The following is a 142236-nucleotide window of genomic DNA, read 5'->3' on the forward strand; positions in this document are numbered from 1 at the left end:
CCCAGAGATTTTTGTCATCATTGCTCGAGCATGACCGAATTCGCTACACCCACGAATTCAAACACAATACTTGAATATAACACCATTAATTCTATAGATTTTTACATAAAATATTAAATAATTTATTTCTCAACAAATAGGCTTAATTAAATATGTTTACACTCCGCCAACACCATTAGGTGTATTAAAGTCTTTTATGGTCCACCGTGTATCCATTTTTTAGGTAGATAAAATGAGTGGAATACAACTCAAAATATCACAAAGGTGAAATTATACTTTAGTTTCTCCTCTCCACAAAAGGACAAGACTTATAGGTTATAAATACACCATGAGACTTTCAGAACAAATATTAATAATTTTCAAAGCATCTCTCTCTAGAATATTATTGTATTTTCTCTCTTTAAAAAAATACTTATTTAAACATCGGAGAGTCTCTACCTCTACCAAAAAAGATATTTTGCAGATATTAGCCACAAGCCGTCTTGGCCTATTAAGCACTAAGTATAAACTATCAATCACGTTAGGATCAATTAATTAACTTATTATCTAACCTGGAAGCTATTTTTCTAGACTACTTGGATTTATGGGACTTCATCACCTAGCTAGATGGTTGGATCATCGGATTAATTACTCGTTTGACATTGTGGTGACTCTTGCTTTTTAAATTATTTCTTGTTTGAAAAACATTAAATTGGTATTTTTAGGTGTTTTTTTATATAATTTTAACATATATAAAAAATCAAAAAAATATTTTCATGTATTTTCTATACAATTATTTTGAAGAAAAAAACTCCACACCACATTACAAAATAGACACTAATAATTGATAATGTTGTTCTTACAAAAATGAAAAATAATTGTACCGCATATATAGAATTTGAGTAGGGTACCTCCATCTTAAATTACCATGTGCATATGATCCAATTAATTGAAAGCTTCGTACCATCACTTCAATTTCTTCCTCTCTACCTTTACCATTAATATTTTTGAGAAAGGGAATAGAAGTAATTAATTCATCAAAAACACATCTTGAATCAATTATCTAAAACCCTAGTGCACATCTCCTCTTTTAGCTAATTTCCACATTACTGCAATTATGAAAAACTATATTTGTACAGCCTTCTCATGTTCTTCAAACCAGGAGGATTCTTCATTTTCCGATCGCATCTAACAACCGCCACGTTTACCTTTTCAGATTTGTAGTTTGTGATAACAACAAGGGCGTGTGCTGAAGTCATCAATGAACGGCCACATTTACCTTTTTGCACTCAAGAAAACTCTGTTTTGTATTGGAAAAGGAATTTACAGAACTTCAATAGAAATCCAAACAGGGTGGGGTGCCCCTATATTATATATATATACCCCTTAGCTTCTCACCTCGTACCTATATCGATCGGGTTTTAAACAAAAATAAAAAAATTAATCTAATAATTAAAAACCTCAAGTTAACTTATTGATTTGTATAACTTGTTGATTTTTATTTTAAAAAAATTATCAAAAAAATCACCACTTTATATATATATGTATATATATTTGATGTATTTATCCCTTGCCTGTATAGCCTGGTAAGGCATTGTTTATTTTTGTGTTTGTGATTGTATTAGTGTTTGTTTAAAAGATATATTTATTATAAAAATTATTAAATTAATATTTTTTAGTATTTTTAATTATTTTAATATTTTAATATTAAAAATTTTAAAAAAATTATTTTAATATATTTTTAATTAAAAAATACAATCTGCCACATTATATATTAAACACATTAAGAAAGTGTTTTTAAGATTTTAACACAAGTTAATTTTTAAAATAATTTTTTACTATAAAATATATCAAAATAATTTTTTCTATATTATCATATCAAAACTATTAAAATATTTTTAAAAAATATTAATTCAATATTTTTCTTAAACTAAAAATATTTTTAAAAACATAAAAAAAAACAAAAAAAAATAAACATTCAAAAACTGTCCATCATTGTAAGCTAGCACCATTAATTCTCTACTGTCCTAGCTATATATGTAGATTAGCTCAGAATTCATCGTGGTCCAATTAAACTGGCCATGTCAGTCAAGTCATTGATCGTGAAGCAGTACTTGCAAGTTGCAAACACCAAGTGGTCAGCAACTAACTAATTAAAGGTCCATTAAAGCTTGTAAATCGGTACACGATCCATCAGAAGAATAAAATTGAGAAACAATGGTTTCAAACTAATAATTGATTTCCATTTACATTTTACACCATCTTATTCTTCTCATGACAGTTTGAACTGGGAAAAAAAAGGCAATTTGAAGTGAACAATTGTAATACAAGTAATAGCCAATTCACCTTCCATCATCCCCTTCCCTTCAAGACTCCAGTTTTGAATCTTCTCATAAACCAAGAAAAAAAATCGATACAAGCTATAAAACAACAGCAAGAACAAGAAAAAGACTAGCTAAAATAATTACGTACAGGATTTGTAATATGTGTTTAAGCTGTTCTGATCTTCTTGGAATTACATGCTGTGAAACCCATACAAACCGAATCTAAATCATGTACTGGGATTTTGAAGAACCCTTGTGGAGGAGGACTCAATTTCCTCTTAGGAGGCCTAGGTTTCTTCGGAGCTGGAGGGCACACCAGTGGTGACTTCAAAACATGAGCTGGTGACTTTGGTGTGCTAGGACTACTACACTCTTGATCATCTTCATCAAAACCGAGATTCTCCTTTGCATCTGCTTCCTTGGCTTCACAGAGTTTTGCTCCAAGACTAGTACTAGCACCGCATATTCTTGCAGCGGAAACTGTTCTTATTGGTGTAACTGGCCTGAATTCTCCTGAAACTTCAAGACCCATTAGCCACTAAGCCTAAAAGAGTATAAATCTTTCAAATCAAAAGGAAATTCAAGAAAGTGCAAATGGGGTCACAAGAAAAGGAAATTGAGAGCCAAGAAACGTTTATGGGAGATGGAATTGAGATATAGAGAGGGGGGCAGGGATGAAAGAAGAAGCGTGCTATAAAGGTAATTAAGAGGATGGTGATGTGATGTAATGTGGAGAGTAGTGATGGGGAATGATGAAGACGAATACCCGCAAGAGTTGGCAGAGAGTAGCAAAAGAGGACAAGCAACATTCAAGACAAATAAAGTGAGGGAAGGAAATAAGAGATAACACAAATAGTTAGCGTGTGGAAGTGAGTGTTGAGTTTTAAGGGATAAAGAAACGCAGCCTTTTCACTGACAGATTGGCACAGTTTGCACATCTAGCTCTCATTGCACTTCTCCCCATGTGCTGTGTTCTCTACCAAAATACCCGGGCTCTTCTTAACATCTTTTCGACCTCATCACACATGTTTGATGGTGCTTTTGGTCCCTCCGTTCTTAATTTCTTCCTGTTCGGTCCCATTCACCTTGATTTGTCCTAATTTCATCTACCTACTCTCTGTCGTTACTTCACCTAACTTGCGAGTTACTTTTCATGAGCAATAAAGAAAAAGATCAAAATATCTGGTTCAAAAGATTGAGATAAAGCTATTGATTAAGAATATAAAGGAGGTAAGTTTGTCAGATCTAATATGGATTGTACATTGCATGGTTATTGGAGTTAAAACCTCTCCAAAGATTCCATCACGTCTTGATTTCTCGGGGAAATTAAAGAGACTAATTAAGTTTATCCTTGCAAACAACTTTATTTGCTATTCTCCTCTAATCTTTTTGCTAAATACGAAGATAAAATGGCTGCTGATTGCGCGGAACTGATATCAAGGTGTTGCTGATTTAATGCTTACGTTAACATCCCTCGCAAGCGAATAGGGGGCTCAGAAACCATGAGCTTGTCTCGCAGATGGTAAAACTGAGAGGAGGAAGGTCCTTTACATCTTCGGTTTTGAACCTTTTCATGTATGAAATGAACATCAACTTTTACATGCTTAATGCGGGCATGAAACAATGAATTTGAAGCAAGAAAAATATGTAGCTCCAGGATCATCACAATGAATATTAGGAGGAAAAGATATGCAGATGCGTAAATCTTTAAGAGCCATTTGAATCCAGTAAAATTCAGTTGTGCTCATTGCAAGAGCACAATATTATGTCTGATCTGTACTGGATCTGGAAACAACCGATTGCTTCTTAGCACACCACAACACCAAGCAAGGACCAAAAAGACTTCATATCCAGTAGTAGATTTGTGATCATAAAAAAAAAACCACGTGTATAGTACAACCCCATGATCTATTGTGCCCTTCAAGTGGCATAAAACACGTTTGGCTTGATGACCAAGATGAAGTGGTTGGGACAATGAAGATATTGGTGATTAATTAGAGTATTTTGTTTTTGCTGGATTCTCTTTTCAACTAGATATAGGAACTAGATATAGGATGATGATATATAATTTTTGGGTTCAGCCAAGTTAGCTGTTAAACCATCATTTTCAAGCTTAGTCAAGCATTAAAACCATACTTTTGTTTTACTTAAAGAATCTTTAACTCCATGATTAGATTATAAATTAGAGATATTTTATTTCTTAACAAGTCATAGATGTTTTTACTCAAAGAGTTAAAGATATTTTACATATATTTTGCCCTTTACCTCAAAAAAAAGACAAGCCATATGAATTATAAAAAGGATCGTGAAAATCTTTGAAGGATAGGTTCAATTTTTTTTTCCGACTCCCTACTGCATGTATATTCTTATTATAGTATATTATTAAATGCTTGTATATATATTTAGGAAATGTTTATTATTCTTATGTTGTAATCTCTACATTAACTATTGTACATTGCCACATATATATATAAAACGAAAGGTTAACTAATTAATAGGTTAAGCCTTTTATTATTCTCAATTTGATATCAGAGCCATTACATTTTAAAACTCTTTTTTCTTCTCTCCGATGGACTTTTCATCTCAGCCTAATATGCAGACTTCTTCTTCATCCTCTGCTTTCGACTCTTCTCTTAATGTTGTCGTATAACCCTTCCCTACTATTGTTGCCGTGACTTTTGCCACTATAGAAGGCTTCAATTGCAAACATTATTTTCCTCTCTAATACTTATCAAGTTATTTCTTTAAAGTTTACAAACACAAATTATCTTTATTGGTGAATACAGATGAAGCTATATTTTCTTAGACAAGGTGTTTTCTCTTTTTTTTTCCAAAGGTAGGGTTTATTTTTTTCCAACTCTCTATTGCATATCTATTTTTAGAATTCTTCTCTAAAATATGATTGTATTTTCTCTCAAATGATACCTACTTAAACATTAGAAAGTCCTTAAATTCATCAAAGGGGATCTTAATTTTATAGAGATCAGGCACTAGCCCCCAACCATTTTGACTAGGAAAAGTTGATCAAATTACCAGAATCAAGAGATTAACTGATTATCTAAGACATAAGCCTTGGCTCACAACCGTAAAGTAAAAATATGAACCTCATTAATTGTCATAACTAATTCATGGAGTAGGAAATTTTAGGATGAGTAAGGATGCAATATTGGAGAGCCCCTCATAATTTGATGATACTCAATTATATCTTCAAGAGGATCCCTCGAGGAAGATGGGAGTTTGCCGCCACCCACAACATATGGAGCAGTGTAAGGCTTGGCTCCAAGCATTTTAGCATGATGTAGCACATCAAGGATGTACTTACTTTGCCAAAGGTGGAAGCTATGAGAGTCTTAACACACTTGAATTATAATTAAAAAAGTAAGAAGAGCCAAATCTTTTTCCTACGTTATCCCTAATATGTTACATCTAATAAAGTCATTCGGTCTGAATGCTTCATGAAGAACATAAGCAAGATGAAGGAACATGAAAACCTAGGATGTAAAAAGGCATAGCATGAGTGATTTGACAGATTTTGATTCCTACATATCCACTCATACTATACCCCAACTTTTTTGGTTCACCCCAACATTCCCTACTTGTGTGACTGTTGCTGGGTAGTTTTTAGACATTAAACGAACCTCCCCATAAGGTAATTTTAATGTGGCTAATTTCCCTTTTTTTACAATCAGTTTTGCTACAGCTTTAGCTAATTGTCCACCCTAATGCAAACTCTACATGAAGTTTAGCAACTAAGAAGGAAATAAAAGAATCATTATAACCCATGATTAGTATATCATTAACATAAATTAAAATATAAATAAGAGCACCACCATATTTATAAGTAAAAGGTGAATGATCCACTTGAGACCCAATAAATCCAATATTTATAATAGATTGAGATAATCGTTTGAATCAAACTTGAGGGGCTTGTTTGATTCTATAAAGTGCCTTATTGAGTTTACACATATAATCAAGAAAATTAAGATCCATAAAATTATAAGGTTGTTCGATAAAGACTTCTTTATCTATGAAGTTATGTGGAAAAGCACTAGAAACATCCAATTGGCATATGGGCTAACCAAAGTGAATGACAATGGCTAAGACAAGTCAAATTATGGCATGTTTGATAATGAAACTTAACATCTCTGAATAATTTTTTCCATGAACTTATTCAAAACCTTTGACGACCAATCGTTAGGACGATCAAGTCTCCCATTCTTTTTTTTTTTGTTTTGTATACCCAATTAGTGTTAATGATATGGTAGTCACGAGGATAGAGACAGAGTCCAAGTGTTATTTTGAATTAACGCAGCATGCTTATAATCGATGATAGCTCTCTATTCTTCAGAAATTATAGCTTGGGAAAAGGTTTTTAGTTAAGATAAAAAGATGGTGGTGTTAAGGGCAAGGGTTAGATATCTTGTTTGGTAATGGAAGATGTTGCTAAGAAAGGACTTTGGGCGTAGAACACCCATTTAGGAACTAATACCAAGAAAGTTTTTGTGGACTTGGTTTCGAAAATTACCAAGATTACTTATGAGAATTATTTTTAAAATAATTGTTCTGTATAAAATTATCAAAGGTTTTATATAAATATTTTTAGTTTTTAGTTTTATATGATACTGATAAAATTTTGAATTTTGAAAAATAAATTTAAAATTAAAGATAAAGAGACGTTGGCCAATGAGTATATATACCTTTAAAATCTTCTTTTTTTGTTTTTAAAAAGGAAAATAAAAATGGTAGATAAAGAGACGTTGGTCTTCAGGTATATATGTTCAACATGTATATATATTTTCTCCTTGTTTTTGCCTTTTTATATAGATGTGTTGAAATAGCATTTTAGTAGAAAAAAAAGATATTTTAGCTATTTGTAAATTGTATGTTGTTGGAGCAATTAAAATCAAAGAAAATAGGACGGTTTTTTATTTTGTCTTTACATTTGTCTCCTGCGATGGAGTTGCTCTCCAAGAGAATCCAAGAAGGAAAGAAAATAATTGCAATAAAAACTAGAATGGTAAAATGGTGGAATTCATTCTGCACGTCACAGGAGGATCTAAGAAAACTCTCCAATGGCTGCTGATTGTGCGGAACTGCTATCAAGGTGTTACATGCTGATTTACTGCTTCGTTAACAGTTTCTTTCGAAATTGACGTCATGTTTTGTCAGCAGTTGCCTTCATTGGCAGGATTTAACACCATGATTGACGTCGAAGACACATCGAGATGATACGACGACAGATTAATAGAAGTAATGCAACCAAACTAAGAGAACATAGATATTAGAAGGACGAAATGCGCCTTCATCACACATGAACATGGCACAGATGGCTACTGCTTTGTTTTGTTTTGCTGCTGTCGCTGTCTGCCCATGTTAGTTTACTCACGTTAGCTTTCATCCATTCGTTCATGTTCTCTGGTATTAAAAAAACACAGGGCAAGGCGGTGTCATCTTCAATCAAGATATTAAATTGTTTTACTTTTTCACCTCTTGGCAGTTAATTAATAAGAGTGTTATTATTGATCCCAGCAACCCCTCCTGCTAGCTTCTTGTACAATATTCTCAAGCCAATCATCAATGGGTTCCTGACATGTTTGAAACATTCGTATACGCATGCAGAGATCATGAACTTGCAAAACATGTAGCCTCAGTTTCTACAACTTAAATCATGATCCAAGCGCAGCCATTGAGAAGAAATTAAGTGAATTGTAGGTCTACATATTCTTTCGGCACTCATAATTCACTGGATATATATATAGTGTGAATGATTATCGTATCTTTTCCAATCATAATTATAACACAGGACCCCTCTTCTTATTGATAAATCAATTGTTTTTGCTATAAGAATCTTGGAAATTCAAGGAAGGAATGAAATTACATGTTTTGCACGAAACATTCTGAAGAAAAATGAAATATATTTCTTAAGAACTACGTACATATGACACGTGAATTAACCTCAGCCATGATACATGAACTTCAGACAACTGATTTTTGTCATGAAATTAATTACCAAAAGAGAGGGAGAGGTAAGATTTACTTTATATATCATGATATCTTCATTGCCTTCAGTGAAACCCATCATAGTGAAGATGAAAAGAACGGTTGCTTGAGATCCAAACCTAATAATAATAATAATCTGGTGGAGGTGAGAGACAAAAGCTGTTGGGATCACATGACAAATCTCATTGATTATCTTTGATGGGATATGATGCAGTGGTTAATACATGACAAATCATGGGGCTAATTTAGTAAATATAATTATTATCAATCGACAATCAGCCAAGACACGTGAAAGAACCCTTTTGGAACCTTTGCTTCTCGAGGATATTGCGAGGAAGAGGAATCCCAACAAATATTGCAAGTATTTTGGCTATATAATTAAGAGAGATTTAAATCCAATTAAGTATTTGTAATTAGTGTTTTATGATAAATCCTGGTGTATTAATTTAATCTCTTTAGATAAAAAAATCAATACCTTGTTTATCTTTTTCATTTGATTTTGATGCAATCAATTTCTCCATTAATATAAACTCTGAATATCTAATAAAGAGGAGAGGGGGCAATATATTAGAGGAAAAATCGAGTAGTTCTTGTAGGCTTTTTACCTGGCATGCATGTGGCCGTACGTATGCGCTAACATGATAAATATATATTATGCTTGTCCATGGAAGTGCTTTTACAGACAAGCTTGCGTTGTACTAAGGTCAATGTTCAGAAAAGTTATTCATGTCCTAATTAATTAATTCAATGGCGTGGATGTTTTTCAAATCTGGAATTCAACACCTCACTTCGAGCTTGAAGAGGAGGTTATATATAATCTCTCCTCTTTCTAACTACACTTGAAAGGTGATGGTAATTAATTAATTATTAATTTTTGAGATATCAACCAAAATAATAATTAGATTTTCTTTTTATACTATTAATTTTGAATTCGAATCGTATAAAACAAGAGAAAATATAAGAAATAATCTTCTCATAATATGGAAATGTAAGTGCTTAATTATTTATTTCATTGGAAAGGAGTTAATCTCGTCGTGTAAAAATAACTTCAATATAATTGATTATTTTAAAAAAAAATGATGAGAGGCTGTTCTTAGTGTATGAAGAAAGTTGGGGGGGTCCATTGGCGCTTTGGCAGCAAAAGAAAATCTTTCTAGGTGCTGTTGACCATATTATTTGTAAAGGGATGTTTGGAATATGGATTTTTAAAGTATTTTTTATTTTAAAATATATTAAAATAATATATACTATAATATTATTGTATTAAAACGATTTTAAAATTTTAAAAGAACAATATTTAAAATAAAAAAAATCAAGATTTTTTAAAACTAAGAGTGGGACTAGTGATTGTCTAGATAGTATATTTTATTTTTAAAATTTTGAGTTTAAATTTTAGTGGTAAGCATATTGAGGTGAACTTTATTAATTTTCTTAATACATCAGGCATATTTGAAACCTAATTTTAAAAGTGAGTTTTATATGAAAAGATATTATATTGGTGTTTTTTAAAATTATATGCTGATTTAAAAAAAAAGTTCAAAAAAAATAAGTTAAATATATTTTTAAACAAAAAATATTTGTAAAAAATATCCTATACAAACTAATTTGAAAGAATTCCTCACCGTGGAATTAAATCGAAAGAGGAGGAGGAGGAGACGGACGGGCGCAAGGTCTCTACTACTGGCTATACGGTAGTATTTTTATTTAATCTGTGGATTGTAAAGGGAGTAAAGGTAGAGTGACGATATCCAAATTGGTTCAAAGAAGGCGGGTAAATAGCCCATCCAATCCTCAAGGTCCATTATTACTAAGCCCACACAACCTTTTTTAAGGCTCATCAACTTTGGAAATCCATTACCACTTAAACTTCCTTAGTGGGATTATTATTATTATTTGACATAATAAATGGAGGATTTGGTGTTTGCTCCGTGCAAGAAACTCGATTTTCAGCTGATTTTATTATACTGTTTTGCTAGAAATATATTAAAATAATATATTTTTTATTTTTTTAAATTTATTTTTTACATTCAAAACAATTTAAAATTACAAAATATTTCTCTCTCCACACCAAGGCATCCCCAGCTCTTTTCAGTTCTTCACCTTCATTTTCGTGCGCAAGGAGATTCATCCATCACTTGGAATGATTAAAGAAAAGATAAAAATGTTATCACCGTAAACTATTCTATTTTTCTTCGATAACTCTTTAATTAATTAATATATCAAAATACTCGGATCGTTTTCAATAATTTTTTTAAAAAAATCTATTACGAGATAGTCAACTTTCTTATACTTTTTAATGGTTCCGACTCGTTGATTCATTAATTTATACACACTCGAAACCCCCGAAGACCCACCACTGTTCAAAACCCAAGAAAGCTAGGGCATCCGATGAACGAAGAATAATTGTATCCTCTTTCTTCATAAAAAAAACAAGGAGCATATGTGATGGGTGTCGTCGACCAGCAGCACCTCCATAGCTGTCATGGCCCCAATGCCTGTAAGTTCCTTTGACCTTCCTCTGACTAAATGACACTTGCAAAATATTCTAAATCCCACCCACGTCTTTTTTGACCTCTTCTCCTTCACTCCGAAGATTTCCATCCAAGAATCCAATCCCGTATCTTTAAAAAAGAACATAAATTAATTAATGATACCGACGAATTTTCATAATAGTTCTTTTTAATTTCTATTCTACATTAATCTTTTTTGTTTTTTTACACAAGATTTGAAATCCCCAAGCCACTTGCATGTGGCCCATCATTTCTTCTTTCAATTTTGTTTTACAGTCTATCAGACCTTCTTTCCCTTTTCTGACTCTTCCCAGAGACACCGTCACGGCCAGAGAGTCCGGGCCCTTTCGCTACCGTCTAAGACGGATCGTCCTTCACCACGTGTCCATCATTGGCTTCTCAGCTTTTCTCATGTTGAGTGAAACACGTGTCGCATTGCAGCACTCGCGGTGACGTCTCCCGGCAACGGAGTATGTGAGTGACGGTGCTCCCCCTCGTAAGTCACGATAAGCATGGCCGAGTCATCTACGGCACGCTCCACATGCTTCCTTGCTGGACATCCTCTAACACTGCTACACTTGTAATACCCTCTACGCAAGAAGAAAACGCAAATTATTATTATTTCACAATCATAGACTGGGTCAAAAAAAAATAAACATGATTAACGGCGGATGATTAAGGCATAAAATAAAATAATACCTTGGGTATGGTGAGCCCTTGATTGGCTTTTGACCATATTTTCTCCATGAGTACTCATCTGCTGGTATATCGGCAATCTTGGAACTCACGGCTGGTACCCTTATTGTCCTCTTAACCCTTGATTTCCTAAAATCACAAAAACAAAATGAAATCAGAAAATTTTTAGATTCCATCCTTCAAAAATTCCTAATAATATTCTGAGCTTTGTTTGAAAAAAAAAAATTACTATGTCCTTCCGGTTCGTAATTATCATTTATTCCTTGGGTATATAATTGTTACCTTCTTTTGGAGCAATGACAGCTTCCACCGGAGGAGATCTTTCTGGCGGAGAGGGCATGATCGTGGCATTTCTTGCGGTGGGTCGATGAGAGAGGTGGTTTTCCGGTAGATCGCGCTTGAGTTCCGAAAAGAGAAGAGCCACCTTGTTTCCCATTAGAGACACTCCCATCAGCTGTAACAGAAGACACGAAGGATGAGGTAGTGGTGCCAGAGCTAAGGCTATCCTTTGAATACTGACTACCCAAAGACAGGTCATTTTTCGACTCAGCTTTAGGGGGGCTATTACTGTTAACAAAATCAAGGTTCAGTTTTTGAGGCTCTTGAGGGACAGGTCGGACGGGAACCGGGTAGGAAGAAGGAGAAGAAGTTGGTCCACGGCGAAAACGGGCATGACCGGTCCGGTTCAACATGGAGATGACTTGCTTGAACTTAGCAACGGTGAAGTTTGTGATTTCTCCGCAGTCAAGTTGGTGGCTTTGTCGAGTTTGGTTAGAGAATGCAAAGATCAAGTGCTCCATGCTCTCGAGCCCAGCTGATGCAGCTTCTTGTATAGCCATCTGATCTTCCATCTTTGAATACCTAACTAGATCCACAGCCATGATGAAAGACGAGGAAGAAGAAGAACAAAACCCAGCACTTGAAGCTAGAGAGAGAGGACGAAGATGAGGGGGTGGTGTTTTTTTTTAGAGGAGGAGATTGATGAGAAGAGGTTTATAAAAGAGAAATGAAGGGGTGCAAGGTCAACATGGAAATGTCAATCTAAGGGTGGAGAATGGTTAGACTTTTTGCATGAGAGAGGGGGGGGGGGGGGGGGACTTGTAAGAAAAGTCTGAAACGAAAGTGGCAAGTGGTGGGACCTAGTGGTGTAATAAAAAGAAGAGAAAGGTTAGGGGGGAATCGAGTAGTTTGATGGTGGTTGTCACGGTGGTGGAGGTAGCTTTTGATTTTTCCTAGATTGGGGGATAGTCAATGGTCATAGTGGGTGACAGACTATACATGCACATGAGATAACAGAGACTTATTATTTTTTAAAAATAAAAAAATAAATTTATTTAAACTTCAGTGCAAACACAGCCCAGACACTTAGAAAGCTGATCATGAGAGAGTAATATTTTATTTATTTTTAAAATTGGGTTGACAAAGGTTTGAGTTTTGGTGATCGCTAGAACATCTTTGAAGGCAAGCAGATGGAGTAGTGCTTATTAATTCATCTAATTTATGTTGACCACAATTTACAAATGAGAAACCCTAAAGTCTCCTGGCTAGTTTGGACTTTTAATTATGGGTTTTAACAAGGTGATTTCTAGAACATCGTTGAAATCAATGTATATTAAATTATTTATATTCTTATAATTATAATTATAATGATCACTAATTGCAATGAAAGTTTCATGGCTGTTTTTTACTTTTTAGTTTGTTTGGATTTTAAATTATAGTATATATTTTTTTTTAGTTTAACGTGGGTGTCCGGACCAGCTTGCACGTATCTCGACTAATCTCACAGACCCTAAAGTTAACAACCATGTAAGCCTTCAGTGGCAATCATATGAGCAACCACAAGGCTCGAACCTGAGACTACAGAGGGAGCAAACCTCTTAATTCCAAGTTTTTACCACTGGCCACCATCTAAATGGTTTATATTATATTTTTTTACTAGTTAAATTACTAGTAGTTTTTCCCCCTTCTATTCATCCAAAGTGTGACTTAATTTAATTTAATAAACTTATATTTTTTTAAAAAGAAAATTACCAATTAATTTAACCGAGGTTATTTTTTCTTGTTCATCAAAATAATGATTTGTTTTCTTTATTTTGACATTGTCAAATTCTTGTATGCGTGAATTGATGTTGACTCAGCTATAATGTATTTTTTTCTTATATCCAAATTGTGAAATTCAAAATCATAAATGAATAAAAAAATTTCCTCATAGTTATTTGTTATAATATAATTAATATTATTAGAAAAGCAAAAAACCATGAGTTATTAAGCAAATTAAAATATATTTTCTAAATCTTGTATGATAGTAAAAATAACACTCAATTAGCAATTAAAAATTTATTTGGCATTGCTTTCTAACCATGTTCTTAAGAATTTTTTAAATATTTGTAGTTTTAAATTAATTTTCTATATTCTTAGATTATTTTTATGTACTAAGATTGAATTAAATTTTAAAAAAAATATTATTTTTATTCATTTTAAAACTAAAAAACTTTTAAAACAAAAATCTTTCAATTGTACTACTTAAAAAGAAAGAAAGAGAGGCACTATAGCATAAAAGTTTGTATTAAAAGTCAAAGAGTTACTGCTAATAATGCTTGGAAAAAGATGTACTATGTGATAATTTATGTTATAGTCAAAGACGTTCCTTTACCTTGCAACAAGGAATTTGATGCTTTCTTGTCTGGACATCAGCCTATCAGTTGAGAAGTTTCCTATGAACATTTGTTCTCTCTTTGTGCACTTACTCATGTACACTTTGTTTTCAGTTGTTGGATCTAACAACATATTTCAAAATCACATAATAATATAACAATAGACTATATTAATTGTAATTTTTAAAAAAAAAAAATAACAAGTTTGTTCTTCCAATTTAAGAAATCATAAGTTAATCCTTCATTAGCTCTCACCATCAACTTAATTATTAACTTTAGTTAATATCTAAGCAGACAGCATTATTTTTTTTTATTTATCTCCCTCGTATATTATAAATATTCGGTAATTATAGCGTGAGTATTATTAAATCTCTCGTGTGTGTTAATGGAGCTTTTAAATATAAACTTGTTGTTTAATTTCCTCTCTCAACGTGTGAAGAAGCATTGCACTGATCCCTCTACAAAACTTGCGTTTTGTCCACATATATATCCATGTATGTTTCACAAGGTTGTTGTTATTATTATTATTATTATTAATCTTTTTTAACATATATGAAGATATATGGATTGGATGTGATTTTTCGTGAATTGGAGAACCAACTTGTTGACTTTTTAAACTACAAAGACTAAATTATAATTCACTCCTTAATCAAGCAAGCAAACGGGGTAATAAGGTAAAGAGAGGATATTTTAGTGGTGGAGACTGGAGGGTATCGGGGGAAGCCTAATTAATCTATAGAGGTTTTTGTTTGACTTTCTTTTTTTAAAAAAAAAAAAAGAAGGGAGAAAAAAAAAAGTAAAACTGTTGACCAACTATTGAGATTTCAACATGGGATAGCAGGTGGGATTTCCAGCCGTTGGATGGGTTTTTGTTAGATCCAACGAATGAAACTCTGTAATGGTTTAAGTAATAATAACTGCTGTTTAGGTCAGCGCTTGAAGGTTGAGTAATTTATTAGCAACACACGTGGCGAAGAGTTTCAACGCCTACTAGACATAGCTGGAGATTGCGTCAATTTCTGCCATCCCCAACGTTTCTATTTTCAAATGGCAAGGCAAGGCTCCTTTATTATTAGCCAGGGCATGTATTGGGGCCCAAGGGACCAAACTCTGTAGCGTATAAAATTGACATGAACCAACCCTACAAGATTTTAGGGTTTTTTTTCAACAAAATCGTGGATGGAAGGAGCCTGGTGGCTCATGTTTGTTTGTTTTTTTTCTGCTCAAAATGGAATGCCATGGCACTCAGGGAAGCTCAGCCACCGCAACCTATTTTTGTTGAATGTGATGCAGCGGCAGTTTTGTTCGCAATCAAGGATCCAAATTACAAAGCCAGCTGATAGAGACTTTCCACCCATTGTTGCGGATAACATTTCCTTGCTATCTTTCTCTACCATGAACTACTACGCACCACATCTACAAACTTATTTAAAAAAATATTTTGAAATTAGGTTCCATCCAACAATACAGGGCTAGTAGTTACTAATAAACCAACAAGTTTTCCCCGATAACACGACCATCTGGACCTTCCAAAGAGACGCTCAATATCCCATTAGATCTGCTAAAAAACCAAATTATTTCGATCCATATAAATTCTTTGAAACGAAGTGGAAACGCATATCATGAAATTGTGTTGTGAGGTCCCTTCACTTGTATAGAAGAAGGGCACGCATGTATTCTTCTTTACATTAAAATGCAAACAAAATAGAAAAGCAAAAGCGAGACCAAATATCCAAAGAGCATCAAGAGAAAAGTGACACGTATATTTGGTTTTGTCTTAAACTATAGTTTTGTCTTTAACAAGAGAGAGCACGAGACACGAGAGGAGGTTAAGATGAAGAGAGAGAATGAGTTTTGTCATAATAATTATTGTCTTAAATTATAATTTTACTATTTAAATCTATAGTAAAAATGAATATAGAGATGCTATAAATATGGCTACAATAATTCCTCTACCTCTTAGTTTCATTTAATTAATACTTGTGAAGAATGTTGTATCAGAGGTTGTGCCCACGGATTTATTTGATTATTATTATTATTACATTATGAATTATAAAATATACTAAAATACAGTGTTTTCTCTTCCATACAGTGTTTTCCAGATTTAAATCAGCACTCTTCTTAGTGATGAATCTGCTGCCTTGCATCATGGTAATTAATTCCCGCAGCTTGTGCTATTTATGAGATTGAGAGATTTTCTCTAGTGGGAGACCATTCTAGATGCGTGAAGCTTGAAAAATATTGGTATCACATTCGACGTGCTCTGCTGTTTCTAATTCCTTGCATCCATGCCTCAGTTAACGAAGAACATTGTTGCCACTGCCTCGTGAGCATTCCTTTACCTTGTCCTGATCAGACCGGGGTTGGTGTTTGTTTTGGACCTCAACAGGCAGCAACACTGCTAGATACAGAAGGTGAGAGGTTGAGGTTAACGCCACTCTGCTATGCATTTGGAACTATTCATGTATTTCTGCTCGAGCCTATGTTTTGTTACTTCAGGGCAGAGCTTTAAGCTCCCAGGGGATTGTGTTCGTAATCATGAAAAAGACACAGGTCTACAATTAAGTTACAGCACCACATCTCCATTTTCAGGAACTTTTAAGCATTCGGAGTTCGGAGAATGTACGTTAATGGGAATCGCGGGCGGCGTAGAGAGAGCTTCTCATAGAAAGAACTGAAAAAATCCATCATTGAATTTGGAGAACATTTGTTACAATATGAATTTTCAATCTTTCAGATCAACATTTTTGTTTCTACACTATTCAGTTCTACCAAGATGCCTTCTGGCCCCTGTCCTCTATGGCTTTGTGCCATTCGTAATCTTTGGACTTGATCCATTTTTCTAATGGAATTCTTTATGCGGTGGGAAACAAAAAAGTGCCTTCGCATGAAAGGCTGAAAGCAAACCCTTTTTCTTTGGAAAAAAAAAACTACTTGTACACCTAAAAACCCTAGTTGGTAAGCGGGCTATAAGGATTTGTGAGGTTTTTCTTCGAGTTGATAATATCAAAGCTAGATAAATTAATATTAATATTTTATTAGAAATCAAATTAATTTCATAATTATTATTCTTAAGCAAGACTTTTAATGCAAAAATAAATATTTTATAATATAAATTAGCATTATAAAACATATCCAACTAACAAAATTTATGAATTTTGTTGAGACCCAAAACGTTTAGGTTAGTCAACCTTAGCTAGAAAACCCACATTCAATAGCAACAGTTAGGGTCCCGTCTTCACATGAAGATAGGTTGATGCATGGAAAGAAATACCTTCCTCTGTGAAGGGTTTTGACTTTATGCAAGAAGAGCTATCACGGAAATAAGAACCAGTAAACGGCTGGTACAGATAAAAAGAAACAAAAACAAACTACAATAATCAAATCAAGATATTTGTGTAATTAACCAAACAACTTGCCTATATATACAATGTTGGTCCATTCTTAAGAGCAGCAAAGCACCAGCAGCATCAGCACACAAAGCCCTTAGGATGGGTTACTTCAAATTTATGGTCAGCTGCCTACTCTAGAAGTCCTCTAGAAATTTAAACAGAGAGCACCTCGATTTGAAACAAATTATAGATGAAGCAACACCAAAGTGAAAGAAAAAAAAACCTGTTGTTGCGTGTTAGCCAATAAGCCATCTTCACCGAGATGAGTTACACAGATTCTCCACCATAGCCATCATGGCCATCTCCATTTTCTTTACTCAATCTGGATTGTGTGGAAGATTTCCTGGGAGATGATTTTCCTGTTTGTGGCTTTGGATTGTGTATATTGAGGTATGTGTAACCAGACATGCCAGCAATAGCCATAAATGCGCCAGATATACTGGTCATTCCTGGATTGGAGCCAAAGATGCAGAAGTTTCCAAGAAGCACTACACATGTTTTGAATTGACCAAGAACAACATGTGAAATAGCAGACGTCGCCCTGAAAATTAAATGAGACGAAATGAATGAGAACCAAACATCCAACTCGAAATCCAACAGGTAGATATGTCCAGTTTATTTATCATAACTTCCTCTTTAAGATTTAGCAAGTAAAATAATATTAGTTTAAAGACATAGCTGCGGGCTTCCATTCTTCAAGTTAGTTCGCATGGTGACATCTTATACATACATGGATACAGCAAGACAGAGCACACAACAATATGAACATATAGCAATCAGCAGCCTGATTGTTCTTTAGGCATGCAGCATATAGGTTGAAAACTGGAGAGGTGGCATTGTATAGGGCGGTTATGAGGAACAATCATTAAGATTGTTTTAAAGGAAAAGTCGTCTTGTTTTTCTCTCCTCCTAAAACAATTGGACTTATAACACTACTCTCTCATTTACTTGCATCTTACAGTTAGGACCCTTCACATTGTTTACTACTCACTTGATTGAATCCAGTTCAATATCAACCTTGCACTAAATTTTTAAGCAGGTACCAGTTATTTTTAAGACTGCGCCTATTTGACATCCTTAACGATTTCCTAGCAAAAATTGCTCTTGTAACAATTTACCTCCTGTTTGTTACCTCATAACTAACAAACCCTTGGCTATAGAATCTATAAAATATAAGTTAATCAATACAAATACAAGCAGAACTGAAAACATATTTGCTCTCAGCATAAAGACAACACACAGTGAAGGGATATCTTGTTTCCCAGGTTATAGTCAAGCAGTAGATTTCTGGTCAGAATTCAGTAGTCATAAACTGGTTTTGGAGAAGACGGCTCTTTGAAATCCAAGGTCAATGAGAGTATAAACATAATTTTAGCCTGTAAATCCTACTAATAGAAGCAGCTGGTCCAAGAATTCCACAGATGTAACAAGCTTTAAATTTTTTATTATGAATTATCCAACGCTGCAAAGGGGTGGATTTGAAATTTTATTGGCTTGGTATATCAGTGCAGATTTCATAGAATGTCTGTGTTTTGAAATTTACCTCACCTTTTCTTCCAATTAAATCAATGTTGCCCCTATGCCTATCAGTTTCACATCTATATGATCACATGGTACTTGTCTCTTCAAGAAGATTTAAGAAAAAGATTCTAATGTCAAAGTGATAAAATTTAGCCCATGTTAACTCTTTTGCATTTTAACAAACACAAAACACATTAAGCATTCTGCAACTACCAACAATGATGTCAAGCTTATAATACCATTCCAAGATCAATGACCTCCCAACCCAACCGTGTAATCATAATCAATGAGCCAACACAATTAAGGGCCTGCTAAAAAGTTTTTGTTATATGTTCTCACTGTAACAATGGGGCATAAGTTCAGACACCAATCCTCACAACTCAAGAGTAGATTTAGAACACAGCTTAACCAAACGGTCCAGCACCCTTTTACAAACTAGCAAGAGGCTTAGAACTGGCTACATGGATCCTTTTCCTGTATGCAATTATGTCATGGACCAAGTGTCATGTCATATTGTTTTTGGTTTACCTCTTCCCTTCTTCACTCCTATCATCTGAATGCAATAACACTTGATCACCTGATTATCCATTGGTCTAAATTGTAAGTGGCCAAAGAATTTTATATACCCTTCCTTTCGTTTACCTACAATAGGCACCACCTACCTTCTCATGCATGTATTCATTAATTATGCAGTCATTTATTGTATTTCAACGCATGTCCTAACATTCTCATCTCAGCTATGGTCATTTTTTTTATCAAGAGACTGCTTCCTGACCAACCAAAACTTGCTACATAAAGCAAACCCTCTCAATTTTATTTTATTTTTAAGTTTCACCTCAAGGTATACTTAACAGCTTTAATGGCACAAACCATTCCTTGCAACAAGAACCATTCTCTGGTAATCAATAGATAATTGTACTTCCCAAATCAAAATTGCCATCTTATATGAAAAACTTATCCTCATCACTTACCCACCTTTAGAGCATCATGGGCAAGTCTGGTTCGCATTCAAGCCCATGATTGCACAACCACGAAGTCACGAACAGATTATGCTTTACACTTGCACAGGTCTCGAGGCCGACAATAGGCTCTGAGAACATTCAAGAGCTAATCTCATTTTGCATTCCTTGTTTAACTGCAATTTCTCAAATCTTCAATACAGATTCCATTTTGTCCATTCTCAATATTTATGGCATCAAATAACCCAACAAGAACAATTTCTAGCATCGTCCTCTTGGCCCTTTCAGCAATATCTTATCTCAAATGTCAGAAACTGCAAAGAATTCTCTTAAATTGGAGTCACAGCTTCCTCCAGGGTTTTTCTAGAATCTTCTACACCTTTTCTCCTCCACATCCGCCCCCCCCCACCCCCACCACCCTCCCCAGGTTTTCCCCATCCCATTTTTTGTCCTTCATGTATCCACCAAAACATGATACTCCTTATTTTATCTGCCTTTCATCACAAGAAAATATGGAATCCCTGCTCATGAAAAAACTTAATTATGTGTTCTTAGGCCTAATGTATCAGTAGAGTTACAGTTATCAACATATTTGATGTCTAAGCCTCAGAAAATAATGTTATACCAATTAGCAAAGCATTTCGAGAACATTTTGGACAGATTAAAGTAAGAAACATCCTTATTCTTTGATTTTGTAGTAACAGTGCAATTATTATAGTTTTTCATATCTAATTTCGTTCAAGTTTTTATTATTATTCTTGCCTACTATAGAAAATTCACCAAAGCCTAGTCTAAACAGTAATCAGAAAATGCACAAAACCAAGTCATGTTTTTGTGAGAATTAAAACCAAGTCAGGCTACATCTGTCATTCATTATGAAAAATGGTAAAAAGTGACCACAGCAATGGAAATAATGTCAGTAAGAAACCAAACAGATACATTTGTGTCTGCAAAAAGGCAATAAAATGAGTAGCCTGGGGAAGAAAAAATGGTAGATATTAACAGCAAGTTCAATTGCAATAAACCTCCTAGGAGAAGAAAAATTTTCAGCAATTTTTTGAGAATTCTCCAATTATACCAAGGTTGCAACTTCGGTTCTCAAATTGTGGACAAAGGACAGTACTGGATAAATCACTAGATGCCAGTTCTATAAAAATGTTGAGTTTCTTTCCTTCAACAAAGAAAGTGCAAGATCATTAAAATGGGGAATTCTCACCCAAGCAATTGAAACTCAATATCCTACAACTATAAATCATAATTAATGTGCCACAACTCAGAGGTTGAAAATACTGCAATGGCAACCATGAACAAAACAGGCTGAGGCCTGTGACAGTAAAAAGAATGAAGAGAGCCCACTTACCCAAGCGCCAAAGCACCAGACCACTGAAGCAAAAAGCCAAGAACAGCAGACAAGAGAATCAGTGCTGTGTTTCTGAAATTCCAATCATAGGAGAAGACACCAGGGGGGTCGAAGAAAGGAATCAAAGTAGCAAGGAAAAACAATGTAATTGGTGTAGTCTTCCACATTAACCTGTTAATTGATTCACAAGTCATGTAAGATGGAAATGCTATTGGGTGGTAAGGAATGAAAATGAGGGGGGTTACAAGGAAAAACTTTAAATAAAGTCTGCTACATACGCCAAGGCTGTCCAGTTCTCCCGCTGTTGCAGAGTGGACCAGAGAATCTTATTGACTGCACTAGGAATTATCCATGCCAATGCTACACAAGCACCAAAGAGGCTGAATTGCAAATCAGTTACTGTAGCCACAGCAACACCAATAGAGACAACTGCAAGTGCAACCACCTGAAAGATTTCATAGAAGAACCCAGGGGATAGTGTCAACTTAAGTTACTTGCAGAAATTAGTCGCTCTACACTCATTAATTCCCACCTAATAGAAATGCCATGTACAAGGAAACTTCCAGAATCAACTTACAAAGCCATTTATGGGTACTCATTCAATGCATGATTTTGAAAGTACATTTTAAAGATGATGGATGACTTTAAACAAAATAAGCAAAGAAATTAACACTTCCAATTATATTCCTCCTAGAAGGTGCAAGTTAGTCCTTCAACAGGTAAACTAGATGTAATGGTACTCATTTAATGGATGGAAAGTATAAGTTCCACATGTCCAAATATGTTGCTAGAGGTTCCATGCCTCAAGATGCAAGGATTAATTGGAAGATTCTAACATGAGCAAACATGACCTTCAGTCTTCACTGATCAAATCCTAACTATCAAAGCAGATTTTAGTCTCGCAAAGGTAATAATGATACAAGACTAAAGCATTTATGAGCAAGTCCACTTCTAAAGCCCAAGATATTTTCACGAAAAAAATGTTCATTGATAAACCATTTCTCCGAATAAAGTGGAACTCCAAATGCTATCCATATATGAGTCCATATTGATACTTTCTGTGCCACTTTCAAAATTATAAAGCACTTCCCACATGAATGATCTTTCTCCCACAAGTCAATCAGTTGAAAATGAACAAGAGAAAGATCAATGCCTTCTTATTCAGATTGTTTCATCACCATAACAAATGGTAAAGCCTATTTTTGTGCGGAAGTGCTTAATCGCATATGAGCAAAAACTTACCTTGGAGAAAGAAACTCTCTTTTTAAACCATATAAATTCTGCTAAAACAATCGACGGCGTAACAGCAATCTTAGCCATCTGATAGAAACCAACACTGCAAAAAATCATGAAACATATTAAACACAACACTTTAAACAGGACTACACAGTTGTGGAAAATGGGAATGCCATATTTGACCTATTGTATTTCAGGCTAACATTAGCTAGGCCAGTAGAGAGGGACATAACAAAGCCAAGAGTGAATAAAGATAAACGAGTAGATTTGGACGGAGGAGATCCAGGAAGTACAGAGAAAGCTTTTAAAATGGCCATCAGTGCCCAGCTTAGTAAATAGTGAATAAAACTAAGACATATAGGAAAATGGAAGCCAACTCCTTGAAGCACCTGCCATGAAAAGAAAACAAAGGCAAATCAACTCAAAGAAGCTTCTACTTTTAGCAATAAAAGATGCTGATACAATTAGATATAGCAATACACATTTGCAAATGTTAGAATACGAACCCATTTGTTCATGAAAATAATACCAACAGCAACCAAGAAATTGAATGTAAGAGCAAGGACAGGGCCACATGATCGTTTCTCTTGTCTCTTTGCGCTTTCAGAAAAGCGAAATCTGCTAAATAAAGACGACCGCAATTCTTCCAAAGCTTTTCCTGCATTGATGAGCACAAAGATGAAAATGAAGATCAATCAATCACATTTAAGGGGACAAGCAACTGTAACAAAAACCTCCACGGTTTACACAGAAAGCTACTAGCCAATGAGCAAAGCAATCACCTTCTGTGAACAAAATAATAAACTAATTAACCATGTCTTGAGCAGACGAGTGGATTTTAAATAAAAGAAGAAAAAAAAATCATTAACATTTAAACTTGACAACAGTGAAAAGCAAATATATAATGAGCAAAATCCCAGATTTTGAGCAGCTAGGCAGGCAACTCTACAATCTTTCAGTTGTTTTTCATCCCTTTCGAAAAAAATAATTAAAATCAAAATCAGCCACTAATTTAACAGAGTTAAAGAGCTACAACCCATATATATATATATATATATATATATATATATAACAAGAAAAACCAACTACATACTCCAAAAACAGCAATTGCAGCAACTAAATAATAGCAAAATTTACATAAAAAACTAGAGAAGCCTTGCTAGACTGATACTAACATAAGCTAAATTGATAAATTGAGTGGCATGAAGCAATGCAAATCAAACAAAGAAGGAAACTTCGGGAAATTTAAAGAAAATAAAGAAATGGGGTCTAAACAAATTCCTTAAAAAAGTTTACCTCTTTCACCAGCATCACTGTCTTTCCTCTTGAGTATCTTCCTCACATCTTTCCTTCCTAAGAAATTCAAAATTTCACGGCTATAGAGCATCTTTCTTTCACTAAGCAACTCAATTTCCTGTGTTTTCAGTCCAAACTGCTACCACTTCCTTCCTAATTCTAAACTCTCAAAAAACAAGTAACCCGTTTCTGGTTTTTGATAACTACGAAAAAGAAGCACACTTGCATATGCAACACAACTGCCAAAAACTGGAATTTTATTTTATATAATTATTAATAGAAAAATGAAATGCGGAAGATACAAATAAAAAACAGAGAGAGTGACACGTGGGATACAAAGAGGGCGTTGATAGCGGAAATTAGAAGCTGAAAGAGAGGGAGAGAGGGAGGGAGGGGGAGATTCAAGAAACCAAGGTGGTCTTTTGTTTCTCTCTCTTTCTCACATTCTTAATCACACCGACCGAACAGTGAAAAAGTAGTGAGAACAAGAGTGTCTTTTGTGTTTGCCTGTCCGCGTGAAATCTGATTTGCCTTTTCTTTTCTCTTTCTATGTTTCCCCATTTTTCCTTAGGGCCTGTTTTCGCGTCTGAGGGCCTGTTTTGCTACGTCGGCCGTGTTTTTCAAACCAAAAAAAAAAATATTTTTTTTATTTTAAATTATTTGAATATATTAATGTTAAAAATAAATTTTAAAAAAATAATATACTCTTAAAAAACACAATTAAAAAAAACAAATGCTACGAAAAGCATCAAGCAAACTAATCAAAGTTTCTTGATGGGTCCTCCACGGAATTATGCCTTGCATGCCATCCCACATTCCCACCCATCACGGCAGTTTGCTTTGACTTGTTTCCGACTGTTTCTTTAATTGAAAAACTACCAGTGATATAACTTAAAACTTTAATCAACTCTTAATTTGTGTGCTCATATCAAAGTTTTTCTAAGTTTGAGTTTGATTCAAGCCATCCCCATAACATATTAAGAAATTATTTGTTTAGTTATGATCTCACATGGGCTTGAAATCTTGGATAATAATTGGAAAAATAAATCGATTTACAAGTTAAGTTAAATCCCTAAAAGTATAAGAGAAAAAAAAAAAAAAAAGGCCAAGAACTATTACAATATTTAAAATGGATGAGAGGTTTAAGGAGCTTTGAACTCCATATTGATACTAGGAATAATTCCCATCTAGGTAGTTCGTTCTTTTTGTCATTGAAAGTCCTTGAGATTTAAGTTCTAGAACAAAGTTAATTCTTTCATCCGATTTTATTATTAATTGCATTAAATTTTCGATGTTGTTCAGCGGTCAAACTTAAAACATTATTATATTTTTGTAAAAGTGAGAACATAAATTTGATTCGCAGGAAGTGCATTTATTAAAAGGGGCAGTCACGAATCCCGAATGGGACTAGTCTCACCCTTTAAAAGGATGTAAGAATACCCGGATAAAATCCCCAAAAACAATTATCAAACTTGGAAACCGAAATTCAACTGATTTTCGCGTGCTACAATGTCATTCTTAAACTAATACCACTTGAAACAAAATAGAAGAAATAAAGGTGCTAATTTTGCACAATCTAAGATCTCGGGGACCAAATTCTGAAAAATAAGGCTTCATCCCCAATTCTGAAAAACTCCGTCACATTCTTCTTCTTCTAGGGTTCGAAGAAGACAACATCCGTCACATTCTTCGTCTCCAGCACGTGACCTGGTAGGTCTCAAGAGTACCATGCACTTGCGAGGCCACATCATCTGTGTCGGACGCTTGACTCTTTTACAATTGTTTTGGTCATATATTATAACAATAGTCTATGGCCACGCATTCTACCGTGGATCCCACTGATTTTTTTTTCCTTGAAACATTGAAATTTAGCTTTCTCGAGATTCTAACTAAATCATTAGAAAACTAGTTTCAATTAAATTAATTGATTTTATAGATGTAAATATAATATTAATAATTGGTAAAATTATAATTTAATTTTTTATAAAAATAATATTTTTTTAAAATATTATTAAAACATTGACAAATTGGCTTAATCTTAGTCTTTAAATAACTCGTGTCATGAATTTTATTGAGTTTAATAATGTTTTTATTATTTTAATTATATTCGCTGTTTATTTCTTAACTAATCCAATATTAAATGATAAAATAAAAAAATTATTAAAAACAATTAAAGGACTAACAATAAAAAAACCATATTCGCCCGGTAGTTGAACTCGTCAAGCCTATGAATCATGTAGTCTGGGTTAGCACGCGAAACCTATGAACCGAGTTATTAACTCCAGTGGGATTATAATTTATTTTTTGAAAAACTATTTTTTATTTAACTATAATATAACAAAAATAGACGATCGCAAAATCAAACACAAACCTAATACTAAGATGCTGAAAACAGTAATGAAAAAAAGAAGAAGAAAAGTTAAACTCGTCAGACTTTTTCTATTAAACTATTTTTTTTAGAATATGAGAAAAAAAATAGACGAAAACAAAAGTCAAGTTCAGTAAAAAAAAAAAAAAAAGACACCCCAACAAAACCATTTTGGGTTCATAATTTTTTTCTTAAAGGAAAAAAATAGAAAAAGTGAGAGACAAATGTAAATCAAGATATTTAATATCATAATATGGATAATTTATCTCGTAGTGTTTAATGAATTTTTTTATTCAAATCAATTGAAATATAAATTGATAAATACATAAGAGTTATTAGATAAAATAAAAAGAAAAAACTACTATTCGAGGTTGCATGTATTAAAAATATCATAATAAAGAAATATTTTTCATTTATAAAAATAAATTTAATATATAAAAAATATTAAAAAAACTACAAATGACTAATACAAATCTCTTACAAAATTAAACAAATCCAATATAGTTAAAAACTAATCACTATTTAAGAGAGGATAAATAAGTAAAACAAATCACAGAGAAGTAAAATACAAATTTAAAAATTATTTTTAAGAACATATAAATAAAGTTTAAATAAAAAAACAAATAATGAGGCCAAGCCTAGTGTTTAGCCCATGACTAAAGGGCCCGCACGAGGGCCTGCAACGTCAAGCCCAGTCGCGCGAGCTTTTTTTGTAACATAATGGGGCTCGTCCACCTCAATTCAATTTGAAAAAAAGAAGAAGAAGACAATGTGTCCTCTACCTCAACAGATGACGCGTCGTTTGGTATGCCCAGATTCTGGTCACTGTAGTGGCCAAAAAATCAAGGTGCCTGGTGTTTGTCATCTATAAACCAATTTTCGACCTCAAATACCTAGAAAACACTCTCATAACCCTGTTCAACCCATCCTCAACCCCCCAAAGCACAAAAAATCAGCCCAAAACCAAGAATTAACTCGAAACCCAATTTCTTCCTTGGATCAAATCTTTTTTTTTTAGGTATCTTCAAGGTAACAAAACACTTAATTCAAATTCTCCTCATCATATGGAACCATTTGAAATAAAAATCTAACGTTTTGGTGGGTGGAATCGTTGAAACAATGCCTTTCTCTCTTTAGGCCGGATTTCAGCAATTGCCTTTCTCTCTCCTCTCATAAAATAAGGATTGAAAAATAATGAAATTGAAGTTTAGTATTGAAATGAATATTTGAAAAATACAAAGGACCGGTCACCTTATAACAAAAAAAAAAAATACAAAGAACAAAAATATAGTTCACTAACAAATTCAAATGCACCACCTATGTGTATTGCATTTCAGTCATCTATCTTGTAATTCAATCCTCGCAAAAAAAAAAAAATACAACTTGACTCTAATTTAGGCTCAAATATGTAAAAGAAAAGTTTAAGAATCAAATTAAAAATTTTAAAAATTATACCCTTATAAATAACAATAAAATATAAGAGAATAAAGAGTGATGGTTACCATAAAAAACCATATCTTTTAGCTTTATGGTAAAATAATAGATAATGTGACCCGTAGATCCTTTATTTTAACGTTTGCAAAGAATTTTGTTCATCTCTAGTTATTAAAATAGCAGGCTCTTCGTTTTTCGCCTTTAAAATTATTTCAGGAGAATTCATCCCTAACCCCATATGTGAACGCCATCTCTTGAAAATACCTGAAGTACATCACTACCTCTAATGCACGTGGTTCCATTCACTACGACTATACATAAGACGACGGTGAGTGATTTGATGTCTTAATACTCCAAAACAGCTCTATGTTTTATCTTACTCGTTTGAAAATATATAAAAAAATAAAAAATAAAACAACATTTTTTAAAATACCTTTGAAACATAAAAACAGCTCTAAAAGTCTGTTTAATATTGTTATAATGACTATTTTTTAATTTTTTTTTGCTTATAAATATATCGGAATAATATTTTTTTTTATTTTTTAAAATTTATTTTTGATATCAACATATTAAAGCGATCTAAAATTACTAAAAAAATAATTTAAAACAAAAAAAAATTGAATTTTCTATAAACCATAAAAACAAACAAACAAACACTACTAGAGATTCATTCCATTGTTTTTTTTTTTAGAATATATCTAGTAGAATAGGATATTCTCTTTTTTCAACCATATATGTTTAAAAATCCTTGCAAAAATGATTATTGAAAAATCATATTGTGCTACTAAGATCACTATCATCATTATCATCATGGAACTCCACCAAAACATAGAATTTAATTAACTACATCCCCGAAGGAAAATTGTGGTGTTTGATATTATGGTAGCTTTTGTGGTTGTAGTTTGAAAAAAATTATTTTATAAAAAGTACTTTTAGTTGAGGTTGATTTGGTAAAATATATGTTTGGTTAAAACTGTGGCTGAAATTGAGGTTGAACAAAAAGTAATTTAATGTGTTTTGTTAATAATACTTTTCAAATTGAAGTTATACAATAACTAAAATATATATATATATATATATATATATATATATATATATATATTGATGGTTTTTAATTGAAATATTGTAGATTTAACTATTGCTATTACATAATGAAATAAACAATACTTTATATAAAGTATTTTTTATTATTACATACAAAATCCATCCGACAAGAAATATAGTTTTTATGGCTTCCTGAGCGTGCAACAACATCAGGTAAAATATCATCAGGAATAAAATTGAAATTGCAATCAAATTTTGCAAATGCTACGTCATCATGCGATTTCCTTCTAATGTAATTATGTAGTGCTATTGAATAATGTCAAATACTAACTTTTTGAATAAAACACAATATTTGAGAAATGTTTTTGGATTTTTTTTGTATTTTACTGGGTCGGACTTGGTTTAATGCATTTAGATTCGAGCCGAACCCGTTCCGGCCCATAAACAGTGGAGACGCTCTCTACTGTTTTGCAAAGTGAATAGTGGAGAATGAATTAAATAGTGAATACGGGGAAATGCAGCACAAGAAGAAGAAGGAGAAAGAAAAAGGGAAGAGCAATGGAGACAAGAGGGTTGTTTTGGAAATTTTTTGTAATGGGAACAGAGGGGAACAAGGATGAAAATTTGGGAAATGGCAGGATTTTTTCAAATCCGAACAATGGAGACCTCTAGGGTTGTTTTGAGAAATTTTTGCAATAGTTAATTATTTGCAGGTCGGTGAAGGAGAGAGGAGAATGCGCCCTCGTGAAAAACAAATCCAAATTGCTTTTCAAGAAATTGAGTTTCAATCTCAATTTTATGTGGGACTCACAGTAATAAAAGTGTGGTTAATATCTAACCAAACACTTATAAACAATATTTTCCTGTAAACACAACTATAATCACAACACCAAACACGCAGTAGGTCCAACACCTGTCCATGTCGTATGCAGTCCTGAAATCCTTGATCAGTATTCAAATATTTGTTTTTTTATTCCAATTTCTAACTTTTTTTCCTATATTTAAAAGGTTCAAAGTTTATTTTTAGGCCTACGAGCTCAAATCATGCCATGAAAAATCAGTAGCCGAAAACAATTATTACTTGACAATAAACGGAGTTGCTTTTCAGAAGAAAAATAAAATCATTTATTTGAGGAAATTGCATTTAATGTGCTGAAACAATTATAAATGTCATTTCATTTTCCTATCTACTCAAAGGAGGGGACCAAAAAAAAATGATACACATTTAAATGTCGAAATAGTGATAAATTTATTCACCAAACAAACCATTGAAAATTAAAGGATTCATTTAAAAAATAACGATTGAGATTTTTTAAGAGTGTCAACGGGGCTAGGAACTCTTAAAGTGATTTGTGCTGAGAGATCTGTGTTTGATAGGCAATTTAATCTGTTTTTAGTTAAAATTTAAAAAACAAAGTTATATTTTTTTAATTTTTAATTATTTTAATATATTAATATAAAAAATATTTTTTTAAAAAACAAATTAATATAATTGTTTTTAAAAAAAAACACTTTTACAATAAAAAATAAAAACTCCTAAACTCGCCTTCCCTGAGACCCCTAAACCCCACAACACTATCAAAAGATTCAACAGATCAATCAAAATGGCACCCAAACCCGATTCCCACACCCTAGCCGCCGCCGCCGCCTCCGACCCATCATCCACCTCCTCCATGGATCCACTCTTCCTCCTCCTCAATTTTCTTCCTTACTCCTTCCTCCGCCCACCACGCCTCCGTCTCAAACTCCCCACCTTCACTCTCCCTTCCCCCATGACAGTTTTCTCTTTAGTCCTCCTCACCTACTTCATGGTCGTCTCTGGCATCGTCTATGACGTCATCGTTGAACCACCTGGTATTGGGTCAACCCAAGACCCATATACCGGATCTGTCAAGCCTTTGGTTTTCATGCCAGGAAGAGTTAATGGGCAGTATATAATTGAAGGGCTCTCTTCTGGGTTCATGTTTGTTGTTGGTGGTGTTGGCATTATTTTGATGGATCTGGCACTTGATAAAAATCGGGCCAAAAGTGTTAAGGTTTCTTATGCTACTGCAGGGATTTCCTCTGTTGTTATTGCTTATGTTATGAGTATGCTTTTTATTCGGATTAAGATTCCTGCTTATCTTCATTGAGTTTTCAGGGTTTTTTTAAAAGTATTTTAGATACTTTGTTACGGTAGAGTCTGAAATTACAATGCGGATTGTCAAATGAGGTTATTGTGGATTTTTATGATCTGGGTTATTCTCATTTGATCTTGTGGTGCTAATAGATCATGAAACTTTTAATAGTTTTGTTAATAAAAGTTGCGAATTTTGCAGAATGGGGAAATGATTAAAGCTCATCCTTGTCGTCAATGTTCTTGCACTGTTATAGTGAATTCCTTGGTGTTTGAATTTCTTTTCTGACAGTTAAATATCTAAAATTATTCAGTTGATTATATGCTGAGATGGTGATTGAATGTGTATGTAAGATTAGCTAAGCTAGATTGATGCCTCCTTTATTAAGTTGAAGTGCGGCTAAGTGCTCTACTTCTAGTAATAGTTTTGGGTTCTTGATTAAGCAATTTTTGCTGCAAAAATCTGTTGCTTTATGCATTTTTTATGATGTTGAACCACTCATTGGTGTGTCCGTTGACTTGATTAAGAAGCCTAGACAGGTTGTTCGAAGATCTATAGGTTAAAAAATCTCTAGTCTAGGCATCAGATCAAGCCTCTGTAGAGAGACTAGTCACAACTGGTGCAAGCTTCCGAGTGGTGATATTAACAGTAGTTTGTAAGTATGAAGGGGGGTTTTGCAAACTGTATTGGCAGAAGAGAATCAGAGGTTAGAATTTATTTGCGAAGTAATTGTATCAAGGATTAACTGCTGTTGCAATCCTTCGCCGATTTGGAGAGTATATCTGTATGCTTTGTCACCAATTACACCTCCACTTCAAGCTTCCTTCTCCAACGCTTCCTTCCCTCACCCATAAGGCCATAACCATTCTGTTCCCTTTAGTCCGCCACATGGTCACCCATGATGCCGTCTCCTCCATCTTGCCACCTTCACATATTGTTTGGACAGGCAGGTTTTCTGGGAAAATGGAGGAGAATAAGCCCTCCAGTTTTTTTCTGTGAACTTTTTGTAAGGAGAAGGGAGCAGAGTTGTATGATTTCTCATGATAAGTCAATCCCTTTACATTTTAGAATTTAACTTTTATTTCATTGGAGGATAATATAAGAATGTGAATGGGATGCTTACTAAATATTTGATTCTAAAAGAATCTGAAACAGATAATATCCATTAATCATGATGCATTAAGATATTTATTTACAATTTACAAATTACAAACCAAAAATAAGGCAAACGCATGGAGGCCCAGGTAGGAGATTCCAAGCCTTGGGGGAGTTTTGATCACCCTCTCCTATCTGACAATCTTCATGCACTGAAGTATGCTAAAAGCTGTCTAACTTCATGATGCAACAAACGGTCTAGCAGTCCTAAAAGAAGTTCTTTGAAGAGAACAGACGACGGGGTGAGAACATCCTCAAGTGTCTAGGAGAAGCAAGGCCTTCAATGGAACGATTCCCTGTGTATTTAGATGATTTCCTATCGTATCCAGGAGAAGCAACACCATCAAATGAGTGATAATGATCAGGTGAAACATGGAACCACTGTCTGTCTTTCCTGGACCCAATTCTTCTGCCATTGAAGGTCCCATACTTGACCAACTTACCAACCCATGACTTCTTTGTTGGGCTCTTGTGGCCTGCATTCATCTTCTCACTCAAATACTCCTTGACAACATGCAAGCCTCTCTCCACCACCTCCATTGGAGGAGAAATGAGTGGGTTCCCTTCAACATATAGCTTTTGCAGCTTCCTCAGACACCCCATGGAGTCAGGCAAAGTTGTGATCTTGTTATAACTCACGTCCAGTTCCACAAGAGATATGAGGACACCAATGGCGTACGGTAAGGCTTCAAGATATTGGAAGTTTTGGCTTACATTAAGGACTTCTAGATTGATAAGGTTCTCGAGGTCTTCTGGGAGGGACCTTAGATTGTTGAGCCTTGCATCTAGTATTTTCAAAGAAGTGAGGTGGGAGGTAGACATTGGAAGAAACACAAGCTTGTTCGAGTTTACTGAGAGCTTCTTGAGGTTAACAAGCTCAAACCCAATAGTATCTGGTAGTCTGCTTAGCTTGTTAAAGTTGGCATTCAATTCTTCTAAACATCTGAGACAAAAGTACATATATAATTTGATGTAAGCATCACTTGGAATGATTGTAGTAATTATTACTTATAATTCAAATTCAGTAATTAATTGCTCTCAATTCATAATTCTTATATTTTATATTTTCTACAACTTCGAATTAGCTCAATTTATTTTCATATTTTATCCTATATTTTATATGTTCTACAACTTTAATTGCTCTCAATTCATAATTCTCTAATTTATCGTTTTGTCAAATATTTTTATTTAAATTGATAAAAATACTCTCACGTGAAATGTTCAAAATTAATATATATAATCTTTTTTTTAATAATAATGGAAAATAAAATGAATTTTATCTTAGTTTCTTTTTTAATTTATTTTTTAATAAATTAGACGGGATTTGAGTTTTTCAAGGATATTTTTATTGGTTCGTCCGCAAATATCTATTATAAGAATATAGTGAAGAATTCATAACTGTATATAAAAACACCAACTTTATAAAAACTTTTCATTGATAATAATACCTTTATATTTTTTTAAGGACTATAATACTCTTAAATTATTTAAATAACAATTATACACTCTTATGTTTCCTGTATAAATTAATTTTTAAATGTGTTTTCTATTTATTTATTTTTTGCTTTTCGGTGTTTCCTTTATAACTTTTTTCCTTTTCATTTTACTAATTATACTATATTTTCTATACTCCTTTATCATTTCGGATATAATATACAATCTTGTGCTTCTCTTTAGGAAAACTACGTACAATAATTTTTCTTTTTATAATAACATAAACTCTTTATTTAAAAAAAAACACCACCATATAAGAACCTTTGATATCTATTAAAGGTACATCAAAATATCATAGAACTTTTTTTTTCCTCAATCCATTATAGAAAAACCCCCTTTCCTTTCTTTACTAAATTTATAGATTATGGCATTCAGTTTTTATAGTTGATTCAATAATAATAAAAAATGAAAACTTTTCTTTTTTTTATATATAGTCTTTATAATTTGAAAAAAAAAAGGCTTCTATCATTTCTATAATATTTTTAGCTATTAAAAATTATATATATATATATATATATATATATATATATTATTTTTTAAGTAGCGAATGTTATATCTTTTACTTTGAATATTATTCATAAATATAGAGTCATCACTATAGTAATGTTTAACAAAGTTTTGATAATTCATATGCACGAACGTGCCTAAAACTAGTGACTTCAATATTATAGAGATATATTAGAAGAAATTAGTTTTGTGAGGGCATATATTAAGCATTGAAATTAAATTAAAAAAACAAAATAAGCTAATTACTCTATTATTTCAAAGGAAAGGATACATCTCAAACATATTAAACAAAATAAAACGGCATTGGCAACTATGATGAACACAAATATATGTATAGCATGCCGACATCTACACTTAGCCATCTTAATCTTTTAATTAAAGTCTAAAATGAATTAATGAGTGGTGGGAAAATGGTCAAGACACTTCCAAAGGGAAATCTTCACGATCAAGATCATAATTAATGGAGTCTGAACACATGGATCACTTGCAGATTGTCTGAAAATCGTGCCAAAAACTTTTTCTGCTTTAGTGAACCGATTAATAATTGTGCCCCCAAAAAAAAAAAAACAACTTTGCTGAAGTAAAAAAGATTCCCCTCGAATCATAATCTGCTCTTTACCTCTCCATTACTATTTTCTGAATTTTAATTCCTCAACATCAATGAGATTTTCCTTGATTTCTTGGTAATTGTTAACCTTGACCGTCCATAATGGTACAAGTCAAAGGTTTGTATTATCCCCACTAGATTATTCTACAACAACAAATATTTTTGTATGGTTCAAAATCGGTGAAATATATTTTTAGATTAATTTATCCATTAGTCAAAACTAGATTTATTTCTCAAAAGTATATTATTCATATAGACCCGATGGAGATGCTAATAAATTTCTAATAGAAAATATATGTATTTTGTCTATTATCCGTGAAGTTAACCGGCTAATATATAATTAATTTCACTAGTATTCCTAATATGAAGATATCAAAGGCATATTCGAGAATACACCTCATGCACACAAAATAAAATAAAACATTTTTTTCCCCAAAAAACAAATATTTTTAATAATTAATAACCTGTTCATTTGATGTATATTAAGATAATTGTAAGAAGCCATACATCCTCAAATTAATGGAACTGTTATTATCATATATGGATCATATTACTAAAGCTAGGCCGCAATGATGAGATAGTGAATAAACTAACAGTAAGATGGGAAAAAAAAAAAAAAACTTTGAGCTATATGCATATAATATATTTCTAAGAGCAGAAGAACATCAGGAGACAACAAACCTGCAATTCTCAATAGTTCTAGGTAGGGACTCAATAAGGTTGCCTGAAACATTAAGAACTTTGAGCTTTGACAAACATCCAATTGAGTTAGGGAGAGATTTAAGCTGATTTGAGTGAACATCCAACACCACCAAATTTAGCATTCTTGCCGTTAAGGATTCCGGTATCATCTGCCAAATTATATAGGTAGAAATTCTTCGATAAGTTAGTTTGCTTCCATTGTTAACTATGAATATATAAACATGTGCTAACATATCTCTGCAGAGGGTTTTGAATGGTTAACTATACTCAAAACAAACCCTAATTGTTTGAGATCTAAGAGAGTAAAATATGAGAGAAATTAACCCAAAGAAATTAAATAGAACTGGGATTTCCGAAAGGACATATACATGCAGACCAGTATTTTGTAGGAAGCTTAAGACTGAATCAAAGAAGGGGGGGATCAAAAGGAATAAGCTTTTTTTTTTTTTTTTGGGATTAGCAAAAAATAGAAAAAGTAAATTGTTATAAGATTGCTTTCCTTTTTTTCCCCTAAAAACAACATTTTTAATTACTAGGTTCAAACTCAAAATGGTATCAGATTGATATTTCAGCAACTCCAAAAGAAATGAATCCTATTCGCAACAACTGAGGCTTATTTCCATAAAAACAAAAAAGAAATCAAAGGGACAACAGAAAAGTTGTGTTAAAATCAATGATCAAAACTTTGTTTGGTTTAACCTTGAGAAGGGTTAATTTCTTTTCTTTCTGTACTGCAAAAAAGCTTTTTATTGGGTTATTCATATTCACTTTAGCAACAACATGGAAATTTATGTGCGTGTGTGTATACCTGCAGATCATTGTTGGAGAGGTAAAGTTTGCAAATAGTAGCTAAGTTGAGTGAAGGGTGAGGTAGAGTCTCCAGAGACATGCCACTCAGATCAACAACTTCAAGCCTTTCTTCCTCGATTGCCTTCCTTCTGTCTCCATTAATCTTCCTCCTATCCACTCTATTCATCATTTGCTGTTGTCGCTGCTCATACATCATCTTTACAACTCTAAATTAACCATACAACAAATACAACAGGGTGATTATAAGATATAAGGTATTCGAGAGAGAGAGCAGAGGCTATTGTAGCAAACGAAACAAGAACAAGAAAAGAAAGACAAGGGCTATGGTACTTTTGTATGGGTTATATTTTTATGAGCATTATTTAGAATGCAAAGGACGTACGGATGAGGAAGATAACGAAAGGGCATGACGATTTTGGAAGTACTAGGCCGTATTGTTAGGGTTTGCGTGGCTATGTTTCTTGTTCGATAAAGTCAACTCCTTCCATTTTTTATCGTTTTCCTTCTCTCTCTCTGTTTTTTGGTTGAGGGCCACAGGCTACCCGCTAATCTCGTTCCCATTTTCGTCTTCATTTTCGTTTTTGTTTTTTCCTAAGGCACAGTTTATTTGTGTTTTTCATAAAAAGTAGATTTTTAAAAAACTAATTTATTTTTAATATTAGATAATGTCATGAAAAATAAATTTAAAATTATTTTTTAGTGGTTGATTATATTATGAAAAATAAATTGAAAAATAACTTATTAATATTTTAATTCATTTAAGTTTATTAAAAGAATAAGAATCAAGTCCAACATATAAAAAGGTTGAATAATGATGAAATTGAAAAAAAATTAAAAAAAATAAATAACAATCAAAATTAAATTAAAATGTTGAAAGATGATGAAATTAAAAAAATTATAATTTTATAAGTTATTTCAAATAAAATAAATAGTAATAAAAAGAATGAGGAACCAAATTTGATAGATAAAAATCTTTAATTAAGAAAAGGATAAGAGAAAAGCAAATAACAATAAAAAGAATGAGGACTAAAGTTGATATAAAAATCAAATTCTAAGGGATTAAATTGAAGAAAAAAAGACAATAAAAAAATTAAGGACCAAATTTGATATATCTAACAAACAACAAGACATTTTTGAATTTTTTGTAACTTTTAAAAAGTGTTTTCAGCTAAAAAAAAATATATATTTTCCTGGAAACCAGATTAAATTTTCATTTGACTGTAAAATGTTTTCCATTAACCAACTTTTCTTATGGTAAACAAACACGAGAAAATTTAGAAAGTGGTCTACAGAAAACCACTTTTTTGAAACCAACAGGGCCTAAATCCCCAACAGGAAGAGCAAAATCAAGTCCCCCAATTATGATGAAACGTTCATTTACATCCTCTAAACTATTTAAGCAATTACAAGTTGCTCCTACAACTTGTAATTTTCATGGATATTTTTTTGAATATGTTACACGAAATTTCTTTTAACTAGATTGGATCACGACTTCATTTTTTATATTCAAAATGCAACGTTAACGAGGAATGCGATAAAAAATATTCTTGGAAAGAGTTTAGTTGAGATGAAACTTGTGATGGAGCAATTTCGATAAATGTGGGATATTTTTAGGCTTAGTTCTGTATTTTTGGGGGTGTAAATGAAAAGTCACATCACAATTGGGGATCTTATTTGAAGTTATCCCAAGAAAAAAATAATTATGAAACCAAACCAAGTAACCGGTCATAAGAACAATTTTTTTTTTTAAAAAAAGAGAAACCGATGATTAATTAATATAGAGATGTTAACCAACGTGCCATCGTGTTGGCAACTAATTAAAAACATAAATGCCCAATGGTTCGGTGGATTTAGTCGACCATCATACCTATTGATCATATTTTATGATTAATTAATTTATACCATAAGAATTAATATAAAAAAAGAAATAAAAATTCACCTTCGAGATAGAAAATCTATATTACTTGCATGGAACGAATAAAAATAATCCATATTTGATATATATATTTTTCTATATTCATACAACGAGATTTTTGAAAGATCATATATATATATATTTCTTACAGAATTCCTAATTAACTGAAGATTTAAACCACTCCACCTAAACAATTTATTAACGTTCTAAAATCAATAATATTTGATATGTTGATCACAGATTCAATGTTTGTAAATTTAATGGCATTTATGCTGTTCAAGGTTTAATTTGTAGGTAGATGCAACGTACACCATGGAATTAATTGATTAATTTCCTAAAATGTCATCGTAGAATGTATTTAACAATCTCCAAAATATCACATTTAATGTATATAATAAAGTATCATGGTATAATATACATTTACAGTTGTCTTCGCGTAGATGCTGATTAATATATCATGTATTTTCTTAATTAAGAATTTGTATAATTGTTACATAACGATGTAAATATGATGGTGTGCAGTGAAGAACAGAGAAATTTTTTTAGGTTATTGAGAGCACGTGATGATGGGTCAGCAAACTATTTAATTATATTAAAAAATTACATACTCATCAAATAAAATTAAGTATCAACTCTAAAATAGGTAGTTGTTTATTTGAAATTGTGATAATTTTATAAAAAAATAAAAAAACCTATGAAATTCATTTCTCATCCAATTCAATATTGAAGTAGGGTGAAATAAAAATATCAATTGAAAAAATCAAATTACAAAAAAAAAATATATCGGGTAACTCGATCGGGTCAACATGTCAAACCAGCAAATCGAGGCATAGACTATGCTAGAATTAATAACTTGTTTTTCAAAATTATTGTTTATTTAACTATACGATAACAAAAATAAAAAATTACAAAATCAAGCACCAATCCAATACCGATCAAGACTTCTTTTTGACACCATGATACCTCATAAAAGAAAAAATAAAACAAATTATAAAATTCAATTCCTAGTTAGTCCAATATCAAATGATGAAATTAAAAATAAAATAAAAAGAAAAAAGTTAAACCAGCGAACATTTTCATAGTCTTTCTAAGATTTAATAACATTTTTTTTTCTGAAACTAATTTCCTGGAACTATATGATAAAAAAATAGATAATTATAAAATCAAGTTAATAAAAAGTAAAGAAAAAAAAATATTTTACCAAACTCGTGAATCGTGGCAACCCCTTCAACATGACCTAAATGGTTCAGATGAAGGTTCAAAAACACCTCAATGGAGCCTCTCGACAAATTAAACTCATTAACATAAGATCTATGTTTACTTTCTGTCATCGAAATATAGTCAAACCAGAAAATTTCTCTTTTCTTTGCTGTTTTAAAGCGACTTATTCAAGTTTATCTTGGTGACTACAAAATCACTAGGGAGACGTGTTTTTAACATATTTGGACAAGATGGAGAGTTACATATATGGTGTCCAACATTTCTATAATTCTTTTCCTCATCACTGAGTAGTTTTTTTGGCTTTGAACAACTAGAACGGGATTTCGATGGAGAATAGGGTCGTTGGTAAAGGCTATGGCCTATGGCCTTGCCTTTTGATCTATGAAGATCTTGTTTTGATGATCATGCATGAGAATGTTCCTCATAGTGACAAAACCTACTCCTTAGAATGATGGGGGTACTGTATCTACTTTTTCCATTTTATTTTGTCTAGTCTCATCTGGAAAATAGAAGTGCCTATGCACAAGAGGTGCAAATTGTTGAAAAGTTGGTGACACATGGATAGTGAGAGCCTAAGCTGTTATGGGTAGCCAAAACATCCATTATGAGTGCTTATTTGTTGAGCATGTTGTTATAGGTTGATCGGAGTTGATGAAGATGGTGGAAGGTCTATAACTCTTCTACCTGGTGTTTCCATGTTATCAGTCATGAAAAGATCTCAAAATCAAGTGCTAATAAAAGGGTGAAAAGGGTTTGGATAGGAAGTGAGCAAAGCTTTTGTTTATTTTTCCACATACAACACCATTGATAAAGTTAGTGAAAAACTTTTGAATCTCTGGGATTTTTTATGGCTAATAATGAACTGCAGTGGGTTGATGTTACCTTCAAAACAAACTCTATGATACTTAAGTTATTTTTTCAATTTTGTTGTTCAATGAACAATAAGTAAAAGGATCACGAAGATGAAAGATGGTTTTTTTATATGTACGTAGTGGAGTGATGAATGTTCTGACCAGTATTGTTTGTTCAACTGAAGTCTTATAAAAAGTTATTCCATGACTTACCTTTTTCAAGGCGATTAGGAGAGACAATGTTACTTGTAACTTACCTTGTAAATTTACTTAAGGAAAAGGGAGTTAATAAATTAACCTTCCAGCCAGTGAAACCTATCCTGGGGCTGGGCTCAGGGTTGGGCGAGTCAATAGTTTTTTTTTTTTTTTTTCAAAGCAGTCTCATTTATTTAAAAATAAAATTATTAAGAAATGAAATAACAGGTTTAAAAAAATTGATGAGGTTTTGTTAAATTTTAACCAAATCCTCTAGATTATGGGTTGACCTATACAGTCAACTAAGTTTTTTTGGGATCAATGGAATAGCCTGTCAAAAAAAGCTCAGGGCCACTAGATGGACTCAGGTCTAATAGCCGTGCTTCAAAGAAGATAGAAAATGAGCTCTCCTTGTTAGAGCTTGACCAATTTGGTCCTCTTTCATAAAAGAAACTTTTAGTTTGATCCTTAAATACAAAATTAAATTTATTTATTTATTTATTATTATTTTGGTCCCAGTATAAGATGTGACTGCGTCTCTGCCTTTTGTCCCCGAATATAACCACTGCAGTATTCCTGGATTCGTCCTGCTTATAACCATTTTATTTCTTAGGAACATCCGTCAAGTCAGTGTCTCCTTGGCGATGACCATGATCACTGCAACTACAATGGCAGTACTGCTCAAACCCATGATCACTGCTCACCGCCTTCTCCTCTTCCAAACCCAAAAACACACTTCAATTATTGCAAAACAACAAAAACAACACGGGTCTCTTCTTGTTGCCAGCTCTGTCCGTCAGAGTGATAACTACTGTCAAAATCTGGTCGATGAATTTGACCCAAATATTCCTATAGAGAAAGCCTTGACCCCACCTAGCTCATGGTACACCGACCCTTCTTTTTTTGATTTTGAACTCCATCGTGTCTTCTATAAAGGCTGGCAGGCTGTTGGTTAGTTCTTTACTTTCTTGTTTTTCTCTTCTTCTCGAGTATAATTAAATTGGTTTCATGAATTATAGCCAAGTGTCATCATCAATTTCTTGAATTTTCAGGATATACTGAACAGATAAAGAATCCTCGTGATTTTTTCACTGGAAGGTATCGTTTATTTATGTGTTAAATGCCCACGTGTTGAAAAGTGGATCTTTTGTTTGCTTGTTTTTTTTTTCTCTTGAATTCTTGAATTTCTTGTTGAGTTCATGAAACAACAGGGGAAATATGCTTGAAAATGGATTCTTTTTTCTATTTTATATCAGTAGATGGTCTATACGGCCTTGAGCTGCACAACATGGGATATCCCTCCTCTTTTCTAAGTCTCCCGCATCCTGGATGCTAGCAGGATTTGATACCAGTTGTCTTCTTCCACTGGCGATTAACTTACCGGTTAATAAAACTTGGCACTAATGGATTCTTGCATGTGTAACCAATTCATTTGATTCTTATAAAAATCAATGGAAATCATTGAATGCGGATCTTGTTTTGACGTGCATTTCAATTTCCAATCAATATTTCTTTCGTCCACCCCTTTATTCATTGTTTCTGAGAATGAAATGGAGGGTCAATTATATATGGCAGATTGGGGAATGTAGAGTTTCTGGTGTGTCGAGATGATGATGGCAAGATTCATGCTTTTCACAATGTGTGTCGCCATCATGCCTCTCTTGTTGCATCTGGAAATGGGCAAAAGTCTTGTTTTGTATGCCCTTATCATGTGAGTTCACTTTTGAATTTCTTTGGTTTTGACCACAAAACAAATACTAGTGTACTAGCTCACCTGCAAAATTCTAACTTTCAATGCATCTTGGAATAGTTCGTTTTGATCGACCATTTTGTTTATCAAGTGTGTGTTAAATTCATAGCTAGAGGAAACTATTTCAACTTCAACATATAAATTCATCTAATTTTTCTTACAGGGGTGGACATATGGGTTGGATGGAGCACTTCTTAAAGCAACCAGGATAACCGGGATCCAAAATTTTGATGTAAATGTATGCTGAAACATATGGTCGCAATCCTATTTTCAATTCATGTAAGACATTTTCTGGTTTTATCGATAATTTTGTTGATTTATCTGATCATGGAACATAGGAGTTTGGGCTTAAACCACTAAATGTAGCAACTTGGGGGCCATTTGTTCTTCTCAATTTGGACAAGGAGATTTTACCTCAGCAAGAAGCTGACAATACAGTGGGGAGTGAATGGCTTGGTAGCTGTTCAGAATATCTTGCTGCAAATGGAGTTGATTCTTCTCTAAGCTATCTTTGCAGGCGTGTATACGATATTGAATGTAACTGGAAGGTAATTGTCCTTAACTTGCTATTTTTTCTTGAATTATCTCAAGGTCCTTTCATTTTATTCTGCCTCCTAGTAAATCATGTGGTGTTACATTTATTCATTGTTGTCGGAATGGATTTGATGTCTTCTCGATTAGAACCAAGCCTTGTAGAAATCAGTGGCCATCACTATTGCTATCTTGATTTCATAGACTGCTGATGATCTTTTGTTTCTTCTTTTTAGGTGTTCTGTGATAATTACTTAGATGGTGGTTACCATGTACCATATGCTCATAAAGGCCTTGCATCTGGTCTTAAGCTTAATTCTTACTCCACCAAGGTATGCTTCTCTCATCTTCTTCTCCACATATCCTTCTCGGCATTTTGTGTTCTGTATCATGTCTCTCTTACCAGTCTAAAAGATTACTTCAAAATGTCTTTTTTTTTTTTTCCTGATATATATCATTCTTATTATGATTGTTGTCTTACATAAATGGTTGCTCTTTGAGATAGACATATGAAAAGGTTAGCATCCAAAGTTGTGATGGTGGCTCGACAGAAAGCGAAGATGATATTGATCGACTTGGGTCAAAAGCCTTGTATGCTTTCATTTACCCTAATTTTATGATTAACAGGTACCCTCTTGGCGACTGTGTGTTAATTCCTTTGTTATTTCAGTTCTCTAGTAACTTGAGTGTTCTATGGATCTCGTAGGTATGGACCATGGATGGACACTAATCTGGTACTCCCGCTAGGACCCAGGAAATGCCAGGTGATATTTGACTACTTTATTGAAGCCCATCTCAAGGTACTTTCTAGGCATATGCCTGCTTGTGTATTGCGAGGATACGGGATGATAAATATTGTGTTGTCATTTATCAGTAAATTGAAAGACGAAGGGTGGTTTTTTCTTTTCTATTTCTAAATCAAAAACAAAAATCAAAGAAGGCATGATTTTGTTCATCGGTAGTATTTTACCTGGTGGTTCTTGAAGGGGTTTTGGAGATGGACTCGTGAACCTGATAAATTACAGGGGTGATGAGCTCCATATGCTATACCTATCATGTATGTGTAGATTGTAAATAATTTATCTGCTTCTTTTTGCAATTCTGGTAACCGATAATTACTTTTATGCGCCGGTGAAGATGTTCATTTGAGGATTTTAAACATTTTGGTGTCAGGACGACAAAGATTTCATAGAAAGAAGTCTAGTTGATAGTGAGAGAGTGCAGGTATGTCATCCACGCTCCATTACCGTAAAAAGATTATGGCCAGTTTAGAGTTTATTCTAAGATTAATATCAATATGCAGATAGAAGATATCGTGCTGTGTGAAGGTGTTCAGAGAGGCCTTGAAACACCAGCATACTGTAGCGGCAGATACGCTCCCATGGTTGAGCATGCCATGCACCATTTCCACCAATTGCTTCACTATATACTCAAAGAATGATTCCTTGTTATTATCTAGTGCTTGCAATCACGACCCAAATGATTTCTTGTCTCTTGCATTTTCCGTTGTTTGGTGTGCCTTTTAAAACTGCGATTTAAAGCATGAAAGAAAAGGGTGTGTACCTCATTGGGAACAAGGCAATGGCACAATGTCAGTGTGCTCATAACGGCAGTCAGGCCTGTCTTCCATTTCGTTTCTCAGTATGTATTCATTCAGCTTCCAACATCGACCCCCCTATTACCGAGGCATCTGCACTGTCAAATACATGAGCAGCGTTTTATCTCATATCAGTGGTGTAAGACCAAACCGGCGTATGGAAAAAAGAGCGGCAGCCACACGAATTCGCCATCTATGATCTATTAAAAATTGCAATTAGAACTGAAACGGTGCAGAGACTATTTGGAAATAATAAGCGAACTTCCACTTCAAATTAGGGATTTCCCAATCTGATGATTAACTTCCACATCACTCGCCACCGCCTTCAACTTCCAGCATCAAGATACCAAGTGGAGTCAATAACCATAATTTCCTCATTAAACTTTGGTGATTTGACAAAAATGAAAGACCTCGGATCATAGTTTTTAAACCTAGACCGGCCCGGTGGGTCGACTCGGGACCCGGTCGACCCAGTAGCCGGACCGGTCCGGGTTTACTAAAAAACCATCTGGGGCAACAACTCGGCAAAACCCGGTCGATCCATGACCCAGACGACCCGGCAAACCCCTTACGAGACCCGGTGTTTTGGAGTTGGGTCCGCGATCTAAGTTTGGAGATCTTGAGGGTAGGCGTTGGTGATCTATTAAAAACTTCGAATCCTTGTTGCGTTCTCGCTTTATTACTTTGGACTTTCTATTGCTGTTGAAGAAAGTGGCAACTCCACTCACTGCTCATCTGCTACTGTTCCCATTTGTTCCTTCTAGCTTATGACTGTAACTTAAATGGGACCAAACTCAGTTTCAAGAGAAAAAGAAAGGCAATAGGAACGAAACTCACAGTTTCAAGAGAGAGAGAGAGGCAACAGGTAGTACCAGCACCATCAAGTCTTTAACATCTCTCTCTCTCTTTCTAGCTAATGTTTTAAAGTATGTACAAACCAGATCGTGTTCATGGAGGTGTCAAGGAGCAAGGACTGTGCTTCTGAGCTTTCAACAGATCGTGTTCATCCCTGCACAAAACAAATGGTTCAAAAAAAAGAGACAGCTGGTTGCTTGTGATGAAGCCAGAGAGGAAAGATAAACTTTGTAAGGAGATGGCAATGAGATTAAGTGCCCTTTCTCTGCACAAAACAACCGACAACATCATATTTATCCCTCTCCCACCCTGCCAGTCCTACTTCACCCCCTCAGCCTTCCTTTTCCATTTCTTATTTTTAACTACACAGACCCGCCCGGGGTTGACCCGGGCAAATCCGGAACCCGGTCTCTTGACCGGGTCACTTCCCGGGTCGGGTTTAAAAACTATGCCTCAGATTGACAAAACATTCCATGCATTAATTCAAAAATATGTTTTGATTCCATGATTTCATAACTATAAACACAATCTAGAAAAAGTATGTGCCAAATTAAACTCAAGGAAGTTATTTTTCTCCTAGACAATCCTCGCTAGAAACTGGAGCATAAAGTTATTGGTGAAAAAAATAAAAAATTCTTCACAAGTATGTCACCATCCGTGCACATCTGTATCGTCCTATGAAACAAATAAGAAGAACCGTGCTGATGGACTAGTAAATCTATATTAGCCAGGTTGATGTTAGTACTGTGAGTCTTTTGAGACTTCTACCGATCACCTGAAAGACAATGATTGAAAAATATCAGATGCCACACGTTATGAAGAGAAGATGAACAGGAAAAATAAATGATTCTTACTTGGAGAGTTACCACTTCGATGAAACATCTTTGTAAAGAACTTGTGCAAGGGAGTTCGTGGAACAGGTATCAGTTTACCAATAGCAGCAAGCGGCCAACTAGTTGGAAAGAATAAAAAGAGAAAACTACAGTTTAGATAGGCAAATATGAGCCAATTGGTATGATAACATGCATGTATGTTTCCATGCGCATCAGATAGTTGATGTGAGCTTTGCTACAGCCTACATCTAGACATGATACGGGCCACATGATACGGGCCTTGTTAATTACAGTTTCTGGAACAGGATATCTCGAGCTTGCTATCTACAACCATGTTCGTAAAGAGCATTTGACGAAAATCATAACATAATTAGTTACTATAATAGAACTCAGAGAAATCCTTGAAGGGCTGCAGTTTACCTGATAATAGCAATAACTGCTGAAATCAGCCACTGTTTCCAATTGAGCTTGACTGTAGAAGTGAACTTCCCAACAAACTCAATAATGATAACCTATAAAAAGCAAAGGAAAAGCATGTTCATGGATAGCACACAGAAGACCCAAAACCTAGGGCATTGAATAAGTTAAAAAGGTCTTACCTGAAGTACAAGTGTTATTCCAACTATAACAACGAAAAGGTGGTTTTTTGTAATCCCTTTGAAAATATTTAATTCATCTGGCTTCCGGGCATTGAATTCATTGAAGATCTGCAGTTCAGAAAATTACTCACCTTATCATGCTTCGTAGTTATGAACTCTTAACAACCAGATCATATCAACAATGCTAAAATGGAATTTAACTGGAATCATCGTGATTGTTTGTTGCTTCATTTTGTTTAAGAGGAGTTAAAGACTAACCTGACAGAGCACAAATGCATTGAATATCAAGGTATTCTTCACCTTGTTTGCACGCTGAGGGGTTTCATGTTCCAACCCCAGTAAGCTCTTCCCTCGAAAATTAAGGACAAGCAACACGCTCACTTGATATGCTGCCTAAATTTTTAGGAACCACAATTGACAATTACCATTATTGTACTTTATGTGAATGAAAAAACACTAAGCACCAGATAATTTATAGCAATTTAAAATGTTAGCACTGACAAGATATATAGATTAAAACCAAATACTAATGTGTACCTGTATCAGCAGGTTCCTCCACATGATATTTGTAATTAGTGGTTCCCTGAAAAAGAATATACACCATAAAGTAAATCATAGAAAATGCAAACATGATATTTGTAAATAGTGGTTCCCTGAAAAAGAATATACACTATAAGGTAAATCATAGAAAATGCAAACGCACATCTGAATTAGTTTGATAACAGAGAGCCAAAAGGACCATAAAAAGACCAGAACAGAGGCATTTTGCCTGGGAAATATCCTTGTAAAACAAGGGTTAAAACTTCTCATGCTGCTACGAAGGGCGCCACAATGGTTACAGAAGAAACATCTACACTAATATTGAAACAAGTTATCTTGTAACAGAAAGCAACGTGGAGCAGGCTAATAGCTGGATTTCAGGCTGAGCTGGGCAGGTTTCAACTTGCGGTAGGGGGGGAAGCCATAAGTCAGGCTCAAGAATCAAACTAAAAACAAAGCCATCCACATCTCTTAAGAGTCCAGATGAGATGCTGGGTTTCAATTTGTGGTGGGGGGGAGCCACAAGTCAGGTTCAAGAATCAAACTAAAAACAAAGCCATCCACTTCTCTTAAAAGTCCAGATGAGATGCTAGTTGTATACATCCAATATCCACTTCTAAATTTTCCAGATACAAATTTCCTTTCATCAAATTATAACAGAAAGCAGGACACTGTTCTAGCTTAGAACAGCTTGATTTAGTTCTATGATATTTAAAATTTTATACAGTGACAAGGTGCAAACCATTTCAACATTTCGTACCTACGACCAACTGGAGGTCTATGCATCAGGTGATCTGTTGGAGGCTCAGTAGCCAGTGCCAATGCTCCAAGAGTATCCATGATAAGGTTAACCCACAGGAGCTGTATTAAAAGATAGAACCAAAACATGAATACAGACTACCTGAAACAATTATCTTTTTTAGTTGTGTAACTAGGAGACTGAAAATACCTGCACTGCATTTAATGGGACATCACCAGAAGAAATTGCAGCCACAACATTTATAATAAGAGCTGCAACATTAACTGTAAGCTGAAACTGGATAAATTTCTGGATATTTGCATATACAGATCTACCCCAACGGACAACCTGCATTAAGGAGACATTAAAAATGATTGAAAATGCACTTACAAAAAGAATGAAACATTAATATCTGAGCTCCTGTGACAGGAAGATAATTTGGAAGAACCTGTGCCCTGCAATAGCATAAAAAAGAAAGAATTCTAATTGAAACTAAAATTAGCAGAAAAAAGTGCCAACCTTCACGACTGAAGCAAAGTTGTCATCCAAAATTATGATATCTGAGCTTTCTTTAGCAACTTCTGTCCCTTGAATACCCATTGAAAGGCCAATGTCTGCCTGAACACAAAAAATGAACAGTAATATTATGATAGCAAGCCAGTAACTTGTGAGAAAAAGATTAATGATCATAACCATTGATACAGAAAACATAACAAGACTAGGGTTCTGCACTATTCAGTAACACAGATTTTAAACCAAACCAATTCAAATTTGTTTTGTTAAAAAACCAAGCAATTGTAATTATTAACCAAAACCACTGTTTTCGAAGGAAAAAAAACAATTGAAATTGTCCCACCAGATCATGAAAGGTGGCTGCATTTTAAGCTAATGGAACCAGTTAGGAGAGATGAATCAAATAAATGATCCTAACATCCAGAAGCATTTTATCAAACACTTGATTGACAGAGATTTCTGAATGTCCACCAAACTTCCAAATGAACAGTGTGACGTACTTCTTTGGATGCATGTAACAATCATCACAACATTAAAAAAAAAAGAGCGTAAAAGAATAAAACAGTTTACCTCATGTAATGCAGGAGCATCATTTGTTCCATCTCCAGTTACAGCAACAACATGTCCCCTCTTTTTCAAAGCTTGCACAAACAAAAGCTTGTCATTTGGAGAAGACCTCCCCATCACCTAAAAAATATTGAATGGAGGATGTTTGTATGAAATTTGATTCTCGAGATATTAGACAATTGGAAAATATAAACACAAAAAACTAATTAAAAAACAGAAGAAATTCATACCGAGATCTTCTCTGCGATTTCCACTCTTTCTGCATCTGAATAGTTACGAAACACTCTTCCTTCAATAACATTAGGCTCCACAGCATCTTCTGCTGAACTCAGTATCCCACATTCCAAGGCAATTGCTTTAGCAGTTTGAGGATTGTCACCAGTTACCATGCGTACCTATGTACAAAAGTTCCTTCTTATTATTTCAATAGCTGGCACAATCAAATATGCATATGTTAAGGAAAATGGGTCCAAGATTCAACACACATCAACTTGAGTCAAGAAAAATGGAACACTAGACTGTCTAATTGCAACTCTCACAGGCATAACCATATAAAGTTCTATTTTGCATGCAATTCCAGAATCTTGATAGTTAAAAATGTCTCCAAGTAATACATTAATAGGGAAAAGTTCTTCTTGACCCCGGTAACATGAACTAGGGAAATAAAGAGTAATCCACATTTCACTCAAACTTCTTGACAACCAAGAATCTTGAGTTCTTGTGTTGTTAATCAGGACCTGTTTCTAGCGCTTGAAAAGTACATTTATAAAGACTCTGATTGAGAAAGGGAGAGAACTCACTGGGAAAAGAATTTCCCACGCTTTCATAATCACCTCCCAGAAAAATTCTAAATAAAATTTATGAACAAAATTAATTGTCCTTGACTACGTCTATATATATTAAGACTGGGAGAAATAAAAGCACAATCCATCTTAGGAACCAAAACCTGTTTCAGTGCATTACCCTGAATTTGAGAAAACTCTCAAATATTGATTTGCATTTGACCAACAATATTCCAAATCACCAGCATAAAAGAATGAATTGCATTAACATTCAAAACAGAAACCTAGATAACACTTATTTTCAACTCAATCAATCCATCTTTATATTTATGGAACATATTGCAAATCATAAAGAGAGAGACAAACTATTTGAGCATCAAATATCACAATGACTTGACTCTCGAGAAGAGGGGGGAACCAGGACATAGAAGCATTGCAATCCATATGGAGCAAGATATCGAAACCATGAGTTTAGTAATTCCAAACGAAACAGGCACACAAAAATTTAAAAATAAATAAATAAATTTTGACCTAAAATATGTGGTCAGAAATTCAAAGGGCAAACTGAATCATTTATATCTGAAATTTTCTTTTTCAAAACAATCATTCAAATAACAATGGACACGAGTTCAAAGTTATTATAAACCAGCATTCAGCATGCTGAAGAATCAATCCAACAGAGTTTTAAAAATATGAAAAACAAATTGGAGAGGAACAAGAGAAATTGCAGTGTCATACGAGAAATAATCAATAACAATTGTCGATCACAGACAGGTTTTCAGCTTACAACATTTGACAAGCAGAAATACCTTCACACCAGCATTTTTGCACAGTTGAACAGCATCTCTCACACCTGGACGACATGGGTCCTGCATAATTTTATATGCAAGTTAGCATGCAAATTTAAATCTTAACAGTCAGAGTGAAATAAAATTCAATTGTATATGCAAATATGACAGCCGAGTGAAACAAAATTTGTTTACATAAATCAACAAAATGAATAAGTTAATTAGTTACATCTCATAATGTCATTAGTTAAATAGCATTGTCGGTGAGATAAAATGAGGATGTCATCATAAACAAGTGGGAATAAAAGATCATCTTGACCATATGGCAGCACATACCTTTATGCCAACAATAGCAAGCAAAACAAGATCATCTTGAGGTAATTCCCATTGAGTTTTCTGTTGTTCATCGGCTGGAACTTTGTCCATGTCATATGTTCTATATGCAATGGCAACACAACGCAAACTACTGGCAGCCATATCTTCAATAGATTTCTTAAAAAACAACACCTGCAATCAACGACCAGTTTCACTAAAACAAATCCTACTACAATGTCAAGATACCATCAACAATAATAGTTGCCTCTTAACATGATCTAAACAAACATCACTGCTTTTTAGATTTAAAGTTGTCTAAATAGAGAGAAGTCTGATGTGAGAGAGAACAGAAAAAAATCACAAGGACAAAACTTATCAGAGAAAGCAATCACTTAAACCAACCTTGTCTTGATCCAATGGCACGATTTTACCACTTGCGTTGATGTATTCCGTACATGAGGCTAATACTATTTCGGCAGCCCCCTTCCAATGTATATGCACTTGAGAGTCAGGCTGTAAAATGAAAAAATTTGTAAACACACATCTAAAAGTAAAATACAACATTTCTAGAAGTTCACAATTTTCAATTTATTTCCGAATTACATATGGACTATATTTCTAGCCTGCATATAAAATAGTGGACCAAGATTTTGAGAGTTTCTGAATTGCTTAGAAGAATAAATTTGACTATGCTAGTTTTATTCCCCAGCCAAAACTCTAGCAAAAGAAAGAATTCTGGGTATTGCTAGTCAGTGATGTTTAAATGAAACAGTTTGTAAACACACATCTCAAAGTAAAATACAACATTTCTAGAAGTTCACAATTTTCAATTTATTTCCAAATTACATATGGACTATATTTCTAGCCTGCAAAAAAAATAGTGGACCAAGATTTTGAGAGCTTCTGAATTGCTTAGAAGAAATAATTTCACTATGCTAGTTTTATTCGCCAGCCAAAACTCTAGCAAAAGAAAGAAATCTGAGTATTGCTAGTCAGCGATGTTCAAATGAGTCGAATTACTTCATACCACAAGAACGTTCTGCACATCACGGTTTTAGCAGAATGGTGCGATGGATGAATCATTAAGGCAACTTTTCAATTGCTATTAACATATACATGAGTTGTTACAAAAAAACACTAACAGTGAACTCTTGGGCTTAACATTCTTAGAAATGGAGGATAGTTTCTACTTGGCAAGCAATCAATTTTTCCCAAAATACAATCTCGCAATTAACTTTGTACATTTTCTTTTTACTAAAGTTTCTATAGCAAATTAACAGTGTAATTATATTACCAGTTGTAGTGCCACACCGCCTTTTTTCTTCTCAGAGTTGAATGGGAATACATGAATGATACTGGATTCAGATCGAACAGCATCGAAATTCATCCCCAGCTGTAAACAAGGTAAACCCATGATCCGATATAAAAGCTATTACACCTTATAGCAAACGAGATGAAGTTAAGAAAAGTGAGCAAACCAGACCTTGACTGCCCATCCAAGAATGGCCTTTTCTGTTGGTGATCCAGAAATCTCTGGATCTCCACCTCCCTGCCAAAAAGCAGTTACAGCACATCATACAATGCAGAAGATTCTTGATCAGCTGCTCAATTACAGTCTTCATATTTAAGAAAAAAGAGAGAGCAATCCCTTGAACTTACCTCAGGAACAAAAACACTGCCGGTTGTGTTCTGTGCAATGCCTTCCATGAGTAAAGAAGACAAAATAGGAGGCAACTGTGATTTACTGTCTGGAGGATCAATTTTTTGTCCTCCAGAATAAGCTTCTACAATGGTCATCTGTGAATAAAAGAAATGTCTTTGAAAATAATGCGAGAAGAAAGACAATGATTTACTGTCTGGAGGATCAACACTCTTTTCCTCGTGATTTACCTGATTCAAGGTTAAAGTTCCAGTCTTATCACTGCAAATAGTTGTGGCAGAGCCCATAGTTTCACAGGCAGAAAGTCGGCGCACCTGCAATTCAACTTCTATTAAGCCACAGTGTGTCAAGGTTAGAAAAAGCACCAACAATAAAATAGAACATCACATACCAAAGCCTTATCCCTCATCATTTTTCTCATCGAGTAGGCAAGACTGTCATAGAAAAAACAGAAATGTCTATTTTAAGTATAAAAGATTCAATCATAAACCAGCATATGAAAGAAGTCACACCATCTGCCATATAATGGTAAAGTTGGGTATTAATCTGCTACAAAAGGTAGTAATATAGTGTGAGGGTTTTTCTTCCTTTCTTCTTTTTCGAAAAGCACAAAATGCATGTGTTAATGAAAGAGGTTAGTAATATGAGCTTTTGATGATCGTTGATGAAAGAAATAATGGCTGATGTTTGGATAAACAATGCTGCCCGAGATATTGGAGTAATTTTCTGAGTAGGGAAACTCACGTTAAAGTAACTGCTAAGGGAAGCCCTTCAGGCACTGCAACTACAACAATGGTAACCTATAATGGTGATGAAGTTAGTAAATCAGAGGCATATAGAAACTAGAGGGAATGTTTGAAGAAAGAAGCTCATACCGCAACAGTGAGAATTTTAATGGCTCCATCTACTGCTGTACTAGCTTTTGTTTTACCCGCTTTAAACTGAGGACTTCCATCAAAATTTTTTGTATGGCCAGTGAAATATCTGTTGGGTCAAATTCACAAATTCAACATACAGATATAAAGAGATGTGAAGAGGACACAGAAACAGATATCACAGTTACCTGACTAAAAGGACTATCAAGACAAGCAAAGCTACTGTAAGCCCCACAATACCAATGAAAGTTGCAACCCCATTCAAGCGCACCTGTAAGCAATCACTAATAATAAATATAATGTATAAGATATAAAACGTTAACACAAAACAATATTGAAAAAAAGACCTGCAAAGGTGTTTCTTCACCAGTGTCTTCTGAAATACTAGCCATGAGCAACCCCCATTCAGTATTAATTCCAACACCGGTTACCTGCAAACAACCAGAAAAAGAAAAAGAAAAGAGACGTAAGCTAGCAAGGTAAATATAAGCCAATAAACCATCAACCCCTCCCATGAAAGTACAGCCTTTGCATCCTTAACTATATTTGTTAGCTGAGAACAAGATTTTCACAATCTCTACAACAAGCAAGAAAAGTTGCATTCCTACTTCAAAGTGAAAGTCTTGAATAGCTTCAGGAACATTACAAAATTGGTTTTAAATAAGAAATCAGGACGATATTACCAATTAACATGAAAAAAAAAGGAACGAAGGAAAAAAAATGCAAAATGAGCATGAGGAAAATCTACATCAATGAAAAAAAAGTCCTCAAAGTATTCCCCAAATTACCAAAGGTCATTCATCACAATGGTGGTTTCCCTTAGGAGGACTGATATCCTCTCATATTCTTTAGGACATGACAATCATGTTGTTTTAATCTATGCCATTCAAATTAAAGAATGGCTAAGATCTTATTAAATGACATTTCAGACAAAAGCAAATCTAAATTTCACAATATTTGCTGCCACCTGTTTTAAATAGATATTCTTCTGTTGGAAGGAAAAAAAAAAGGAAACAGATCCTATTCTGTCTAGAGTAGCCTATATACGTCTCTAGTTTGTAGCCATCTTTAATCACTTACAACATCCATTTATTGTTCATGCACAGATGCACAAGCTGGGTCCAGAGTTACTAATTTGAAAGCAGATTTCTTGTTGTACAGTCTCTCTTTTTTAACTTGGTCACTTTTTTCTTTTATAGTTTCTACCATAAGTTTGAAGTGTACAGGTACTTATACAAAATATGCAAATAATAGTGTTAGAATTTGGATAAGAAAAGCTTACCCATTCATTAAATTTGGAAGGCTTAGATTAAAATATAATGCCCTGCAGAATATGAGAGGATCCGAATACCCATGAAACATAAAATGAATGGGGTCTGACATAGGTTAAAAACAAGCCCTTGGTCCCTTAAGGAAAAACAAAAAGGTTGCAGCACATACTATCTGCTTTTACATAGATATTCTTCTGTTGGGAGATAAAAAATGAAACATATCCTATTCTGTCTATAGTAGCCTATATATATCTCTAGTCTATAGCTGTCTTTAATCACTTACAACATCCATTTCTTGTTCATGCACAGATGCACAAGTTGGGTCCAGAGTTACTGATTTGAAAGCAGATTTCGTGTTGTACAGTCTCTTTTTTTTAACTTGTTCACTTTTTTCTTTTATAATTTTCTACCATAAATTTTTAGTGTACAGGTACTTGCACAAAATATGCAAATAATAGTGTTAGAGCTTACCCCTTCATTAAATTTGGAAGGCTTAGATTAAAATATCATGTCCTGCAGAATATGAGAGGATCCGAATACCCATGAAACGTATAATGAATGGGGTCTGACTTAGGTTAAAAACAAGCCCTTGGTCCCTTAAGGAAAAACAAAAAGGTTGCAGCACATACTATCTGCTTTTTCCCTCTCTTTTACTCTTTTTTTTCCTCTTAAATAAATATAAACCAAAAACAATGTTGAGATCTTAGCTGTATCTCTCCACAAGTTGCTTAATGAGCCAAGATGGATTTTTAAAGAAATTCAAAACTATTGTACTTAGCAGAGAAAGAATAAAAATGAGAATGCATAAGCTTTACCAGCATAGTACCACTACCATCCGCAACTTTGCAGCCAGACATTAGAAATGGTTCCCTGGAATTCTTATGAACCTGCAAAGAAAGCAATCATACCTAAATACAAAGTGTGTAATAATGCAATTTCGACATGCTGAAAGATAGGTCCAAGGCTTACAATCTTGCTTTCTCCAGTCATGCTTGATTCATCAATAGCTAGAGAGTGACCAGTAATTAAAATTCCATCAGCAGGTACCTAAAGAAATATGAAGGATGCAGATGAAGTGTAGAAAATGAAATGAAATGAAAAATACCAAAAAATGTGAGGAAAGAGGAGCTTACCTGATCACCAATGTTAAGGGGTATGACATCACCTACAACAATATCATATATAGAAACTTCAATTCTTCTACCTCCTCTGATAACCTACACATGAGCCTTTTAAAGGTAAAGTACAAGACATACAGGTGCCCAAAACTTTAAAAAATGCCATAGTAGAAAAGGCACCTCCAAATGTATGTTTCTCTTCTCCTCGTTTAGATTTTGGAACTGAAGAGATTGTTTGTAGTCACTTATAGCTGAAACAAGAAAACATGGTGAAAGTCAGTATGCTCCGTTCAGTATAGGAATAATGCATAGCAACCGATTCTTGTGGATGCTTAAAGTTCAAACTAATATTAGCAAACACACAAAAAAAAAGCAAAAGATTCATATCCATCAAGAATATATACATCATCTTCATCAAGCTAGTCATTAGAAGAAAATTTGCACTGTTCGCAAAACGATCAGAGAGCATAACCAGATTTTCTAAGCATCTTATATGACATTCAGTCATAGTTGGCTGGCCCCTTAACAGGTCTTTCCTATCATACTGGATAACTCATTCAAACATTAAAAAATCCAATGAAGCAAGCAAATCACAGTTGAAGGCTTCTTTGATCTTCCCAAACAAATGAATAAAGACTAACATGATAAATGATAAGTGCAGAACAAGCTGGTAGAGCATAAAAATATTCTGCTAGTACTGAAAAAGTATAGCACTTTATAGCTGCTCAAGAGTTAAAGCGTTATTAACTTATTATACCACATAAGTATTTGAAGACAGGAAATACTAGTGTTATAAGGGAATAACACATGGCATTCACAAATATATATATATATATATATATATATCAATGGAATTAAATGTATCTCCATTTTTTGTTCACTTCCGCATCGCTGGTAGTTCTGTTAAATATGCAATATTGTCACTATTTAGCTGCTCTTCTATTTCCAATGTCTGCAGTTAGCTACGGTTTTATGATTACTATTGGAAATGTTTCGTAAATTCAACACACATGCGTTCAGCAACAGATCAATAGAAAGAAATGCAAGGAACACAACACAAACATGTCACAAGGCACCAGGCATCATCATACAAGACCTGCCACAGTTTTAGGACTTTCAGCATAAGACCAAATAGATTTGACTAACTTAACATTAAACTGAATCATATGGGTATTATCCTGAGATTAAAAAAATAATAATAATAAGCAATGGAGATCCCCAAATTTGCTACTCTATCCAAATATTATTTTTCCCAATTCAAATACATAAAGCACTATACATGTATCTCCATACCTGTCACAACAATGACAAGGATAACTGCAAAGGCAATGCTGGCCCCATCATACCATCCTTCCTTAATACCCTGGAAGAAAAAATCCAAGACACTATGACTAAGTAAACAAAAATTTATTGATAGGATGCAGGTCAAGAAACCATTAGAAACATATAGCACGCAAATTGACATGGAGTTCACATCCAAGAAACTATGTGAACTCAGTGGCAATTTTCCAGTATTTTCATGCACCAATGCCATCTTCATTTTGTGTGCTTATACATTTACATGACAGAACCAGCGTTTATATCTGTGTGGACACATGCACATGATTCTTTTTCTTAATCAACCATCAGTGTTATTTCCCAAAGCAGACCAGATTATTACAACGTATATAATGTAAGCACAAGGAAACCAAAATTTATTCACTTCCAAGAAGCGAGGATCATGTTGTCAGAAGTTGAACAAATCAATTCATTGAAACCTCTGAGTGAAGCATTCTTCTGATTTATACTGTCATCTAATGATGGCACAATCAGTTATGCCCTGCAGAAACTCACCTCTGTCTTTATGCCCAGCACCAAAGAAGCCACTGCAGCTATCATCAATATGATTAAAGTAAGATCTTGCCAAGCTTCCCAAAGGAACATCTACAGAAAGCACCAAATTAAATTTAATGTTTTTTCTTTTTATTTTTTTGGTTCAAAGAAGTAGATGGAGAAACAGGAAGGTAATAAAGAAAAACTAAGCAATGGCACTTGAGTACGAATTTGCAAAAGAAGTTACCCAAAAACTCCTTCCTTTTTTCTGAGGATATGTATTTGATCCAAATGCATTCTTCCGTTTTAGTAAATCAGCATCATCTCCATAAATTCCCTTCTCTGTATTAGTTTTTAAGGCATCTGCAACTCCTTTTACCTGGTGCATATATATAACAAGAAAAGGAATGTAAGATAAGAACAGTAAAACAATACATAAAATCAATGAGAAATACTTGTGGTAGACTTACCCCACCAATTTCCTCCAAAGCATTATGATTATGATCTCTCGTGATTGTAGAAAGTTGATCTTGGCTAATTCCAAAATCACCAACTGGGGGTGGCAGAATGTGTAATTCTGCGGTTCCTGTCAAGCACAAATTCCAGTTGGTTCACATACAACCAGCATGGTACAACATTCAGAACCATGCTACTTGTGACAAGAACACAATTAAAAGCCTGTAGGGCACTGAACATCTCAGACAAAAACAGAAATCATAAAATACCCATTCAACTAACACACCAAAAGATGAACATGAAATCGATCTATTATACACAATACACAATACATAACTTCAAAACTGCTGCAGTACCACTACACCAGAGTAACCTTCAATTAAATGAGAAACATGGAATACAAATAAAAAATAAATAAGACCAAGAAAAAGGAATGCCTGAGATTGAAGGATACGATGCCCTCACTTGAACTATTGAGTGAACAAAAAAGAAACATGAGGAAAAAATGAAACAAAGAAATGATTAAAAGACCAAACAGCATATCTGAGATTTTGAACAAAGAAATGATATGCAATACTGCTAAATACAGCAAACGAAAAGGAACGCAACAAATACAAACAGAAGTTAGTGAAAGAGTGATGAAAAAGGAAATTAACAACCACCCTAGTCGAAGTAATTGAAACAAGAACTCAAATAGATAGTGAAAACATATAATGGTAATCATTCATCCATAAGAAAAAAAATCAAACATAACCATAGTTGCAGCCTAATTAAAACATGTCATACTGTTGTTACAAAATCGCAAGCAAGCCGCATTAAGGATAGTAAAGGAGCAAAAAAAAGGGTACCATTTACTCTTTTCCCCGCTTCTTTGAAAAGATATGCGGCCTAATCAAATCCAAAAAAGAAACATAAATTAACAAAACATAACCTCCTGCAATTCAAAAAAAAATCCAAAGCGTTATTTACCCGTATAGCTTGAGCATGTGCTCTTATCTTCCTTAATATTTGCTGTTTCTCTTCTTCCTTTTTCAAGTCCAATGTATACCGGAATCTTCTAGAAGCATTAAGTACAAGCGCAGCTTGCTACAAAATCCACATTTACATTAATTGTTTTTAAAAAAATAGAACTTCAAAGATTAAATAAAAAAGATGTGATTAATTAACTATTATTTTCATTAATAACCTACTTAAAATAAACAAAATAAAATAAAATATACACACTATTATTTTCATTAATAGCCTACTTAAAACAAACAAAATAAAATATACACACTACTATTTTCATTAATAGCCTACTCAAAACAAACAAAATAAAATAAAATATACACACTGTTATTTTCATTAATACAAGATTACTTTCCCTAATTACTAAAAACTAATCACCATCCCTAAAAAACGGAAAATAATATAAAAAATAAAACAGAGAGATTCGAGTTCGTACCCGCCATCGGCGGAGGCGGCCGATGGAGGCGTTTTTGGTGCTGGGGATATCAAAAGGATCCGACGAGTCGCCGTCGTCGACATCAAAGCCAGTAGAACGACTTTCTCCGGCTTCCAAATCATCTCGCCGTCTTCTATACGGCGAGCTTTTGAACAAACTTGTCATTCAGTTATTTCTGTCGCAGGAGAGATGGCACCGTTACGAAAATTACCTCACTTCGATTCCTTTTTCCACCATTAAAATCAAAAAACCGTTTCTTTTTTAAAACAAGGCAAAATCAGAGAGCATTTTCTGGACTCCAAGAAAATAAATAACATGAGAGTTCTGTCTGCCTCGATAATGCTATTTGAAAAATCATTTAAAAAAATCCTTAAACCGAACCCTCTCACTATTGTTTTTTTTTCTTCTTGATTTAAATATTTGAAAAATGAAAGTCATTTCCTGTACTGAAAAAGGTATCCTAAGCGGCTAAGCCATTTTTTTCTTGGAAATCACGAGAAAAAACGAGGTGTGTTTTGATTTTTTTTTATTATTATTATTAATTAATTATATTTTCTCAGTGAACACGGCTTGGGAGTGGAACGCACGGAAAATTGGAAAAGAAAATGAATACATAAATGATAAATCTATCTGTATGACAGAGACGGAGAGGGGGTAAAAAAAGCGCTTGGCTTACTTGTTTTCTCCTCCTCCTTTCTTGGTAGAAACGCCTGTGAAAGAAGAAAAAAAAAAACATTAAAATAGCAGCAGTAGAATGTCTTTATAACGCAGTTATTACTGCGTGGTACTGAAGGATGAAAATGAACAGGCTATAATCGGTTTCGCAATTTTTTTTCATTCAAAAGTCGTGAAAGATGAAAAAATTGGGCTCATGCAGAATCCGTTTATTTCTTTGTTTTAAAAAATTTTAAATTTTTTTTATTTTAAATTAATTTTTTTATATGTTTTCAGATGTTTTAATATATTATATCAAAAATAAATTTAAAAATAAAATATTATTTAAATATATTTTTAAATAAATTCAAGGCGTTTTTGCCACAAGAATAACATCAGTTATTTAAAAATGGTAAGAATGTCTTTTTAAAGGAACCTTTACCGAGAGAGATATTGACTAGAAATACAAGTGACCGGTTATAGCCGGTGCTAGCATATCTTTTAATGCCGTTTTGGAGTATTAACTAAAAAACTAAAATGTTACTGTGCAAAATATACTGTGTATCCGGTACCTCACACGACAATGTGAACAAACATTGTTCACAATATCATATTTTTTTTATTTTTTAATTTGACCCTTATTTAACCAAATAATTTAACAATTTGTTGGGAAAAAATAAAATTAAAAGACTGGGATCAAAATAAAAACCATGTAGAGAATGAGTGATTTTAAAAAGTTAGGCTAGAATATTTATTGTAATCCCTATATTTTTTAAATTATAAATATCAAATCCTTTTTGTTTTCAAATTAAAAAAAAATTAATTTTAATCTCAAACTTCATTCTTATTATTTTTTTTATCTCTAATGTGAAAATGTTACTGAAATCTAAGTAATAAGAAAAACATTTTGTTGGCACTAATTCCCCCATCAAAATATTTGAAATTTATGTCAAATTGTTCATTTTAATTAATGAGGGGAGCTCACATTAGAGTTTTTTTTTACCTTGAATTTACCAAAAAAAACAAACCTAATCTTGTTTATATGTGTTTTTTAAAAATTATTTTTTATTTATATTTAGATTACTATTAATTCTCTTTTTTATTTTGTTTAGAGAGCCTCTTTTAAATTATGATTATTTTTAGTTATCTTGTATGCATTTAATTTTTGAAGAGGTTTTTTTATTTATCTATATATATTTTTTTATCTTTTGTATAGATGAACTTTGTTTTTAAAATTAAATGTATTTATTTTCAGATAATATTTATAATATGTATAGCCTTACATGATAATTTTTTCCCCTTTTATTCATTCAATCAATTTAATGTGTGTATCTATTTCTATTATCGTTTAATTAAATAAAAGAGTTATTTTAATAAAGAAAATTAGCAAACACAATCAAGTAAATGTCACGTCTTACGAGATTAAATATTTTGATTTACATCTGTTTTTTTTTTAACAAACATAATTCCTAATTTATTTAATTACATGTATGCATATATATTTTTTTAATTTTTGCTTAGAATTTTTTTAATTACAAAAATGTGTCAAAAAAACTATATGTACAATTTTTTTTGGAAAAACAATATTTAATCAGTGTTGAAGAACAAGTTAAATATCTAATGTAAACTATACGTGATCAAATTCTGATTTTACATCTCCAAGACACCTCTTATTAAAAAAATAAAAACAAAATGCCATTGATTTATTTTTTTTCACAACTTGCCAGGCATGCAATAGCTTACACTTGCAACTTGTAAAAATTGAGTTTTAAACTAGTTAATTAAGAGGTGTCGAGTATTGTGTTGCAGGGTGTTTATTAATATATTATTTTAAAAAAAACCAGCACATAAAATTATTAAAATTAGAATTAATTTAATATTTTTTCAAAACAAATATATTTTCAAAAAAACACTTAAAAACAAAAATTATTGCACTTAGTCCTCCAATAATTAGGGTTTTTTTGAAAAAAAGTTGTATTTAATATCACGCGCTTCTCGTGCCTTCCTTTATGGTGTGGGCAGTTTGAATGGTAGTTATTGGAGGAGCAATTGACTACTGAATCTTACAAAAAGAAAATGAGTGGGGCCGTGTTCTTTTTGTTACTCTACAAAAGTTCAAATAAGGAGAACAGTGTAATCTCAACCGTGCCGCGGGTTTATAAAACAAATACATTTAATAGTGTTATAATTATGAACCATCGCTAGATAAGTAATAAAAATTAAAGGTATGATGGAGCAAATATTTCATGACGAAAAAAAAAGTTGTGTTGGTGATCAAAAACTTAGAGACTGAATTTTTAAATATTGTAACTGTAATTTTTAACCAGCTTAATATTAAAAAATAAAATAAAAAAAGATAATTTTGGAGAAAAAAAACCATGCGGAGAAACACTGTAGCAATCAACAATGTTTTAAAGAAAAAAAATTACAAAACCAAATTCTTAATCAGCTTAATATTAAAAAAAATCAACAAATATAATTTTAAAAAATAAAGAAATAAAATAGAAAAACTATGTGGAAAAACATCACAGCAATTCACAGTATTTTAAAGAAAAAAATTACAAAGCAAAAATTTTAACCAGGTCAATATTTAAAAGGTAAAATCAACAAAAATAATTTTGAAAAAAAAATAAATGAAAAAAAAATAGGAAAGTTGAAAAAAAAAATTGAAAAAAAGGGAAAAAAACAAAAAAAAAAAGAAAAAAGGGAAAAGTTAGCCAAAAAAAAGAAGAAGAATCACTGTGTAATTCACAGTGAAATGTATATGGGGGAACAGTGATTCCCCCGTACCATTTAGAGTATGTTTTAATAGTAAATTAATTTATTAAGTCCCTATATTTTTATTATTCTTTAAATTGGTACTTTTGGTTTTGTAAACATAACTTATAAGTTATAATCTCTTTATCGAGTTAACTATTAATTCCTTTTTAAAATTTATAAATTATCCTCTTAACTTCGTTTATGATTTGCGAGGGACAATGGGGGGAAAAGAGCTTTTTTTTCAGTTTCTTTTCTCTTTTTCTAGTTTTTCTTTTCCAATGAAAAATAAGAAAACTTATTCATTTCTTAAAATTCTGAAAGCCTTTTCAGACTCAAAAACTAGAAAATGTATTAATTTTATATTGTTTTCTTTTTGAATAAATAAATAAATTATGTTCTATGTTTTTTAAGTGAAGAGATTATCTAATTATTGACTAAAACACAATAATTAAACAATAATTTACATTAAAAAATTTGAGCCTAGGACCAAGAAAATGCACTAGAATGCTCCTAGATATATCAATATAAATGATTGAAACAGCTTTACAGCATGATATATAGCAATGAGCATTTTTCTCTCCAAATATTCCAAATCTCAAAGTAATATTTAAATGATTTAATTTTTTTAATCTCTTAAAATTTACTAAACATGATAATTAAAAAAACTCTCCATGATAATTAATTTAAATGATTTTCCTTTGCTCTCTTGCTTTTTAACTTTTATCATGCTAATCCTTTACAAGGTTTTGGACAAAAAAAATAGAAGCACTAAAATGAAAAGAAATCTAAAGTACAGGCACTAAATTAGCTATCATGCTTACCCGATCGAAGTGAACTGCAGGGTTGGAGATCTCCAAGTCGCCCTTCTTTCTTTGTGAAAAGTGGGATGTGATTTGTGAAATCAACCTTCCACTTCAAGGAAAGGTGGCATCTAGTCAAAAAGAAATTCAGTGGAGCAAAATAAATAGTAATAATAATTAAAAAAAGCCATTATTTGCAAGAAAAGGTTGCGATCACTCAGCTAGCACCGATACAAGACATAATTGTGAAAGGAAATCAAATCAAATTAAATCAATAAATAAATAAATTCAGTGGAGCCAGCTGGCAAAAGAAGGTGGGACTAGACTTGGAGTCATCGCACAAAATAAATACTAAAATGACTGGAAAAATAAAGAAGAAAGAAGACACTAGAAAGCATGCTGCGCTGAAGCTGTGTAATGTGGGCATGTGGCAACGTGATGTGTGTACCTCTGTATTCACGACACGGTATGCAGCTTTCTGGCAAATTTGGCGGATGCCATGTGGCCTTACAAGAACAGACAATCTAACAAACAAATGGATGGCAGCAACGCGTATTGCGGATCAATTTTTTTAATATTTATAAATTATTTATTAATTGATAAAAATGTATTGTCTACTGTTATTTATTATCTATGAGTTGGATTCGTGTTTAGATTAATTTTGCCGTTACTTTTCAACTTTTATTGAAGAACTCATTCAAAGGCTTTTGTCTGGCCGATTATGATTACTTGACACGTGCAACGAAGAACACTTTAAGAAATTCAAATCTTGTTCATAAGTTCGTTGATTTGCTGACCGTTTTATATTACTGTTAGCGAATCAAATAAAGTTCAAGCTTAACATACAAATTAATTAGTCTTTTTTGACAGAGAATTAAAGGATAGAAGATCCAGATGTTTTCTTAAATAAAAGAGTGTTTGTTTTTTATTCAAGTTGTTTTTTAATATTCAAAAAACTATTAAATTAATATTTTTTAAAGTATTTTTTGATAATTACAAATAAAAGAAATCTAAAAAAATATATATTTTATAATAATAAGGTGTTTTCAAGTGTTTATTTCAGAAAAAACAAAACATGCCAGTTGGTTGAATCCCTCCAGGTTGATTTGATGGTGCGATTTGCGTACAGAGAATTCTTATAATAAAAAGGATGCAAGGACCAGAATGCCGAAGAAATCACTTACCAGTTGCCGAAGGAATATCAGAAATTCTTTAACAGGCTTCGAGTAAAAGAGAGTAGAATCAAGACTGGCCTCTGCATCAGCAAGAAAGAAATTTCATGAGTTGGCTTCCCTTGCCTCCTTTTAAATATCAATGGCTGGCACTCCTGCAAATCTGCTATATATTTGTTCCTCTTTATGGAACAGAATCATGCCAAATCTTGATAAATCTTGCTTCTTGAATAAAATCAATGGTAATAATTAATGATGTAAATAATCGTCAATAGAATCGGGATTTCAAAATCATCAGGGGGGGGATTTTACACTGAAAAGCGAAAGAGAAAGAAAGATGGCCATTTCAAAACCAAAGTAACAAAGTAAATGCTTCAACTTGTGTCGTATACTCAAGCAACTGTAACCCTTTTTATCCCCCGCCAAGAAACGATTCCTTGATTCAGTAACAGTGCTCAGATTCTTCTCCGAAATCTCCAACCAGCCCATATTAATGCATTGGACCATGTAGGATCTTGTATAGATATGGACTATACCTTAAAACATTCAAGCAAGCCTTCAAGGAATGCAGCAGAGAGCAGCGGTAGCTATTGTAGGAAACGAAATGGCTTGTATGAAATGTATGCACAGATGGACTTCTATAGCTTTTGCTTCCAAAAGACTTGAACCACTAAAACTTCTAATCGTGTCTTCAATGTTCTAATCTTTATAGATCTATATAGATCTAGCACTTAATTTTAAGCAAAGAATAATTTAATTCTGTTTAGTATTATTATAGTAACGTACTTATGTTTTTTTTTTATTTTTTAAAACTTATTTTTTATACCAGCAAAGCATAATGAGCTAACAACATCTAAAAAATATTAATTTAAAGAAAAAAAGAACTTTAAACAGGAAATCAACGAACCTGTAGTAGCAATGCACAGATAATGGTTGCTTGGTAGATACACTAAGAAAAAGAAGGATGTTTGATTAGAAAAATGAAGCCCACTTCCTTTTCCGTTTCCTCTTTATGATACTTGTTCCTTTGCTTGTTCAGTAGGTTTTTGTAGATCTGAATAGAAAGAGGAATTGTGTGCAGATGAAGCGAACTCCTTGAGGGTGGGTACGTACTGGTGAGATGTCAAGCTATCATCATGGCTAACGTTTTCAAGATATATAGATATGTGAACGTGGTAGATCATGAAGCTGAGTTTGATTTTGCCATCCAAGTATAAGTAGCAAACTTTGTTACTTCACAAGCAATCGTACGTGCCAGAGATAAATACTATGGCCGTTCTCGACAGTTACAGATCATACTGGGCCAAGTTCTCATTTTGCTTCTCTTCGATGCATAATTTAATTAGGCTCTCGTCTTCAAGGAATAAATCAGTACTGGGACTGATGATCGATGTTTTCTTAAACAGCCTACACTCGAATCAGCACTGTATAGTTTTACAGCAACGAGCATCACGACATCACCCTCGCAATACAAAGTAATTGTGATTTCACAGTATAACAGGAACCAGACAGACTCTTAATACCTCTTTCCAGGGATCTACTACTCAGCTTGTCAATAATATTATGGTGCTTCAATTCTAGTTTTTTAGCTATCGTGAATATAAATTTTCCCACCTAAAATCATAATTAATCTTGCGGCAACTAAAGCAAATCTTCGTCGGCAGGCATTTTCTCTGCCCATTCCATTTAAATTTCCATGGTTTGGAAATTACATGTCCGCGTTACAGTGCGGCTCCAATAATAATAATAATAATAAAAAAAAAAAAACCGTGAGAAAATATGTTAAATTCATATGCAATTTGATCGTGGGTCAATCTTGAAATCATCGTAGACAAAATTTAAAATTAAATTATGTAGAAGTTATTTTAACATGATTAGATCGATTTGACAGATTCAAAAACAATCTCAACAATTGACAATTGATAAAAGTCTTAGTTTAGCTTTAAAAAAAAAATTCAAAATGACTTTTTTAAAAAAATATTAAGAGGGCAACATATTGGATTGATCTAGACTTCATGGCTTAACCCATCAAGTTCGTGATTCGGGTCATTAACACCACTAGGTTTAGGAACCTTATTTTTTAAAACTATTTATTACTTAATTATACAATAACAAAAATAGACACTTGTAAAATCGAGGACAAATCAACTATCGAGACTTTTGCTTGAGACTGAGATAACTTCATAAAAAACAAATCAAAATAATTTATGAAAATGAATTCTTAATCAAATAAATATTAAAAAATAAAAATAAAAAATAATAATAAAAAAAGGGTGACATCACACTACGCTGAAGGTGGTGCATTGCAACCTAAGTTTTCTAGGATAGAGTACAAGTTTAGAGGTTGCACTATGTTTTAGGTCAAATAAAAAAAATAAATGTAAAAATAATATCTAAGTTATGGAGAATTGTTGGCATTATTATTAAATCTAATCTGCAAATTAATTTTAAAATCTTTTGATTTAATTCATTATTTAATCCAGATTTTAAATTAAACTGTATGAGAATTACCCCAACATATCTTATTTGACTTTATGGATCCAAATCCAACCCCGACACCTAATAAAAGGTGTGATTTAGAATTTAAAAAATAATTCAAGATGATATTTTTTTTAATATTAATGCACCACTATATTTGATTGATCAGGGCTACGAGAAAAACCAAAACAAATTATAAAAACAAATTCAAAATCAAGAAAATGTTTAAATATGAAATTGAAAAAAAAGAAGAAGAAGGAAAACAAAAGAGGGGGAAATGGAAAGGAAAGAAAAGGAAAGGGGGGAAATGGTGTAAAAAAAAGGGGCTCGCTTTACAATTCATATCAACAATAAAAGGACTCGCTTTACAATTCATATGAGGAAAAAAGAACTAAAAATGAAGATACTTCATTGTTTATATATATATAAAAGAAACACCGTAATGTTTTTTAAAACATTTTAGCATTGCTGGATATAATAATTGTTGTGGTCGGCAAGCGTACCTGCATTCTTAATTCGCACGCAGAAAGTCGGTGCATAGCATTGAGACCACGTCTAGATTCGACGATTTTTATACTCTATTATTATAGTTTTGATTAAACAAACATAAACGGCGAATCACATGACAATGTTTGTGTACTCGCAAGACATCTTAATCCTTCGCCTACCGCAGTTTCATGTAATTGTCCATAATTTCCGGTAAATATCAATCTAGAAAATTCATCTTCTCGTCTCTACAATCCAGGCTGAAATTCATGAATGCGCGCGCACTCAACGAAATACATATATACACTCCACGTCAATTAATATTTAGAGCAATTTTATTCTCAAAACGGACACGAAACGGACACGAAACATTCACTTTAGTTTTCCTACTTTCTAATTGGTGCATTTTTTATTCTTTTTAACTTTTAAAAACTTTATTTTTCCTGTTTTTTTCTTGGTCAAAAAAAGAAGAAAATGTTGTTAGAATCTAATTGAGTAGCTGAGAAGGTAAAATTATTTTTGACTAGATATCAATCATAAAAAAGAATTAATCTTGATATTAATGAGTTTCATTTGATGAGAAAAGCTCCACTTGACGAGAAGAGTTCTACTAGAATGTTCTTTTCATTTCTATTACCTAAGATGATAGATCTAAGTTCAAGAAGTTGTTTGGATTTGAGTTGATTTTGGATTTTTAGATTGATTTTAGCGTTATTTAAGATCATAGATGGATTTATCTAGGTCTTTAAGATATGTTTTAGGTGTTCAAACTGATATGTATTGTTTTTTTATATTAATTTATTACTATCTTGAAACAAAAAAAATGAATAAAAATTTAATTCTAAAATTGTTTGAAAAACAAATTTATTTTTATATTTTTATTTTTTCAACCAAACACTTTATATATAAATTAGACATGTACGCACCTTCTTTTCCACATAAGGCAGTACTTTACAGCCAAGATTACATGTTTTGTAGGAAAATCTCGTGGGATCAAGAAACAAAAAAAGCAATGAGCACATGCATGTTGTTATTGTTATTGATAGTATTAATGACTTTTTAAAAATTTAAAAATTTAATTTTTAAAATCATTTTTTTAAATTTAATTATTATTAATGACCTTTTCACATATTCATATATTTTTCTAATTTATTTAATTAAACATAAATAATATCTTTACATTTCTCAATTACAACAAATTATTAAATAAATAAATCTCAAGAAACAAGCAAATTCAATAAAAAAAATATTATTTTAATATATTTTTAAATAAAAAACAATTTAAAAAATAACAATTAGAATTCCAAACAAATAAAGAAAACAAAAGTCATTCAGAAAGGCAAAACATGAAAATATGCTTAAAATCACATGTAATCCCTCTACTTTGTCATTTGCTCAGATCAATACTTTGATCTTTGAATTAGCTCAAATCAACCTCTATATTTCTAAAATAGAGAAATTTGAAATCTTACTTCTAGTTATCTTGTTACTGTGACATTCATTTCGTCATTTAATTGGTAAGAATCTTTGATAAAAAGGCTTAAATCATTTCTAATTAGAAGGAAAAGGATTGATTTGAACCAATTTAAAGTAAAGGATTTAATCTAACAAAACATAAAAAAGTAAGGACAGTTGTGTTTTGTTTTTCTTTATTTTTTTATATGGGATAAAAGGTGTTTTGAAGTGTGGTAACAATTATTTTTTAAAATATTTTGTTTTATCTTTTACAAATTATTTTTAATATTAACCTATCAAAACAATATGAAAATACTAAAAAAATTAATTTGAAAAAAAAATTTAATTTTTTTTAAAATATTTTAAAAATACAAAAATAAACTTCCTAATATTCAGGCAGCGAGTGAAAAAAACGACTCATCTGCGAGTTGATTTGGGCTAATAAAAGATCATCCTTGAATGCCGTGGACCCATTAAAGAATTATTTTTTAAATTGTCAACCAATAAAGTTAAAGCCTCTTTTCTTTTCAAAGCTTGAAATCCTGTCGAGCATCAGTTCCATGTCATTCGGGTCACTCGTTTGGAATTGCTATTTAAATAGGGTCGGTTAAAATTTATTTATTTATTATATTTTTAAATTATCTTAATACAATGATTCTGAATAAAAGAAATATTTTAAAAAGAAACCATACGATACTCCCAGACAACTTCTCAATAATTAATTAAAAAAAATAACTCGTGGACAAGATAGACTATAGGTAGACACCTTAGTAAATATATCTCACGCAATTAAAATAATTAGTAAATAAGAGATCATAGTTTTAAAAATGAAACATAAAAGCAATAATCAATTAAATAATAACAAGTCGTAATGTAAAATTGTATCCTCAATTAATTCACCGTCCTGCACGATGCTATTCCATGTGCGTTTTGCTACTTTATTATTAACAGGATGATTACAGGTGATTTTTACCGGTACAATCAAACCGGGTTGTAATTGCTTTGAATATATATTCGGATTATATATATATACTAGCTTTGATACCCGCGCGATGCCGCGGGTTATTTTTTTTTATAAAAAATATTTTAAAAAATAAAAATTGAAAAATCTTGGATTTTTCTGCAAAGTTATACCTAAGAATCTTGGGTGGCTGCAATGTCTGACCAAAGAGTAATATTTATAATATTAATAATAAAATTAAACTTACATGACCCAGTAACACCAGACCCAAGAATATTGGATGTGGGTCTGGCTATAAGGTCGTGTAATAAAAGTGTGATAATTAAATAGAGTAATTAAAAAAAACAAAAAAAAAATCAACAGAAAGAAAAAAACTAATGAAGAAAAAGAAAAAAAATTGAATTAAACATGTGGGGGAAACATTGCAACCAAACAAAAATCATGCAAGGGAAAGACTGTAGTAATCCATAATTTTTTTTTTCTTTTTGAAAAAAGCTACAAAGTTAAGTTTTCAACCAGGTTAATATAGAAAAAAAACTGAGATTCGTGTAATGAAAATATGATAACTAAATTAAATTTTTTTTTTACATTAACAAACTAAATTAAACAAAAAAAAATTCATTGAAAGAAAAAAAAACACAAAGAAAAAGGCAAAAAAAAACTCATAGGGAAAATGAAAAAAAAGAAAAAAGAAAAAAAAAACACAACAAAAAAATCAAGTGTTTCACTGTGTGCACAGCGATACATTATATGTAAAAAAACAAAAGAAACAAAAGCGAGGAAAAAAAAACAAAATTGCTACAGTGAAAAACCTATGTGTTAAAAAAAAATGTAAAAAAAACAAAAAGAAAAAAACTGCTATAGAAAAACAAAACCAAAAACAAAAAAAAAGCAAGAAAAAAAACGAAAAAAAACTGAAAAAAAAAGGAAAAAAAAAAACTGAAAAAAAAACGAAAAAACACTATCCCTAAAAAAAAAAAAAAAAAGCTTTAGCTACAGTGAATTTCCTACGCGTTTTAGTATATTACTTAATAAACCCTACAATTTTGCATTTTGTTGACATCAAATAATAATTATTTAAATATGCATTCGCTTATTCTAAAAATAATTCAAAGAAATAAATCAGTTTTTTTTTTCAATTGCCTAAAAATCAATATTTTGAATTTTTGCAAGAAATATAACATTATTTCATAAAAATAGGAAAATATAATAATTCAAAATCTTAAAATCACTAAAATATGTTAAGTGGTTAGCTAATTGATAAACATATTTTAAATTAAAATGTTTTTTTCCGTGTTAAATTAGGTGAGTTATAATTAAGAGTATACTAGTTAATAAGAAAATATTTAACAGAAAACTTCCGTGCGATGTGTATTTTAATTATGAAGAAGTTTATTATACATATATAAAAGCGTGTTAGTGGAGGCCGTTGGAATAGTAATGCTCCTTAATAAGTGCCTAGCAAAACCCATGAATGCTTTTTTGCAAATAAACATGAAAGGTACCGACCTCTGTGTTAGGGAAAAAACAAGAACAAATTATTCAACATAATGATTTTGCATTTGTGAGAAATTTCTATCGGTAAATGCTGCGTTTACTAGAAATTGTAACCATTAGTTTTAATTTTTGCGTTTTGAAATAAAGTCTCTTTCCATCATATAAACTTTTTTTTTCATTGGCATATTTAAGAGGGGACACCCCCCCTGTTTTATTTGTTAAGATTAGAATAATATTTTTAGTTTAATATATATATACTTTCTTTCTTTGTATTTAGATTAAAACAAGAACTATAGAATAAAGTGATAAATAAAAACCCTAACCTTCTTCTCTCTTTCGTCCGTATTTTTTTTATGTTAATTTAGATTGCTTTAACATGATATCAAAGCTGATTTTATAGAACGAGACTTAATTTTTTTTGAAGTGAAATTTGTTCAGTTTTTGCAAATCTGGTATTTCATCTTCTATTTAGTTCCTGCAAATCTGATATTTCATCTTCCATTCAACTCCTACAATTTGATAGTTGCGTTATGTTTCTGTAATTTTTTGTTTTCGAGTAATCGTATAACTTTGAGAAAATATTTGCTCAGTTTCTGTAATGTTTGTTCAGTTTTTGCAATCTGATATTTTATTTTTCGTTGCTTTTACATTCTTGTTTTCTTTGTTTATTGATTATGGCTACTAAAAGAGATGATTCGTTTTAGTCTATGAGTGTGAGATTGGATGGAAAGAACTATTCGTATTAGAGTTATGTAATGAGAAATTTCCTTAAGGGTAAAAAGATATTGGGATATGTTAGTGGGCCTTATGTGATCCCTAAGAATACTTAGGAGGGGGGATACTACTTTGATAGATGCATAGGAAGCAAGGGAGGTTCAGGATCATCTGTAAAGGTTATTCACGCAATCAATTTTTACAAAGCAGTATCAATTAGAGAATGACATACAAGCTCTTCACTAGAAGAATATGAGTATTAAAGAGTTTTATTTTGTTATGACACATTTTTTGGATCAATTGGCTTTTACAGAATCGGCAGAATTAAAGGTATGCGGTGCCTATATTGATCGTAGAGAGCAATTACGAATGGTACAGTTTTTAACAACATTTCGCAGTGATTTTAAAGGACTTAAAGATTCAATTCTGCATCGTTCTCCACTACTTTCTGTCGACTCTGTTGTCAGTGAGTTATTGGCTGAAAAAATACGTCTCCAGTCTTATTCTAAAAGAGAATTCTTTTTTGCTTCGAATCCTTTTGTACTAGCAGTACCATCTAAGTCATTCTAAGATCATTAGAATAAGCTTTACACAAGGGTTGCCTTAGACGAGTGCAATTTCTATAAGTAGAAAGGTTATTTGAAGGCTCAGTGTCCCAAGTTAAGATAACAGAATCAAGCTTGAAAACCTGATAGTCAGTCACAATCTAATGCTCATAGACCACCTTAGGGTTATAAACCACTACATCACGATACTGCAACAATAGTTTCATCAGGCTCTATCACAAATCCTAGTACTCTAGCTGAGAAATTTCAAAAGTTTCTCTTCCTACAACCATAAACAATATCTACTTCTTCTTCTATATGCCAGTTGCCTCATAGTTCCTCAGGAATGTCACATTCCGAATGGGTCTTGGATTCTGGTGCTTTACATCATATGTCTTCATATTCTTCATCTTTTACTTTTGTATCCCTTTCACCCTCTATTCCTGTTATGACTGCTGATAGCATTATCATGCCTTTAACATGTGTTGGTTTTGCTATCACATCTCACTTATCTCTCCCTAATATTTATCTTATTCCAAAACTTAGATTGAATATGATGTATGTTGGTTAGTTATGTGATTCTGGTGTTTATTTAGTCACTCTTTCCTCTTTTTTTTTTCTTTTTTTTATTATGTACAAGATCTGCAATCTCAAAAACTGATTGGGACAGGTTGTAGGGAGAATGAACTATATATTTTGGATGAGTTAAAAGTGTCAGTTGTTGTTGTTATTGCTGCTATTGTTGATTTGTCTTCTTTTCATTTGAGTCATTTGCTCTTCTAATTTTTATTTATGACATTCTCATTTATGTCATATTTCATCTTATTGTTTAAGATTTTTGACATCCATATGAGCTTTTAGAAAATTTGCAAACTTGTAATATTTCTGATTCTAGTGGATGTAAACTAAAGAAATTTTTTGTTTTACCTTTTAATCGAAATATTCCTGTTTCTTATTCCCTATTTGACTTGATTTATTCTAATGTATAAGGACATTCTTTTGTTGCCACAAAAAGAGATTCTCGATATTATGTTTTTTTTATTGATGATCATACTCATTATTGTTGGGTTTATTTAATGAAACATCGTTCTAAATTCTTTGAGATATATACAACTTTTCAAGCTCTTGTCAAAACTCAACATTCTGCTGTTATCAAATGTTTTAGATGTGATTTAGGTGGGGAATACACCTCTAATAAATTTTATGAGTTGTTTGTCTTAAATGGAACCATTCACCAAACTTCATGTACATATACTCTTGAGTAAAATGGAGTTGCTAAAATAAAACATACGCGCATTGTCGAAATTACTCGTTCTCTCTTATTATCTGCTTATGTTCCTAGTGAGTTTTGGAGAAAATTTGTCCTTACTACTATAATTTTGATTAATACAATTTTATCTTATCATATTTCAGGTTTTTCTTCATTCAAATAGTTATATGAGTATACCCCTGATTATTCATACTTTAGAGTTTTTTGTTATATTTATTTTGTTCTTCGTCTTTATATAGAATGCAGTAAGTTGCCTCTTTAATCTGCTATTTGTGTCTTTTTTGGTTATGGTGAAAGTAAAAGAGGGTATCGTTGTTTTGATCAAATAACTCAGAAACTTTACGTGTCTCGTCATGTTGTTTTTTTCGAGCATATACTTTTTTTTTTCTATTTCAACCACTACTCATAGGTTTACTAGATTTGATTTTATTTATATATATCATTTTTCTAAGGATTCTGATAGTTTATCATTTCAGGTTTCTAGTACCTCAGATACACCTCCCAATGTTCGACCAATTTATACTCATCATTTTGCAGGTATTGATATTTTACTCTTCAACACACGTGAAGCTCCATTCTCATCTATAGTCCTTCAAGCTTCGTTTGAGATTGTGGATCCACTTCTACGTCAATCCACACATATTTGTAAGTCCACAAAGCTACCATATTTTGCTTATTCTTGTTATTCTTTATTATTTATTTCCTTTTTAGCTTTTATTCATTGTCTCTCTAAGCCCTTTTTCCTATAAAGAGACAATTCTTAATCCTATTTGACAACAAGCTATGAATGAATAACTTTATGATTTGCATAAGACAAATACTTGAGATTTGGTTACTTTACCTCTTGGTAAGAGTGTTATTGGTTGTCGTTTGGTGTATAAGATCAAGATTAATTCTGATGGTCTATATAGCAATACAAAGCTAGGTTGGTTGTAAAAGGATATTCTCAACAGTATGGTATGAATTATTAGGAGATATTTGTCACTGTTGCAAAAATGACTATTATTCGTACTTTTACTGTCGTAGCTTCGGTTTGTCAGTGACATTCTCTCAACTTGATGTTAAAAATACCTTACTGAATGGAGATCTTCAAGAAGAAGTTTATATGACGCCTCCTCCTGGTGTTTCATATGACTATGAGTATATTTGTAAGCTTAATAAAACGTTATATGGTCTCAAACAAACACCTCGTGCTTTGTTTGAGAAATTCTCTGTTGTGTTCTCGTCTCTTAGATTTGTTTCTAGTAGTCATGATTCTGCTCTTTTTATTAAGTGTACTGATCCAGGTCGTATCATTCTGTCTTTATATATTGATGACATGATTATTACCGGTGATGACATTAATGGTATTTCAGTTTTGAAGACAGAGTTGCTAGATAGTTTGAAATGAAGGATTTGGGTTATCTTCAATATTTTATGGGTATTGAGACAGCTTACTCACCTGGAGGTTATCTTCTTTTTCAGTTAAAATATGTTGCAGATATTCTTGAGCGGGCTAGACTTACTAATAACAAGACTGTAGATACTCTCATTAACGTTAACGCAAGGTATTCTTCTTCTGATAGTTTACCTTTGACAGATCTTACTTTATACTGTACTATTGTTGAGAGCTTAGTATATCTCACTATTACTCGTCCAGATATTGCATATATTGTTAATCAGTTTGTTACTTCTTCTACTACTGTTCACTGGGCAACTGTTCTTCGTATTTTGTTATATCTTTAGGGTACAGTCTTTTAGAATCTTTACTTTCATCCACATCTTCCTTGAAGCTGTATGCATACTCTGATGCTGATCATGACAGTGATCTCACACATCGCAAGTTTATTACTAGCTTCCATATATTTTTAGGTGATTCTCTTATTTCTTGGAAGAGCAAGAAACAATCTATTGTTTCTTAATCTTCAATTGAAGCAAAATGTCGCATTGTGACATCTACTACCAAAGAGATTGTTTGGTTGCGTTGGTTACTTGTGGATATAAGAGTTTCCCTTTCTCATCTTACTTCTATGTATTGTGACAATCAGAGTTCTATTCAGACTGCTCATGACTTGGTTTTTTATGAATGAACTAAGCACATTGAGATCGATTGTCATCTTACCCGTCATCATCTCAAACATGACACCATTACTTTGCCTTTTATTTCTTTTTATTTGCAGATTGCAGATTTTTTTTACTAAGTCGCATTTTATTTCTCTTCTTTGTTTTCTAGTTGGCAAACTATCGATGTTTGTAGCTGCCGCATCGTGAGTTTAAGAGGAGATGTTATGAAATATATTTATTTTGTTTTATTTGTTAAGGGTAAAATAATACTTTTAGTTTAGCCTATATATAATCTTTTTGTATTTAGATTAAAACAAGAACTTTAAAATAAAGTGATAAATGAAAACCCTAGCCTCCTTCTCTTTTACGTTCGTATTTCTTTAACAAATTTCACCTACAATCTTTCTTTACATTCAAACTGAAATACTAACAGGGGAAACAAACCCCTTGTTCACTAAGCTAGCACCTCAAAGTAAGATTCAGCCGAAATGAAAAGGCATGGATGAACTGTATGATATGTTGATCAATTCTATAAATAATTGCTTCAAGACACCAAGCCTTGAACATCTTGGTTTGTAGAATAGATGTGGGAATTAATACTATCGCCTAATTTCAAAATAAGAATCTCTCGAAATACACTGTATAAGGATCACCTCCTTTTCCACTCTTGACAATCAGGGCAAGAATAAAGCAAAAGGTTAAGAGATAGAGAGTAAAGAGAGACACGCGCGCGCATGATATATAGTCCAAAAAAGGCAAGAATATACTTACCTTGTCCAGAAACAAGAGGAAAAGGTGTGTGTGTGTGTAGATATATATACGATCCTCAAGATCAGCATTCGCAGAATTCGGAGGCCTCTTCGATTTTGACTGAAAATATGCTAGGTATTTGGTTCTGGTTCCTTCCTGGAAATAGAGAAGATACACTTGGTAATGTGTTCATCAAGGTCAAAAGGGAAGAAGAATAGGAACAAAGATGGATGCATGCATGTGGTTATGGACAAGAAATAGCTATAAATTAAGATGGAGGAATATGTATATAAGCATCAAATGGCTGTAAAGACTGGATTCCCACTTGTTAAGGATTTTAGTTGACGTGAAGAAGATGCTAGGCATGTCAGTGCGTACATAACTCGTATATACTTCGTTCATTCCAATCCGAAAGGGAAGTTCGTGGAAATTTCTGAAGTGGTGTCATGATCTAATCTATTTGGCTAGAATTTATTTATTTTTTCAAATTTACGAATTAATTATAACATCTCCTCAAAGAAGATATCACCCACTGGTTTGGTCTACTAGTTAGTTTCTTTGATCGTGATGCCCTCTCCTTTTAATTACGTGTTTGAAAGTAAGATAGTTGTTACTTTTTAAATATTTTTTTGTTTGGAAACACATCAAAATAATATATATTTTTTATTTTTTTAAAATTATTTTTAACATCTGAAACAATAAAAAATATTAATTTTAAATAAAAAAAATAAAAAAATTATTTTTTTCATAAACGCTTTTGAAATACAATAACAAACAATACCCTGATTAAAAATATTAATTCGATACTCATTCATATGTTCATCAAAATCAATCATCTTCACTGCGTACTCCTACATCAATGATAAATTTAACAAATCTTTATGGATATTGATCTTAAATTCGAACTCAAGAGGTTGAAAAATTAATTTTTAATCATCAGATCAATCTTTTAGAATTTTTTTATTCTGTTTATAGCAACATAAATATGTGCCAAGGCGCCCCATATATATTCTTAAGAAGTTTACATTCTAGGTCTAAACTCGTGAACTTTTTTTAATTATACCCTTTAATTATATATGTTAGGCACCCCTAAAAACCATTAATTTTTTCATTTTGTTTAATTACCTACTGAGCTGCAGAAAGCGATAAAAGAGAAGATAAAAAGGTTTAGGTGGGGAAGTTGGTTGCCAACTTGTATGCTATTGTTGGGTAATTGTTATCTTTTTGATGAGTGCTATCAATTTTAAAATATATATCCACTTCGCAATCTTATGTAAGCCATATTTTGATCAAACAAAATTAAAACAACAAACAATATTGATAACAAAATCAAGAATTAAAACAACAAACAATATTAATAACAATATAATCAATTTAAAAGCAAATAAGAATAAAAGATGGCTTGTCCAAATTAAAAAAGAAAATTACTTAAATTCCTCCTCTTTCTTATAAACCAAACACATTTCCACCACTAATTCTAAAAAATAGAAAAAAAATTGAAGGTCTGCATGTTAGATCCCTGTTTATTTGTTGGAAAGTGATTTTTTTAAAAAATGAATTATTTTCTGAAGTTTGGTAGTATCATGAAAAGTAAATTAGAAAACACTTTCCAGTATTTGACTATATTATGAAAAATAAGCTGAAAAATAACTTATTAATGTTTTATTTTTTATGTTTATTAAAAGAATGAGAAACAAATCTTACAAATTAAGAAGTTGAAATCACTTTTCAAGAAACAAACAAGGCTTTAAATAGAAAAAAAAAGTTGGGACACTTAAATAAATAAATAAATTAAAATGTTTATACACTAAATATGTAATTATCTCTATAAATATATGCAACTAATAATGTAATTACCCTTCAAGTAAAACACAAATTATTCTATAAAATAAAAATGCATTACACAAGCACAGAACAACTAATATTATATATATATATATATATATATATATATATATATATATATATATATATATATATATATATATATATATATATATATATATGATGTTGTACTTTCATCCTAGTGACCTAAAAGAGACGCGGTTTCGTGTTCGTGGTGTCGCTTCATGGTGAGGACAGAGCATGAAAAGGAAAGACCAGAAAAGCAACATCTCATCTCACATGAAATGGATACCTCTTCCAATAGATATATATATATATATATCGTACCTTTTACATTGTGAAAAATGAGCCATCCTAGGCCACGAAATCAGATGATGCAGCGGATGCAAGGCCGGTGTTGTTCTTGCTCCCTACCTCTATATATTGTGATAGTTTGCTTTACACGGTTGATGTAGTAGTGGTCTAGCTACTGAATTTCCTCGAAAAAACTCGAAGACGACGACCTTATCTGGGTCTTTGTGGAAAATCTAGAGCAGCAACCAGTCAAATCCAAAAAGACGTGAAATCAAAAGTACTTGGTGTTACTTTAATACGTATGAACGCTATTGGGTGGTTAGATAAGAGATTATTATATTTATATAAATATATATTTATTATTAATAAAAATTTAATTTATTTTTAATATTTATCTAATATTAGATTTATAAATCTAGAGTAAAGATAAAGTTTATGAGACATAAATACTTTGCAAATAAAATTATAAAATTCTTATTGTATCAAAACATTATTTCTAAAATATACATGATCGATATTCTCTTAGATATTAGACATTTATTAAAACCGTAAAAACTGATACATATTATATTCTTTTTTTTTTATGAAATGAAGCGGTTGTTCTCATAAATTGAGATATAAGAAATATCTAGAACTAATATGCAGGTGCTTGTTATAAAACATGTATACTGAACTGACCCGCATGAAAATTTCATATGGAGAAATCATCTATGTCTATGAAAAGACTCACGTGATGGTTGTGTAAGTGATTCTTAGACCTGAGATCATTAAGTCATCTTATATAGAGAATATTATGTTTTCATCCTGTTACTTGTTATCTTAATGGAGGTAACAAAATGGAAAACATTGAATGCAACATGAACTATATGAAGGTACTTGATTAATCAATAGATGATTCATCATCCTAAGTGAATTAGAAAAAATATTATATTTGTTCTCAAATAGTATTGACTGAGAAATATTTGATTAAGATGGAATGTAATTTGAAAATGAGATTTGAAAAGAGTTTCAAATCTTATTCAAACAATCAATGACTATTATATAGAGAACAAATATGATTTAACATGACAAATATATTACATGCTTTAATATTAAATCAGAACATTATTGATGAAAGAATATTAATTACACTGAGAAACCAATCACTGAAAGTTAAGTCAAACTACTAATGACTTTTCTAATATTTAGGGAATCATGACACATTGTTAGACAATACACATGATCTTTAAATAAAAATTAATTAATTGATGAATTGATAATAAATTAAATTGTTTAATTTATTTAATTTAATTTAATTAGAATTATATTTTATATTTGGACCAATATATTAGGAACCTAATGGATCATATACATTAAAACCCATTAGTCAAAAATTAAATTGTGATGATTTAAATAAGTATAACTTAATTAAGAAGCCTAATGTAACATATTATTAAAATAGTGCACATAAATATTCAATAAGAATATATATATATATATATATATATATATTAAAAAAACATATTTTATTAAAAAAAACACATTTAATTTAATTACCATGGTTTGTTTTATAAAAACACACTCTTAATAAAAAAAGGACATTTTTTCATCAAAATAAAAAAATAAAAAATGAGAACTTCTACTTAAAAATATATATTTTCTCACCCATAATTTAAATGACTTAAAAACTAGTTAGTACTAATTCAACATCTAAAAAAACTTATTAAATTTCTCTGAATATACTTAGATTAATACGAGAATATATATTTAAAATCAGATATTCAGTATTGATTAACGCGCTAACTGTTTTGAAGATATAACCCTTACTGTTGAAAAAAAAACTAATTAAATAAACCACTTAATTAATTGATAATGACTTTCCTTCTCCTAGCTTTACGCTTAACTGTGTGTTTGTCTTATAGTAATTGTTTTTGTTTTTAATGGTAGGGTCCACGTTAAAAATAAAAATAACAGCAATAAAAACATGATTTTTATATTTTTAATTGTATATACTGTTAAAAATTATACCCCACAACAAACACAAAGTCCTTAGAGTGTGTTTGATATTGCAGTAGCGGTTGTGGTTGTGGTTTAAAAAAAGTTGTTTTATAAAAAGTACTTTTAATTGAGGTTGGTTTAAAAAAATAGGTGTTTGGTTAAAACTGTGGTTGAAATTGAGGTTGAAGAAAAAGTAATTTTAATGCGTTTGGTTAAGAATGCTTTTGAAATTGAGGTTATAAAATAATTTTAAAAAATATATATTAATATTGATGGTTTTTAATTTAAATATTATGGATTTAACTATTGCTATTACATCATGAAATAAATCACACTTTATATAAAAAAAATAACTTTAACAAAAAACTATCTACAATTTCATTACGTACAAAATTCATCTGACAAAAACTATAAAATTAGGTAAAATATTATCAAAAATAAAATTAAGATTACAGTACGAGTAAATTTAATTCACCTTAAACTAATTTTTTTTAAAAAAAGTTGTTGTTCACGTTCACGTAAACAATGCAAGTGAAATTAATTAAGTGTGTTGGTTAAAAAAAAAAACAAAAAAAAAATCTGTTCACCGAACAGTGGAGGCATGCCTCCACTGTTTAAAAAAAATAAAATGTTTAATGGCTCCACTGTTCACTACAGTAGCATCATTTCACCGCGCAGAAAGCAGGCAGGAGCTGCTTCTCATTTTCTCGCGTTTCAAACGCTGTAGCACGTGGGACCCAGTGAACAGTAACTCGCGTTTATGTGTTGCCAAACAGCTTGTAGCTTCAAATCGCAGGAAACGTGGACGCCACCACGTTGCCAAACGGTCTCTTAGTCCTTACTCCTTACTCCTTAGCACCTCTACAGTCTACGACACTATGTTATCTAACCCGTCTATGGGCTATATATACGGGATAGTATATATATTTTTTAAAATACAATATTTTATATTAAAATCGTGATTATTTGGTAATTAAAATTATGATAGTAAAAATTGAATTTATAAATATTTAAATATTAAGATTTTGATATTATATGAAATAATTATTTTAATTTAAAATTTAAAATTATTATATGAAATGTTTTATATTAACTTTACGAGACGTTGTATCATTCATTTCTTGCATAAAAAATAAATGAAGGGCAAGGAGAAAGGACATGTCAAGGAAGGGACAAAGAAATTGAAGTAAAGAACATCTCATGTGGCAAGCTTTATTTTCATTGTTCATGCTAGAAACATTAATTAAACAACTTAAAATCGGGAAATTGAAAGGAAAGGTGTCAGTATAGTTTATGATTTCACGGTATACTTAGAACTAATGAGGGAATACATTGATGTAGAAGTCCAAATACTTTAATACAGGTAACATTTCGTATTGTTATAGCATTGATTTGATTTTTCAAAATATTTTTTATTTAAAAATATATTAAAATATTTTTTATTTTTATTTTTGATATTGAAATATCAAAATTCTCTTACGAGATGATGGCAATCTCACCACATGCTGATGCATAATCTTCCTTACAGCATACTCTTTCTGAAAAAATCATACACCACAAGACTTCAATCAAGTTGATATAAAGTTCTCTTGGAGTGGAAATCCATCCAACACTTGACATTTGAGAAGGAAAAATAATGGCAACTTCCGCACTCACTGTCAATTCGAGGAAAATATTGCCACAAATCTCTGGTATAGATCGGTTGGGAACGCGGTTGAAGTCGTGTTTTTTTAAATTTAATTTTTTTTAATATTTTCAGATGGTTTTGATGTGCTGATCTTAAAAATAATTTTTAAAAATTAAAAAATATTATTTTAATATATTCCTAAATAAAAATTACTTTGATCGATAGTAATCACAATCTTAAACAGGTAATGGGAACAAGCCTAGCAGTGTAACCAGAAAACCAGCCAATTGAACTTGCAGGCTATCTAGCTGGTCCCAATCTACTGGTTGGAAAAAAGAAAAACCAGCTCGACAAACCCAATTAACTCGAACCAGATTGACCTGATGGTATCGCGTCAATCACTGGAAAAAGAAAAAAGCAATTGGCACTTTATCATCTTTCGGAGATTATTGAGGTTGCAAGGAAAATATCAATGCGATTGAACCTTGTCTCATAAGAAATAATTTTTGGTGGCATCTTCTAAAATCTGAACCAAACAACTCATTTACTGTCGGAACTCAAACTTCAAGGATGATTTTAACCTTATTCTTACACGTTAAGAAAGCAAACGAAGGAATTATATATGGGGGGTTATCATGTGAATGTTCATCGTCAACAAACTCATGTGATGGCATAAATGCTGCCGGCCTATGATCAATCGGGTCAAGAAGACATCATGAAACACGGTTATTGTGTTTGAAATTATGATAGCGATTGTTTTTTAAAGTGTTTTTTTATTTTAAAATATATTAAAATAATATTTTTTTATTTTTAAAAAATTATTTTTGACATTAACATATTAAAATGATCTAAAAATATATAAATTTTTTTAAATTTTTTTAAAATATTTTCAAAATACAATGCCAAAAACACCAATACCATTTGAAGTAATGGAAAGTTGTGGAAGACTTTAAATTATTAAAGTACACGCAACAAGAATCGCCCGTATGTGGGTTTGCTCCCTTCCTTTGTCTAGCTCGACATCTATAATTATCGACAATTATTAACACTTTAACAGCAGTTGGCATGGACCAACATCACTTTTTTCATTGGTCCACGATTCTTTAATTATTTTTAGAAAAAAAAAAAACTGTTAAGATTTATAGTGTAAGCTGTAAAGTGACAGCACAATGAAAAGGATTAATTAAACAAGAAAAAAAATATATCAATTGATGCCACTAGTTACTCCACACTATAAAATTTATCTATTTATTATAATTTAAATAAATATTAATAAGTGAACTTGTGATGTAAAGAGTTACGGATTTCCTATCCTATATTATGATCATCAATTCATTTTAAAGCCATAAAACAAGGAGCATTTATTATTATTATTATTATTATTATTTTATGATAGAACAGATAGAAACATTTAGGATGTGTCTCCACTATTTTTTATAAATTATAAAAATTTATTTCATACACGTTTCTATCTTTAACATTTCCATCTCTTTTTGACTTGAAACAGTAAAAAAAATTCCCATTTTGATTTTGTTCATATATTGTCGTTAGTGTGTGTGTGTCTGTGTGTGTGTGTGTGTGTGTGTGTGTATATATATATATATATATATATATTTTGTAGTTAATCGGTTGGCTATACATGATACTGACTTTGTTCATGAAATAATATATTTATCTTTAATATTTATTTATATTTAATTAATAAATCTAATGTTTAATTAATAAATTTAGAGTAAAGATAAAGTCATTGGAAAAAAAATACTTTGTAAAAAATATTATAAAGTTATTATAATTATGAGATTTCTATTGCATCAAAGCATTCTTTTGAAATGTTCTTGATTGATACTCTATTAAGACTGAACATTAATTAGATTCGTTGAGAGATAAATATCTTTATATACGAAATGTTATATTTTGATCCCGACTACATGTTGTTCTAATTAAAGGTAAATAAGGATAAAAATTGGGTATAACATTAACTATATAAATATATTTGAGTGATTAAGAGATGATTCATCATCTTATGTTAATTAGAAAAAAATATTCCACTTGTTCTCAAATAGTATCGATTATGAAATTCTTGCGTCAGATGGAATGAGATTTGAAAAGAGTTTCAAATCTTATTTAAAGAATCAATAACTATAGTTTTGAGAACAAACATGATTTGAGAAAATATAAATACTTTATGCTATAATTTCTACATCAAAACATTCTTGATGAATGAATAATAATTACATTAAGAAACTCTTTGCTAAAATGTTAAGTCAAACCATTTATGACTTTTCTAATATTTGGAGAATACAACACGTTGCTAAACAATGCACTTGATCTTCAAATATAGATCGATCAATTATTGAATTGATAATAAATTAAATTATTTAATTTATTTAATCCTATTTTATTTATAATTATGATTTATATTTAAGTCAACTTGTTAGAAATCTAAGGAGTCATGCATATTAAGAACAATTAGTCAGAAATTAAACTTGGATAATTAATCAAGTATAACTTGATTATGAATTAGTTTTAGATATTAAGGACCATAATGTAATTAATATAGGTGATTATAATTCTAGACCTAGAAAAATCAAGTAGAGACTTGATTGAATAAATTTCTAACATATTTTTTTAAAATAATATATGTTTTATTATTCAAGCAAAAAAATTGATATTTTATCATTTATAAAGTTATTAATGTTTTTTATAAATAAAGTGTTATGCCTTATATTCTAGAAATTGAGTTGTACAAATGTTATAGAACATACAAAGAAAACTTTTAAACACAAAAAGAAAAAGTTATCACTCAAAGGCATGATAATCTCTCTCTTCTAAAAAGAGTTTTAGAAGATTTCTCACTAATAGATCATGTAGATTACTGTTAGAGGTTAGACATTTGGATAGCTTATGGTTTACAATAACCCAACCTTGAAAAAGTTGATCGCACTTAAAAAAAATCTAATCTTCAAGTAATATTTTCATAATTAAATTGTAAAACAATACTAGATTATCTAATGAGATATTGAAACTCCTGAAAAAAATTTAAATTTATTATTTTCACCGCATGTATTTATTTTGTTTCAAGAAACCAAACAATTTTTTACCAAAACAAAGAATTAAGTAAGAACCTCTTCAAAGGAAAACGGGTTGCCATTTAAAATAGTTAAGTGTCTTTTATGTGTGGACTCACTGCCTAATTCTTGCTAGTTCAAAAGGACCATGATGTTAATTTTTTTGATATCATGGATTAATTTTTGGATATAATTTATGGGTGAGTGGTTACTTTCAAGAATTAAACTACAAGAAAAAACCCGTCAATACAAGATCCTCAATTGATCACATATGTAAATATGAATTGAAAAATAAAAGTATTATGATTTGAAGTATAAATATCTTCTTCTTCTAATTCACTTCTTGTCATTTGAATATTGCTAGCTTAGCTAACAGCTAACTTGCAAGATGAATCCACCAAGAATGAATGAATCAATGAAGTCACCACATAATGATAGATTGAAATAAGAGTAATTCTATTGTCTAGGCACTTGCTAGATTTCATTGGTGGCGAGTTCCACGTGAGCTTCTCCATGACGAGACTTGTAGCGCCTAGCTCTCCTTGAAGCGAGACTCTTCGTTTTGTTTGCAAAAAGTATTTTGCAACAAGGCTGGAAATGCGATAACGAAGTAATGAATAGTGATGGAATGGAAGATTGCAGTTTTTTTTAGCTAAAAGCCTTAAACATTAAATGTCAAGACTGCTAAAGCAAATGGAATCCTTCTTGAAAGATAACTTGCCGTTTCGGTAGTTTTTGTTTAGTTCTCTGGTATCTTTTTTGAATTTCTTTATTTGCTTATTATAATTTTAATAGAGTCAGTTGCTCCATCTGTTTAACAATAATGGAAGCCAAATTCTTTCGCTTTCATAAGATTGTGGGTTTTGGATATACAGTCATGAGGTTGAACTCACTGTTCTTCCAGCTGCTCGTATTTCTGCTTCAAGAACAATGTAGTTTGCTGCACCGGAATTGACGAGGAAAGAATGCACCAGTTTGCTGCTTCTGTTCGTAGTTGCAAGCCTCCTGAAGTATACAAAGGCAAGGGTATACTGTACATTGATGAAGTGATCATGAAGAAACAAGAAAAGAAATCAAAATAACACGGCCGAAGATGCTTGGTGCTAATACCTGCATGTTTAGGATACTTCCATTGATGAAAGTTCATCAATGCTTCTTTTTGTGAAACAAAACCACGGTTCCAACCGAAGGAATTTTGGAAGTTAGAAAGCAGTTTAGATCAGTCAAATTTCTGCAGTAATAAGAGTTGGTTGTTCCAAATAGGAGCAAGGTTTTCTGCTTCTTTCATCGGTTTTATTATTGTCATTGTCACTTGCTGGAAATGTTGTTTCTTGCATTGCTATCTGATGTTAAAAATCTGCAGCAGCAGTTATTTATGAATATTGTAATAAAAAAAATTAGAAAGAACACAAAAATAAATTTAACATGGTTCGATAATATACTTGTATTTACAGGATACTTATATTTACAGGACCAAGGAGTTTTATTTTCCCGGTTATATAATACATACTTATAGTGAACCCTAAACCGTCTAAAAAGTCTAACCACTTAAAAGATATTAATAATTTTCAACCATACCCTTTTATTATATGAGAGGGAACTTGTCAATCATTCCAAGCATCAAAACAATAAATAAATCCCAAAAACCGCTCCTCTCCAGCATGTCTATGAGCCACAAACTAAAACGACTGTCCATTCGAGAGCCAAATGCACACCCCATTTTCGCGGTCGGCACTTCAAATGTGAATTATTCTTTACTTCTAAGAGTTCATGAAATCTAGGAAAGCAATTCAATCAACTCTCTTGAAGATAAAGAATGGTTTACATCAGGTTTTGTTGGAGGCAACAAAGCGTTCTTATCTCTCTGTTCCTGTCTTCTGCTGTTGTCATTTGCCAAGGAATACAGTAAGCTTGATGTCAATCAGTTGAGACCTTAATCACTCGGTATTTGTAGACTGCCTAGTCCAGTAATAATTAATCCTGGCAATTTGTTTTACTAGTCGCAGAGTGGAAAGATTAGTAGCTCTGCTCGAGGTGTGCAAATATGTGGTGGTGGTGCTTGCCTGCACAACCTCATGAAATATCTTCAGCCAGAATGTTAAAGCTGCACCGTCGTAAACCCAAACCTCACAAACAATCCGATTGCCAGCAGGGGTTGGTTCAGTGATAATATGGTCTTCACCTCACCAGAGTTGCTTGGGTTGAAGTCACGGTAACCCTTCATTGGTCACAACTAGATATCCTAAATTTTGAATCTAACATAATATAAACAATTAAGGTATGAATCTTTTATGTTAATCTCTGCAAAACCATGACTTAAAATTTGATGCGGAATGAATTTCAAATTCAAACAGAAAAAATATTAATTTGATAAAACCTGATTAATCTTGTCAGATTTTTAATAATATAACTTATCAAGTTATACTAATCCAAACTCATTCATATTAATAATAATGATTTTAAAAAATATATTTTCTTAACTATATTTTAATAAATAATCTAATGATCGAAAAGCCCCCAAAGTCATAAATAACAACATTGCCAAAGAGGGGTATTTTTGCATTTTTTTTTGTCTACGGTATAATTACGCATATCCTTTTTGTCCAAAAAAATTTAAAACATGGAATCAGGGGTAATATGGTTTTTTTATCTCATTTTTGTTTTGTAAATCTCAGTTTATAAATAAGGGTAATTATGTCATTTAATATTAAATTTATATTATTTAATTTGAAAAGGTTATTGGTATATACGACGCCTCCCTATTGAAGGAAAATATACTACCACCATCTCATTTGATTTTTTTTTCATGACTTTTTCTTCTTCGATAGCGCATGTAAGCTTATGGTAGCTGATTATCATTGATGGAGCTTTTTTTTCTCCCCTTTATTTTTCTCTCTTACACATAAAAATGAGCCATGATCCTTATTTTTATTACTCTTTCAGATTCAATCATTTTAGTTTTGATTTTTTTATCTTTTGTTTTGTTAAAATTTTTTTATTTTCAATTTAATCCTTCAATTTTAATTTGTCACATATAATATTTTCAATTTGTTCCTTCTGTTTTTGATTTTTTTTATTTCTTTCTGGACTCTTTTGTCAAAGTTTTTATGGTTTTTAATTTTATCTTTCAAATGAAGTTAATGTTTTTTTTCAATAATAATAATTATGATGATGATGATAATAATATTGTTGTTGTTATTGTTGGTGGTGGTGGTGGTAATAATAATAATCATGCTAATAATAAAACTACTAAAGATAATAATAGTAGTAGTAATAGTTTGTTATGATAATAATAGTAATAGTGACAATGATAATTATAATAATAATAAAAATGATATAATATTATTAGTAATAATAATAATAATAATAGTAATGGTAATAGTAATAGTAATGATGATCATAATAATAATACTAATAATGATAATGATAATAAGAATAATTATAGTGGTAGTGATAGTGATGATCATGATGATAATAATAGTAGTTGTAGTAGTAGTAGTAATGGTGGTGGTGGTGGTGGTGGTGATAACAACAACAGCAAAGATGATGATACTAATACTAATATTAATTTAAACAATAATGGTGATAATAGTAGTAGGAGTAGTAATAATAGTTTATAATATTAATAATAATAATAATAAAAAGAAGAAAGAGAAGGAGGTGGTGGTGGAGGAGGAAGATAATAATGATGATGATAATTATTATTATTGTTATTATTATTATTATTGTTGTTGTTGTTGTTGTTTTTATTATTATTAATTCTAATAGTCAAAATAAAATGAGAATAATAATAAGAATATCAATAATAATAATAATAATAATTCAATCTTAAATATTAGATTTGCTGGGAATTGAGTTTCACTATTTTTACATATATGATACTTTAGATCTAATGACTCAGGTTATGAGTTTGAAAAGTTGATATGGTCCGATTTTTTATTTTTTTAATTACAAAAACCTTTGTGGTTTTCTTAAAATTATTTCTTAGCTGCTTAACCCAAACTCATGACCTATGGTATGAGTTTTGTGGATTAACGTAAGTTGACTTGTCTGTTATTACTTATCATACATATCTATCAGGCTATATTTGATTGGCTTGATGTTGATTTTCTTTATCCAAATACGTATTTATTGAGATTTTTTTAAGAAGATTATCATAGTTTTTTTTAATTTTGTTTCTTTATTATTATTGTTATTTTTTTATTATTTAATTAAAATAAAACCAATTTATTTAAATGGTAATAACTATAACTTGAATAATTTATTTTTCTTATTTATTTAAAACATGTTTACATTATCTCAATATCGTTTTTTTCTGCATGGAAAATACAGACCCGCTGCATAGACGGTCCATATCCAGTACCTCGACCCTAAAATTGGATCAGAAATCATGACCTTCATCAACCCTCCGTCCTCTCAAAAGTCAAAACCTCCTAAACCCCTCTCTCAAATAGCTTTGCTTCTCTATTACTCCTTGGCTTCCCTGCCTCCCTCCCTCTATCTGTAACACAAAAAACCAGAAGTTCTCCAAAGGTAACCAGCCTTCTCTTCACATTTCTTAATTTATTTTTATTCCAGAAGCTTAATCTATAGTTATTTAGTTACTTTTTTTTTTTTGAAGGAGCTTCAAATTTCTGTTACCAAAATGGCTTACATGCGAAGTCTCTCAACTCGTTCAACCATCTTGAAACGACAACACAATCCGCGTTTCACGTACATTCTCCACGACGACAACGACAACGACGATCACCACCACCACCATAAAAACAATCAAGAACAACTTAATCCCACTAATTACGTTCCGCAAAGATCCTTCAACATTAATTCAACTAGTTTCGCTTCTCTACTTCAAGAAGCAAATCACTCGCATTTCGCAGGCGTTTGTTTCGTACGCTACATGTCAACCACCACCACTGCGGCGGCAGATAAGATTAATGTGGTGATGGATACGGTGGCGCAGGCGGCTCCCGCTGCGAATGAGGTTGCGATTGCGGCTGCGGATTCTTACTTGCCTGTTGCGGCTCTTCAATATGTTATTGATGCTGTTCATAATTTTACTGGATTGAATTGGTAAGAAGATTGTTTCCGAACATTTAAATTATACTAGAAATTGCGTAGAATAGGGAATTGTTTGCGTGTGTTTAAATATTAGGTTAAATTAATTGTTTGTTTGTTGGTTTTTGTTGCAAATTTTTTAGGTGGGCTTCTATGGTTGTCACTACATTGCTTATAAGAAGCGCGATGCTTCCACTTTTGATAAATCAGTTGAAAGCTACTTCGAAACTTAGTGTTAGTGATTTTTCTTTTAAGTTTAATGATATTGTGGCGGAATTTGAGTGTTAATGATTTGTTTGCTTGTTGAGTGCTGAATTTGTGTTTGTGTACGTGTGTGTGTGTGTTTGAAAGAATAATGCTAATCTAACTGAAAGATTCTTCCTGAAATCGAGAAATCCATCCTTTGGATTTGTGCGGTCCACCAGTCAAGCTATTAGATTAATAAATGGGATTTTTGGGGAGTGATTTAGGAATTACTTTTGTTGTTATGGAATTGATGTATGCTTGCACTTTGTACATTGTGGCAGGTGTGTTTACTTGGTCATTAACAGATTGTGTTTCATTTATTGAAATTTTTTTGAGTTACTTTTGGATGTTTCTTCCAGAAACCCTATTTTCGAAGTTTTGCAATGTTATGGACATTTTCGAGGATCTCGTGCTGGGTGGCATCTGTACAATCTTCTGCTTCTTATTCATTGATTTTATTTTCAGTTTTTAGTAGATTATCTTCTATGATATTCATTATGCTGTGGCATTTCAGCCTCTTGTTGGGATTTTAAAAGCACAGCATCTAGTATGTAACTTATTAAGTTATAATGCCCATGTGTTTGCTCGGTGGCACCAGTATTAAGGTAGAAGATCAAGTTTCCTCTCTGGGGATAATGATGTCAATTTGATTATGTTGGTTAAATCACATATGACACGTGCAATCCAATGTGTAGAACATTGAGTGTAGTGTATACCTAGATTTCCACGTGTTTTTTTCTCCTACTAAACCTCCACAAAGATATCTCATGTGGATTTATATGTATCCTGCAGATCTTGAGGCCGCATTTGGAGGAGGTTAAGCAAAGGGTGGACTGTCAGGTATTATGCTTGTTCTTTGATGGTTTCATCACTCCTTACTCTATTGACCTCATACTTACATTGTTGGTCTGTTTTCTGTGCCTGTACATCCCTATCCCTCACTCTTTGTTATGTTACTCGAAATTTTATTTTTACCAGTGCATTTTCTACTGGTTTGTCAACACACATGCACATACCAGTTTGATCACTTGTTTTAGATGTCATGCTTTGTCATTCTGCATGCAGTTCTTGGTTTCTATGAGTGGGTGGTTTCCCCTTGGTTCTTGATATGAAATCCCCGTATAAAAAGGGGATAACTTGGAACAAAAGGGCAATATAGGCAATTGCGACAAAATGTCCTTGGTTATAGTTGAGCAACTTTTTGTTTGGCCTATGCTTATCTCGGTTTATAATGTGAATAAAACTGAAATGTTTTCAATGATAGCATGAATATAACAAGGCACCAAAAGGTTGATGTAGCCTATGCACACTTTATACAATCCATTTCTTGTTTCAAAATGCTCATCAATCATGTTGCCGCTATCTCTGTCTCCATCTCAGGTCATGGACCCTACTGCTGTTTCTGAAGGTCAGAAAGAAATGCAGAAGTTGTTTAAGGAGTAAGAAACCTTTTCATTTGCTCGTAGTGGAATTTAATTGTTTCAAATGATGAACAAAGAAAGAAATATGAAGTTGTGTTCTATAGAGCAGTACATTATGACCACACTGGAATTTAAATATTCATGCCACATTAACCACCTAGGATGACTTGCAGGCACAGTATTGTTCAAGTGCTATCATCCTGAAGATAGGGTATTGCCAAATTGCTATTTAACTAGTCCTGCTTAGATGATCATATGTACTTTTCTTTCGGGAAGAGGTTTTCACCTTTTTCATTCTTTTTTGTTTTAGATGTGCTAAAATGTATTATCATTGAAGCTCAATTACTGTAAGCAATGCTGCAGGGAATATCGAGGCGAGCTATGCATGAAAAGGATAAAAATAAAAAATGAGTCACCATCTAATTTTATAAGAATTTTAATTGGTCTTTCAGAGGTTCTAAGTAAAGGGCTGATTATGTAATAAGAAAAATAAACATCATTTTAGACATCTTGCCTAAGGTAAATTGTATTTGATTGTTCTTAAATGATAAAAGTGCTTAATGGGTTTATACCTTAAAAATATTTTTTTTTTATCCTTTTCACGTATAACTCACCTCGATGTCCCCTGTGACAAGTAGGTTGGTCAAGTTTTATACAGTATAATTATCTTCATGACTGTCAATTTCCCTGGAAAATTTAGTTCGTTTTGACTTCCAAATTGCAGACATGGTGTTAGTCCATTTACTCCACTGAAGGGGATCTTTATTCAAGGTCCTGTCTTCATCAGCTTTTTCCTTGCTGTAAGCTAAACCTCTATCCGTAAATACACTGCAGATGAGTCTTCTTTTATATTCGATCTTCACATTTAATATATCATGACAAAGTTTCCCCCAGATTTCAAACATGGCAGAAAAGGTGCCATCCTTTAAAAGTGGTGGAGCATACTGGTTTGTTGACCTCACAACCCCAGATGGTTTATACATCTTTCCAGTTTTGACAGCATTAACTTTCTTGCTAACAGTGGAGGTAGATACTTGTTCTACCCAATTAGGTGGTTATGTTTTTATGCTTGGATATTTTTTGTTCTTTAAAAAAAATAACAAAAATTGCTTGTTCTTGTTCTACTCAGTTTTGATTTTTATTATTTAGCTGGCTAATCTGTGCTCTTCTTCAGTGCAATACGCAAGAAGGAATGGAAGGAAATCCTGCTGCTGGCACCATGAAAAACGTTTCAAGGGCCCTTGCTGTTGCTTCAGTTCCTTTGACTATGAATTTCCCAAAGGTTATCTTTTGATCACTTGCATGGTATCTGCTAAGCACATGGTATTATGAGATCATAATTAAGCTGTTTTCTGCATCTGCATCTTGAAAGTTGAGATTTTCTTTTGGTAATGGTCTGTATAAATGAATGTCAAGGAAAAGTTGTCGTTCATTAGATCCCCACAAGATGGTGGCTTTAGGCTCTGCTCACTACCCATCTCTTCCCTCCACTGTTATTTGGAGTTTGAGAATTTGTTTGTTTTGGAGTCTGACAAATTTCGTTTTTGTCATTGCAGGCTGTATTTTGTTATTGGGTTACATCCAACTTGTTTTCGCTTGCTTATGGGTTAGGTGAGTTTTCCAGGTTCTTAGATCTTTTTTCTCCCTTTTAATTTTCTGTGTAATCTTCAAAGATCAGTGGAGAACTTGGCTTTTGACATTATTTTCATCTGATGTTCACTTTAACCACCTTCGGTACTTAATACCCTACTTGTATTTCAGTGTTGAAAGCTCCTGGGGTAAAAAAGTTTTTGCGTGTTCCAGAAGTACCCGTGGCACCTCCAACTACTGGTGCAAAATCTTCTCCCTTTGATCTGTTTTCAGCACTCAAACAACTCTCAAAAGGCAGAAAGGAACCTACCCAATCATTGCCTGTTGAACCACCAAAGCTTTTACAGCATAAAAAGTCTTCATCTTCGGGAATAGGTAAGAGGATAAGCAGTCTAGAGAAAGAAGGCGAACGCTTCCAAAGGCGACCCCTTCAAGGAAGAAAGAAAAATAAGAAGAGGTGAAAATGGTTTCTCCATAAAAGGAAACTGCTAGTGAAGTTCTCAAGTCGGTGTAATACTGCCAAGAAAAATTTTATTGGTTAAGCATGATTCATATATTGTTTATTAGGCTATAGGTTCAGCCTTGTTATTGTCAATAAACTGTTAAAATTTTGATGTACAGAATATTTGGCTCTGATATCCGTTTTCTCCTTTTCTTCTAGCATTCCATGATTGATATTTTCACTAATAGTCCTGACAATTCCAGCTTGAGCTCAGGAGTTGCCATTTTCTCTTCTCAGAACTTGGCCCAGAGCAAAACTTTTTTTTTTTTTATTATTTTATTGCAGACAGCTCCAAATGGGTTCTTTTAGAGCTTTGAGAGCCTGATTCTTGTCTCAACTGCGTTTTTCAGTCTGGTAACAGACTTCTTTTCTGCAAGTGTACTTAAGGATACTTGCACAAATTGAGATGCAAGTATCCTTAAGTATAATACACTTAAGTGTACTTAAGGATACTTGAGGAGAATTTTTGCCTCGAAATTTGATTCTGATTTTCCCCATTTTGGACCACCGTATAATACACTAAAGGAAACCTCAAATAGCTGTGAGAAGCTAAACAGAATAGATGGCTTCCATTCTTTAGTTGACTCAAGTTAAATAAGAAACGGGAAGGCAAAATTGTCAAGAGTTTGATAAACGTACAGAAGCACAAATTGCCACATTGATGAATGAAAAGCTGTGCTTAGCACATGCAAGTAAAAATGTAACAGGACCAAAAATCAAGATTCATCACACGAAGATGTCACCGCCGATCAATCTTCATCTGAATAATTGAACTTAAATGAGTGGGATTGCAAATCAATCTGCCCTCCTCTGTATGTCCCACGCTTCTTCTTTGTTTTTTCATGCCTAAAATCCCTGAGAGCGAGAGAGAGATAGTTCGGTAAGAAAATTTTCATAATGTACAGATCCCCAAAATATTGAAGGCCTATACCAGTTACCTTTTTACAATTTCAACCTTTCTAACAAAATTTTCCTCAAAAAAACAGAAGATGATAAAATGACCAACAAAAACCAAAACCCTTGATTCTTTAAACATCCTAGGTTACATTAGTAACCACAAAACTCAGCTTTTACTTCCCTTCCTTTTAACAGCAATGCTTGGATCAGTATTACATATATAAAACTTGCTGAAAGTTAAAACTACTGGAAGAAAAGAGGTTCCTAAATTGAAGAAAGACTAGAGTTAGAATTAGAATAGCCAAGTCAGCAGTTTAGATCAGATCATTAACTCGCCAATAAAATTATTGATATGGTTCCACTGGTAGAAAGAATGACAACATGATAGCAGGAACAACATTTTGTTTGCACATCTGAAACTAAAGAAATAGAAATGCAATAACTACAAAATGTACCTTCCTCTAACTTGCCCAAGAACATCTTGTGCTTTTGCACCATAGCCCTCCTCGGCACCATCCTACAGAGAATTTATGGAAAATATTAAAGAAAATAAACCAATGAAGGACCAAAAAACTCAAAAACAAATATGGAAAACTTGTCAAACCTTTGCCCAGTATGAATTATCTTTAAGCCTCTCATCAGAGAATACCACCTCATCAACTTTTACTCTTTGAAAATGCTTAACAGTCTTCGGCTGCAATAACATAATTCCAGTCCAAGAATACACACAAAAATCAATAATACACTTGAACAGAATTATTCATGCTGATATAGAACGGCTATCATGAATTTTAACAAAAGAGCTTTGCTCATAACAATGAGGGTTTTTAATCGTCATGAAAAATCAGTTGTTGCTCAAAGCCTGGTTAGACATAAATACTTAAGGTTTTGGCTCCACCACATGGACAAATAGGTTTTAAGCACATGTATACAGGAAACCTGATAAACTTATAGCACAGGAACAATTTGAACATGCTTTAATTTGGAATTTTAAAGGGAATTCAGCTTCGGAATTTACAGTTGAAAGTAACAAGCTTCCCTAAGTTAGAGTGTTCAAAACCCTACCTCAACTGAACCATTCTTTTCCTTCTTCATTGATTTCTGCAATGATGATTTCTCTCCATTTTTCTCAAGGTTTCCATTTGCCGAGCCATTTTCCTTTGGTTCTTCTGAACTTTCCATCTTTCTGCGTTTAGAATCTTCAACTGCCTTTTCATCAGCAGGTTGAGTGGCATCATCTTCAGAAGGCAATCTTTTCCTCTTCTTGGAACTTTTATTCTCTTTGTCATTTACATCCTTCTCTGAGTTCTTAGAATCATCTTTTTCAGAATCTACTTTATTTGATTTCCCTTCATCAAGTGTCTCAACAGACATATTTTCAGAAACAACAATATCCTTCTTGTTCTTCCTTTCTTCGTATTTGACATTCTTGTTGTCATTACTGTCAGCATCAGCATCAGAAAGCTTGTTTTTCTTGTTCTTCTTATCCTTTGGTTTATTCTCTGTCTTAGAAACAGTTGCTTTATTTCCCTCTGAAGATGACACATCCTTAGATTTTTCTTCTGTTGCCACAGGTTCCAATGAATGATGTCCAACATTATCAACTTGAGACTCAGATTCCATGTTGCTTTTCTTCTTCTTTTTGTCCTTGCGTTTCTTATCAGGAGATTCACCAGCAACATTATCAGCAGGTTCCTTCAAAGCTTCGGTATTGTCTTTTTCCTCTTGTCCATGAGAATGAGAGTTCCTTTTCTTTTTCTTGTTCTCTTTAGACTTTACTTCAGTAGACACTGTATCATTTGTTAAAATCTCTTCAACGCTCTCAGAATTGTTAACTTTATCAGCAGTTCCTAGTTTTTTGTTTATGGCATCAGTATCACTCTTCTTTTTCTTTTTTGTAAAGTCATTTGTCTGTATATCTGCAGTTAAATAGAACTAGACTATGAGCTAGTATTAACATCTATCATATAAGAACATTCTACTAACAACGTAGAGAATGGTGATACAGTTGCCAACTAGACAAGCAATTTCATTAATTAAACACACCTTGCACCTGGCTGCTCTCTAGCTTTTTGCAGGTATCGTCACTGCAAAAATAGAGGAAGTCATGCAATTTGAGAATGCTCATTCAAATTTGACACTTCAATCAAAAAACAACAAAACAAAACTTAAATTCAGGGAAATGTGTGAAACACATTCATTCTTAACGACTGACAGAAAGTTTGTTCGTTGTTTTTATATCAAATAACACCATCTTATAGCCTTAATGGTTATCGATAAAAAAAATTCCCTTCGTACAGTATATAGCTCCATAATAGAGATTCATATTGTTAACACGAGAATAACCAAAAATAAAAACAGTGATTTTAAAATCATCCTACCTGGTCTTCAAAAACTTGCAAAACACCTCCTCCAAATCAATCAAGGAACCACCACCCAAATCATCTTTCTGCACAAAGATCACAAAACAACCAAAAACAAAATCAAATAAACAAACAAAGAACACCCAAAAAGAAACAGCACAACACTGACACATAATTGCATTAGGCTTCATTAACCTCGATCATCTCATATACATCCAATACATTAACATCAAACCAAATCCACAAAACCCATTTGTATAAACACAAATTCAACTCAAAACACAAACAAAAATCCAATCATTTTATCTCTGTGACTAAACTTGCATAATTTGATAAGCCAAGAGAGAAAGAGAGAGAGAGTAAATTTGTTTTGTATACCTCAAATTTGGCTTCTGATTTGAATTTCTTTAATGTTTTAGAAAACCCACCAGTGTTTTCAAGATAATTAGCTATAGAGTGAAGCAAAATTGTCTTCTGTTCAGGCTTCAAAGTTTGAGATTCGGTGGTGTTTTCTTGTTTCATGATTGGTGGTCTGTTAGAGTTCAACAGTACTTGGCGAGGCTTAAATGATAAGAGATTAGGGTTTATGTTTACCGTGTTGGCAACTGGGGTTTTGGACATAAAGAGAAAGATGGATAGCTAGGGTTTTGTGTGTTTTATACAGGTAAAGGAAGAGACTACCTGGGTCAGAGAGAGGAAGAGGCTAATAAACTCAACGGACAGAAGGGTTTTAGGTAACGGGTTTGGTTTGGCATTGATGCTTAGGACTTTAGAGCCGCTAGATAATAAAACTGGACAGTTTAAAATAAGGGTAAAAAAAATGCATCTCTCAAACCAAAACCCTTTGTCCTATTAACATGTTGAACTTTTTCTATAATTTTTTACGAGAATATTTATTTTTTGGACTAACAAAAATCAAAATTATTGTTCCAATCCATAGTGAATTCTGTCTTGATAAACAATAATTCCATGATGGCTATTGTTCCTAGAGTAGTGTGCCCTACCAAGATAGTAAGCGTAGTTATTTATTAATTGTAGGTCTATATTTACATGATATGAGAAAAAAGAATACCAATTTTAAGTATATAATTTTAAATATGAAGAAAATATAATTATTTAAAAAGAAAAACTTAAAAAGAGGGGGATTTCACTGTACTCTTTCTCATGAAATATTATTTATTAGAATAATATTTTTTAAAATATTAAATTTATTTTTTCATGGATCATAATTCTACTCTCATGGCATGGATTGTTAAAGCCAAAAGTACTTTTTAAGCATGATAATGATTTTTTTAAGCATGAAATCTCAATAATTAATACTTTGTCTTTAATGCTTTGTTGTTCTTCATTTTACCTACCTAGGATATTTGCAATAAACCTTCTAAAATTCTAATAACACTATTTTGTTTATATACACTTTCAAACAAGGTTAGTGAACCAAGAAAGTAGACTTAAGTTTTTGTGATCGAAGACCACATGACTTAAACTCTAGATTAGGAGTAAAATAAATCACATAGGAGAGCATAAAAACAAAGAGAAAAAAAATACTAAAATTGAGGCGAGGAAGAGATCTAAAATCTAAAAAAATAATTTAGAAAACTCTTTCTACAATCCTTTTTTTATAGTGAATTTTAAAACTAAAACTAATAAGAATTAATTATGATAAATACCAGAATAAATCCCCTCAATTTTCAATTTTGATTACCCACCATAAAATAAGAACTAAACCTGAAATTTTTGGTTTTAAAAAGTTGGAAAAAGTGACCAAATTATGAAAAATCAATTATGGAAAAAATTGAAGAAACTTACGAGACTTAATTCATGGATTGGGCAAGACAATGACTTAAAATAAATAATTTTTCATGGACCATATCCAAGCTCAAAATTAATTGTAAAAAATAATCTTTTGTAGCCAAAAAAATTATTTTATGGTAAACCTAAACTTTTAAGATTTGAGAAGTTAGAAGTTTAAGTTCAAAGCCTAGTTTGCTTCAGATCTCTCCCTCTTCAAATGTATGTCCTATTTGGATCAATTTTTAACTTCTCACATTTTCACCGTATAATCAAGAAAAGTTTATTTCTTTCTTATACGGTGTAAAAGTTTTTAGAGATTTTGAGTTTCTTCAAAATATATCAATTAAGAGTTCTTTTATATCAATTTCTCATTTACCAATAATTTATTTTAATTATATTAATATTTTATGTTAAAGAGCTTATGTTGAAGAACAATTTCTAACAAAGTTTTTACCTAGAAAATAAATGGATCTCACTTTTAATTTGACTTCAAATATGCCCATTAACCTTATTTTAAAACATATTTTTTCAACAAATACCACAACATTTTCTTTTTTCTTAAAGAAAATACCACATCATTTTTTCTTATTAAATTCACAATTGTTATGCATCATATTGTCTGTATTTAAACAGCAACAACATAAAATTTCTTAAAACTTTACAAATAAATGCAAACGTGGGAAAAAAAACATTTTCTTGACTCAATAATTTAATAGCCCACTAATAGAAAAATATAAATGCCTTACGTTTAATAAAATAATTTTATATGGATTATTATACATATTTTTCATGTTACCTTAATTTTAAATAGATTATTGATTTTAAACAAATGGTTTTTTATTTACTCTTAAATAATAATCTTGTTGAAAAAGCTAGAAAAAGAACAAAATGAAAGTATACTTAGATTAATGTTGGGCTACTCCAACTTAGGGCCACATGATCTCAAGGGTTGCAACTTACCCAACAAGGCCCATACAAAAATCGACCTTGCTAAGAAACCCTAATCCTTCGTACACATATATTTTGCTTCAGAGCCGCGAAGTTACCTCTCCTCTCTCTGCAGATCGCAAGTCGCTACCAGCAAGCCAAACAAGTAAATCTCTCAAATTTATCCTCATTCTCTCTCCTCAGAGCTTTCTATCATATCTCCTTTTTTGTTAATCGTTTTGTTTAAGAAATTCTGTGATCACTTCTGTTGGATTTTGAAACTAAAAAAGCTAGTAACTTTTCTTCTCATTTGGCTAAAACAAACCTCAAGAATCTACTTTTTTGCTGTCATTTTACTAGGGTTTCTTTGTCTTTGATTTTGAAATAATGGGCTGTTGATACTAGTGTTGAACATTTGTCTTAGTTAATCAATTTGAAGCTGTTCTGTTGGGTTTAGAAGCTTAAAAAGCTAGAAAATTGTCTTCTTTTCTTGCTGTAATTTTAGGTGGTCTGCTCAGTTTTAGATTTAGATGTAACGGGTATTTGTAGTTTCTGCTTGAAATGCAGAAATTGATCTATTGATTCCATCTAGTTTGGGGTAATGCTTTGTTTTTAGAGCGGTAGCATATTGATATTTGGTTGATTTTCGATGATTATTTCGTTTATAGAGAGAGATGGGCGGGGAAGAAGTTAAGGTAGCGGTACCAGAGTCTGTGTTGAAAAAGCAGAAAAGGAATGAGGAATGGGCTTTGGCTAAGAAGGAAGAGAAGCTAGCTATAAAGAAGAAAAATGCTGAAAATCGCAAGTTGATTTACAGTAGGGCTAAGCAGTATGCCCAGCAATATGATGAGGAGGTAGTATAACACATCATATGATCATTCGTGTGTTTATTTATTAATGGAATTTGTGATGTTTTGGTAGTAATATGAATCCTGACTGTTTAAACTGTGTTTTTTTTGTTGTCTTGATCAGCAAAAGGAGCTTATTAGGCTGAAGCGTGAAGCAAGACTCAAGGGAGGGTTCTATGTCAATCCAGAAGCTAAGCTGTTGTTTATCGTCAGGATCCGTGGGTAAGACTGTTGTAGAAACTTTAACTTGTAGTTCTCATTTTAACGGTGCATTTGTTTAATGTGGATTTTATGACTTTCAGTATCAATGCCATGCACCCAAAGACAAGATCCATCCTGCAGCTTCTGCGTTTGAGACAGGTGATGCTTCATTTCAATTCCAGTAAATTCCTTGATTCCATAATATGGCTCGTCTATAATTGTTGTCAGTATTTATTTTCATTAAAGTGAACTGCTAAGTGTTGCATTTTAGTAGATGGTGCCTTAAACCTGAGGCTGATATGTTGAGCGGCTGAGGCATTTGTTTCACTCTGTGTTTTTGGTTTCTTCAAAATATTTACTAAATAAATTAATGTAAACATCAACTAGAATATGAAATATGTGTCTATTCACATCTTTCTTTTAGCTTTTGCAATTATGCTAGCTCAGTTTGTTTAGGAATATTTGTTTGTTTCATACAATTTGTAGTTTGATGTGTTTTTTGATAGGTGGTGGTGTGTTCTAACTTCTCCACAATTAAGATCTCAGTTTAGGAAGTTCAAGGACGTTGATAATGAGGTCTTTTATAATAATGTGAAAATGTGTGTACTGGTCATAATTATAATTCTAAAGGATTCCTTCAGGTTGCAGTTGTTTGCCATGAGCAACTTTTCAATGATTTAATTTGTGCATGTTCTTTTTTCCTGGAGATAAAATGGCTTAGGTACTAGTGCCATCATCTCACGAGAAACTGTTTCTTTTTTGTGAGAAATTGACATGGAATCATGTTTGATTAATCACATTGCCTGGTGTTCTGTTTGCAGATATTCAACGGAGTATTCCTGAAAGTAAACAAAGCAACTGTGAATATGCTTCACAGGGTTGAGCCTTATGTGACTTTTGGGTATGTTTTCATAATGATTCTAAACTGTTTACTTCCTGTTCCTCTTAATGTGCTAAATTTCATGACTGATGCAAATGGATCTAGGTATCCCAATTTAAAGAGTGTTAAAGAATTGATTTACAAGAGGGGCTATGGGAAACTGAACCAACAGCGAATTCCCTTGACTGATAATTCAATCGTTGAACAGGTCTGTAGTTTGAACACTGTTCGAGTTATCAATGGCGTTGCCAGAAACTGTTTATGTAATTAGTGAGCTGTTTATGTAATTAGTGAGCATGTTTCCTTTTTACTGCAGGGATTGGGCAAGCACGGAATAATCTGCATGGAAGATCTCATACATGAAATCATAACTGTTGGACCACATTTCAAGGAGGCAAACAACTTCCTGTGGCCTTTCCAGCTCAAGGCACCACTCGGAGGTTTGAAGAAAAAGAGAAACCATTATGTTGAAGGAGGTGATGCTGGAAACCGTGAAGATTACATCAATGAGTTGATCAGGAGGATGAACTAGGTTTTGATGACATTGTTCAAGTTTTGATGTGGTCGTATTTTTGTCAATCAAAAGTTATCAGACATTGGTAAGTTTAATGATAGAACTACTCCTGTTGACAGGGTGGTGGTCATTTGACCATGAGTTATGTTTAATCTACCACTCGTTTTTCAATAGAAGTTTTGTTAGCTTGTTACTGAATTTTTGCTTTATTAAGCACCAGTTTTATACAAATCCCAGAGGCAATGCTTTGTCATTCCTTTCATCCATCATACTTGTGCAATATAGACCATTGACCTGATCGTAGTTTGCTGCATGTATCAGTGATAGCACGAATAGCTTTTGAAATCAGCATGTTGCCACCATTTTGTACGAAATTTAGGCAATCGTGCCTACTGAAGGGAATATATTCAGGCAACAGATGGGGTGATGCCAACTCCAAGATTTTTTTTTTGTTAAGTAAGGATCTTGGGTTATTGTCAAGTTGTTCATATGCTTAGACCGGCTCTGTACACAATATTGGTGTGATACTTAGAATGCGTTTGGGAACGTTCCCGAAAAGGTTTTTTTTTTTTATTTGTTAAAATTTAATATGGTTTGTATTTTTTGAATTGTTTTGATGTGCTGATATTAAAAATAATTTTTAAAAAATAAAAAAAACATTATTATCATACATTTCGGTATGAAAAGTTATTTGAAAAGCAAATAACTTTCAAATTTATGCAGAGTGGAATTGAGCTTGTAAGCTGCCAAAACCTGAAATGGATGTATAATTCAGGCTGGCTTTTATAGTTTTCTTTTGTTAGAGATACAAATTCCTTTAAAAAGAAAGTGATACTATTAAGTTTAGAGCTCATTGACCCTAATTTTCTAATTGTTAAAGTTGAATTTAAGTAAAGAGACAATTTTTTATGAATATTTCTCAATCATGAGATATCATTGGTGTGTGCATATATATATATATATAACTTTGATTCGTAAAAGCTCATAGAAAATACCACATATCAAGGGTGATTTACAGCTAGTTAAGATCATTTTATTACATTGGCATTCACTAAATATAGAAGCCATACGTGTATTGTTCTGCTTCTTTGCATGTAAGAGCAGCCACTCCTCGCTGTTTAACAACAGCCACGCGTAAAAGCACTGCAACCCCACATTTCTTGCATCTGTATTTTAACTAAAAATGAGGCCAAAGAAAGGAGAAAAAAGTAGCAGTAGGAAAACTAGAGGCAGTGTAAGAGTATGGAGACAAAGAAAGAGAGAAAAGAGCAATTAGAGAAGGAAGGGACAGAAGAGAAGAAAGGTTCATCTACAAAGGGTGTTGATGATCCAATGGCAAAGATTTTGATACGTGAATCAATAATTAGTAATAGCAGTGATACAGTTGGTCCTAAAGAAAACAAGCAGGTTGATGTCCAAGATCCTGATGATGTTCTTGCCTTCTCCAGATCAGTTCACAAGATTGACTCTTCACTTGAGTGAAACTTGAAGGCAACGGAGATGATCAGAAAAGAAGTAATTATATGTATTATTCAGTAATTCCTGATATGAATCAACAATGGTTATAATGACCTTTAGTTAATTAGAGATCAATGTTAGTTGTTGGTATGTATGATTTTACTGCTATGCTTTTATTTTATGATTGTCATTTAATTTCCTTGATTTTCTTGATACGTCCATGGTTTCTGAGATGGCTCAAAAGTTGGTCCACGTACTTTTCTTGACGATCTTTGACACCAATCTCAAGGATTCAGCTACTGAATCCCTCGTAAAATATCCCTTCTCCTCATTTCTTGGTATTGAATACCTTTTTTCTTCTCTTCCAGAACCCTTGCATTTACCCTTTGGTCAGCAAAGAATGGCGAGGTATTAAGAGCTCTGGCATGTTAAAGTGCCTCAACTACAAAACTCCATCCAGAATGAGTCAAGAATCCACCTACCGAATCATGTTAAACTCTTCCAAAAAAATTTTAAAAAATATTATTTTAATATATTTTTAAATAAAAAATATTTTAAAAAATAATAACAAATTACGAACTCCCATTTACCCAACATTTTATTCCAGGATATACAGAAAACACAAGAATGACGTGGGGGAACCGGTGATGCAAGGTGTTCAATTTTTTCAAGAAACAACATGCGGTTTAGAAGGAGAAATACTATGAACAGTATAATATTTGACATATGATAGGAAAATGCATTACAAATCAGTGTGGATTCAGCAACAAAATATGTTTTTTCCTTGTTAGTCGAAATCTGTAGACCGGTACCAGATCACCTGGGCAGCATTAAATCCCAAACAGAATTAGTTACTCTACATTATCCTCCCTCCATTTTTTAGATTCTCAAATATTGAGTACTGTACGCAATCTAGCAACTTTGTCCAGCAACAGACAATTTTGTCCAGAAACAAGAATCAAATATGGATATCAATGGCGCCCAGACCAAATATATTTCTTATGGTTTATGTACATCAAACAACTCACAACGAATTAGAGCTCAATTTGTTTCAAATGAGCCCGAAGCTCAGAAACGACAAACGATACTTGATATTTAGTATAATTATTATATAAAAGCAGATGCAACAAAGTTTTTCAAAAAAGTCAGATGCTGGCATCATTTTATTCACTCGTTTTTTGGTTTCTTTGAATACAGCAAGAACTTAAAAACAGTTCTCCAGGTTTTCTTTATCAAATCTGAGAAAAAGGGTCCAAAAATGCAACAATTTTATATCCAAATGGAACGAGCACTACTTGCTATTTCCATATAAACTCCAACTAGTAGGCCAAACCGGCCCCTCATCACATTGGAAGCAATCGATGCATGGGACTTGACGAGGCAAGAAGTAGGACTTTTGCAGAGGATACAGAACCCGTGTGTAAAATTTATTGATCATCTTCTGCCTTTTGCAAAGGGGAACACATGCAGACATTTATTTGGTGGAGTGGTCCAATCTTCATTGCAATTTCCTCTCCAGTACTATTTGTCTTTCTATATATCATCTTCTGACTTTTCATACGAGTTATAGTCTCTAGAGTGGCAAAAACAAATTAACCTTTCAAAGGGAACACAAAGATCACAGTGTTTTTTCTCCCTGTAAATTAAATTGCAATTTGTGATTTTTCTTTTTTATTTGGTTCAGAGAGAGACTAAATGGACCTCAGGATACACGATGGAACTAGCCCTTCTGATCTATCCCTGAATCCCACCAGTACCTTCTAGGGTTGAGGGAAAGAAACTTTATATATGTTTTGTCGATATAAATCTAAATTTGTAAATGGTTGGTGCAGACGATCAATCTTCGTTGAACTTCTTAATGCCCTATGGTTCTTCATGGACAGCAATAATATTTGGTTGATGGGAAATCTAGATAGCTCTAATCGCTGCTATGAGAAGAGTACTAGTTGGCTTTTCCAATAAAATTAATATGCTCTGATCACATGCAACAAAGGAATATTGCTAGGTTTCCTGTCCTCCAACAAATGTGAGGTTGGAGCAGCCTTCTCTTTTCACTGAGAAGGAAGACGCCAAACCTGAAACAATGCATGTGGTTGAGATTCAACCTCCCTCTTCTCAGTGAAAAGAGAAAGGCTGTTTTATGAATCAGAGACTCGGGGAGGGGGCCGGGGATATGCTCTCCAGCCAATATGTCCCTCTCTCTTCCTTTCTCAGTGAAAAGAGAAAGGCTGTTCCAACCTCACATTTGTTGGAGGATAGGAAACCTAGCCACATTCCTCACGTTACTTTCACGAATCAGAGACTCGGGGAGGGGGGATATTGATAGAAGCATTGATTTTATTTATGTAAAATATATTTATAATTAATAAATATTTATATTTTTTAATAATTAATTATATTTGATTAATAAATTTAATATTTAACTAATGAAATTAGAGTAAAGATAAAATTTATAAAACAAAAATGCTTTGCATAGAAAATTATAAAGTTATTGTAATTATAATATTCACATTGCATCAACTCATTGTTTTTAAATAATTCTAGTCAACGTTCTTTTAGTATTGGACATTAATTAGAGCTGTTGAAACTGGTGTATATTATATTTTTTCATTTATAAAAAGAAACAGTTACTCATAATCTAAGGTACGAGAGATACTTGGAACTAATATGCATGACATATAATGAGTCACATACATACACAAGATCAATGATATGTTATAAATTAAAAAGTTGGTTGTAATAAATTCTAAAAATTGAGGACTACAATACAATTAATATAAGGGTTACAATTCTAGACCTAAAAAAATCAAGTAGAGACTTAATTGAATAAATTTATAAAATTATCAAAATAATATGTGGTATTATTTAAGAAAAAAATTGATATTTTAATATTTATAAGGTTTTTAGGTTTCCTTATAAATAGAATGTTATGCCTTTTATTTCCTATGAGAATATGAGAAGAATATGCCTAAAAAACAAAAGAGAAAGAGCTAGCACTTTAAGGTATAATAATCTCTCTCCTAAAAAAATTTAAGAGATTTTTCATTGGTGATTTATGTGAATTACTGTTAGAGGCTAGACACTTAGACGACTTGTGATTTGTGACAACTCAACTTCAAAACAACTATTTAAAGTTGAAAAGAACATTTATTCTTCAGGTAATCTTTACATAAACCGCAAACAACGTCTCTAGATCTATTTAACAGGATATTTGAGACTTTTAAAAAATTTTAAATTTATTATTTTCATTACGTGTATGTGTTTTGAGAAACCAAACAATAAAGATCATAAATTCAAGAATAGAAATGTCGGAGATGATTAGCTCATATTGATTGAAGTATAAATTAAAGCTTTCGATGGTGATATTAAGTTGTAGGCATGCAGTGCTATTAAACTTGTCTTTGAAATGTATTCTTTACCATATCTTCAATTGCATATGCCTCTACACCTTATAGCATTTATGGATCGCATCAATTTGTTTCCTATATCATTTACATATATAATAATCAGCACATACAAATTTTTTAGGCTGAAATTAGTGGCCTTAATTAGATGTGGGGTTTCTGATTTACTAAGATCTAAAGACCTTTGTAAAAGAGGGAAAAATTCTAAAGCACATGAAACCTAGGCTTAAACAAGAAAAGGAGATGAATCGAGGGAAAATGTTAATTAATGGCATATGGTTTCGCTGCAACAGTCACCATGTGATCACCAGTATCCGGTGGCCGGCCAACAATAAATTGAATATTTGCTTGGTTAATACTTTTGCTATCATTTTATAGCAATTTTTCTTCTTCCTTTTCTTCTTCTTCTTCTCTCTCTCTCTCTCTCTCTTAATATTCTCATGGCGATATGGAAATAATTAAATGCCATTTCCTTTCTTTTTGTAAAAGAAGCAAAGGGAGGGTCACCTTTTTTACTTTACAACAACACCAACAAAATCTTCCACGAGGCACACAATATGACAACCCTTTGCCTTTTGTATGCTGGGTGGATTCTGCTGCTACATGAACGAGAAAATCTGATACTCAAAACATCGGCATAATGTTATTAGCCATTAGAGATTGATTTGTCTGTGGGGATCGATAAAGATTTCTACACAAGGAAAGCAGATATAAGAATGCGATGAAGGCTTTAAGCGATCCTACACACCCGATCAACCTGGCAAATAAAGAGTTCGGATGTTCTGGCTATCCAATCTGCAGCCTTGTCTGCTTCTTTATTGGTAAAGCAAACTACAATATTTTGCTAGTCATTGAATTTGAATTTGAATTTGAATTTACCAATTCCTTTTTACTATTTTATTCAAATATAATGATTAATAGACCATCAACATTGTGCGATGCTCAAAGTATTAACCGTTCAGCAAACCCTAATGATAATAAATGATGTACAGTAATGCACTTCAGGTTGTGGCCTAACGGTCATGGTAGGGAATTCCTTGCATCTGCATCCAGATTCGACCCTCTATGTGCACGTCTGTCACCCCCGCGATGTCTTACCTGCCTACTAGGCTTGCAGGGTGTTCAGTGGATCCGGAAATTAGTCATGGTGTGCGTAAACTGATTCAAACACCCTAAGTTATATATATATATATATATAAAAAGATGTACAGTAATTGAATCAAGATCATTTGGCATTGCCTTGATGCTTAAAATATTACTCCCGTATGTCCCAATTAACGAGGAAAGTAAAATGTAACTGAATTTTCCAGTTATATACAGGACATGACATGATCAAGACAGAAGAAAGTAATTTTGGGTCTAAGATCTTTCAAGTTCGTTATAACTTTTAACGATGAACAAAGGACTATTGCTTGGTGAAAATTCAGATAAAATTCCTGTTATCATTCTTAAAATTAATTCATAGACAATAGTATTTTAGATTTGAGTTCATGGTATGTAACAATTACATTATGAAAGTTGAGAGTGCTTAAACTTCAATTTTCTGTCTCAAAATAGTCACTTTGAAGGGGGTAAAAGGGGGAGTAGGAGGAGAGTTATTAATGTGTCCAAAAAAGACACTTATTGTAGTTTGTGGCTGATAAATAAATACCAGAATGGAGCGAAGTGAAATGTATTGAGCGAAGCGAAAATTATTAGAAATTACTAATATTTCTAGGAGAACTAAGGTTTACTATAAATACACATTTTGTAATTTTAATTGACATATAGTGAAATACGAATATAGATATATTGTTGAACTATGTTAAATCTATGAGTTTTTCTCATATAATATTCTTCATTATTGCTTCAGGTTTCACAACAACAATGTATTTTTATTTTTATTTTGATTTTGATTTTAACAACCTAAACACACAAACATGGTTGTGTTTCAATAATTACTGGCTTATTTAATGTAAGTATTTCCTTGTCTCCTGAAAAACTCTACTTTCCTCATGAAATAAAATTAAGAAATCTATAATTAAATTATTTAGCTTTCTATTGTTGTTAGATCCCCATGTTGTTGTTATGAACACAATTTATATACATTCTCACATTTGTGTAATTTAACATGGCCTGAGAGTTAAGTAGTTTAAGAATTTAAGTTTATATTTGATATTGTGATAACTTTTGCAAATATAGTTAAAAAAAATTATATATTTTAAAAAAATTATCATTTGTTATAGTACTTTTAAAAATATAAATTTTAAAAATATATGTTTTTATTAAAATTACTATGAGATGGATTTTTGTATGAAAAAAAAGAAGAAGCATATCTCTATAAATGAAAATCAAGTTAATTGATCGATTTTGATCCTTTTTCTTTTGATCACTATTTATTTAACTTTTGATATTTTTTGAATTTTTTTTTAATTTCATCATTGAATATTTTTTTTAATTTTATTTTTTAATCTGATTTGGTTCCTCTACTTTTGATTGCTCTATTTATGTGTTCTATACTTTTCTTGGTTATTATTTTTTTTAATTTCATCCCCAATTTTATGGCTTTTGTTTTCTTGATATATTTTTTGTCTTGATTCTTTTGATTGCTATATTCTTATCTTTTTTCTTGATTTATCTTTTTTTTTTAATTTTGTCTCTAAACATTTAATTTCATTTGATTTTATATCTAGTTTTGGTCATCATTATTTCAATTGGTTTTTTTATTTAATTTTAGTTTCCTTTTTCAATTTAGCCGCTGATTATTTTCTTTCATTTTTTATACTATATTTGATCTATATTGTTTGGAATTTTAATTGTTTTATGGTTGAATATCTTACTTTATTATTTTTTTAATGGTTGCCTTCCAATATAAGGGCAATCCTTTATTGAAAATTGATTATTTTTTTAAATTCATATAATTTGACATTTTATTATTAAACCCTTAGCTTCATTGTTTGTTCCACTTTTATATTTGTTGTATGATCTTAATCTCATGTTTCGGGTAATAAGTTAATCAAGTTAGCCATAGTTGATATGAATTTTTTTTTCTCAATTTTTTAAACAAATTTAATTTAATTTTTTTTTTACATTTTCATCTTTTAATATTAAATTATTGGCCATTGAGCTGTGTGATTTTTTCACTTTTCTTTTTGCTGGGTTATCTTGAGTGCATATTAGTCAAGTTAACCTAGGTTAACTTGCATTTTCTTCCTGAGTTTTATTTATTTATTTAACTTTGATCTTTTTTTTAGATGCTTTTTTTGAAAGTTTATTTTTTTTTATCCCAATGTCTTGTGACGAGTAACAGGCTAATCAAGATTCTAATCAAGTTAATCTGGATGTACTCAATTTTTTTTTGAATTTTTTAATGTTTTTTTTTTAATTTTATTATTAGTTTTGTCATTTCTTTGCATCTCTTATTGTTTCATTATTTTAAAAGAGGAATGCTGAAGCTAACCCGAGTCAATTTATATTTTCTTTTGTGATGTTTTGTTATGTTGAACTTTGATTTTTTTAATAGTTTTTTCTTTTAAAATTTTATTTTTCATGACACGGATTGTGCCCTCATGAAATTGGCGTGAGTTTACTTAATTTTTTTTAAAGACATTATATTTTTTGAATTTTTTTTGAAATCTTTGACATGTCTTGAACACTACAATTTCTTTTTATTTTTTTTTCTTTCTGCAATTTGTTTCGGTCTCGTATCTCATGTCGTGTTTTGGTTTGTCTCATATCGGTGTCATCTAAGTATTTTTTTTGTGTTTAAATAATTTGAACTCACCTGCAGCACAACGCGGAACACGTATACAGTACTATATCAAACCAGGAGAAAGAAAAAGCAAAAACATAACATATTATATGTATATTTGCTAGAGCGCACGCAATTACATATTTAGCCCCTCGTATCCCAATCCAAAACTTCATTAACCCTTTCCTTTCTTTTCCTCGACAGAAACTGTATTAATCTAAAGCTGGGTTTTCTATCAATATCAATTCTTTATGCTAGCAGCAGCCTACTCTAATCATAGCGCAGACCCTTTGTAGGAGTTAATCTTAGAAATCAAAGAGATACAACGTCCCGCAAGAATAATGGGATATCCTTCTGAATTTTCAAACATCCCATTTCCCCTCTACCCAACGAAGAAGAAACCCATTCCAGATTTTCTTTCTTTCTCATGGAGAAAAACAAAGGACTGTAGATCAACGCAAGGAACACAGAATCTCCATAACCACTTAATATAGGTGCCATAATATACATTTAATCATATGAAGGAACCATCCCTCTCTTCACAACATAATAACGAAAGACATGAAAAAAAATATTAACAAAAAAAAAAAAAAAGAGCGAAGAAGACATGCAAGATAAAGAAGACATCTAGGAATCAGCGATTAAGTAGCTTAATTTTCTTGGACTATAATCAGAAAGCAACCTCCTTGTCCTTATTAAGGAGATAATTCCAGCCGCCTGGAACATAAAGTACAAAAATATTTTCTCTTCATCTTGTAGCATATGGGCAAGAAACAGAACCGCCACCGGCCTTCAAAATCCACGGCTTGTACTTTACCTCCACAGTGAGGACATGACCCTGAAGCTTGTTGCCTGCCTAATTCCTTCTCTTCTTCGTCACATAAGAACACAAAACACATCTCTGCAGACTCTGCTGTACTGTCTCTTTCTTTCCTGCCTAAAGCTAATTAAGTTCACTTGCTTGGTTGATGATGATCCGATATTGATTCAGTTTGTTTTGAGTCTAGAAGTTGAAAGCGAGAAGAAAGGAGGAACAAAGCTGAAGAGTTTGTCAAGTGCCAGGGGGTATTTATAGGAGGACAGGAGATTCGTTGGCTGATATAAATGAGCATAGATGTTAAACCGGTCCGGTCCGGCCGGATAGTTGAGATTTTCAAATTTTATTTCAAAAATATTTTAGAAAAAATAATAAATAAAAAAATATTTTAAAAAATAATTATTATTATAACACCGAGTTTTAATTAATATTATAATAATTTTTGATGCAGTAATTTTAAAAATAAATTTAAAAAAATTTATAATTGTAGTGTTTTTCTAATAAATGAGAAAGTTTTTAGGGTGACATATTCAAAACTATAAACAAAATTAAAATCAGGTTCTTAATTCAACTTGCTAAAACTTTAATTAAAAAAAATCCACTTGATTTAGCAACGTTTTTAATGAGTAAAATGACCCGATTAAACTCAATCTAGCCAACAATCAAGAAAAGAAAAAAGAAACGCTCCGTTTAATCCATTCGCTTTTGGCTGAAACAAAACTTCGAAGTCCATGGCTGCTTTTGTTTCATTCGGTCTTGTTATTTCCCTCTGTGCCCTTAACTCCTCCACTGCTTCCTCATCCAGAATTTATTCCAAAATAATACTGATGAATACAGCCGCAAGGAACAGAGTGGCTGCTTCTATAAATATTATATCAAAGCATAACTGCGTCATGTGCCTGGCAGTTTTATTGAGTCTCTTCTTTTTGATGCGCAGAAGAACATCAACATTAGGCGCTGACAAATCTTTCGAAGAATTTCCCACGGCTGTCAAGCTTCAACTAGGCAAATCCGGTCCTTTTGCCTCAACCAACAATGGTGTCAAACCAAAAGAAATCAAATAATCAGCGAAGAAAAAGGAAATTAACAACTGAAACCTATAAGCTCGGCCACCGACAACCCTATCTCCCATGGGAAACAAACTGACAAAGAAATGCAAAAGGGCAGCACATTCAGCAGCCATGGAGAGAACAAAAATCCCAACCCATCATCCATGGCACACAAAAAGCAAAGGAAAAGGACACAAAACGGTCTGGTTTGGACAGTAAAGGAAGTAGAAATCGAGACTAAAGAGATGCAGCTGAAAGGAGAATGAATCCCCTTCACGGCACGACGCCATTTAATATAGTTTTTTATCCATTAATTTATCCGGCCGGGTGAACCTCCGGGCTCCGACTAACTAAATATCACGTGAAGAAAGTTTTCTTCAGCGTTTGCAATAAATTTGGTTTTGTTTTCCTGGTCCAATTAACAAAGTTTGTTTTGACCCCCTTTGAATAATACTTCGATAATAGTCGGGTTTACATCACTTTTATTGCAGGGCTTCAAAAGAAAGAAAGAAAGAAAAACTTGGAATGGACATTCCAACTTGTTTGAGGTCTATAATTAATATGTAACTTCAGTGATAATATTTCAATTAACCTCTTCTTTACTCTTCCCTTTTTTTTCAATTTTTTTTCTAAGAATTTTTTAATAATTATTTAAATTATCTTTAAATCAGTCAAATTTATTAAATTACAACATCACAATTCTCGCATAAAAAATCAGGTTAAAAGGTTTTTGTCAATTCTATCGTTTTTTTTAATTTTATTATTGTATTTTTTTTACTAGTCAGTCAAATTATCTTTTGACCTATCAATTCATCAACCATATAACCAATTGAAGTTAGTTAATTTGATACCAAGAATAACATATTTAATTTCTCAAATAAAAAAAAGAACAGAATACTTAAGATAAATATAAAATTATATGTTTAATGCTTTCAGAAGAATATAGGGGATTTTTCATGCTTGCACAGTAAAATGAATCTATAATGTAGTTTCTTTTGTATATCAAAAACCAATTATGTATATCAAAATTATTTATTTTGTGAAGATTGTATTACTTTCATTCCAATCTAAAATTTAATATAGAAGAAGTTGAATTTTCATTAAATTTAAATTTTAAATCGAATCCGAAGAAGTAGAATTTTTCATGTAATGTTTAGTTTTGGCATGCGTAGTTCCCTGGAGTTTAACACATAACTATGGCATGCATCTAGTATCTGCTTGATTATAATAATAATTTTTTAAAAAAATATATTAAAATAATATTTATTTTATTTTTTTAAATTTATTTTTAATATTAGAATGTTAAAATATCTAAAAACATTAAAAAAAAAAATTTTTTTTCAAAACACGAAAACAAAGACACTCTTGAACTTCATTTTGATCTTGCATTTCCAAATCGATTTTGAATGAATTTATTCATTTATTTTACTTTAAATTAGTTTTAAACAAGGTATGACGTCATCAATGAACTAAACCACGAAGAAAAGTCATTGAACCACGTTTCAAATATTTGGTCAAACTTGTTGAAATCACACATCCCAATTGAATCTTAGCCATCGCGTCACCTTCCTCCGAAATACCAAACAGAATCAGACTCCCCATGGGCAACAAGTAGCCATCACCTAGTCGGTCCCACGGTGCCTTAAATTTCGCGGTCCCACTTTAACAAACCTTGACGGACAAGATTAAACCGATCAGTGACAAGCTAGCGAGCTAATTGGTTCTTCTTTTCTTGGTTGTCCTTCCGAGGCCAAGGATTTTCCGGGAAGTTTACAGTGCAGCCCCGCGTGAAAGGAGAAACCGCGCCCCTTGTTTTTTGAAATTGAAAACCAACTGTACTACTGGCTTTTCAGACTGATGTGAGAGTGTGATTTGCCCACACTAGATAATGGTTTTAACGTGTGTACGGAGTGCTTCCCCCACATTATCACCATCAATAAATTTACTTTCTTAACTACTATATAATTGAAAATCACTTTTTCACTGCATGCACGACCATCGTAGTACATGCGCGACCTGTAAAACCTTCAGTTTCTAATTCTGTATGAAAAGTTTGCCCACTGTGCTAAAGGAGTGCGCCCGCGGCTGGAACGTTGATCTCCCCTTCACCTTCACTGTCAAAGAGAGAACCAGCACAAAACCACCATCTCAAGTTCTCAACCACCAAACCAGGCGAGGCTCGCCAACACGCCAGCAACAACTGCCCCTTTCACCAACCTCCAAAACCAAAGCTCCACACAATAACCTCAGCCTCATTTGTAGCTTCGGGTCTAGAGAGGGAGTTGTTTTCCCAACCCGACCAAACCAAGTGCAAATCCTGCAAATATTGAAGAGTCAGAAACAGAAAAGGTTTCCGTTGTGTGGCCCTTGGTACTTACAAGTTGTAAATCTGAACCAGCAAGAACCGGAGAGAAGCTTGATCTAGAGATGATTTTCTAGAGGAATAGAACGTTGGGTTTCACATAATTAATTGTTAATTAATTAACAACCCGAAGCTACAAATCAACCCACACAGACCCATTTCCTTCTTCCTCTCGACGTTGACAGAAGCCATAGATTCGACCACTTTATCCTCCCCATTGTTGATTGTAGAAGTAGACAGTAGGGTAATTCGACCCTAATAATGCATGAGAGAGAGAGAGGTTATGACGGTGAAAGGGTATTAATTCGAAGGACACCAGCTTTTCTTTACAGGTCTAGCATGCGCACCCAGTGATCGTGCATATAGTAAATGCACGACTAATAAGTTGCGCAAATACTCCATGCGTAGCCACTGTTTTAGGTGCTAGAGTAGGACTGTTTTCTTGCTAGAGTAGAAATTATTACTAGTTTCAAAATAAATTTGTCCAATCTGTAGGAAAAAGCTCTTGTGTACTTGTGTTTGTCTCCTAGTTCTGAAGAGAAGATGTCCTTCTAGTGGTTAGTGATCAAATTCATCTTCAACAAAAGTATCTGGCTAGCCTTGGTTAAAGATGATTTGCCTACACAATAAATTTCATCACCGTCTATCTCAGTAGAGGTGATATCGAAGGATTTTTCTTTCAGTGAAATCAGATTTTTTTTAAAAAAAAAAACACAATTTGAATAAAACTCTAGGAAAATAATACCGTTACAAAAAAAAATATTGAAAAAAATAATATAATTTATCCCAACTGCTATTTTAAAAAAAATAATCATGATTCTAAAGAGAATAGATTTTGAATCATCTTTTTAATATAAACTGTCATAATTTTAAAAAAAAATCATGATTTAGAATAATAATTATATAATCGTGGTTATGCTAGATATATAATCACTCCTTTGTCATCTATATATTAGCATTCCAAAAATATTTAATTTTTTTTTTCTTTGTTCTAAATTATTATTTTTTATATTTTCAAATTATTTTAATATATTAATATTAAAAATACATTTAAAAAATAAAAAAATATTATTTTAATATATTTTAAAATAAAAAAATACTTTTAAAAAAACAGCTATACCAGTAATAATATAAAATAGAATTTTTATTGAAGAAAAAATAAATTTATAAATATAAAAAATAAACTATTTCAATGTCTGCAAGCTCAGATACGCGGGTCATCTAGGATTTGATAAACATGTATTTAATTTAAAATTTAAGTTAAGCAATAAGTTTAGTTAAAAAGTTTCAAAGGATTAACAACACAATCAAAGAGTTTCCAATCACCTGAACATTATTTTTGTAAATTGTTTTGGCCCAACTCGGAGAATTACCTAGACTCCTTAGTCCTTACCTAGCAAAACGCCCTCTAAATCTTTTTGTTATTGACTGTGTTTCTTTTTGTTGTTCTTGATGATGGTATGTACAAATCTATACTGTCTTGACCTTTCAGGTTGAAACTTTTATGATAAATCCATACGCTATTTTGTTCAATAACTTTTGATTAGATTGATAGTCTTAATTACGTTTGGCTGAGGAGCATATTCATCAAATCTTTAAGCTTTAGGAAGAACATTGGCCTGACTAATGGATTACAGGCTATTGATTCAATGGATAATCATTTAAAAAGTTAATTAATAATTGGGTGTCGGTCTAAATTAAGAAAGGACTTAATTTTCAATCCAGTCTGCTGGGTCATGTTGTTTAAATCATGGTCATAATTGGATAATTTTCAAAAATATAGACTCTCTTATTTTTTATAGTTTAATTCCTTTTGACCCTTGTAGTTTGAAGGTCCAATATAGCACCCTGCCCAAAATATACATTCTTCTACCCCACGCCAAAGATATATAAATAAATTGGATGAGAAAATCAGAGTAGATGACGACCTCCACTCAGGAAAGGGATCGATCGAAGAGGATGCAGATCCTGTCATGTCAATCTGGAGACGGAAACCTTGCCCTGCCCCATCAGAAAACTACAAATTCGAGTTTATTTTCCCTTGGTTAGGCAAAAATTACAAAACAACTCCCCTGGTTCTAGCCCAAATGAAAAGATTGACTCCTTGTGATGCGTGTTCAGTACTAAGAATTTGATACATTGAATTATATTTTACTCTTACCGGTACGCGGCCTTTATAGTAATTATTTTTTAAAATATTTATATTTAAAAATAAATTAAAATAATATTTATTTTAATTTCAGCCTATAAAAATAAAAATAAAATTTAAAATTTTATCGAACCTCGTTTGATTCCACACAGAGAATTAGTTTTATCTGAGACTTGTTCTTTTGGGGTGGCACACACTTGAGGTATGGCAAGATATTTTCTTAAAGTTCATATTAAATTAATCATGGGGGTATTTTCCATGCTTTTCACTTTATAATAAGGCACAAGTGTCAGCTTTTATCTACTCATCCTCTAATTTGACTTCAGCCTAAACACGGCAGTCTAATCTTCTTCCTTCCCTTTCTTTCGTATTTTTATTTCCGGAGTCCTTTTGTGTCAGCCTCAGAGACAAGTTTATTCACAAATTGCTGCTCCTCAAAACCCATTTGGCCTTTGCCTGGATAGCAACATTTTCAAATTTTGCGAACTCTCTGGGTCAAAAACCCCGATTGCACCTCTTTAAGAAAATCTTGAAGGAATTGTTTACGAGCCCGTGTATTGCTGAGTGTAATATATTCATGGATCAAGATTTATTTTCTTAGCAAAAACTCACAATAGTCATGGGCCCATACCTCACACCTTGTGTGTTTGAATAGAGCACCCGAGGTGCGCGAACACTCCAAGCATCATGTTGTGGGCATGGGCACACAGCCTGAGCGTAGGTGCTTGACAAATGCCTAGCCCTTCTTTGAGCCCGGGCGGTGTTCCTAAGCCCAATCTCAAGAGGTGTGTTTAGTTTCCTTGGATCTTTGTCTTCTTTTTTTAGCCTAATAACATGGTCTGATGTTTTTGGGACCAATTAGTATCTTAAGTTTATTTACTTCTTTCCTTATTAATGCGCATGCACGTATAAGAGATATATATCTTTTATAAATGTTATTATATTAAAATTACTTATTAAGTCCTGTTTGTTTGTTAGAAAATAGTTTTTTTTTGAAAAGTGAATTTCAGGAAAGTATTTTCCGATGTTTGGTAGTGTAATGAAAAATAAGTTGGAAAACACTTTCCAATGTTTGGTTATGTCATGGAAAATGAGCTGGAAAATAACTTATTAATGTTTTATTTTTCTCAAATTTATTAAAATAATGAGGAACAGATCTTACAAATTAAAAAGTTGAATGAGAATGAAGCTGAAAAAAAATATAATTTCATAAATTATCTCAAATAATAATCAAAATAATAGAGATCAAATCTAAAAAATTAAAAAAATGAAAGATGAAGAAATTAAAATAATAATAATTAACATTTCATAAATTATTTCAAATAAAATAAGTAACAATCAAAAGAATGAGGATCAAATTTGATAGATAAAAAATTTCAATAAAAAAATGATAAGGAAAAAGCAAATAGCAATTATAAAAATAAGGATCAAAGTTAATATAAAAATTAAATTTTAAGAGATGAAATTGAAAAATAAATATTCAAAACAAATTATATATAACAATCAAAAGTTTGAGGATCAAATTTGATATAATCAGCAAATAATGACATTTCAAAATTTTTCACAACTTCCGGAAAGTGTTTTCCGCCCAAATTTTCCAGGAAAACACTTTCCTGAAAACCAAGCTAAATTTTCCTTTAACTGGAAAGCGTTTTCCGTTGACCAACTTTTCTAATTGCAAACAAACACAGAAAAGTTTGGAAAGTGATTTCCCGGAAACCACTTTCCGAAAAACAAACACAGTCAAAAGGGAAAACACTTTCCTGGAAACCAAACTAAATTTTTCTTTGATCAGAAAGTGTTTTCCGTTGACCAGAAAATGTTTTCGTTGACCAACTTTCCTAATGACAAACAAACACAGGAAAATTTGAAAAGTAGTTTCCCGGAAACTATTTTTCGGGAAACAAACATGTCCTCAGTCTTTCCACACAAGGAAAAAACAAGGTTCAAGGGCTATAAATATCCCTTGAACTATCCAGGTAAGAAATTTAACGTTTTACATTTAAAAGACATAAATTCAATACAAGAAAAACTTTGTTCTTAGAATTTAATGTTTTCTAGCATATTTATTACTTCTTTTCTAGGTATGAGTAAAAAACTAAAAAACTGAGAAAACTGGAAAAAAATAACTAAAAAACCAATCGGTTCAGTTTTGGTTTTATAAGCCTGAAACAAAAAAAACCAAACCGAACCCAAACTGAAAAAACCCAAGCCAAACCGAAAAAAATCGAGCCAAACTGAAAAAACCGGTTTTTGTTCTAAAATAACCGAACTGAAACCGGCCGGTTTAAACTAGTTTTGGTTTTTTTGAAAAAAAACCGGTTTGGTTACTTTTTTTTATAAAAACTGAACCGAACCGAAAATAATCATCCCTATTCTTTTTTCAAATCCTCAAAAAAATGATTTTTTTATAAGTATCTAAAGCATTCATCAAGATAATTTACTTTACATTAGAGAAGAGAGTTATTTGAATATTTACTTGATCAACCCATAATTCAATCATCAAAAAACCTTATTCTACCATCATTCTGAATTTTGAAACTCATAAATTATATTAACATGTGGTTTGAGTAGGGTTTTATACTAGCAATTATTTATTATATTTTAAAAATTAAATCAAGTATGAATTTATCAACTTATCAACCTCTCTTATAAAACTCCCATCAATGGAATCACATTGACAACCACTAAACTCCCATACCATTCAAGTTGATAAGAACATCAAAATCGCAATCCACATTCTAAAAATTCCATACCAATCAAGTTGATAAGAACATCAAAATCGCAGTCCACATTCTAAAAATTCCATACCAAGTTCTAAGATCCATGTTTCCAACCAGAGATAAAAACATTGTCTCGGGCCCATAAGACATCATGTCCAAGACCCAGTGATGTTTTAGGCTTGTCATGGCTTCACCCACATCACATGCACACACCCACAAGTCATAACCTCGAGAAGACAAAAGCCCACCCACTTCCATACCCTTCCAGAAAGTACCAAAAAGGAGTCTTTACCATCTTCTAGCTTTTATACTGAACATGCTTCACCTTCAGACATATCCATCGTCTTCCTACTCACAATTCAGACACCAAAAACCATGTCAATAGTTCCAATTGGCAACCAGGATGGCACAATCACAAATCCGTTCTCTTTAAACTCATGGGATCCTGAAGATTTCTTCACTTCACTAGACCTTTGGGACCCGTTTCAAAACTTTCCATTCCCTTCCGTACTTTCCACTCCATTTCCTTCATTTTCAAGGCAAACCCAGGTAAACTGGAGGGAAACATCAAGAGCCCATGTGTTTAGAGCTGTTTTTCCTGATTTTGGCAGAGAAGATGTGCTTGTTTACATTGATGATGATAATATGCTTCAAGTAAGCACCCAGGATGGTAAGTTTATGAGCAAGTTTAAGTTGCCTGATAATGCTAGAAGGGATCAGGTCAAGGCTGATATGGTGAATGGTGTGCTCACTGTTACTATTCCAAAGGAAGAAGTTGCCAGTTATAGGCCTAATGTCAGGGTTGTCGAGATCGAAGGTTCTGGCTGAAAATAATATAATAATTAAGGACTATAATGTAGTTTGTGTGTGATTAAGCTGTAATTGGAGATTATACGAGGGTGATGGAATGGCATGTGTGTCTTTTTGTTTAGCAAGTGTGTGCAATGTAATGGCTTTGTCTTGCAAGTTCAACAGTGGCTTGGTGTTTGTGTTAAATTATAAATCCTGTGATAGTGTGATGTAAACTGAACGTGATTTACAAGTGATTTAGGACTTTCAAAGAATGGAATGTAATTCTATCCTTATCCAGGAGATTGTTCATCTCGAAAATCAAAATTTCCTTGTGGGTTTTATTAATTTAGTAACAAAATTGTAAATCACAATCTCTGAGGTGTTGGCTTGCAGGTTGGTTTGTCATATTAATATTATACTCTGGGTATTTTTTAGGAGTTATTAGTAACTACATTTAAAAAGAGTGGTATTCGGTGTTTTTATCTACATCCTTGGAAGAAAAGAAATTCCTTAGTTTTAGGAGTATTTTGTTTTTATTTTTTATTTTTATAAGTCAAATTCTTAAATACCCTTAAAATATATTTTTTCTCAAGTATGGATACAAAAACACTTTAGGTATTTTGCCATAGTTTTTTTTTAATTAGGGAGTAATTGAGTTTTTTAATATATAAAAATTATTATTTTAATTTAAAAGTGGTTGGTGCCATATGTGACTTTTCAGTGGTACGTGTAACGCTTAAAAAGCACCAAATACCATCATCTTTCAGAACGGTGTTTGATGTGCTTTCCTGTTTCTATTACAGTGGTGAGTTGCGTGTTCGCATTTGAAACTTGGTAGAGTTTTGGCAACATGTTTTTCTCTCTTTCCTCCTAAAAAAAATGTTGGTCATTGCAAAAAAAATAAAAATAAAAGTCTGGTTATTTGTTTGTTATGTTAAATTAGGTTTTTATTTTTTTAATTGCAATATATTTCATCATAAATTATTTATTGAGTTATTTTGTTTTTCAATTTCATCTTTTAACACTTGATTTTTATATTAGATTTGGTCCTCATTCTTTTAATTGCAATGTATGTGGTCTTCAATTATTTATTGAGTTACTTTTTTTAATTTCATCCATTTACACTTGATTTTTTCATTAGATTTGATCCTCATTCTTTTAATTGTGATGTTTTTGGTCTTGAATCCTTTATTTAATTAATTTATTTTTCAATTTCATCCATTGACATTTGATTTTTATATTAAATATGGTCTTCATTCTTTTTATCGTTATTTTTAGTTGTTCTTATCCTTTTCTTAATTGAAATTATTTTTCAATTTCATCCTTTATGATTTATTTTATTTTTCTTTTGTGTCAAATTTGATTCCTTTTCTTTTCGAATCTATATTTTTTAAATTATTTTTTTTAATTTGTTTTTACAAGTTTATCCCTAATTATTTTGGTTGGTTGAGATTTTTGCTTTGTTAATTTTTTTAGGTTTGTCTTTTATGTTGTAATTCAGCCTCATGATCCGTGTCACAAGTTTTGAAAGCTGGACTGGGTTGGTTTCAGTCATTTTTAATTTTTTTTGTCACGCAACATTTAATTTCATTTGATTTTTTATCTAGTTTTGGTCATTATTATTTCAATTATTTTTTTTATCCTTTTCTTAGTGTTTTTTTCTTTCAATTTAGCCCCTAATTATTTTCTTTCATTTTGTTTTTGTACTATATTTGGTCTGTATTTTTTGGTTTTAAATTGTTGTATGGTTGAATAATTTACCTTGTTATTTTTTTCACGGTTGCCTTCCAACCTTCCAACAGGGCAATCATTTATTGAAAATTGATTTTTTTTTAATTCATCAGTTGACATTTGGTTATTAAGGCCTTAACTTGTTAACTTGATTGTTTGTTGCACTTTTTTTTTTATTGAGTTGTCACGATCTCATATCTCGGGTAATAAGTTAGTGAAGTTAACCATGATTGTTTTAATTTTTTTTTCTTAGTTTTTTTTATGAAATTAGTTTTTTTCAATCTCATATCGTGGATTAATCAAGTTAATCCGAGTTAACTCAAATTTTTATTTTCAATCTCATATCATAAATAGTAAATTAATTAAGTTAATCCGAGTTCACTCATATTTTTATACTCTAAAAAGAAATTGGCTCGGCCCAACGGTAAAATCAATCTAGTAATTAATTGATATTTGACACTGCCACCTCAGCACCCATCAAACAAACAAGGAGCCCACTTCAACTTTCTAGCAATTTCATTCTCTCTTCTATTTTTTTTAAATGGCAAACTGTATTTCAAAAAAATCTTCACTTGTCCTATAAAAATAAAATACTAATTCAAAACCCACCTTTTTTCACATGTATTTTAGATTTTCTATTTTTCTCTAATTCTTTCCTCTCAATCTCTCACCATCGTTCTTCTTTTTCCGGCCGATTTAAAAAAAATTCAGAGATAAGCAACGATTGAATGAATGATTCTCTCAATTCGACGGCTGTGATCGAGAGTTAACACTACAAATCATGTGGTCCTCCTTTTGGAGATCCAGAGATCGTTTCTCCTTGGATGAACTCAGGTTTCTCTCTCTTAATTTTCACTCATTTTTCTTTTTATTTCACTAATTGTTGTGAAATTCGCGATTTTTTCTTTTGTATTTACTGCAATCAAGAGTCCAATTCTCTGTCAATTTTTCAAGTTCTACACACTTTCAAGTCAATTACGTCCATTTTCTCACTTTTTTTTTAATTATCAGTAAAAATGTCACTGTCTGCTATTTAATTTGGATTTTTTGTTGTTGATGAAATTCTAATTTTTAATTTTTGGTTTACTTTGTTTGCAGATATTTAACTGACCAGCTGCAAAAGGTTCAAATTGTAAATAATGTTAATAAGGTAAGTAATTTAGTAATAATCAACCATGAATTTATTTTTTTGTCGGTTTTTTTTTTTTTACTCTGTTAGAACCTGATTGTGTGTTGTTATTAAAGAACTTTGTAATTGAGACGTTGAGATCGATATCGGAATTAATAACATACGGAGACCAGCATGATTCGAACTATTTTGAGTAAGGCTCATGAATAAATTTATAATTTTCTGTTTCGATTGTTAGGTTTCGATGATTGTTTTGTGAATTCTATGTGTCTTTCCTCGTGCTTTGTAGTTTTTTTATGGAAAGGCAGGTAATGGGGGAGTTTGTGAGGATACTTAAGGTTAGCAGAATTGTTTCCATTTCGCTTCAGTTGCTGCAAACAACGAGCATTATGATTCAGAACTTAAAATCCGAGCGCGCCATACGTAAGTTGGTTCTGGACAATGTTGGATTTGTTTAAAGAGGTTTGAGGTGCTAGGTTTTTGTTTTTTTATTGCAGATTATATGTTCAGTAATGAGCATATTAATTTTTTGATAACTTATACGTTTGATTTTCGGAATGAGGAGTTGTTGTCATACTACATTTCTTTCTTAAGGTATGCTTTTTTAGTCATCGTTATGGTGGTAGTCAAATGTTTGTTATATCCTTGGTTTCGTTGACTATGATTTTCAAATGGCATGTTTTGTGGTTTGTGAAGGGCAATAAGTGGGAAGCTTGACAAGAATACAATTTCTTTGCTTGTGAAGACTCAAAATGTAGGTTTGTCTGTCTTTTGTACTTTGTTTATATTGCATGATACAACTGTTTTAATTTTTTATTATAAATTTTAAAAGGTAGGCTGGTATTTTGTTTTTCAATTTTCCATGCACCAATGCTTGTGCCTGAAGTTTCAAATAATTCTGCATTTCGATAACAAATAATGATGAAGTTGAGATTTGACATTAGTCCATATTTTAAGAGGGCCATCACATAGCTTTTTTGTGGCCTTATTGATGAGGATTATTCAGTCTGAATGACACTTTCAACAGTCCACTTGAACAGCACTACCTAGTTCCTTTGAGTATTACCTGTTGATGAGAAGTACTGAAACTGAGATTTTAGGGCACCTGGTTGGTTGTAAGTGGTTCAAGCTGGCAAGAAATGCATGGCTTGCTGCCTAAACAGCAACAAACCCTCAATCCCAAACTCGTTGGGGTTTGCTGCCTAAACAACGCTTGTTATGTTAGTTCTACACCTTTATTCACTTAGTTTCTACTTGGCTATGTTAGAAATCAAGCCATCTCTGTGCATGCTGTAGCTTATAGATATTTTCCTCTGCTGCCTTGTTCATGTAGGAAGAAGTTGTTTCTTTTCCACTGTATGTTGAGGCAATACGGTTTGCTTCCCATGAAGAGAGTATGATTCGCACTGCAGTCCGTGCTCTGACACTCAATGTCTATCATGGTGAGTGGGTGTTATTCTATCCCTGCTCATTTTGTTCCAATTGTTTTTCTCATAATGTTATTTTGCAAGCTAAACAAGTTTTCTTCAATTTCCTCTTGGTTTTCAGTTGGAGATGAATCCGTGAATAGATTTGTTGCAAAGGCCCCTCATGCTGATTATTTTTCAAACTTGCTTACATTTTTTCAGAAGCAGTGCCTCTATCTAAATGGAATGGTCTCTGAAACTCTAAAGTAAGAGTACGATAATTAAAACTTTATATGACAGTGAGTTGAAAGATCTCGCTCCTAAATATTGTCTTTTTGTTGCTGAGACAGAAACCTAGACTCAGATACAACCACTGCGATTCTTAATGTTGTGGATGAAATTGAGGACAATCTCTACTATATTAGTGATGTTATTTCTGCGGGGATTCCAGAAGTTGGGAGGTTAATAACAGTCAACATTTTGCAACTTTTGATATTTCCTTTGCTTCTTCCATCTTTGCAGTTGGATGCTGTTGATGTATGAACTTGCTCTTATTTCATGCTTTCATTCATTCCTTAATCTTTCCCTTTGAGCTCAAGGGCTTTTAACAGTTTGTTGATGCACTTTATGATTATGTTATACAAATTTTTCTTACTTAACCTCTGATATCTTGTGAATTCAGGATATTCAGATTGGTGCTATCACTTCTCTGTATTTGCTCTGTTGCATCTTACGCATAGTTAAAATCAAAGACTTGGCAAATACCATTGCTGCCTCTCTTTTCTGTCCACCGGAGGCTTTTGTTCCAGATTCTGAGACTAAACTCAATGGTCATGCGCCTGATCATGGGTATGAAATCCAACAGACAGAAAATAAGAACGTGATTGAGGTGGATGGATGTTCAAAAAAAATCTTGCCGAGCTTGTCTAGTTCTTCTCTAGTTCACCCTGAAGATATTATCTCAAAAGGTGTTTCTCGTTTAACTTTGAGGTAAAAGTTACTAAATTCTACTAAGTCTCTTTCCACTTTCCATCTCTTCACTCGAAGTCCAATTTTAGTCTACACTTTGTTTTTTTTTGCTCTATGAGGTGACAATAATGTCTTCTTTCTTTAACTGACTATCTCACCGAGAACTGGCTGCCTTCTATACGCTGCTTCTTGACTTGAACAGAACCTTCTGATTTATTAGCTTTCTAATTTTTCAGCTTCTGTTTGCTATCCCTTCTAATTTTATCTCTATCTTTGTAATACTTCAGGGATGCTTTACTTTCATATATTACAGCTGGAGATGATCTTCAAGTTTTGAGTTCTTTGAGCATCTTGGCTACATTGTTGCAAACAAAAGGTTTTCTTCTTAGAATTATTCAGCTTCTGTTGCTACTGATTTCTATTGCTGTTATCTTATTGGTATCTCTTTAAGTAGAATTAGATGAAACAATGCTAGATGCTCTTGGAATCCTCCCCCAGCGCAAGCAACACAAGAAACTCTTGCAGGTAAGTTGTAGATATATTTTTCCCCTCAATTTTGGTAAATGTGGTGGAATTACTTTTTTTTTTATTTCTCTTCATTACTGATAAATAATATTCATCTCATATTCCTTGCCGCTAAATCGTGAATTCAATTATGGTTATTAGCTAGATGTTATCAACAACTTTCAGTGATTAACTGTTAGCAGCTCTAAGATAGCTCTGTATTTGTTAAGATAGCATGGATTTTAATTGTATCTAATACCGTGGCTTTCAAGATCCTGTTGTTGTTAATCTAAACTAATATTTGGTGGAACCTATTATATGTTGATTGGTTAAGGAAGTGAAACTTAATCAGTTTTCCTCCTCTCTGCAGCAAGCATTGGTTGGTGAGGACTTGAGGGAAGATCAACTTTTTTCGTCAGGAAGGAGCTTTATAAGAGATGGATTTAGTTGTGAGCTCGATGGCTATCTACAAAATCTCAAGGTAATGATTTCATTCCCTTTTCTCTCCATCAAAAGAAATATTAGCAATGGTGGATCTTGTGCAATGGGAATTAGGAAAAAAATGGAATCTCGGTTATATTGAAATCATGTATCGGAATTGGTGCGCAATATGTGAAGGATTATAGTATTCAATTAGGAGTTGATATTGATTTCATATAAGATTATAAATTCAAATTTAATTTAGTTGCAGGGCAGAAGGTTACGTTAGCATCTGTTCAAATTAGTGCAGCTGGTATTGTATTGTGCTGCTGTTGTATCCTGCTTTTTTTTTTTAATTATCTTTATTTAGAGGAAAAATTAGGGTTTTATTGTACAGAGTAGCCTCAGGTTGATTCAACCACTCCGATCTATCATCATCATCATCATCTATACCTAGATGTACAACGTCCCTCTTCTCTGTGGAATCAAACTGTTTCACTACTTATATATCCATGCTCAGCAACTATTCTTTTGTAAAAGCATTTATAATTGAAAATTTCATTTACTGTGATTTCTTACACTTCTGTAAAGTTTATCCTTTTCTAATTTTCTTATTACTTCCTATCTTATTTTTGGGGAAAAAAATCCTTTCATTTCCACATGTTGATTTTTCTCTCTTCTATTTCTTTAAATAATATATAACAGGAGCAGTATGGGGTAGCATGCTCTTCCTTGGAGGTGGGAACAAGCCCCTCTGTACATAGATTTCAGGTACAATTTTCTTTTTGGAGTCAAATGTGAGCTCTTTTAATGAATCTGTGGCCTATCAATCTGAATATCTTATGGGTTAGAGATTTCTTTTTTATTGGTCTACACTATGGTTGTCTGAGGCAGCAAGAAGAAACAGGAAAAAAGTACAATTTTTTACCTTTCTTTTCTGAAAAATTATGATGTGGGAAATTATGTCCTGAAAGCTTCTATTGTTCATACATGGACTGTACCACAAGCCGAATGTAACAAGTTGAAGTTCCTCTCACATAGCAGATGGGAATTATGCTCGCCTTTTTGTTCTTTGTTGAACATTGTTTATTCTAAGGAAAATTGATATGGTTCAAATTCCATTTGGTTACAAAACGTTAATGAGCTCTTCTTTTGGAAGCTGTGCTGTTTGTGCTTGATGCTTGATCGGTTATGAAATGTGTTGTGCAGGTGCTTGATGCATTGGTTAGTCTTTTTTGCCGGTCTAATATATCCCCAGAGACATTGTGGGATGGTGGTTGGCTTCTGCGTCAGCTACTTCCCTATAGTGAGTCAGGATTCAATAACCAGCATCTTGAATTACTGAGAGTAAGTTATACCCCACAGTAGATTGTTTGAATAATGTGTCAATACATGATGACCACAACAGGTGCCAAATGCTGCTCCTAGTTATGAGAGTGCAACATGATGGGACCTTAAATATTTGTTACTTGCAGCCATTATTTGAAACTACGGTTTTATGCTACCGAGTTTCATGATGCATGTCTTACATTTGTGGCTGTTGTTTTGTTTCTTTGGATGATCTAGTAATATGATTATTTAATATCATTATTTTGTAATGATTCAGTAGACTTCTCGTACACAGGATTCATATAAGAATAGCACTTATGCTCTTCTCGAGGAGGCCAGAGGTACCTGGCCCGATCTACTTGTAACAGTCTTACGCGATGAATGGAAAAGGTGCAAAAGAGGTATTTGGTGGAACTCTTAATATTACAAATGGCTTGTTTGTCTAAGTGATTGACTGATGTATTTGACAAATAAATTTTGCTCTTGTAGCAATGGAAGCTCCATCTCCCCGGAAAGAGCTGAAGTGCATGCTCTTGCCATTAGACAAGCCCTCTTTTGATGGTAAAGCTATTGCGCAATAGATGTGCTTTTGGATGTTCTTCTCCCATGCATTATAGGGTTGCGGGTTTGTTAAAAAATATTCATTCAATTTTCCTATTTGACTTGTAGATGTTCTTCCCAACAAATCATCTTTTGTTGCTGGTGAAAGAATGTGCAAGGTGGTGAAGGTTCGTGTTCGCATTTGCATTCTTTCTCATTCATCTATTTATCTTCCAAGTAGATAAAGCTTAAGATTAAAATAGATAATGTGTACTGATATCATAGTTTCAATGAACTTAAAGATACTCTCTGTATGTACACATGCATTCACAACCAGTGTATTCAACTTTTGTAGGGATTCTGCTGTGTTTCTTTCTGTATTATTGCAGTTTCTAATTTCTGTTTTTTTTTTTTTTTCCTATTTCCATTTCAGGTGTTTGTACTTCTTCATCAACTTCAAATTTTCTTCCTTGGTAGGGCTTTACCTGAGCAGCCTCCTACTTGTCCTCCAAGTGATATCCCGGAAAATTCCCGTGCAAGAAATGCTGCCCTGGATGTTTCAGGTCCAAAACTAGGCTCTGAGTTGAGACTAGGTCAGTTTTCTATCTTGTCCTTAATATGATAAATTGATGATGACGAAACAATGACGACAATGATGGTGAGGGTATATGATACGATGATGGTGCATGTGTGAGTTCATGCGGGTTGTGTTGCTTGTATGATTATTGGCTAGATAAATGGTAATTCAGTGTATTTGACCTATTGCTTCTAACTTCTAAAGTATGGCTTTATTTTCTTGGAAATTTGTTTTGGGAGTCATGTGATTAAATTTTTCTTGGTTAAATCTCTCTGGTCACTGCTATATGCAGTTGATGCCGTGCCTTGTAGGATTGCATTTGAGAGGGGTAAGGAACGCCATTTTTGCGTTTTAGCAATCTCTGTGGGCGCATCTGGGTGGATCCTACTTGCAGAAGAACTACCCTTGAAGAAACATTATGGAATCATCCGTGTTGTTGCTCCTTTAGCAAGTTCCGATGTATGTATGGATTTGTTGTGCCTTCTAGTGCTTAATATTGCTTCCTTGGATAAAAATTATTGATTTTTTTTTTGTTTTTTATAGCTAGGCATGTATGCACAAACACATTTTCTTCTATACATAATTAAATGTAGCACATATTTCACAGAGCATGCACAACTCGATAATATGACCTACACATTTTCTTCTAATATTGTCACTGTCCTATAAGTTGGGCCTTGGTTGAATGATTCTAATTTCACAATTGCTTCATCTTTCTTGATTTGTGTCTTCAGCCTACAATTGATCAGAAGTATTCAAGATGGTTACACTTGCGAATCCGTCCATCTACTTTACCCTTTTTGGACCCTGCTAAACTCATTACTCATGGGAAGGCCAAGACAAAAGCTCCGGTGGATGGGAGATGGACCTTATCATTCATGGATGATGAATCTTGCAAGTCTGCTTTGTCTATGATTCTTGAGGAGATTGATCTGCAAAGCAATGAAGTCAAGAAAAGACTAAAACCATTGCTCAACCATGAAGGAGCTATAGATGTTCCAGACGCTTCTCCACATCCTCCTGATGATGCTTCCTCATCAAATGCAACACCTTCTAATTCATTGTAAGTTTCTACTTGGTTTGAGTTCTGAGTAATAGTTTGCTTTATGCTTTGGGTGGGAAAATATTATGCCTTCTCGCCCTTCCATATATGTTTATATGGAAACAGTAGATATACCCAACAACATAGATTAGCACCCCAATTTAGCTGTTAATTGTATACAAACTTCCTTTGCCCTGATTTGTTGTTCCTCTAGGTGGCCTTTTTTTCACATTCCTTAGCCTCTAACCCTAGGCTTCTCTATTCTTTTTCCTAATTTTGTATTGTGTTACATTAATGTATATCTGAGGCAATTTGATAGTAAAAGCTTCATGTTTATTGATATTTAGAACGCGTGTTACAACTTTATCAAATTTCTGAATGTTTAACCTAAAGCTTCCTTGATTCTATGGGTGTTAACCTTATCCTTCCTCCACAACTGACTGTTCTAAATACAGTCATTGTGCTCCTTGCATGCATTGATTAGCTAGGTACAGAACACAGTAGATTGCTGCTTGAACTAGCAGCTCAAACTTGATTTGAGCTTGAGACGACAGTTACAGGCAGGGTTGGCTCACAACAAAGTCTAGGAAAACCTGACTGGCTTGAATAAAATAGTTGAGTCGCGGTGAGCTGAGCTTAATCCAGAAACTGAGTCACAGGTGACTGAATGCATTATACAAGACAAAAATTGAAATAGATGAATAAGTACCAAAAAATTAAAACAGTAGGTTTCTTGCTTGCTATATTGATCTGATCGAGCTCATTCTCGCTAATAATTGATTTAAGCCATACTTTTCCCTTTAATGTAATAAAAACCAAGCCCCACAATTTACTGAATAGAAAACAAGGAGAAAGGTAATCGGTGGCCAAAATGCATGACTGTTAATACCAGAAGGGAAGTGAGAAGGAAGATGGAATTTGCAAAGAGAATTGTTGCGAAGCTGCAGGTTTTACATTATCTTCATTATTCATTGATAAGTGTTCTCTGCAAGTTCAAGCAGCTGAAGGTTTCATTCTTTTCTCACTTTATCATGTTGGTACCCTGTTGCAATTATAATTTAGCAGTAACAGAACCAATGCTTTCCTATTCATTCTTTGTTTTTAGAGGACCACCGATTTGATTTTCCAGAAATAATTATGGCCGTGGAGTTCGGGTTTACATCCCTTTTTTTCATCTGTCTCTCTCCCCTTTCACTTTCTGGGATAGCTTTTGGTGGGGTTTCATTCTTTTGCTGATCTATATGTGGCCATGTATTATTTTCAAGTCCCTATCAGCATTCCTGGTCTTGAACATTAAAGGGTCTCTCACCGTCCAGGTAAAGCTGTCTTCTTGTGATTGCTGTGTACATGTGGTGAGGATTCACATTTATGGACAATTTTCAACGACCTAGTATTTAGTTACTTGGTGTTCTTTACACAGACTAATGTGCCTCTATATTGAGTGGTCCCAGGGTTTCATGCCTTGTATGATAGAAATTGACATGCTTAAATCATTGAAGAATGCTGATTTCACCGAAACTTCCCCCCGAAATCACCTCTCGGAACTCTCATCCATTGAATGGGCGGCCCTGCAGGTAGATCCCACAAATCACTTTGTGGTGGGTTCTTGGGATGGTGGTTTCAGTAAGAATCTTGGGGTAAAATTAGCATCACCCTAAGAAGTTAAAAGGCATCTCTGGATTTCAAGCGTTTTGATTGAAGAAAACGCCGAAGCTTCACTGAGAATCTGTATCAAACTTTGAGGTTGGGGCGGAGCTACAAATTAGAAATCCTTCAGATCTATGAACGAGCTCAGAAATGGTTTTCCACAGGATTAGGAGGGTCTTAGAAGGAACATATTTCTGTAGCAAAATCATCATGAATTGACGGTGTTTAAAGCATGCCAACAATTTAAATTCAAAGATTCTCGCCCATTTGTTCCCCCTTGGTCTCTTGTTTATTTTGACAGGCGTAGTAAGCATTTCTGCATATTTAGCAAATGCATTTTCGCAGTTCGGATCTCGGATTCTTGAATATTCAGAATTTAGCATTCCAAATATCACAATTTCTGTTCCACATCGACTCATTCCATTCCAGAAATAATCACAGAAAATCATCCTATCATGTTAATAGCTTTTGATAGCAATCTCTACTTCCCAGTAACAAATTCGGTCTCAAGGGAAGGAAATCCTAGTTCCATGAGGCTCGGGCGGAAGGCACAGTGGGGTTGATTCATTCGAAGCCGGAGGAAAGTTTGTTTCCTAGTCATTCACCGGGGCGGGAAAGACCCCTAAATGGCTTCATCATTTACACCCAACTGAAGAAATACTTGTGCAGAACTTCCTGCATCCATTAGCGCCCCCCCTTTTTTATTTTTATTATTATGGTGGAAGGTGGACAAGCAAAGATAAAGACACCACCAATCAAGTCTCATGAAGTACAGTAATGGAGGATGTTAAAAATCGAAAAACTTGTCTAAATGCAATGGCAAGGAACAAGTGTCCATCATCACTCCCCAATCTTTCTTTAATTAATACGCTAGGACACTTGATAGCTTTTCTAAAGCAGTGCTCATCTGAATTTAAATGCACAATAACAAAAAAGCATATAAAGATGAAATTATTGTATGTTCTATCATGGGAAGACAGACCCCACTTCCGCCGTTCGATGCAATTATACCTTCGCTTATTATTACGAGTCCTTTAGGTCAAAATAATGATGCTACTTAGCTTAAAGAAAATAAATTTCTTGAGCAGAAAGTGTAGTGTTTGGCTTGTAGTGGAGAGGGGGGCTTCTTTTTGTGTGAAGCCAATCGTGTTTGAGAATGAAATATTTGATTATATGGAAGGATTGTTCATTATTGTTTCGGTCAAAAGAGTGGATGAATTGGAAATTAAAAATAATCATAATTAGGATAACATCTTTAATTAAGAAGACTTTCTTAAGAAGTGAGTGAGTTCCACATCTTCCATGCTAAAAACCTTCCACTCTGTGCTTAATCTTACACTACGAGATGTATATATTAAGCTGTTTAGGTTCTTAAGGTGTCAATCTCTCATCATTACTGAGGCAATATGGTCTCTCCTTTTCCTTTCTTTTGCTTCATTATTATCTCATTATGATTAATTAAGTTTGTAACGAGGAATGGATCATTGCATGGCGTTTTATATGGAGCAATAATTGATGGATGCTGAGAATACAGCTCAAGTTGAATGTCTCCACTGCATGATAAGCTTGTATTAAGAGAATTAATTAAATGTTAATCTAGTCTAGTGCACTCTCCTACAAAAATTAATTAGAGGGCAGGTTTCGGGTTGTTGGTATTGCGCCTTCATTAGTAACTACAACAGAACAGGAAAAAAAAAAAAACCTGTCTTGCAAGAAGATTTAGAATGTCAAGTGCCATAGTGACTCCCAAGAACTGGTTCAAAGATTTCTTATTGGAGGAATCCTACTCTTTGGCTCTGTTGGCCCAGCAAAAGTGTGGAAGAGCTCTGCTATCTAAATCCTAACCTTAGCCTTTAAAATCTTCAGTTTTATACTAGTCTGTTGATGCATATAATACAGATGACATTTGCTAAGGTGGAGGAGTGGTGTCAGTGGGAGAGTATCCTTTCAAACCAGCTTGAAGTTTGAATAGTGAGAAATGTTTTAGAGATTAAACAACCCATGTTAAATGCCATAAATTAGTCACAGTTTTGCGTATCCAGGGGCTCTTATGAAAAACGCAACCCTGGACTCAAACATTGTGTGCATGTCTGTTTTGCTTGGCCCAGGATTGCATTCCCTGCACAATGACCTAGTTGCTGTCATGCTATGGAACTTAGATGATGGTAATGAAATGAATCTCGAGGATGTAGCAGGAAAGGCAGAAGGGGGCAAAAAAAGAAACAGAACACATCCTATTATGAAGATTAGCAGTTACACAGGGACATTGTGATCCAATGTCATTTGGTGATGGATTTTACAGAAGAGACTAGCTAGCCAGTCAGTCCGTGAAAGAAACCTGGATTTTCTTAGGGAGACATGTACCCATGAAGCCATCCTCAAAAACTCTATCACTTGTAAACCCAAAACAAAGCCTAACACCTATACCTTCTTCTTTACCTCCCAATTTAACTGTTTTCAGGCTTGTTTGAAAGATGTCTTTTAGCCATTTCTCAAACTGACTATTCACAAAAGTACCTGACCCTTCTAATACCTCCCCTAATACCCTCTCTTCAATGCTAAAGTATACCCCGTTTTGATCCCCAAAAACCTCATCAAAATTTCTCTTGATCTTGGACGACAAAACCCCTTTCATTTCTCTATCACGACCTTGATTTCGATCGAATACAAAACGGTTCTTGATCATATCAAGAAGCCCTTTTGGACTAAGGTGATCGGATGAGGTCTCACGAGTCAGATCACTTGAAATGGGGCTGAATTCCCCCGGTCTTCCCTTGCTTTCATCGTCTTCGTCGGCCTTCAGGTTGAGATCAAGGGTGTTGAAACTTGACTGTCTTGAGAAGTTTTTCTTCTTGTTTCCATTTTCATCAGGAAACCAATATGCATTTTCCTTTTCATTGACTCTTGGAGAATTAGCCTTGCTTGAAATCTCCCACTCAGCTTTTCTCTTGTGGTCAACGTTGGGTGTTCCAAAACTAGCAGTTCTTGTTTCATTCACTTTCAGTGTCATCTTGATAACAGAATCATCCATCTTCCTGTCTTCATAGACGGTGGAGTCACCCTTGGACAAGATAAATATTACTTGGCTGCCATTTCCCTCTCTTTTATTACTTGATTCTCCAAATCTTTCAGTTTCAAATCCATCAGCAAGGAATTTCAAGAACTGTATATCAGCCAAATCTACATCTTCCACAAAAACTGCAAGTTTTTCTTGGTTTCTTAAGGTTCTTGCAAGCATTTCAGAATATGAGGTCACCTCATTATCTCTTTTCCTCATGTTCAAGTGTAGCAACAAATCAGCAGAGCCTAATACAGACTCCGAAATTGCAAGTGCCAATCTTCTTTTTCCAAGAGTGTCATTCCCTTGAATCAGTAACCAAGTGTCTTTTTCAGTTGACCTGGATTCAACCATAGCATCCACTATTGAAGGAATAATTTCAGACTGCCAAGGGACATTCTCTTTCAGTAGTTTGCACAAATGATCACTTCTCCCTTTTTCCAGTTTGCCTATATCCGAAAACAAAGAATTACCAAGAGCAAGGGTGATCTTTACTTCCTTGCCTTCAGAATTCTTTAGAGAATCCAAGTTTGGTTCCTCTGGTTCATTCTTTTGAAAACCATTAACAAAGTTGAACTCAATATGGCATGATTGCTGTCTTCTAAATTTAGGCACATTACTGGAGCTGTAGTTAGGTTTCAAAGCTGAATCGGCAAAGGAGATTGAATTTGAATCTGGGAAGAAGCTGTTTTGGCTTGGCCACCAAGGATATGATGAAGCAAATGAGTAGTTTTTTCCAAGCATGCTTTGATTGTTGAATAAAGTAGAATTCAAATTGCTTTGCCTTCCTTGGTGGTGTAGGCTGTGGCACAATCTGTTCCATTTTCTCCTCAACTCAACCAATTCATCCTGAAAGTTTAACTAAAGGTTTTAAATAGATCATCCAGTTGATATATATATATTCTGTTTTAAAAAAAATGTTGTTGAAACAAAAATCCCTCATCTTTTATTACCTTTTGATTGGAATTGGTGCCTTGAGGTTGAAGCCAAGGAAGTAAATGTTTCTGCTGTCCTGATTTAAGCAATTGAACTTCTTTCTCATAATTAGAGGTGCATTCTTGACAACAAGTGAATTTATCCTGTTCCTCCTTGCCATTATTAATGAATGGCTTTGTTTCCAGCACATGAGATGGGTTATTGGAGATGCTGCCAATGGCAAGTTCGTTATACAAAATTCATATTAGTAAACACAGATAATCAAGGTCAGGGAGGGCAGACGCAAAGTGGACACTAAAAATGCAGAGTAGTATACTACTACTATCTTGTCTAGGGCCAATAAAAATTTAAAACATTCATCTAATAGTAATGTTTCAAGGTTGTTGGAGTGTCAAAGTTTTAGTTCTCCCTCCCCGAATCTGTGTGTGTATTTGTGTGTAGTTGTGTTTTGAACTGAGCATTATGAAAATATAGTGGCAAAAATGGAGTCAGTGCTATAAGAATTAAAAAGACAACAGAAATAGACATGTCAGAAAAGGAAAAGGTTGATTAGAAAATGGAGGTCCAGAGTAGACTCTATCAAGTATCGACTAAGATCTTTGTTCAAAATGGATGATTCCTACCTATATATTCTTTCAAAGAAATAAAGACTGATCAAATTTGAAGTCACTGATCATCAAAAAAGTAAAACAAATGCAACCTTGAAAACCCTTCATTTTTACTTTTTCCCCTTTTTTTTTCTTCTAATGATTCTGCTATAGGAAAAATCTGCAATGTGCAGTTGCTGCATGTATCCTGACAAAACAAAGTAACATAAGGACAATGATTCATATCTGTGATCTGTCTCACCACCAAACCATACTTTTCACAGTGGTTTTGGCCTCATTCAGACCATAAAGGCATGCACAGCAAGAAAAGTACAAAAACAAATAAAGCTTCAAGAAATTGATGACAATCAATGGGAAATTCATGCATTTCTCCATCCAGATATAATAACAGGTATCAGACATGAATTAAACAAAATAATAATAACAACAATAGAGCAGGAGGTTACCTGGATGCATGGAGGCTCAAACCAAGTCCACCTGAAGGAACCGAGACAGCTTGAAGTGCCCATTGAATCTCAATAGATGGTCGTCTCATCTGGCACTTCATGTATGTTTGATAACTTGCAGTGGCCATTAACCATACTTTTGTGTTTGAGCTACTATATTCAGATAGTAGCCTGCCAATTTCTGTGACTAAATGATCTACTGGACTATAACCAGATACCTCTCCATTACCGACAGTTTCTTCAACAGCCCATTTCAGGTCCCCTGTATAGATAATGGCCCCACTTTCACCTAGAGAATCCACTTTTCTTTTCAGTTCTGAGAGATTCATTTTAACATCTTCCTTCTTCATGAACCTCAAAGAAACTGGTGCAAACTGGAACTCAATAATCCGAGTTTGCTTCAATTCCATTGGAACCTCTCCTCTCTCTAACCTTCCCATCAACTCTGCAATAAGACCTTCAGTTACAGGTACACAGTCACCAACTATCACAACATTCTTTCTCAATAAAACCTCCAAAACCAACTTGATATCTTCCTTCACAGAACCAGAATCTGTGAAATAGTTGCTTGAAACTTTCTTCTGTGGTGAAAGAAGAACTGGGTTTTTCTCAGAAGTGTAATTCAAGAAATGGGTTTGCCAAAAGGTAGTTGGGTTAATGACCTCTTTTTGAGTTTCAGTAGCAGAGGGGGAACAAGGTGAAGAGAAAACCCCACCAGAAGTACTATAACACTGAAACACAGAAGAAGCCGAAGAGTCCTCTATATTGTTTTTGACGGAAGTGCTAGAGAACCCAGCCTCTCTCATAACCCTACTAACACTAGGGTCATCTAAGATGGATAATATAAGCTGTTCAAGCTCAACCTTAATAGTCAAAAGAGGCTGCTGCTGCTGCTGCTGCTGCTCTATGCAACCCCTTCTTTGATGTGCTTGAGCTCTTTTAAGGGCAGCAATCAAAGCATTGGACAAAGATGGCTGGCCATGAAGTAAAGGAACAGGAGTTGTTGGAAGTCTGTTTAGTGCAACATTAAAGCAAAGCTCAAGAGCTCTGCATTGAAGAGGATGTGAAGTTTGATGAGGCTGTGATTTGAGACAAGCCCTTCTCAAAAGACTAGTTCTTGAGCTCAGCAAGGTTGCAGCTACATGCAAAGGAGTGACCTGAGCATGGCCTCTCCTCCTTGCCAAGCTAAGAGAGTGCTTCAATGCTGAAGCAGCCTCTGCTGTGAGGGTCTGCTGGACCGTACAAGCTCCTGAGCGCATAACTTGGCTAAAACCCACCCCCCACGCCACCCCCTTTGAAAGAAACCTATGTATTGTCAGAACTAAACTTCTCTCTGTACTTTGTTTTTCTTATGTTTTTCTCTCCCCCTTACACCACCCCGAGTACCTCTCTTTCTTGCAAGTCCTAATGCTTTAAGCTTGAAAAAAGAGCTGGCTAATTTCCTCTCTTGTGCTTAGAGGAGACAAAACTAGAACTACCAGCTCGGTTTTGGAGGCTTGAACTGAAAATGGATAGTGAGATGTTTTGAAAGGAGAGCTTAGAGATCTTAGTAGAGCAAGTCTCGACCGCTCCACCTTCTTTATACTCCTTGTTGATTGCTGATCTTTTTATTTATTTTTAAATACAGTAGGGCAGCTTTTTTTTCTCTTCTTATTTCCACTTATCCAGTACTTTGTTTCACTGTCCTGAGTTTACAGTTAACAGGGCTACTGCTCCATCTTTTTATCACCTCCCTCTCTCAATGGCACTCTAATAGGTCACTTGATTTATTTATGTTTTGGTGATAATTATGATTAAAAAAAAAAAAGGGTTACCTTTAACTATCATATTCTTTTTGTTGGGACTTGCAAGTATCAAAACCATACTGTAATTAAGATCTTAATGGCATGCCATGCATGATAGACTCATAGACTCGTATTATATTTACGAGTTATACTAAATTTTCTCCCTATCTAGGTGATCAAAAGCTGCAAAAGGAAGATATCAATCTAAATCTTACTAAATTTGTTTACCTTCTTCAAGAAAAACTTATGTGGGTGCGTTTAATATTAATACATAGGATAAGATTAAAAGAGCCAAAACAATATGATGGCTTTGCCAGTAGCAAAATCTTTTGTAGGATAGCATTTTTGGTGCTAAGTGTTGTGCATATTTTTTAGCGAGGGAATACTAATCAATTAACACCGATAGGAAAGTCGAATACTTTCTGCTGTGTTATTTCTATGCAAATTAAATGGTATTTCATGAGAAAAAAGGGGTCAATAAACAGTACCCACAAGTCAGAAATTTGTGCATAGGTAGAGAGATAACTCCCCCTGCGTTTTTCCACACATCCTCTTTGAATGGACAGACAAACCAGCAGAAATTCAAAAAAAGTAGTAAAGAGAAAAGGTGGATCAAAAGAAGGCCAGACAGTGATGAGAGATAAAAAGGAAAGTTGGAATTTATTTATTTTTTCTTTTTCATGTTTATCATATGTTGCTTCTATATAAATATTAACTATAAGTTTTCATTGAAAGATAAAAGGGTAAAAAAAAAAGGTGTCCCTCTCTCTCTCTTCACGCCAATCCTCGTAGAGAGACAGCATTTTATTCCCAAAGTACTCAAAAAGCAGCCCTCTGTCTGCTATCCTATATAGCATTATTGGTTCTTTTTCAGCTCTCTGGTTCTCCAACCTGCAATGGCATTTTGTCTTAATCCCATTCATCTCCAACAAACCACTTGAGAAAACCCTTTTATATGTTTACTAAACAAAAAAACAAAAGGAGGTTAAAAAAAAGAAATCTGCTGTGCTAATAGACAACTATGTTCACATCATGTTCATGTAAGCAACACACAGTCGTACTGTTGGTTGTCCTTTGCACATCAAGAAATATATATTCTTGATCGGTTTTTCTCATCCTTTTCCCTGTTTTCTTCCAATGGTTGTCCATGCTTGCACATCAAGGAGTATGTCATATTTTCTATATAATTTTGTTTCATAGTAACTGTAATTCTTTGTATTAGTAATTTACAGATGATAGAAAATTTTGGTTAGTTTTTCACTATCGAATTATAGCGATTCAATTGAACTATAATATTGTAGGGTCTTAATAAACAGGGATCTGAATAAAACTTAACTTTACCGCGGGTTGGATAATTTTTTTTTAAAAAAATAAAATAAACATGCAAGTTTTTTTAATATATTGTTAACATAAAAAATCCTAAGTGTAAATAAAAAAGATTATATATTCATTTAATTAAATAAATAAAAAACCATCTATGTTGATAAATGCAAAAAAAATCATTAACAATAACTAAAGACTAAACTGAAAAAAATCAAGAAATAGATGTAAATCAAGATATTCGACTACACAACACGAGTTATTTACTCTATTGTGTTTAATGACTTTATTTATTAGAATAAATTTTTTTATCTATCAAATGTTAATAGAAATAGACACACACATGGAATCAATGGGAAAAAAAATATCATGTAGGTTGCATACATTAACAAAAACCTACCATTTTATATGAAAATCAAGTAAAAACTAAACGATATTTAACCAAATAATAAATTAAAAAGTTCTTAGATAAATATGGATATAGATATCTGATCTCTAAGTATTAAAAAAAACAAAGTAATATATATAAAAATCACATCATCGATTCTAAGTCTTTTAAATCAAACCTAATTAATTTTAACTATCTAATTTAATAAGCTCTAATATTATTGAATGAATATCTTATTAAATAAAATCAAAACGCATATAATAACTCCATAAACAAATGATAAGCTAACCTCAAATCCATGAAATTTGTTAGTATTATCATGCACCCATTATTTTTTAAGAATAGTTCTTTTTTCTAACATTTTTTATCATCTCGACTCTCTCTTTATCATGATGTAGTACTTGTTTTTCAATTTGATTTTTCTTATTATTCAAGAATCATATACAACATAATTGTATTAAAGTAATAAAAAATGTTTTAGTGCATCATCTAAACATTTAAATATTAGACGAGGTTCTAGGAATGATATATATATATATATATATATATATATATATATATATATATATATATATATATATATATAATTTAGCTCAAGATTGTGGGGAAAAATTACTAGACATTATAGCTCAATTGTTATATATATATATATGATGAGAATCCTCAAAGCTAACTTTAGTGAATATTTCAAACTCTTGCGTGATGTGGGATGTGATTATGATATCTTGCCATGCAAAACGAATTAAAGAGGTTTAATTAACAAGGGGAAATGGACCCACATTAAAAACATTAATCTCCTCAAGATTTGCATGCATAATTAATTACTTTAGTGCAAACAAATAGCAGGTTCATTATCAAATTAAGAAAATAAACAATATTAGAATTTAACTTC

General features: G+C 32.7%; 13 protein-coding genes across 30 annotated transcripts; 6 read left to right on the plus strand and 7 right to left on the minus strand.

Annotated features, from left to right (window-relative positions):
- Window positions 1-10925: 10925 nt before the first annotated feature.
- On the minus strand, window positions 10926-12565 carry LOC7485489 (probable WRKY transcription factor 11). The gene is made up of 3 exons (XM_002308962.4): window positions 11792-12565; window positions 11513-11638; window positions 10926-11403 (listed from the first exon to the last, which is right to left on the minus strand). The coding sequence occupies exons 1-3, from the start codon at window positions 12388-12390 to the stop codon at window positions 11223-11225; spliced, it is 906 nt and encodes a 301-aa protein (XP_002308998.1). The 5' UTR covers window positions 12391-12565; the 3' UTR covers window positions 10926-11222.
- A 4918-nt stretch (window positions 12566-17483) lies between these two features.
- LOC18099941 (nucleotide-sugar uncharacterized transporter 1) lies at window positions 17484-24474 on the minus strand. Of its 2 annotated transcripts, none has more exons than XM_006381077.3 (7): window positions 23928-24470; window positions 23138-23289; window positions 22815-23020; window positions 22638-22731; window positions 21674-21840; window positions 21396-21566; window positions 17484-18096 (listed from the first exon to the last, which is right to left on the minus strand). In XM_006381077.3, exons 1-7 carry the CDS (start codon window positions 24016-24018, stop codon window positions 17823-17825), a joined length of 1155 nt encoding a protein of 384 aa, XP_006381139.2. In that variant the 5' UTR covers window positions 24019-24470; the 3' UTR covers window positions 17484-17822. The 2 variants fall into 2 exon arrangements, with proteins under 2 accessions (XP_006381139.2, XP_024458442.1); XM_024602674.2 differs by lacking the exon at window positions 17484-18096 and adding an exon at window positions 20441-20556 and having other exon boundaries at window positions 23928-24474.
- Window positions 24475-30313: 5839 nt separating this feature from the next.
- LOC7485491 (uncharacterized) lies at window positions 30314-31093 on the plus strand. Its single transcript, XM_002308063.4, has one exon. The coding sequence runs from the start codon at window positions 30378-30380 to the stop codon at window positions 30903-30905; it is 528 nt and encodes a 175-aa protein (XP_002308099.2). The 5' UTR covers window positions 30314-30377; the 3' UTR covers window positions 30906-31093.
- Window positions 31094-32051: 958 nt separating this feature from the next.
- On the minus strand, window positions 32052-36617 carry LOC18099943 (plant intracellular Ras-group-related LRR protein 6). The gene is made up of 3 exons (XM_006381079.3): window positions 36164-36617; window positions 35335-35504; window positions 32052-32988 (listed from the first exon to the last, which is right to left on the minus strand). The coding sequence occupies exons 1-3, from the start codon at window positions 36359-36361 to the stop codon at window positions 32253-32255; spliced, it is 1104 nt and encodes a 367-aa protein (XP_006381141.2). The 5' UTR covers window positions 36362-36617; the 3' UTR covers window positions 32052-32252.
- Window positions 36618-40885: 4268 nt separating this feature from the next.
- LOC7485492 (choline monooxygenase, chloroplastic) lies at window positions 40886-44257 on the plus strand. The gene is made up of 10 exons (XM_002308064.4): window positions 40886-41298; window positions 41400-41445; window positions 41923-42058; window positions 42261-42335; window positions 42436-42645; window positions 42865-42960; window positions 43134-43255; window positions 43335-43428; window positions 43802-43852; window positions 43932-44257. The coding sequence occupies exons 1-10, from the start codon at window positions 40992-40994 to the stop codon at window positions 44067-44069; spliced, it is 1275 nt and encodes a 424-aa protein (XP_002308100.2). The 5' UTR covers window positions 40886-40991; the 3' UTR covers window positions 44070-44257.
- Window positions 44258-45538: 1281 nt separating this feature from the next.
- On the minus strand, window positions 45539-77213 carry LOC7474716 (calcium-transporting ATPase 10, plasma membrane-type). 8 transcript variants are annotated; one of them, XM_052454172.1, is made up of 38 exons: window positions 76999-77213; window positions 64791-64861; window positions 63628-63718; window positions 60069-60102; window positions 59393-59567; window positions 58918-59034; window positions 58797-58836; window positions 57963-58078; window positions 57740-57871; window positions 57514-57603; window positions 56974-57043; window positions 55861-55931; window positions 55696-55779; window positions 55532-55609; window positions 55378-55449; window positions 53639-53722; window positions 53480-53562; window positions 53292-53400; window positions 53161-53216; window positions 52808-52850; window positions 52647-52730; window positions 52416-52553; window positions 52240-52305; window positions 52051-52149; window positions 51159-51269; window positions 50778-50948; window positions 50463-50522; window positions 49102-49266; window positions 48875-48991; window positions 48311-48409; window positions 48002-48139; window positions 47813-47913; window positions 47050-47095; window positions 46771-46905; window positions 46513-46620; window positions 46334-46425; window positions 45935-46032; window positions 45539-45855 (listed from the first exon to the last, which is right to left on the minus strand). In XM_052454172.1, the coding sequence occupies exons 5-38, from the start codon at window positions 59555-59557 to the stop codon at window positions 45845-45847; spliced, it is 3249 nt and encodes a 1082-aa protein (XP_052310132.1). In that variant the 5' UTR covers window positions 59558-59567; window positions 60069-60102; window positions 63628-63718; window positions 64791-64861; window positions 76999-77213; the 3' UTR covers window positions 45539-45844. The 8 variants fall into 8 exon arrangements, with proteins under 8 accessions (XP_052310132.1, XP_052310129.1, XP_052310131.1 ...); XM_052454169.1 differs by having other exon boundaries at window positions 63628-63737; XM_052454171.1 differs by lacking the exon at window positions 76999-77213 and adding an exon at window positions 65686-65923.
- A 10358-nt stretch (window positions 77214-87571) lies between these two features.
- LOC18099946 (mitochondrial inner membrane protein OXA1) lies at window positions 87572-94736 on the plus strand. Its single transcript, XM_024604227.2, has 12 exons — window positions 87572-87693; window positions 87789-88000; window positions 90121-90321; window positions 90410-90858; window positions 90987-91077; window positions 91882-91929; window positions 92470-92528; window positions 93235-93310; window positions 93405-93536; window positions 93685-93792; window positions 94067-94121; window positions 94272-94736. The coding sequence occupies exons 4-12, from the start codon at window positions 90434-90436 to the stop codon at window positions 94559-94561; spliced, it is 1284 nt and encodes a 427-aa protein (XP_024459995.1). The 5' UTR covers window positions 87572-87693; window positions 87789-88000; window positions 90121-90321; window positions 90410-90433; the 3' UTR covers window positions 94562-94736.
- A 416-nt stretch (window positions 94737-95152) lies between these two features.
- LOC7474718 (suppressor protein SRP40) lies at window positions 95153-98629 on the minus strand. The gene is made up of 7 exons (XM_002308967.4): window positions 98241-98629; window positions 97881-97948; window positions 97546-97586; window positions 96565-97418; window positions 96104-96193; window positions 95955-96016; window positions 95153-95457 (listed from the first exon to the last, which is right to left on the minus strand). Exons 1-7 carry the CDS (start codon window positions 98481-98483, stop codon window positions 95352-95354), a joined length of 1464 nt encoding a protein of 487 aa, XP_002309003.2. The 5' UTR covers window positions 98484-98629; the 3' UTR covers window positions 95153-95351.
- A 1960-nt stretch (window positions 98630-100589) lies between these two features.
- LOC7485495 (60S ribosomal protein L7-3) lies at window positions 100590-103292 on the plus strand. Its single transcript, XM_024602599.2, has 7 exons — window positions 100590-100749; window positions 101252-101437; window positions 101556-101653; window positions 101734-101791; window positions 102454-102533; window positions 102618-102720; window positions 102829-103292. The coding sequence occupies exons 2-7, from the start codon at window positions 101258-101260 to the stop codon at window positions 103042-103044; spliced, it is 735 nt and encodes a 244-aa protein (XP_024458367.1). The 5' UTR covers window positions 100590-100749; window positions 101252-101257; the 3' UTR covers window positions 103045-103292.
- An 8780-nt stretch (window positions 103293-112072) lies between these two features.
- On the minus strand, window positions 112073-112679 carry LOC7474719 (uncharacterized). The gene has a single exon (XM_002308968.4). The coding sequence runs from the start codon at window positions 112515-112517 to the stop codon at window positions 112314-112316; it is 204 nt and encodes a 67-aa protein (XP_002309004.1). The 5' UTR covers window positions 112518-112679; the 3' UTR covers window positions 112073-112313.
- Window positions 112680-120999: 8320 nt separating this feature from the next.
- On the plus strand, window positions 121000-121834 carry LOC7485496 (18.5 kDa class I heat shock protein). Its single transcript, XM_002308068.4, has one exon. The coding sequence runs from the start codon at window positions 121094-121096 to the stop codon at window positions 121544-121546; it is 453 nt and encodes a 150-aa protein (XP_002308104.1). The 5' UTR covers window positions 121000-121093; the 3' UTR covers window positions 121547-121834.
- A 1938-nt stretch (window positions 121835-123772) lies between these two features.
- On the plus strand, window positions 123773-131506 carry LOC7474720 (protein TRANSPARENT TESTA 9). 9 transcript variants are annotated; one of them, XR_008059579.1, is made up of 22 exons: window positions 123774-124075; window positions 124340-124391; window positions 124487-124563; window positions 124660-124793; window positions 124868-124964; window positions 125067-125124; window positions 125471-125590; window positions 125704-125812; window positions 125919-126042; window positions 126127-126313; window positions 126459-126766; window positions 127033-127121; window positions 127200-127270; window positions 127620-127730; window positions 128375-128440; window positions 128879-129016; window positions 129279-129399; window positions 129488-129559; window positions 129668-129726; window positions 129972-130131; window positions 130427-130574; window positions 130850-130999. XR_008059579.1 is itself a non-coding variant. In XM_052454161.1 (22 exons), the coding sequence occupies exons 1-22, from the start codon at window positions 124023-124025 to the stop codon at window positions 131180-131182; spliced, it is 2700 nt and encodes an 899-aa protein (XP_052310121.1). In that variant the 5' UTR covers window positions 123778-124022; the 3' UTR covers window positions 131183-131506. The 9 variants fall into 9 exon arrangements, 8 of the variants coding, with proteins under 8 accessions (XP_052310125.1, XP_052310121.1, XP_052310122.1 ...); XM_052454161.1 differs by having other exon boundaries at window positions 123778-124075; window positions 127206-127270; window positions 130408-130574; window positions 130850-131506; XM_052454162.1 differs by having other exon boundaries at window positions 123778-124075; window positions 126468-126766; window positions 130408-130574; window positions 130850-131506.
- A 3511-nt stretch (window positions 131507-135017) lies between these two features.
- On the minus strand, window positions 135018-139444 carry LOC7474721 (protein SMAX1-LIKE 4). Of its 2 annotated transcripts, none has more exons than XM_024602423.2 (3): window positions 137853-139444; window positions 136816-137008; window positions 135018-136723 (listed from the first exon to the last, which is right to left on the minus strand). In XM_024602423.2, exons 1-3 carry the CDS (start codon window positions 139109-139111, stop codon window positions 135125-135127), a joined length of 3051 nt encoding a protein of 1016 aa, XP_024458191.1. In that variant the 5' UTR covers window positions 139112-139444; the 3' UTR covers window positions 135018-135124. The 2 variants fall into 2 exon arrangements, with proteins under 2 accessions (XP_024458191.1, XP_024458192.1); XM_024602424.2 differs by having other exon boundaries at window positions 135018-136711; window positions 137853-139441.
- Window positions 139445-142236: the final 2792 nt, after the last annotated feature.

Source organism: Populus trichocarpa, chromosome 6 (genome assembly GCF_000002775.5).
Source record: "Populus trichocarpa isolate Nisqually-1 chromosome 6, P.trichocarpa_v4.1, whole genome shotgun sequence".
Lineage (NCBI taxonomy): Eukaryota > Viridiplantae > Streptophyta > Magnoliopsida > Malpighiales > Salicaceae > Populus > Populus trichocarpa.

What these genes read in the sequence shown, in the direction of transcription:
- LOC7485489 (XM_002308962.4), bottom strand. Translation starts at nt 12,390, where the DNA reads ATGGCTGTGGATCTAGTTAGGTATTCAAAGATGGAAGATCAGATGGCT. An exon ending in TGTCATTGCTCCAAAAGAAG is followed by an intron (nt 11,639 to 11,791) that starts GTAACAATTATA and finishes TTGTGATTTTAG; the next exon opens with GAAATCAAGGGTTAAGAGGA. An exon ending in AAGGGCTCACCATACCCAAG is followed by an intron (nt 11,404 to 11,512) that starts GTATTATTTTAT and finishes CTTCTTGCGTAG; the next exon opens with AGGGTATTACAAGTGTAGCA.
- LOC18099941 (XM_006381077.3), bottom strand. Translation starts at nt 24,018, where the DNA reads ATGCTCTATAGCCGTGAAATTTTGAATTTCTTAGGAAGGAAAGATGTG. An exon ending in TTATTTTCATGAACAAATGG is followed by an intron (nt 23,021 to 23,137) that starts GTTCGTATTCTA and finishes TTTTCATGGCAG; the next exon opens with GTGCTTCAAGGAGTTGGCTT. An exon ending in GAGAACTGGACAGCCTTGGC is followed by an intron (nt 21,567 to 21,673) that starts GTATGTAGCAGA and finishes ATCAATTAACAG; the next exon opens with GTTAATGTGGAAGACTACAC.
- LOC7485491 (XM_002308063.4), top strand. Translation starts at nt 30,378, where the DNA reads ATGGCACCCAAACCCGATTCCCACACCCTAGCCGCCGCCGCCGCCTCC.
- LOC18099943 (XM_006381079.3), bottom strand. Translation starts at nt 36,361, where the DNA reads ATGATGTATGAGCAGCGACAACAGCAAATGATGAATAGAGTGGATAGG. An exon ending in TCTCCAACAATGATCTGCAG is followed by an intron (nt 35,505 to 36,163) that starts GTATACACACAC and finishes ATAATTTGGCAG; the next exon opens with ATGATACCGGAATCCTTAAC. An exon ending in AGAACTATTGAGAATTGCAG is followed by an intron (nt 32,989 to 35,334) that starts GTTTGTTGTCTC and finishes CTTTTGTCTCAG; the next exon opens with ATGTTTAGAAGAATTGAATG.
- LOC7485492 (XM_002308064.4), top strand. Translation starts at nt 40,992, where the DNA reads ATGACCATGATCACTGCAACTACAATGGCAGTACTGCTCAAACCCATG. An exon ending in TAAAGGCTGGCAGGCTGTTG is followed by an intron (nt 41,299 to 41,399) that starts GTTAGTTCTTTA and finishes TTGAATTTTCAG; the next exon opens with GATATACTGAACAGATAAAG. An exon ending in CGTGATTTTTTCACTGGAAG is followed by an intron (nt 41,446 to 41,922) that starts GTATCGTTTATT and finishes TATATATGGCAG; the next exon opens with ATTGGGGAATGTAGAGTTTC.
- LOC7474716 (XM_052454172.1), bottom strand. Translation starts at nt 59,557, where the DNA reads ATGACAAGTTTGTTCAAAAGCTCGCCGTATAGAAGACGGCGAGATGAT. An exon ending in GCAAAAATGCTGGTGTGAAG is followed by an intron (nt 49,267 to 50,462) that starts GTATTTCTGCTT and finishes TTTTGTACATAG; the next exon opens with GTACGCATGGTAACTGGTGA. An exon ending in ATGCTCCTGCATTACATGAG is followed by an intron (nt 48,410 to 48,874) that starts GTAAACTGTTTT and finishes TTTTGTGTTCAG; the next exon opens with GCAGACATTGGCCTTTCAAT.
- LOC18099946 (XM_024604227.2), top strand. Translation starts at nt 90,434, where the DNA reads ATGGCTTACATGCGAAGTCTCTCAACTCGTTCAACCATCTTGAAACGA. An exon ending in ATGCAGAAGTTGTTTAAGGA is followed by an intron (nt 92,529 to 93,234) that starts GTAAGAAACCTT and finishes TCCAAATTGCAG; the next exon opens with ACATGGTGTTAGTCCATTTA. An exon ending in TTCGCTTGCTTATGGGTTAG is followed by an intron (nt 94,122 to 94,271) that starts GTGAGTTTTCCA and finishes CTTGTATTTCAG; the next exon opens with TGTTGAAAGCTCCTGGGGTA.
- LOC7474718 (XM_002308967.4), bottom strand. Translation starts at nt 98,483, where the DNA reads ATGTCCAAAACCCCAGTTGCCAACACGGTAAACATAAACCCTAATCTC. An exon ending in AATCAGAAGCCAAATTTGAG is followed by an intron (nt 97,949 to 98,240) that starts GTATACAAAACA and finishes ATCTTTGTGCAG; the next exon opens with AAAGATGATTTGGGTGGTGG. An exon ending in AAAAGAATGGTTCAGTTGAG is followed by an intron (nt 96,194 to 96,564) that starts GTAGGGTTTTGA and finishes ATGTTATTGCAG; the next exon opens with CCGAAGACTGTTAAGCATTT.
- LOC7485495 (XM_024602599.2), top strand. Translation starts at nt 101,258, where the DNA reads ATGGGCGGGGAAGAAGTTAAGGTAGCGGTACCAGAGTCTGTGTTGAAA. An exon ending in TTTATCGTCAGGATCCGTGG is followed by an intron (nt 101,654 to 101,733) that starts GTAAGACTGTTG and finishes TATGACTTTCAG; the next exon opens with TATCAATGCCATGCACCCAA. An exon ending in AGCTTCTGCGTTTGAGACAG is followed by an intron (nt 101,792 to 102,453) that starts GTGATGCTTCAT and finishes TTCTGTTTGCAG; the next exon opens with ATATTCAACGGAGTATTCCT.
- LOC7474719 (XM_002308968.4), bottom strand. Translation starts at nt 112,517, where the DNA reads ATGTGTTTTGTGTTCTTATGTGACGAAGAAGAGAAGGAATTAGGCAGG.
- LOC7485496 (XM_002308068.4), top strand. Translation starts at nt 121,094, where the DNA reads ATGTCAATAGTTCCAATTGGCAACCAGGATGGCACAATCACAAATCCG.
- LOC7474720 (XM_052454160.1), top strand. Translation starts at nt 124,023, where the DNA reads ATGTGGTCCTCCTTTTGGAGATCCAGAGATCGTTTCTCCTTGGATGAA. An exon ending in CATGATTCGAACTATTTTGA is followed by an intron (nt 124,564 to 124,659) that starts GTAAGGCTCATG and finishes CGTGCTTTGTAG; the next exon opens with TTTTTTTATGGAAAGGCAGG. An exon ending in AGCATCTTGAATTACTGAGA is followed by an intron (nt 129,017 to 129,278) that starts GTAAGTTATACC and finishes ATGATTCAGTAG; the next exon opens with ACTTCTCGTACACAGGATTC.
- LOC7474721 (XM_024602423.2), bottom strand. Translation starts at nt 139,111, where the DNA reads ATGCGCTCAGGAGCTTGTACGGTCCAGCAGACCCTCACAGCAGAGGCT. An exon ending in TTGAGCCTCCATGCATCCAG is followed by an intron (nt 137,009 to 137,852) that starts GTAACCTCCTGC and finishes TGCCATTGGCAG; the next exon opens with CATCTCCAATAACCCATCTC. An exon ending in GCACCAATTCCAATCAAAAG is followed by an intron (nt 136,724 to 136,815) that starts GTAATAAAAGAT and finishes TAAAACCTTTAG; the next exon opens with TTAAACTTTCAGGATGAATT.